The following is a 142,339-nucleotide window of genomic DNA, read 5'->3' as shown; positions in this document are numbered from 1 at the left end:
AGCTTTAGACAGTGGATTTTGTAGTGTGTTCTGGCTGGACACTGATAGCATGTAAGTCTGTCTAGTGGTCACTAGGTTTACAGTATAAAGTGGTGCTTATGTGCCCATTATGTAGTTGCACAGTAGCGTCCAGAAAGTGATCCTGTTGCACGGACAGAAGTTGTAGAAATCTGGAATAATGCCAAGTTGGAAGGTCACTTTCACACCTGATACTTAAATTGCACACTATTGATGTTCCATTGTTTTGGAAGAGAAAACAGTTATTTGTAATGTGATTGAATGCTCTGGCCATTGTGTGTTTTACATTCACATTACAAACCTAATTGAAAGAACTGCTTTAAGCTTCATGCATGAAAACATCTTTTGGTGCCCAAGCAGTTTAGTAACAGAAATGAAATTAAAATCAGTATTGCAAATTTAGTATTAGCTGCCCTGAAAGTAATTGCTGAAAGGATGGAATATACATTTTTAAAAATAATTTTTTAAAAGTTTAAGATTCAGGGAGTCAAACCAACTCCCCTCTCTCCCACTCCCTCCAGAGGGGTAGCTGTGTCAGTTTGTTGTAGCAAAACAACAAAGAGTTTTGTGGCACCTTAAAGATTAATACATTTACAATTTATGTACTGTTGAATATGTTTATGAATTTTTCCTCTGCCTAATTGGCACTTGAGATGATATACAAATAAAATAAAATAATAATAAAACTCAAACCTTCATAAAATCACAGGACCAAGCAAAACCAAACCAAACCTTCAGCACCATACAACTATTACTATGACTTAAACTTCCATGGCCTATGCATCTGATGAAGTCAACATATTTTAGTTTTAGCTTTCAGGATCAACTTAGTAGACTGCAGGAGGGTGTCAAATGGAAGTCAACTCATTTGGCTAACTATGCGAGTATAAGTACAGCTAGTCATTTTACTCGCCACTTTTGCTATAGCAGCTTTGTCCAATGCATGATTCCTGTTTTATCTCAGGTTTATTTTACATCTCACTGTAACCGATATAAGCAAAGAGGTGCTCTCAAATTATGCTCATATATAACCATTCAATGCAAAGCTGAATACATTATATGAGTTGAAGAACTACACCACTTATAACTCATGACACTGCTATGCAAACTCTTAAATTCTGTATTCCTTTTAAAATAAAACAATTAATGAGTTTCAATTAAATTCTGAGTCTGTGATGATGCTTTATTCCTGTTTGGATTTGGCCTGGTTACCCACAGGGGTGAGGTGAATAGGGTCAAATTCACCCTGTCCCTCTTACAGCACATCATCTTATCACTGCAATCCATTTGGAAACTAGACTGATGAGGACCAAGGAAACTTGCATCATCAGCTGTGTATTTGATCACGTCAACCAAAACAGATAAATGAGTCATTGTTCTAGAATGGGCAAGTGTTGATGTTTTCAGTAATGGCTTAGCCACAGCCTCTTCCAAAGAGGCAGGAAAAATCCTATTATTGAACTTGTGATTACATTGATCAGTGCTCCTTGGTTAGTCTTCGTTAACTCACATGTGAGCTGGACTGTGTCAGAGATCAAATTAGGTACATAATGTTGTGGTATGATGGCCATGTATGAAAGCCAGGAACACCCAAGGGCACTCTGGAAGCCTATTGGGCTGACGAGCCTCCAGTGCTGGACCATCCAAACTGGTCCACAACCCCTGCAAAGGCTGTGAGTAGGGATGTATGAGAATTTTGCTTCAGTTTGCAAATCACTCAAAAATGCCCTGTTCACAATCCTGAATGTGAATGGGAGCGCATTTTCTCCTGAAATGTTTGCAAATTCCTAAACTTGCCTTCATGTTTGCAAAATCTATACTTGAAAAATGTGCAGCTTTCTCAAAATGCATGACTTTCTCAAAATGCATGACTTCCTTAAAATGCACAGCTTTCTCAAAATGTGCACATTTTAAATCATCCATGCTTAGCTTTATGGGGGAAATTCACATAACCATCACTATCAGCTTATAATAATTATGTCTGTAAGCTGTTCAATTTCCTGTTTGTGCACCGATGACACAGGTAATTTGCTCCTAAGGATGAGGTCAGAAAACCAAAGATCTAATCAAACCTGTCATAATGAGGTCACTACAGGTGTGCTGCACTGGACTCCATGTACAATATTTTTCTCAGTTCCAGTGCTTCTAAAAATTAAACTGTGGAATTAAACAATAGTGGCAAGAAGCAGCAAACAACTTTTTTAATGTATCAGAAAGAGGAAACCAGTTAGGGAAGCAGTTGGACCACCTGATGACAAGGGAGAAGAAGAAGTACTAAAGGAAGATAAGGACACTGCAGAGAAGCTAAATGAATTCTTTTCATATGTCGTCACTGCAGAAGATGTAGGACAGATGGCTTTGATTTTTCAGGAAGGGAGTCTGAGAAACTGAGGCAAACAGAGGTGAGAAGAGATGACGTTCTAGATCATGGGTGGGCAATTTTCAGGGGGATGGGTGCTATATTGCCCTTGCCCAGAACCCACTGGGAGCCACATCCGACACCCTGCTGAAATTGCTGTAGCAACAGCAAAAAAGTAGTGATTTTGCAAGGAAACAAGTGGGGCCTTGTTTGCAAGCAGAACTGTGCTTCTGGGAGTCTTCCAAGACCACAATTCTGTTTGCAAACAAAGCATATGCTTCCTGCCATCATAAGTTCACTTTTTGCCATCATAAGTTCACAAATGTGGTTTGGTATAAGCAAATGTAAAGTGATGCACATCGGGGCAAAAAAAATCCTAATTCCACATATACGCTGATAGTGTCTGAGCTGGCCATGACTGACTAAGAAAGTGATCTTAGGATAGTGGTAGATAACTCAATGAAAATGCAGTCCCAGTGTGTGGCTGCTGTGAAAAAAGCAAATTCCATGTTGGAGATTATTAGAAAAGGAATAAAAAATAAATAAAACGGCCAATACCAGAATGTCTGTATACAAAATGTATAGTGCAACCACACTTGGAATAATGTGTACCATTCTAGTCACCACACCTCAAAAAGGATATTGTAGAGGAGAAATGGAAAAGGGGCAAAAAAGGGCAAAATGATGAAGGGGCCACTCGCCGAAGAAGAAAGGTTACAATGTTTTTGCGGGGGGTTAGCTTTGAAAAAAAGGCAAATAAGGGGGGACATGATAGAGGTGTATACAGTTATGCATAGTGTAGACAAAGTGGATAGGGAGACATTTTTCTCCCTCTCTCATCATACTAGAACTAAGGGTCATCCCATGAAGCTGCTTGGTGGGGGATTCAGGACAGATGAAAGGAAGTTCTTTTTCACACAATGCCTTGTTAAACTATGGAACTGGTTACTACAACACGTAGTGGTGGTCATGAGCCTGGATAGCTTTAGAAGGAAATTAGACAGATTTATGAAGGATAAGGCTATATAGAGCTACTAGTCCTGATGGCTATATGCTGTCTCCAGGATCAGAGGAAGGATGACTCTGTTGCTTGGGAACCTGAGTGAGAGGGTGCTATTGCCCTCATGTCTTGCTTGTGGTCTTCCCATAGGCTTCTGGTTGGCCACTTTGGGAAACACGATATTGGAGTAGATAGGCCTTTGGTCTGATCCAACATAGCTTTTCTTATGGTCTTAAGCTGCATTTGATACCTAATCCCAGAAAGGACATTGGAGGCACAAACTGGTACAGATAACAAAAATGATGACATATTTAAATGTTGATGTAAATGCATATTTAAACGCAAGGCTAAATTAAGCTGAACTAAAACTGGAAAAAAACAACAACTGGATGTGACTAATTTACTACTGTTCATAAAAATGGCAACAACTGGTACATTAACAGATATTTACTGTTTACTGTAGTTGTCAGAAACTGGGGTCCAAGACACCTTGGTATTCCTCCCTGTACTGACAAAACATACATACACACAACCCCAGGCCAGGTTTGCTTATTCCCTAGCTGAGAACTTCAAAGGTAGATTTGCATTCACTCCAGCCTCCAACACACGGACTGAAATTCCTTGCCTTTATAAGACTGACACTGAGGAGGGTGAAAGATCATGTTTAGATGGGAATTCCCAGAAGGTGTGGTCTTCTCTTACAGAGAACAGAGATATAAGTTGAACTCAGTTCAAAAAGCAAGAGAGTTCCTTCAAACTTATGTAAAAGATTGGACAGACCTACAACCTGATGTACAAGAAGAGGACAGCATTCAGGGTGCAGCAGGTGGAAATTAAGAATGTACCTTAATCTTATATTTCTTAAAAAATGGATTACAAATTTTTAACTTGGAACATTAATGGGGCGAATGCTCCTCAAAAGAGAAAGAAAATATTTTATTATTTACAAAAATTGAAACAAAATATAATATGCTTACAAGAAACTCATATTAAGAAAGAAGATACCACATATTTAATTAATAAAAATTAGGTGAAGAGTTTATAACTGCAAGCTGAAAAAAGAAAAATGGAGTAGTTCTATATATTAAGCCAGATTTGGGACTGCAATTGGTATTGTCAGATGAACAAGGTCATTTTGTGGGAGTTAAAATCACATTGAATGGTGTATCAACATTGATTTCAGGGGTTTATGCACCTAATGACCATGGTATTTAACATCTATGTGAAGCCACTGGGGGCTATCATCAGGAGGTTTGGGGTGCAGTGTCATCAATATGCGGATGACACGCAGCTCTACCTCTCATTCAAATCTTCACCAAGGTTGGCCGTAGAATCCCTGTCCAAATGTCTGGAGATGGTGAGTGGCTGGATGGGGAGGAATAAGCTGAAGCTGAACCCTGACAGGACCGAGGTACTTTTGGTGGGAGACAAGAGGAGGCTGGGGGATGTTGACCTGGTGTTGAATGGGGTACGGCTACCCTTGAAAGACCAGGTCCGCAGCCTGGGGGTCATTTTGGACTCCCAGCTGTCCATGGAGGCTCAGGTGTCAGCTGTGAGCCGGACAGCGCTGTATCAACTCCATCTGATACGGCGGCTGCGCCCCTTCCTTCCCGACCATCTGCTCCCATCGGTAGTACATGCCCTGGTCTCCTCTCGTTTAGACTACTGTAATGCGCTCTACGTGGGGTTACCCTTGAAGACGGTTCGGAAGCTGCAGCTGGTACAGAACGCGGCGGCTCGCCTGATTAAAGGCAGACGCCAGTGAGATCACATCACTCCAGTGCTGAAGGAGTTGCACTGGTTACCAGTTGTTTTCCGGGCCAAATTCAAGGTGTTGGTTTTGACCTTTAAAACCCTATATGGTTCCGGCCCAGCCTATCTTAAGGAGCGCCTCCAGCAACACCAGACAGGCCCTTAACAAGATCAGCCTCAGATGGCCTTCTCTCTGTCCCATCAGCCAGGACAGCTAGACTGGTGGGGATGAGGGAGAGGGCCTTCTCTGTGGTGGCCCCCACTCTGTGGAACTCCCTCCCTAGGGAACTCTGTCATGCCCCCTCTTTAATGAGCTTCCGTCATGCATTAAAAACGTGGTTGTTCAGGCAGGCATTTGGGGTGGGTTAGGGTATTTTAAAAAAAAAATTATGGTAAAATTTTATTGTTTTAAATTGTTTTATGGTGGGTTGTACATCGCCTGGAGTGGCTGGGTGACCAGTCAGATGGGCGATTAATAAATTAAATAAATAAATAAATAAATAAAGTGGAATTTTATGAGGATCTCTTATCCAAACTCGTGGATCTAACTTTTGACAGTTGGTGTTTAATGGGAGATTGGAATGGGGTGATTGCACCTCAAATTGATAGAATATCGGAGGAAAAAATAAAGAGTAATCAAGGGAAATTACCTAAACTTTTTTTTTTAATTGATGGACAATTTGGCTTTAGTAGATGTATGGAGAGATAAAAATGGAAACTCAGAAGAATATACATATTTTTCAGAAAGACATAAATCTTTTTAAAAGATTGGTATGATTTTGATAACCAAAGAGCTTTCTACAAATATTGGCAAAATACAAGTTCTACCAAGATCATTTTCGGACCATAACCCTATATCTATGTCATATGTGAAAAGAAGCACTACTTTTAGATGGAAATGGAATGAAATTATATTTCAAAATAAAAGTATTGTGGACGACACTAAAAAGAAATTGAGAGAATTTTTTTAATTGAATCTGGACAAGGGAACAAATATCCGAATAGTATGGGATGCAAGTAAGCCAGTGTGGTGTAGTGGCTAGAGTGCTGGACTGGGAGTCGGGAGATCCGGGTTCTAGTCCCCACTCGGCCATGGAAGCTCATTGGGTGACTTTGGGCCAGTCACAGACTCTCAGCCCAACCCACCTCACAGGGTTGTTGTTGTGAGGATAAAATGGAGAGGAGGAGGAGTATGTACACCGCCTTGAGTTCCTTGGAGGAAAAAAGGCGGGATATAAATGTAATAAATAAATAATAAATAATAATAATTAAGGCCTATATGAGAGGTTATTTTATACAACAAAACATGCAACTGAAAAAGAAAAGAGAAGAGAAGGTACAAAATATTCTAAAACAGATAAAGGAGAAAGAAACTGACTGCAGCCAGGAAATGAGAAGACGTTTACTTCTTGGGAGGACAGCAATGACAAATCTTGATAAAATAGTAAAGAGCAGAGACATCACAGTGACAACAAAGGTCCACATAGTTAAAGCAATGGTATTCCCCGTAGTAACCTATGGCTGCGAGAGCTGGACCATAAGGAAGGCTGAGCGGAGGAAGATAGATAATTGGGAAAGGAGTACGACAAGGCTGCATATTGTCACCCTGCTTATTTAACTTATATGCAGAGTACATCATGAGAAACGCCGGGTTGGATGAATCAGAGGTCGGAATTAAGATTGCTGGGAGAATTATCAACAACCTCCGATATGCAGACGATACCACCCTAATGGCAGAAAGCAAAGAGGATCTCAAGAGCCTCTTGTTGAGGGTGAAAGAGGAGAGTGCAAAAGCTGGTTTGAAACTCAACTTTAAAAAAACGAAGATCATGGCATCTGGCCCCATCACTTCCTGGCATATAGAAGGGGAAGAAATGGAAGCAGTGACAGATTTTACTTTCTTGGGCTCCAAGATCACCGCAGACGGTGACTGTAGCCATGAAATTAAAAGACGCTTGCTCCTTGGGAGGAAAGCTATGGCCAACCTAGACAGCATAGTAAGAAGCAGAGACATCACCTTGCCGACAAAGGTCCGTCTAATCAAAGCTATGGTTTTCCCAGTAGTAATGTATGGCTGTGAGAGCTGGACTATAAGGAAGGCTGAGCGCCGAAGAATTGATGCTTTCGAACTGTGGTGCTGGAGAAGACTCTTACGAGTCCCCTGGACTGCAGGAGGTCAAATCAGTCCATTCTTAAGGAAATCAACCCTGAGTGCTCATTGGAAGGACAGATACTGAAGCTGAAGCTCAAATATTTTGGCCACCTAATGCGAAGAGAAAACTCCCTGGAAAAGACCCTGATGCTGGGAAAGACTGAAGGCAAAAGGAGAAGGGGATGGCAGAGGATGAGATGGCTAGATAGCATCACCGATGCAATGAATATGAACTTGAGCACGCTCCGGGAGAGAGCGCAGGACAGGAAGGCCTGGCGTGCTATGGTCCATGGGGTCACGAAGAGTCGGACATGACTGAACGACTGAACAACAACAACAAGGGGTGGTGGATACCCCCTCTCGGAGATTACTTAGGAGACCTCACAAGCGAAATCCCTGCAGATGAATTTATCACAGAGTTTGTGTTGGTTGGTCCTAAGTCTTACGGTTTTAAACTTTCAGGAGAAGGGAAAGTTTTTTTGAAGGTCAAAGGCATTACATTGAACACCACTAACTGTGAAAAAAATAATTTCAACAGTCTCAAAGACTTAGTTTTTGCCTATGTTTCAGACAGGGAGTGCAGACTGCCTTGTGAGATTGTCGTACAGCAGACAGGTATTGTAAGGAACAAAAGCCATTGGACTCTGGAAACTAAGACTCTCAGGAAATCTCAAAAGGTGGTATATGATAAAAGAGTAATTACTGAAGGGTTTAACACACTGCCTTACGGATTTTGACTATGAATACATGCTGGCAACACCCCTTTTCAGCCATTCTAGCGGGGCCTAGCAACTGTGGGAAAAGCTTTGTCATCAAAAATATGCTGGACAATGCTCACAGTTTGTTCTCGGTTGTACCTGAAAAAATTGTGTGGTGTTATGGTTGTTGGCAGCCTCTGTACAAAGATCTGCTATGTAAATACCCATTTATTCAGTTTGTGGAGGGTTTGCCTGCAAAATCTGATGATAATGATTTGTTAAAAGGTGTCCCCAACCAGTCATGTCCGACTCTAGGGTGCGGTGCTCATCCCCGTTTCTAAGCCGAAGAGCCAGCGCTGTCCGAAGACGCTTCTGTGGTCATGTGGCCAGCATGTTGTCAGCGTCTGACAGCTGTGAAGTCGAAAAGGCCTTTACTCAGTATGTACACCACAGGAACTTATTTCATATTTTTTTCATCATGCAGAATATTTTCTGCAAGGGAAAAAGCAACCGCACCATCAGCCTAAATGCAAAATATATGTTGCTGTTCAAAAGCCCCAGGGATAAATTACAAATTGTGATTTTAGCTTGTCAAATGTACCCTCAAAACAGTCAATTTGCAGATTCTACAAACAAACTTTATGGTTATCTGGTGGTAGATTTAAATGCATCTACCCCAGAAACTTACAGTTTAAAAACAGGTCTTTTCCCACCAGACTGGCCTGTAGTGTACACCATGAAAAAAGCTCCATCTGGTTACAAAAGCCTTCGCCTTTAGTGCTAGCCCATCTATTGATGCCCAGCTCCTCTGCAAGGCAACATGTCTAACCATGTAAAGAGAAATTTGGCACTCTGAAAAATTCTTATTAAGGCGCCACCACGCCAGATGAAAGCCATTTTATGTGCAGCATCTGATGATCTGATTGCGGCCATCTCAGAAATAGCACTCAATACTTTAAAAGGCAACATTCCTCTATCTCCCCAACAGGTACGTACATTAAGAAAGAAACGTAACCTTATTAAAAGCCTGAGTAACAAGGAAGTCTCTCTGAGAAGAAAGAAGCATCTGGTGAGACAATCTGGTGGGTTTCTTGGACCGTTTCTAAGCTTTGCAGTTCCCCTGCTCACCGGGTTTTTAGCCAATCAGTGATGGAGTATGCTGAAAAGATGTATTTGGTCCCTAGCCAACAGCTGGAAAAATTAAAGGGGCCACCTCCTAAGGAGGAAAACATCAGAACTGCAGCAATCAGCTCACTAGATACTGAGATGCAAGGAATTCTCCACAGGAGCGACTTAACTGATCTGGTGGTAGATAAGGTAAACGTTATGCTTCTTTGCTTCAAAAATATCTAACCCATGTAAGACAGAGGGAGGCGGAGAAAGAAAACCTAAACCTGTTTTGACCTCAGCCTCAACAAGCCTCTGTGGAAGCGTCAGTAATCTCTGACAATGTCTTCCAAGAAGTACTGGACAGTCTTCCTGCTAGATATAAGAACAACGCAAGGCTCCTATTGATCAAAATGCAGCAAAACAGAGATGTTTCTTCGTGGGATGAGAAAGGAGCTGTTGTGTACAAGGGGGTGGCTGTACCTGGTTCCAGTATTCTGGATTTGGTGAAGGGGATCACACAGACCCTGAAAACCAAGCATGCCCCAAAAGGATGGGATGCTTTTATCAGTGCTCTGGCTGAACTAAATGTCCCAGCATCTGTAGTGGGTAATCCTACCTGTAGAGAAACCTTGGACTACCTAAAGACCCCCAAAGGCGCGACACCAATGTTGTTGCACACCTCTACGTGGGGGCGGCGGAAGGTGCGATGGTGGGGGCAGGGGCGGCGGCGGCAGGGGCGGCAGGTGTGGTGGCAGCGGGTGCGGCAGAAGGTGCGGTGGTGGGCGCGGCAGTTGCGGTGGCGGGGGTGGCAGTTGCAACGGTGGCAGTGGTGGGGGCGGTGGCGGCGGCTGGTCTCCTGACCGGCCGCGGCTGGGCGCAGCGTACGTAAATGGCGGCGGCTACAGCATACGTAAATGGCAGCGGCCATTTGCGTTCAATATTTTTAGCCATTCTAGCCTACGTAAATATTTACGTAGGCTAGAATGGCAAAAAATAGCGAATGCAAATGGCGGCCGCCATAGCCGCCACCATTTGCATACGCATTTTTTTTACTTTGCCATGATAGGCTACGTAAATATTTACGTAGCCTATCATGGTTAAGTACAGGGTTGCAAACGGCGGCGGCTATGGCCGCCGCCATTTGCGGCCCTGTTGCCCAGTGGCCGGATGTCTGGCTGTGGGTGGAGCCAGCTGGCGGCTCCGCAGAATCCCCACGGAGTGGAGCTGGCCGGGCAGGACTCCAGGGGGAGGGACGGAGCGCCTCCCCCCGTCGAGGATTCAGGGGGGAGGGATGGAGCGCCTCCCCCCCATCGCGAAGCAGATCCGCAAAATTGTAAGTGACTTTCGTAGATCCCTAACTGTGAGCGAGTGGATCAAGAAAATGATGGAGCTGGCAGAGATTACTGGTACAATTAAAGAAGGGTCAACAACTAAATTTATGTTAGATTGGAAAGCTTTTATAGACTTTGTACAAGAAACAGAGAAAAATGTTATCTATGTATGTGGATTTTGAACTTTGAGATGGTTGGTTCTCTTTTTATTATTATTATTTGTTGTTGTTGTTGTTGTTAAAAATTAGGAGAGAAATGAGATAATGTCTGTGAACTCAGTGAATGATATACAACTAAATAAGAAGTAGAGAAAAATAATAAGCATTTGTTGTGTAAGGGGAGCCAAATGTAGATATCTTATAAACTTAAGAGATATTTTAGTGTATGTGTATTGTGTGTTTATGTTGTTGTTGTGTGTTTTTCTTTTTTTAAAAGTAAAAATTATTATATCAAAAAACAAGAGCTATATCAAAAAAGAATTATTACATGTAATTAATAAATATTGATACAACAATGACTTTCATATATTTTAATTTAAATTTCAAAGAGGTTTCATTTAAAGTGTTTAATTCTTTTCACATTTGCAGGTGGTCAGAGAATAAATATTTTAGAGCGCAATAGCGTTGGGTTGCACTCTCATTAGACAGAGGACTGCAAGTTTGGAGCCCCGCACCTATCCTATTATTGTTGTTGTGTTGTTATTTACATTTCTACACCACCCCATAGCTGAAGCTCGCTGGACGGTTTACAGAAGTTAAAACATTAAAGTGCAATATCCCAAAATGCAACATCCAGGCACGATCCAGGCAGGGTGGGAGGATGATGGAGGCAAACCATTTAAATCACAAAAAGCAGCTAGATGGGGAGCTAGCTTACTTTCCTTTCAGTGGGTAGGGAGAGGACTGGAGAGGCAGGGAGTTGTTAAGGGGGTGCACAGGGGGCAATTGCTCCAGGCCTCTCAGAGGAGGGGGCCCTCACACAAGGACGGTTCCACATTAACTCTGGCATTGGGCATTCTTTTCTTTCACAATCCCACTAACTTGAGCTCCATAAATCTAAAGGAAAAAATCACAAAACAAACTCTAGCGGTGGTCATGTCCTTTTGTCATGACGGCATGAGCAAGATGGTTGCTGACTCAGGCAGTGCTAATAGCAGCAACCCAGCCTGACCCGCATCAGGCATACACTGCGGGGTCCTCAGCGCAGAGCCTACAGGCACCAGCGTGCTCAGAGATACCTGCCACTGTGCCCTCCATTTGAAGGCTGCATTCTGCCCTGGGCCTCTCCATGTCTTCAAAAGGCCCTGTGGGGAGGCCAGAGGATTCTGCATGTGCTGGCCTCTTCTCTCCCTGCTCTGCCCACCAGCACACACCCTTTTCTTCTTCTCTGACTTCTCTTACAAGGTCGCAGTTGTGACCTCTTAAAAGAAGCTTTCCTCAGCAGCTGGGAGGGGGTGGGTAGGGGGTGGGGGCGGGATCTCCTCCTCCTCCTCCTCCTCTGTGCTCGTAGCTCTGTCTGTAGACAGTGTCTAGTGGCCATAAGATTGCTCCCTTAGTTTAGTAAAAAATGAGATATCATCATCATCAACAACAACAATTTAGTATTATTCCTTCTTCCGTCCTTCAAAGAGGTGTTTTCCATAACGTTTCTGCTCCCTTTGGGAAGGTGATGTATGATATCTGAGAGCCAAGTACTGCTCTTTGGGGGAAACCAATAATCGCCCAATGCATGCACTTGCATTCCCATCCACGACTAGCATGATCAGCTAGATCAAGTGTGACGGCAAAGCCTAATGTGAAACATAGAACACAACCCCATCCATGTCCACTCAGATCCCACTATATTCAATGGGGCTTATTCCTAGGGAAGTGGGTATAGGATTCCAGACATAGAGACGTGGAGTAAAAGATTGAGCATGTAACTTGCGATTTCCCAGGTAGTCTAGGCGCATACGTGCGTGGATAATCTCCTCTACTCAACCTGCTGATGTATGTGTGCATCATGTGAAGGCAGCAATATGGAATGGAGATTATGAGGTAACAAGCATTTGCACATTGAAAGTGTCAAACTTCCTTCCTTCCTTCCTTCCTTCCTTCCTTCCTTCCTTCCTTATTTATTTATTACATTTCTATACTGCCCCATAGCTGAAGCTCTCTGGGTGGTTTACAGAAGTTAAACATGTGTGTGCTGTCCCATCGCTACAATGTACGTCAGTTTGTGCAGGTACTTTTGGTGGTGGCGGGGTGGGGTGGGATGGGATAAAGAACGCCACAGGTACAAAAGTTGTTTGAGAAAGCAAGGATATCCAAGACACTCCGATAACTTCTGACAGATACTAGAGACTGTGGGGTGGCAAAGTGGGAAACTCTAGAAATAAAGGGATGTGCCGCAGGTATTTCATAAACATTTGGTGAGTTGATTTTTTGGACGATATGTGGCACATAACTGCTCCTGTGCCAGCCCAAGGTTGGGCTATAGTGATGTTTGATGTTAAACTTTTCTCCAATTATTTGACTGACACATAACAGGATTAACCATGTTGATAACTATCCTTGCTACTATTATAATATGCATGGAGGACCACATTCCAGTGTACAGTGTCAGAAGGTGTCTTAAATAAGATGCCTTCATGGGTGGAGTATATAAAAGGATGCTAACAGAAAAACTGAGCGGTGGCTGGTGGCACCATCTCTGAGGAAAGCAAAACACCATTAGAGAAGAGCGTTCAACCCACCCAGCTGTACAAAAAACATTCAAAGAGAAAGAGAAGGCAGGAGAATGTTAAAGATGCTGGGTTGTTTGATTACCTGGATTCCATGCCTGATTCTGCGCTTTCTGAAACAACTCTGGTCATCCAGACGCTACCCCCCTGGGCCTTTTCGGCTTCCTCTCATTGGAGGCATGTGGCGTTTTGGGGTTATGCTCTCAGAGGATACTTTCATGAAGGTATGTCTTTCTAAATAAATAATCAGCTGAGAAAGAGCTCAGTGAAGAGGATTTTAATTATTTTTTTAACCATGGTAGAAACAGATTGGCTATGTGAAAGTGAAATTCTTTGAGTGGTCTTCAGTCCAGTCGCGGACATATGGGTTCTGCACATGCATGGAGCTTATGTTGGGAACATTCTAGAGTAGAGGCTCAGGTTCTTCCTCCCAAAAGGATGTCTGTGCGTAAACCCCAAAGGGAAGGGGAAATGCTTCATGGCACTACGTGAATGCCTAAATCAAAGGAGGGATGCTAATGTTGGGGAAGGAGGGTGGGAGAGGGCCTTCTTGGTGGTAGCCCCCCTAATTGTGGAATGATCTTCCCACTGAGGCGCCAACATTGTCATCTTTTCGGTTCCATGTTACTCTACTCCCAGGCATTTGATGGCATATTGTGGGATTTTAATGTTTTCTCAGGCCCTGGCACCTTATTGTAACTGTCTTTAAGCTGTTTTGAATTGTTTTTAAATTTGGTATGTTCAAGTTTCTATATTCTGTTTTTATTTTGTAATTTTTGTGAACCACCCAGAGAGCTTTGGCTACTGGGTGGTATAGAAATGAAATAAAAGGAAATAAATGTCTCTGTGTAAGCCCCAAATGGAGGGGGGAAGTTCTATGACACCCCAAAGTCCATATCAATGTCTACCATTAATGCCCAAATCAAGGGGAGGACACTCGTGTTGGGGAAGGAGGGTGGGTTGTGTGCAGGATGGGTGTCAGGGGTTGGCATCACTGAACACTTGATGAGGCCACAACCTGGCAGGGGACCCACTGCTTAAACCCTGCAGGCTCTTGACCCTGCTGCTTGCTTGCTTGCTTGCTTTCTTTCTTTCTTTCTTTCTTTCTTTCTTTCTTTCTTTCTTTCTTTCTTTCATCTGCTTTTTCCAAGGGGGTTTCTCCATGACAATGGAAGGAGAAGCAAATGGAGGATTACCTGAATTTTTTTCAAGGAATCAGCTTTGGTGCACTTTGGTCGGTGCAGGGCTCCACAAGCGAGTGTATCAGTATAAGTCACTTCACAGAATATATTTCAACATCATCAGACTGGCAGGGGCCGCTCAACCAATAAGAGAGGCTCCCCGCCCCCAGGCCCTCCTTTCTCATTCCACTGATACTCCTGTAATGCGATGGATCAAAGCTTAGCACTAATTACTTCCTTACACCAGCAAAGCAAACAGTAAGGAAACACAGCTGCAGATTCTTTGTTACTTGATAAAATCCTGGGAGGTCTCCTCCCATGAAATGGTCTTGCCAAAAATCAATCTCTTTCTCTCTCTTCTCTCCCCCCACCTGCCATTAATTACTTCCTTTCAACAAAGCAAACACTAAAGACAGGCAGCATGGATATTTACGGAACAAGCCTCATTGACCACAATGGGAGTTACTTCTGAGGAGATACCTGCTTCCCCAAACTATGCCCGATTCTGCCAATTTTGTTTTTTCTTACCCTCTAAAAGCGCTATCTCACTTTGTCGCATTTGTCCAGCAACACCTACACCCTCTATCTTGCTATGCCATTATCATGCAATTGCTCGATCATGTAATTGCGCAATTGCATGATAGAGCAATTGCATGATCGATATATAGCGAGATGGAAGAAATAATCCATCCTGAAAGGAAGTAGTTAAATAAATCACACCTACAAAGGGCTTTTGAATGCCACTGTGCCGCTATTACGCATTTGTCCAGCAATACCTATACCCTCTATCTCACTATCTCACATTTGCCGGCTATTCCTATACCCCCTATCTCACTATCACACCCTTTCTCTCTCTTTTTTTTAACATTTTATAGTGAAGGAACAGCTGGCCAGGCATATCCATGATTTCTCTTGCTCATTTTATTGGTTTTACTTTTAAGATACATTATCCTTTTCTTCAACAAAATGGTGCTTATTGCCAAGTAAACATGGCAGCAGAAACTAACTCCATTTATTCCTGTAGTCAGGTGCAGCAAGTGAGTTAAAAATGAGAAGCTGCACATGCTCAGAGAATTTCTTCTTTCATCAGCATTATTGGTTTTGTTTTTCTTTTGCTCTGACGTATCAGGAATGTAAAAGCAGTTGTCAATCATGGAATGGCAGTGGAGGGGTGGGGGAGAAGAGAGTTGTGGAGTTCACAACTCAAGTAACACAACAGGTCCATCTAAAGTGGCCTCTCCATAAGACAGTTCAGCCCAGGGACTTTGATTACTTAGCTTTGTCGGCCACCTGGAGCTGGCACAGGGCGTGTGACTGCACAGATGACCGTTCAAAGAATAGGGAAAGAGCCTGTTTTTCCCTATCGTTACCTTTGTACAGCCTAACATATGAGTGGCTAGTTATATCTGTATCTGATGGAAGGTGTGGGATAGTTCAGGTTAACAGGTTCCGAAGAGCTGCTTATCCAAAAGTAGCTTTGGCACTAGCACATCGACCAAGAGCAGTGTGAAAGACGAGGGAAGGAAGTGTTAACCAGGTGGCAGGATTACGTAAAGGCTCAACGCTGCACATGTCGAGACAGAAAAAAGGCCTACAACTCCCATTGATATGGGATCTGTAGCATGCTGGGAGTTGTAGGACTTTTTTTTCCTGTCTAAACATGCATAAGATTGTGCCCTAAGTCTGTAATAGAAATGCCCCCAGAGAAACCAAATGAAACAGCCATCATGATTAAAGGCAGCTGCCGGCGAGATCAAATCACTCCAGTTCTGAAGGAGTTGTACTGGTTACCAGTTGTTTTCCGGGCCAAATTCAAGGTGTTGGTTTTGACCTTTAAAACCCTACATGGTTCTGGCCCAGCCTATCTTAAGGAGCGCCTCCAGCAACACCAGACAGGCCGCTTAACAAGATCAGCCTCGGATGGCCTTCTCTCTGTCCCATCAGCCAGGACAGCTAGACTGGTGAGGATGAGGGAGAGGGCCTTTTCTGTGGTGGCCCCCACTCTGTGGAACTCCCTCCCTAAGGAACTCCGCCATGCCCCCTCTTTAATGAGCTTCCGTCGTGCATTAAAAATCTGGTTGTTCAGGCAGGCATTTTTTGGTGGGTTAGGGTATTTTAGAAAATGTTTTTACTGTAGAATTTTATTGTTTTAACTGTTTTATTGTACGCTGTACATCGCCCAGAGTGGCTGGGTGACCAGCCAGATGGGCGATTAATAAATTTAATAATAAATAAATTTAATAATAAATAATAAATCATTTTAGTCGAATGCTCCTTTACCCTAGAGGAAGCACCAGGAGTGGGGCCAAAACCCTGGCGAAAGAGCTCCTCCGCTATTGCTGGATCCCTGTGGCTACTTGAAGGAAAGGCACTTTTCACATATAGATTATAACTGGATCATAAATGAGACATTAAAATAAGGCTGCAGCCATAGGTGTCATTTCTTGACAATTTACTCCACCAAAATCATTAGGACTTAGGTTAGAAAGCATTAGGGATGTACGAAAATTCCACCATGGATCTCGGGGAGGCCAAATGCCAGCGCATTTGGCCCCCCGAAATCGGTGGTGGAATGGCCTGCCCCCCGCCCCCCGGGACGAGACTTACCTTGGGCGGATCTTCCTGGTGGCGGCTGTGGCTGCGGCTGCGGTGGCGGTGTGGCGGCGGTGGCTGCGGCGGCCGGTCTTCTGACCGGCTGCCCCCGCCGCCATTTCCAGTTAAAAAAAAACATGATAGGCTACGTAAAGATTTATGTAGCCTATCACGGCTAGGTTTAAAAAAAAAACCGTGATAGGCTACGTAAATGTTTACGTAGCCTATCATGTCTGACTTTTTTAAAAAACAAAACAAAACGCACGTACTCAAATGGCGGCAGCCATGGCCGCCGCCATTTGCGTTCCTTATTTTGGCACGTCTTAGTCTACGTAAACATTTACGTAGACTAAGACGGTGAAAATAAGGGGAACGCAAATAGCGTAGCGCATGCTATTTGCATTCCCCTTATTTTCGCTGTCTTAGTCTACGTAAATGTTTATGTAGACTAAGACGTGCCAAAATAAGGAACGCAAATGGCGGCGGCCATGGCCGCCACCATTTGCATATGCGCATTTTTTTTTTTAAAGTCAGCCGTGATAGGCTACGTAAACATTTACGTAGCCTATCATGGCTGACTGCAGGGATGCAAACTTGCGTCCTTACTAGCCAGTGGCCGGATGTCCGGCTGCTGGCGGAGCTGGCCGGCGGCTCCGCAGAATCCCTGCGGAGCACAGCCGGCCGGCCAGGATTCCAGGGGGGGAGGAATGGAGCACCTCCCCCCTGGTGAGGATTTTGGGGGGAGGGACAGAACGCCTCCCCCCCAACCATAAACATAATCCGCGAAAGTGCCTTTCGTACATCCCTAGAAAGCATACAGTCAGGAGTGGAGTGCTTATGTGAAACATACCATTATTTCTCTTTCAGAAATTTGAATGTGTGGGAGAAAGGCTGCCTTCTCACCCCCCCTCACTGAAATGCACTTTGCATTTCTGTGCCCCCTTCCCCCCAGTATTTTTTCTGGTGCCACAACTACCACCAAGAGAGAGTGGCTGTTCAGCATGTTTATGGCAGACAGTAATAATACTTCTAGCCTTTGAAAGGCCACACAAGAACCCTGTTTAGAAACGCCTACAGAGAAACCAGACAAAACAGCTGCTATTTTAGTAGAGTGCTGGAGTCCCCTTGGCTGGTTGTGCTGGGGCCCTCAGCATACCTGCTGAGGCCACCCTGTTGGGAGCGGCTCAGGGCCTCATGGCCTCATGGCCTCCATGGCAACCATGGATGGGTCTGCCCCAGTTGGTATCTGGCCCCACTCATTCAGCAGGGCACACTTTGAATCTGGTTTATTATATTGCAATTTCTATTAGCGTATTAGAAGAGGACTGATTGCGCCTTTATTGTCTACGTTTCCTGGCAGAGACTATTTGTTTCTTACTGTTTAGATTGTTACTAAACAATCTTACTGTTTAGCTGACACCATTCCTGTAGTTACTGGAAAATATGCTAATTTTTTTCCTGTTGCAATTAAGTTGAGAGCTCAGTTAACCTGTTTTTGAGTTGCTCAGCATGGATGATACACTGTTCTATATATCTTTGTACAGATACTTTGTTCCTCCATAAGTTTTTGTAAATATATCTTACATACCTTGCTTTTTCATTGTGGTCATGGACTGCAGTAAACAGATCTGGATTTGGTTTTCTGTGCTGGGTGGGATAATGGTGACCTGGTGTGGTGGAACTTTCTATGGTTCTGTTGTCATGGATGGATCATTACCTGGTGGGGTTTAGACTTGCTGAGAATTGGAGCTTCTGAAAGTGTGGGGGACCAATTAAGATGGTCTGCCCCAGAGAGCTAATGGATCCAAATGGTTCTCTGATGGCTCTTGGGGATTTTTCTGTCGCTTTAGCAAATTATTCTGTCAATACGCTAACTGACTTCTGGAATGGGGAAATGGCATGGGCAACTGACACGATCGCTCCTAAATAGCGCCAGTCAAACTTCCTGGGTTTTAAGGGAGCTGGGGGCAATAGAATGAGTGGGACACGGACTAGAGCAACACTGGTAGAAAACTCAGAGTGAATCCAGCTGAACATGGACTAGAGCCCATGAAAAAAAATGGGGACCACTCAATGGCCCGTTGTGACTAACTTACATAACACTTTGCTGATAAAATCACTCATATCTGTGCTGACTTGGATGGCATGGTTTATACAGGTCTAGTTGATATAACTGGACAAGCAGAGGCCAAAGTTACAATGGATACTTTTCAATTTGTACAGTTCAAAGATGGGGACAGGATCCCTAGAGAGTTCCATGTGTATGCTTGACTCCTGCCCTTCCTGGCTTATTAAAGGTGTGATTCCATCATGCCTAAAAGAGGCAGTGGTGAGACCTTTGTTAAAAAAAGAACACCCGTTCCTGAACCGCATCATACTGGATAATTTCTGGCCAGTTTCCAATATTCCATTCTTGGGCAAGGTGCTGGAGCATGTGGTAGCCTCTCAGGTCCATGGATTATCTAGCTCCATTTCAATCTGGCTTCAGGCCTGTCTATGGGGCAGAGACTGCTTTGGTCACTTTGATGGATGCTCTATGCTGAGAACTGGACAGGAGTGTATCCCCATTGGTTCTGCTTGATCACTGAGTGACTTTTGATACCATCAAAGATGGTATCCTTCTGAGGTATCTCTCTGGGATGCAACCTGTTTATGGTACCTCTGATCCTTTTTGGAGGAGTGATTTCAGAAGCGGGGGGGGGGACTCCTGTTCAATGCTATGACCATTGGCCTGTGATGTCCCTCATGGTTCCATCTTATTTCCCATGCTATTTAACATATATGTGAAACTGCTGGGAGAGGTTGTCTAGAGTTTGGGGTTTCAGTATGCTGACAGCTCTAGCCAGCTCTATGACCCTGTTCAGACATTATGCTAAGCATTTTTGAGCTAACCATGGTGGCTTAGCGTGATGTCTGAGCTGGAGTCAGACCGAACCATAGTGGTTTATTAACCATGCACAAACCATGCTCACTAACCACCTGCTGCAACATGGTTACTGGGCTTCACCATGGCTTAGCATGACATCTGAACAAGCCCCCATAGTTAATGGAGTGCTACCATAGAGTTCCACGGCAAGAGCGGCCAAAAACGGCCATTACAGGAGTAGCACTGCTGATGGCCATTGGCAGCCATTTCCTTCTTTCTTTCTGCTTCCGTTACAAAAATAAGCAAAATAAAAATGAAAATGGTGTAAAATTGTGCAAAACTGCTATAGTGCTAAAACACGCAGTTGCACATATGCGCATTTTAGTGATATAGTGATTTTGCGCATTTTAGTGACATAGTGATTTTGCGCATTTTGTGACATGGTGATTTTGCACAATTTTCCACCATTTAAATTTGTTGCTTATTTTTGTAACAGAAGCAGAAAGAAAGAAGAAAATGGCCACCAATGTCCCTTTTCAGCAGCACTGCTCCATAATGGCTGTGTGAGTTGCGGAGGCTGCTGGGATGCATGACAGAGCAGTTGGAAGACTTCACAATGGTAGCTAGTTAGAGAGTGGTTAGGCTAACCACGCTGCAGGCCATGGTGAGCTGCATATGTGGCAGGGGCTCTTGCAGTGGTTAGCACTAACCACCCTGCAGCATGGTTAGCCTAAGCACCCTTCCCCAACAAGCATCTGAACAGAGTCATTCTCTCCTTACCATCTAAATCTGAGGAAACTGTTCTAGTTTTAAATCATTGTCTGCTATCAGTAGTTGACTGGATGAGTGTGAACAAATTGAAACTTAATCCAGCCAAGACAGAGGTGCTCCTGGTCAGTAAAAAGGCAGATCAGGAACATGGGAAGCTGTCTTATACTGACTCAGACCCTGGGTCCATCTAGCCCAGTATTGCCAACACTGACTGGCTGCAGCTCTCCAGGGGTTCAGGCAGGAGTTTTTCCAGTGCTACCTGGAAATGCCAGGCATTGAACCTGGGATCTTCTGCACTGAACTACAGCTCAGCCTGTGTTGGATGGGTATGTTGTGGGGCTGTTTTCCCATGCCTGCTTTCTTCTATCTGGTCTCTTCTGAGACAGTCAGCTTGTTGGGCCAAATATATTTTCTTTAATTAACAGCTGGCCCTTTTCACTTTCCAGTCTAACCCTCAAGTCATTTCTACTTGATGGGAGAGTAATGAGGGCTGTGTGTGTGTGACTCCTTTCCCCCCGCTGTTTATTACTGGTTATTGCTGTGTTTTAAATGATTTTTTTTCATTTATTTGCTTTTTATGTTTTAATGGAGAGTCTGTTTTCAGCTGTATTTTACTGTTGCCAGCCACCTTGAGCACCATTTTTGGCAGAAAGGTGGGATGTAAATAAAATACATACATTTATATAAATCTCTTTGATTTGGAGTTAGTTGTCTGCTTGTCATATTAATATGTGATTGTAAGCTACCTTCAGCGTCAGCAAGGCAGAGTAGAGATCCCATTAATGGAAGTCAGTTAGCATCGGAGGTGGGGCAGACTTTGCTCCCCCTCAACAGTGTTCCCAATAACAGCCCCTTTACTTCTTCCATATCTATATCTATATCTATGGCTACGCCTTCCCATTGGCTTCAGGGGACATGCTAATGAGGCTACGACTGCTTCCCATATGCTGTTGATGACCTGTATACACTGCTTAATAATCCTGTCCTGTGTGAAGAAACACATCTTTTTGCTTTTCCTCAGCCTGTTGCTGATCAGTCTCACTGGATGAACCCAAGCGATAGTATTTTGAGAAGGAAAAACACATACTCTTTCCACTCCCTCCACAGTCTTTAGAATTGTATAAGTTTCTGTCATAATTGTTTAGCCAACTTTTTATTTCTAAAATAAAAAGGTCCGGAGTCTTGTAATCCTTTAGCTTTTCCTTGGAGTAGAGGTGATTCATCACATACGACCCGCTGGCCCCACTACACCAGCTGTGCCACGGCTGATGCCAGCGCAAAACAGTAGCAATCACTGAGTGCCTTTACACACGCTGCCTTCCCCCCCTTCCCCCCCATTCTCCCGGTAGCTTAACTGGTGCTGTAATGTTTTCTCACTTGCTGGGTACTCACTTACTTGAGAGTAAGCCACATTTACTCAATGGAACTTTCGGACCCGTGGCCACTTACTTGTGGGGTGCCACAGGGTTCCATCCTCTCCCCAATGCTATTTAACATCTATGTGAAGCCGCTGGGGGCTTTCATCAGGAGGTTTGGGGTGCAGTGTCATCAATATGCGGATGACACGCAGCTCTACCTCTCATTCAAATCTTCACCAAGGTTGGCCGTAGAATCCCTGTCCAAATGTCTGGAGACGGTGAGTGGCTGGATGGGGAGGAATAAGCTGAAGCTGAACCCTGACAAGACCGAGGTACTTTTGGTGGGAGACAAGAGGAGGCTGGGGGATGTTGACCTGGTGTTGAATGGGGTACGGCTACCCTTGAAAGACCAGGTCTGCAGCCTGGGGGTCATTTTGGACTCCCAGCTGTCCATGGAGGCTCAGGTGTCAGCTGTGAGCCGGACGGCACTGTATCAACTCCATCTGATACGGCGGCTGCGCCCCTTCCTTCCCGGCCATCTGCTCCCATCGGTAATACATGCCCTGGTCTCCTCTCATTTAGACTACTGTAATGCGCTCTACGTGGGGTTACCCTTGAAGGCGGTTCAGAAGCTGCAGCTGGTACAGAACGCGGCGGCTCGCCTGATTAAAGACAGCTGCCGGCAAGATCACATCACTCTAGTGCTGAAGGAATTGCACTGGTTACCAGTTGTTTTCCGGGCCAAATTCAAGGTGTTGGTTTTGACCTTTAAAACCCTACGTGGTTCTGGCCCAGCCTATCTTAAGGAGCCCCTCCAGCAGCACCAGACAGGCTGCTTAACAAGATCAGCCTCAGATGGCCTTCTCTCTGTCCCATCAGCCAGGACAGCTAGACTGGTGGGGACGAGGGAGAGGGCCTTTTCTGTGGTAGCCCCCACTCTGTGGAACTCCCTCCCTAGGGAACTCCGCCATGCCCCCTCTTTAATGAGCTTCCGTTGTGCATTAAAAACATGGTTGTTCAGGCAGGCATTTGGGGAGGCTTAGGGTATTTTAGAAAATGTTTTTATGGTAGAATTTTAATGTTTTAAACTGTTTTATTGTATGTTGTACATCGCCCAGAGTGGCTGGGTGACCAGCCAGATGGGCGATTAATAAATTTAAAAATAAATAAATAAATAAATAAATAAATACTACTGAGTAGATATAAGTTCACCCTGTAAGTCTGCAAGCCTCAAGTAAGCCCCATTGAGCCCATAGGCTGCTCTGGAACAAAAGAGGACATTGCTTCTGAGCTTGGTGGGGTGGGGAATCAGAGGTGTCTCCCTTCATTGCGAGGAGGCATTTTACCCTCTGTTCCCTCCAACTGAGAAATGCAGAGGCAGGAGATGCTCAGGTCGGGTGGGGGGGCTGCTTGTTTCTTCAAAGACTGCCCAGTGAAGAAATTTATGCTTGTGTGTGGGGACATCAGGCTGGAGAAGCCCTATTCTTCGAAGATTTGAAGATCTGAAGATTTGAAAATTTGAAGATAATGCCTTAATTTTTAAATTTTTTTTAAAGATCACTCACAGGATGATCTTATGTCTACTCCATAGTAAATTCCATTGAGTTCAATGTGGCTTACTCCCAGGTAAGTGAGTGCCCAGGATTGGGGCCATGAGAAAACATTACAGCCCCAGTTAAGCTACCGGGAGAATGGGGGGGAAGGCAGCATGTGTAAAGGCACTCAGTTGTGATGCTTAAAAAAAAAAAAAAAGCCAAAGCAGGGGATGGAAGGAGATAAAAGTAGGGATGGATGAAAGTCCCTTACCTGATCCTGATGCTTGCTTCGCGGTGGGGGGAAGCGCCCTGTCCCTCCCTGCCAAAATTCTGGCTGGGGGGGAGGCGCCCCGTCCCTCCAGCCGCGAAACCTCGTCGTCTGCTGGGACGCAAATGGTGGCGGCAGTAGCCACCACCGTTTGCATCCCTGCAGTCAGCCGTGATAGGCTACGTAAATGTTTACGTAGCCTATCACGGCTGACTTAAAAAAAAAAAAAGCGCGTATGCAAATGGCGGCGCCCATGGGCACCGCCATTTACGTTCCTTATTTTGGCACACGTAGTCTACGTAAACATTTACGTAGACTATGGCGAAAATAAGGGCAACGCTATTTGCGTTGCCCTTATTTTTGCCGTAGTCTACGTAAATGTTTACGTAGACTACATGTTCCAAAATAAGGAACGCAAATGGCAGCGCCCATGGGCGCCGCCATTTGCGTATGCGCTTTTTTTTTTTTTCCCCAAAGTCAGCCGTGATAGGCTACGTAAACATTTACGTAGTCTATCACGGTGTTTTTTTAAAATCTAGCCGTGATAGGCTACATAAATCTTTACGTAGCCTATCACGTTTGTTTGTTTTTTTAACTTGGAAATGGCGGTGGTGGCAGCCGGTCGGAAGACCGGCTGCTGCCGCCGCTGCCGCACCACCACTGCACCGCTGCCGGAGCTGCCGCCGCCGCCAGGGACATTCGAGCAAGGTAAGTCCCGTCCCGGGGGGGTGGGGGGGCAGACCGTTTCTCCACCAATTTTGGGGGGCCGAATGTGCTGGCATTCAGCCTCCCCGAGATTCGTGGATAAATTCTCTGACATCCCTAGATAAAAGTCAGTGTCATTTGAAGGGAGAGAACAACCCCCTGCTCAGTGCAGGAGGCCTGATTCCCAGGCGGTCACCCATCCAAAATTCTGACCAGGGCCGACCCTGCTGAGCTTCCAAGATCAGACAAGAGCATGTATCTCCAGCCATTTCCTTGCTGGTGATAAAGTTTGAGTGTGAGGAACCTATGCAATGTCATCTCATGGTCTTCGAAGCTGCACAGCTTTGAAGCTTCGAAGATGCTAGCAGCCCCCCCAAAGCTGAGCACTGGGTGCCATCACTGCTGCCCTTCTTCCTCACACTGTCTGCAAAGGGCTGGCATGGGGAAAAGAGCATCAGCAGACACCCCCCATGCAGCATGGGGCAGCATGTCTAAAGGCACTCAGTTGTGATCCTTAATTTTTTTTTTTTTAATCCAAAGCAGGGGATAGAAGGGGGTAAAAGTTAGTGTCATTTGAAGGGCGAGAACAACCCCCTGAAGCCTGATTCCCAGGTGGTCATCCTTCCAAAATTCTGACCAGGGCTGACCCAGCTGAGCTTCCCGGATCAGGCAAGAGCTGGCAGCTCTAGCCCTCTGCTGGTTGGTGATAAACCTTCCAGTGCTAAGGAAGCTATGCTATCAGTAGCTGGAAGACCAGATGGGGGCATCTAGAGTGGTGATTGGACAGGCGAGAAATACAAACACCGCTGTATATGGACAGGTGTGGGAGGGGGCTACAACCTTATAAGGTAATGAACACAGAAGAGCAGAGCACATGAATGGGAAATACCAGGATATCAGGGGATTGAAAGCAGAAGCACAGAAGTGGGAAATTCTGGTCCCAATTCAAGGCAGGTCCTGCATATTGTGAGAGACGAGCGGTGAAACCTTATTGGAAGCGAAAAAAAAGTAAGTGTAGATTGGCCCCAAGTCAAAGCATCCCTGACAAGTGGCTGTCCAGCCTCGTCTTGAAGGCCTCCAGTGTGGGAGAGCCCACCACCTCCCTAGGTCATTGGTTCTATCGTCGTATTGCTCTCACAGTCAGGAAGGTTTGGGCATCTATCACTAAGGCCAGATCTAAAAGCACCCCTAACTTGCATACACAATCCTTTACTGGGACGGTAAACCCATCTAGAACTGGTTGAACAACATCTTCCAGGTCAGATGATTTACCAACCAACTCTGTCTTATCTGGATTGAGTTTCAGTGTATTGAATATATATATATATATATATATATATATATATATATATATATAGTCAATTATATAATTATATAATGATTAAGCACTACTGGCCTAGATTCTCAATGCTAGCATATTTTTGGCCATTGCTGGTGCAAGGGGATGTAGGGGCAATCATGTCCTACCCAGAGGACAATAAGTCAGGGATAGGATCTTCTCTTGGCCACTGGTGGATTAGTTCATTAACCATGCAATTATTTAATTTTTATTTATTTCAATGTATTTCTACCCCACTTTTCTTCGAATATATTCGAAGCTAACAAATTCCACCTAACTGATTAACATCACTAAGGGCACAATCCTATGCATGTTTAGACAGAGAAAAGGCCTACAACTCCCAGCATGCTGGGAGTTGTAGGCCTTTTCTCTGTCTAAACTTGCGTAGGATTGTGCCCTAAATAATTAAAGAATTGTGAACCACCTAGAGAGCTATGGCTATTGGGTGGTATAGAAATGTAGTAAATAACTGAATAAATAAATTAAAGCAACAATTTTTTAAAAAATGAGAGGTGTAACATCGCAGCAAAAAAGCAGACCAGAGCTTATATATAACAATAAATCAGAAACAGAAACCAGAAACTTGCTGGAATAAATCTCTTGACTGTTCTTCAAAAGGTAAGCAAAGATGAAACCAAACAGATCTCCCCTGGGAGGGCGTTCAATAATCTAGGAACCACCACAGAAAGGGCCCTGGCTGCCATGCCTGTTTGCTATATATCCAGTGGCGAAGGGGCACAGGGCAGGGTCTCCAGTACTGACCTTAAATTTCATATGAGTGAAAGAGCTTCTTAATAAGCTGAGCTGAATATAGGCAATATTTCAGAATTAATTGGGCTGGGAGCATCCCTCAAACATACCTTAGCGCTCCTCCTCTGTGGCTGTTCAGGAGAAGCAAGGCAGCAGAAGAAGGAGAAGAAAGAGAGCTGGCCATTCCCCATGACTCCCAGTGCAACACGCAAAGATAGGGAGCACGGCCCAATTGCTGAGGCAGATGGGTAACTGTTGGTACTTTTGCATGGGAGCCACATAGCACCAGGAAATGGGTAGTACCTCTTGTGTTTTGAAGCTTTCTCCCATGTTTGTGCCCCCTCTGAAAACATGGCAAGAGGAAGGGGGACAACTTCCCAGCCCACAAACAGGACTGCAAACTTAGGGGTGATGTTTCAGTAGAGTGTTGGTGGGGAACTGGATTGATCCCCAGGGGCTGGATTGCCACTGGGACCAAACTGGTGGGGTGGATGACATCTGGGGACAGTGGTGCTGTTAGGTACTTCTTTTACTATGGACTGCATGGCCTTATAATGGGGGAGGGGGCCATGACTATTATTTGAAACACACAGCTAACATTTCTCCTCCAGCCACCATTCCACCCATGCTTTACAACTGCTTTCACATTCCTCATTTGTTAGAGCAATAACAATAACAAAACTGTCGGACAACCCTGATTTTTTTAAAAAATAAATACTCTGAACATGTGCAGTTTTGCATTTTAATCTCACTTAAATCATAGCACCATCATGACTACAAGAATTAAATGGAGTTTACTTCTAATGTGCTCATCACCCTCTGCTCTCTTGGTATTAATCCCCCCCCCCAGCCCTGAACATAAGAACATAAGAACATAAGAACATAAGAACATAAGAACATAAGAACATAAGAACATAAGAAGAGCCATGCTGGATCAGACCAAGGGTCCATCTAATCCAGCATTCTGTTCACACAGTGGCCAACCAGCTGTCGAACAGGAACCCACAAGCAGGACACGAGCACAACAGCACCCTCCTGCCCAGGTTCCCCAGCAACTGATGTACATAGGCAGACTGCCTCTGCTACTGGAGGTGGCACATAGCCACCAGGACTAGTAGCCATTGATAGTCTTGTCTTTCAGGAATTTGTCTAACCCCCTTCTAAAGCCATCCAAACTGGTGGCCATCACCACATCTTGTGGAAGTGAATTCCATAGTTTAACTCTGCACTGTGTGAAGTACTTTATTTTATCTGTCCTGAATCTCCCACCAATCAGCTTCATGGGATGACCCCCTTGGGTGTTAGTATTATGAGAGAGGGAGAAAAATGTCTGCTAAGTTAGCTCAGGAGGCTTTGGTGAGGGATGTTGTCAAAACACCCTTTGGAAATCCAAGTAAACAATGTCTACTGGATCTACATGTCTATTGACACTCTAAAAGAACTCTAAAAGCTTAGTGAGACAGGATTCACCTTTGCAAAAGCCATGTTGATTCTTTTTCAGCAGGGCCTGTCCTTCCATATGCTTACTACTTTTATCTTTAATAATGTTTTCAACCAATTTACCTGGAACAGACATTAGGCTAAGCAGCCTGTATTTTCCCAGACCCCCCTGGATCCGATTTTAAAAATTGGTGTTATGATTTGCCATCTTCCAGTCCTCTGATACAGAGGCTGATCTTAGGGACATGTTGCATATTTTGGTTAGCAATTTCATATTTGAGTTCTTTAAGAACTCTAGGATGAATACCATCTGGGCCCAATGATTTATTTACTTTCAATTTGTTAATAAGGTTGAGGACGTCATCTTTTGTCACCACTATTTGCCTCAGTTCCTCAGACTCTCTTCCTGGAAACATCAGTTCAGGCACAGGTATATGTCCTATATCTTCTGCAGTGAAGACCGATGTGAAGAAAGCTTTCAGCTTCTCTGCAATCTCCTTATATCTCCGTTAGTACTCCTTTAACTCCATTGTCCTCCAGTGGTCCAACTGCCTCCCTAGCTGGTGTCCTGCTTCTGATATATTTAAAGAATTCTTTATTGTTGGCATTGATATTGTTAGCAATATGCTCTTCAAACTGCTTTTCTGCATCTCTGATTGTCTGCTTGCATCGTCTTTGTGCAGGCTTGTGCTCCCTTTTGTTTTCCTCACTTGGGCAAGACTACTGTTTTCTGAAGGAAGTGTTCTTTTCTCTAATAGCTTCCTTGATGCTGCTTGTTAAGCATGCCAGTGACCTCTTGGACTTGGTGCTACCTTTTCTAACCTGTGGTAGACATTTAAGCTGAGCTTCTATCATTGTGACTTTGAGTAACCTCCAAGCACTTTGAAGGGATTTCATCCCCTTGACTCCCCCTTTCAACTTCCTTTTCACCAGTTCCCTCATTTTAGACAAGTTCCCTCTTTGAAGTTCCTCCAGATTGTGTTGGACTTCCTGGGCAATTTTCCACTTAAATATATATTAAATCTGATAGCGCTGTGGTCACTGTTCCCAACAGGTTCAGCAAGATTTACATCTTGTACTAGGTACTGGGCAACACCACTTAGGATTAAATCCAGGGTTGCCTCTCCTCTGATCGGTACCATAACCAACTGTTCTAGGCCATAGTAATTTAGGGCACCTCAGAGAATTTAATCTCTTTATTGTGACTGGAACATGCATTTATCCAGTCAATGTGGGGGTAATTGAAGGCCTCCCTGATTTCATTTTCCATCTCAAGGTCAGCCTAAGCATTCTGTTCTGTGGGACGATAGCATGCTCCTAGTACTAAATTAGCTTTGGAGCCTGGTACTGTCACCCACAGAACTTCTGTGGAAGGGTCTACCCCTTTTAGCTGGTCTATTCTGCTCAACATCATGCCCTCTTTGACATACAGAGCAACACTCCCACCCCAGTATGCCCTTCCCCGTCCTTCCTGTAGAGTTTATATCCAGAGATGACCATATCCCACTGGTTCTCTCCTTTCCACCATTTATGTAATGCCCACTATATCCAGGTTCTCCTTTAAAACTAAGCACTCCAACTCTCCCATTTTGATTCGGATGCTTCTAGCATTTGCATAGAAAGACCTATACAGGGTGTCCCTCTCCAGATGTCTCTGCCGTATGCATCTTTTTCTATGGCATTTATTTATTTATGTATTGCATTTATATCCCGCCTTTTTTCCTCCTTAAGGAACCCAAGGCGGCATACATAGTCCTCCTTCTCCTCCATTTTATCCTCACAACAACAACCCTGTGAGGTAGGTTGGGCTGATAGTCTGTGACTGGCCTAAAGTCACCCACTGAGCTTCCATGGCCAAGTGGGGACTCGAACCCAGATCTCCTGACTCCCAGTGTACTGTAGCCACTACACCACACTGGCTCTCTTTGATTGACTATCATGTTCCACTATATACTCATGGCTTATTTCCTCCCCTTCTACATTTGGACAATCAAAAACATTAACATTTTCATTTTCATCCCTTAGGGATGATTTGTCCCAATCTGGATGCTTCCCAGCTCCTGTCAGCTTTCCCCCAGGGTTTAGTTTAAAACCTGCTCTGTCACCCTTTTTATGTTTAGTGCCAGAAGTCTGGTTCCATTTTGGTTCAAGTAGAGCCTGTCCCTCTTGTACAGGCCTGGCTTGTCCCAAAATATTCCCCAGTGCCTAACAAATCTGAACTGCTCCTCCCTGCACCACCCTCTCATCCAGGCATTGAGACTCCTCAGCTTTGTCTGTCTAGCTGGCCCTGCATGTGGAACGGGTAGCATTTCCGAGAAAGCCACCTTGGTGGTCCTGGATTTCAACCTCCTACCTAGCAACCTAAATTTGGCTTCCAGGACCTCATGACTACATTTCCCCACATGGTTGGCACCAACATGGACGGTACCAACAGGGACCATGACAACTGACTCCTCCCTGGCACTATCTTCTAAGCTATCTAGACGGCGTGTGATATCTGCAGCCTTCGCACCAGGCAGGCAATTCATTATGCGGTCTACACACCCATCACAAACCCAGCTGTCTATGTGTCTAATGATCGTATCTCCCACTACCATAAGCCTCTCTCCCCCAGGGGGCATATCCTCAGTGCTAGAGGATATTTGTTTGTCTACCAAGGAATGGGTCCCTTCTAAGGGATCATTCCCCTGTTCCCCAGAATAACACTCTCCTTCCCTAAGCCCTGCATTCTCTGTGACCACAGAGGAGCTGTCACTCATGGAGTGGGACACCGCTATTGGACCCCTGAAGGTCTCTTCCACCAACCTCTCTGCCTTTCTTAGCTTCTCCAGGTCAGCAACCTTGGCTTCAAGGGAACGGACTTGTTCCCTGAGAGCCAGGAACTCATTTCATCAAGCACACACCCACAACATCTGTCCAGGAGGGAGATAGTCATACTGTGGCCCTCGGTGCAACACACTGGATAGCCCCCACACTCCTGCTGGCTTTCTACCTTCTTGTTTTTTATTATTATTTGGGTGCTACCTGGAAAACTTAGTTGTTTCTATGAGAAAGTGGGGAATTTAGTTATAGTGATTTATTTAGAATTAGTTACTGTGAGTAGGGAGGAAAAAGGTTACTGTTCTGGCTTCCTTACCCCGCTGCTAAATTTGCACAGGTGCTTCTCTCGCTCACTGGTTGATGCTTTGTCACTAGGGTTCCTCGTGCTTGAAGAGCTGGCTCCTCACAAGCCTCCTTATATAGATAGGCCCAGCTGGTACTGCAGTGAATCTGACTGGACGGCCTCGTTTGAAAAGCAAGGGAGGCTGTGTGCGAACTCCGGATCAGCACTAACTTCCAGTGGTTGGGGATGTAGGTCAATTGGCCTCCCAGGGACTGGAGATTCTTATTTAAGAAGGACTATAGAGAGTGGTGCATGGGAGACCTATTTAGGGGAGATCCTCTGTTCAGGGGGTCATTGGAGGGGACAGTGGACAAATGGTGGGTGATTTGGGAAGGATGTGATCTGCAAGGACTGAGTCCTTTTTCTCTCTGTGTGTTTTTTAAAACTAAATGATAAGCAGAACTCTTAAACTTGCTTCATTTAACTAACTGCTCTTTACGGCCTAAAACATGAGCCTTAACTGAGCCCAAACTGAAACTAGCCTGCCCTTTTTCTGTGTATAAGCACATTCTTCCACTAGTTAGTCCTGTGCAGTGGCTCTTGTCAAAATAGAGCTATGAATTGTTTTATTCCCCCTTTCTAAGCTTGGGATTAGTTGAAATATGTGGCTGAGGTTCTTTTCAGCCATGCAGGAATCTTTGTTAGTGCAAAGCTGCAAGACCTGTAAGTTCTTGCTGGATCCCCCCACCCCCACCAGCCTTTGATATTTAGTTCTCTACTGTAAGTCTGTAAGGAGTTATCCGTCTAAGATTTAGTTCCCTTTGCTGTGCCCTTGTTTTGGCTTCAGCTGCTATTTATGAATTATAATGATTACCTGAGGTAATTTAATAGATAATTAAGTAATTTCACCTAATTTCCCATTGAACAGGTGCTTAACTCGCTTGTTTGCTGACGCTTCATCACTGAGGCTCCTTGCACTTGGAGAGGACCCTGCACTAGAGATGTTGTGGGAGTCTGAGGGGGTGGTGGTAGAGTCCAGCAGATTCCCCCTGCTTGGCCTCCTGGAGTCCCGTCTGCAGACCACCGCCACTTACCCACCCATTTGACTGCCTGAATGAGTTGCCAGGCAGTCTGCAGGGGTCTGACCTTTCAGGGAGCCACCATTTTGCATAAAATGGTGGCTCATTGTTTTACGCAAAAGGCCTTTTACGCAAATAGGGGCTGTAAAGTGGCCATTTATGCAAGATTACAGGCGTGAATGGTCCATTCATGCCTGTAATCTTGCGTAAACTGCCACTTTATGGCTGCCATTTGCATACAAGGCCTTTTACATAAAATGATGAGCAGCCATTTTATGCAAAATGGTGGCTCACTGAGAGGTCAGGTGGCCCCTCACCCAGTGGCTCATCCAGGAAGCCAAACAGGGGTGGGTAAGTGGCGGTGGCGTGGCAAGCGTTGCATGGGGTTGGTGCAGGGTGGTTCGTCCACCCCTACCCTGGACTTTTGCCCCAAGGTATAGCCCTAGCTGCACCAGTGTCTGGGGATGAGGGGCCTTCTCCAGTCCCCATCTCCTCTCCTGTTGTCATCAAGCCCCTCACCCTCCCCAGCACCCATTGTCCTTTCCTCAGTGCAGAGAGTGGCATGGAGCCTCTCTCTGCACTGAGAAAGGGGCTCAGATGGGGCTCGGAGGAGCAACTCCTCCAAGCAAAGGCTGAGTTGCATGCCACCTTTCCTTGCCACTTGTAGTCCCCTTCTGGACTGCAAGGGGTGGTCGAAGAAACTCAGGCAGCACCTGGTGCTCCTCCAGGTGCACTGCTGACCGAGTCCCAAGCTGGTTTTTGCTCCTCTCTCACCTTCCCTGATCAGGAGAGAAGAATGAAGCAGATGCAGTCATGGCTTTAAGAAGCACTGCTTGAGGCCACAGCTGAATTCCAAGCCATGATCAGGGAAGGGGAGGGAGAAATGAAGCTGACTGAACTGTGGCTTCAGGACCACATCTCACTTGCTCTCCCGCCTCTTCTCCCTTCTGAGGGGGTGAGGCGTCAGGGAGGGGCTGGTGCTTCAGAGAGGATCCTCACCTGAGGTCCTGCAGGCCAGATGGGAAGGCCTGGCAGGCCACATTTGGGCCATGGGCCGGAGTTTTCCCACCCCAAGTTTAGGGCTTTATAGATCAAAGCTAGCAATTCAAACTGAGTGTGGAAACAAATTAGCAAGCAATGGAGATACGGTAATATTATTGGTCTGAAGGCAGATGAGGCAGCTGCCTTGCTGAAGCTAAGCAGGTCTGGGTCTGGACAGTGCTTGGAAGGGAAACCATCAGGGAACCTTGACTTCCAAGATGGAAGAAAGATGGGATAAAAATGTAATGAATGCATAAATCATAAATCATATACAAATTTATGTAAGCGGATCTACAGGTTCCTGTTAAAGCCCTAGTGGCTAGTTGAAGTTTCTTAACTTTCTCAAAGGCAGACCCATATAAAATGAATTATAGTAATCTAATTTGGATCAAAGTAAGACATGTGTTACTGAGACATGGTCCAATATTTCTTAGGAAATGCCACAGGTGGTGCACCAGCCAGCACTGGTAAAAATTATCCTAATCAGGCATATCCTATAATCGCATATTCATAAATATCCAGTCCTTAGTTATGATAGATTATCATCAGTTCTGTAGTAAAATAAAATACTACAATTTCTACACATGAAATGATGAATAATGTCATTCATACAAGCTACCAAAAGACTGAATACAGACAACAGTTCACAATATATGTGACTTCCAGCAAGGTGACCTAATATTGTATATCGTTTATCCATCAACCAACACCTATAGGAGCTCCTGCTTTAATTTTCCCCATGATCCCATTGCTCCAGCATTTCGCAAACAGTGTCAAAGGGATGACTCAAAGGGCACATGGCCTCTAATAGCCAGAGCTTTTCCTGTCACGCCCAACGTACACCTACCTTACACATAACTAAAGCACTACTACATAGGTAGGTAGGCGAAAGAAAGAACAGCACCAATGTCTCTGTTTTCTCTCTTTGGAACATCATTAGTGTATGGTCCAATATGGCCTAGATGCTGTTGCACCATAAATCCAGTGTACACTCTCCTTCAAACAGATCCTGCAGTTGGCAGTGCACTTAGCAATCACATTCAGCTTGCAAGCTCTTCCAAACACAGAAGAGGGAAATTTGCGTAGCTAAAGCAACTGCTATGTAAAGGAAGGGATGTACGAAACGACTTACCTGTTTCATTTCGTGACATCCGTGGTGGGGGAGAGGCGCTCCTTCCCTCCCCCCAAAATCCGGGGCCGCCCGCAGCGACATCCAGCTGCTGCTGGGCTGCGCAGGGACGCAAATGGCGGCCGCCATAGCCACCGCCATTTGCGTTCCCTTCTTTTTGTCGTGATAGGCTACGTAAATATTTACGTAGCCTATCACAGCAAAAAAAAAGGGAATGCAAATGGCAGCGGCTACAGCAGCCGCCATTTGCGTTCCCTGTTTTTCCCCGAGATAGGCTACGTAAATATTTACGTAGCCTATCACAGCCTCCATAGTGAATCCTCACCTCCTTTATTCGTGGCGAATATCATGGCGTGTGATGTCCGCATTGTGAAGCGTTTGGCGGCTGCAGACACGGCTGCCATTTGCAAAGCAGCGCGAATGGCACCAGGTAGGTGCTCCATTTTGCACGCCTTTCGAGGGGTGGTGGGGCGGGGGGGCTTCGTTCTGCCACGAATTTGGGGGGGCCGAATACACTGGCATTCGGCCTCACTGAGATCCATGGCGGAATTCTCCGCCATCCCTATATAAAGGTAGGAAACTTAAGCAGAGAAGAGATAAGGAGCATTTCGTCATTCTCTCCCTGTCCAATAAGTGGCCAACAGCAAGCGTGAGGTCTGTGTTTTTCCTATGCCGAATGGTAAGCCCAGCGTCTTCCCGTTCACACTGCAAACAATGGATGCACCGGCCTCCAAATCCAATACTGACTTAGGCTGAAGGCCTGAATGCACTTACAGGGGTGTAAGCACCATTGAACTTAGTGCGACTTACTTCTAGGGATGTCAGAGAAGTCCATTTGTGGGGTGGAGTTTGATGAGTCTTCCTAGGCTCAGCACCCCGGACTTCATTTCAGTTCCCACTATGGTGTCCAACTTCATCTGCAGAGAGGTGGGCCAGTTTGTGGATTTCCCAGGAATTCTATGCATTTTGGGGTGAAGGTTCTGCAGTTTGCACATATTTCTGAACAATTTGCATAAATTGTGGCCAAATTTGCACAAGTTACGCAAATTTGCACAAATTCTGCCGCAATTTGCACACATTTGGCCATGGTTTGCACAGATTGCTCAAAAATTGCACGAATGCAGAACTTTCCACCCCAAAATGCACAAAAAAGTTCCTGGAGTTCAGGGAACAGCCTGCAGCTCAGCTTGCAGACGCAAATTGAGTCGTACATGCCACGGAACTCTGTTGAGTTTCCGAGGGATGGACATCCCTACTTACTCCTGAGTAAACATGCATTAGATTGTGGTGCTAGTGCTCAGTTTTGTACCTTCCCCCCATAATTCAGGCAAAGGGGGTGTCCCTCCTTGTTTCAAGGGCCCCTTTACATTCACCTATCTAAAAATTCATTTCATGTCTTATTTTTATATAATCGAGCTTTATAAACTACTCCAGGGAGTGCTGGGAATGTAAATTTATGATGCACATAGTTAACTATGGAATATGCTAACACAAGATATAGTAATGGCCACCCCTAGCATGAATGGCTCCAAAAAGGGAGTAACACATTTGTGGAGAGCTTTGGCTATTGGGCGGTATAGAAATGTAATAAATCAATAAGCAAGCTACCGCCAGTATCTCGCGCTATGCCTCTGTATGCCAGTTACTGGGACACATGACCTGAAGGGTGCTGTTGTGCTCACGTCCCGCTTATGGGTTTCCCACAGGCAACTGGTTGGCTGACGTGGAACTACCTGCCAAGGGAGGCTAAGTTTGTTCCTTCTCTGCTGTCCTCCTGCCACCAGGCAAAGATATTTTAATCAAGCAGTTCTTTGATGTGTAAGTGGGTCTGTTGGGTTGGATGCTGTTTTTCTTCTGTTATTGTTCTGTTTTAAATGGTGTTTTAATAAATTTATTTTATTACTGTTTTAATCAAATTGTATTTACAATTGTAACCCACCTCGAGTGCCATTTTTCTTGGTAGAAAAATGGGGTACAAATCAAATCAATCAATAAACAAACAGAATGCTGGATGAGATGGACCCTTGGCCTGATCCAGCATGGCTCTTCTTATGATGTTCCAGAGATGAGCTCTGACTGTTCTTTTGTGCTGCTTGTAAACACACTGCTTTCTGATGTCTGTTTATTTATTTATTAAATGTATTAATCGCCCATCTGGCTGGTCACCCAGCCACTCTGGGCAATGTACAAAGTATATAATAAAACAGTTTAAAACAATACAATTCTACAGTAAAAACATTTTCTAAAATACCCTAACCCACCCCAAATGCCTGCCTGAACAACCACGTTTTTAATGCACGGCGGAAGCTCATTAAAGAGGGGGCATGGCGGAGTTCCCTAGGGAGGGAGTTCCACAGTTTTCTTAAAACTGTAGATGTTGTGTGGCCTTCGGTTCTGTTGGCCAATCTACAGCATTTCTTTCAAGCAAAAGATAGACATATATATAGTGGAATAGCAGATATTCAGTGGAGGAGGTTCCTTAAACTTATCACTCTTGCTAAATCTGGGTAGATACAAATTAATGTGTGTTCCTGTGGTATCTCTTTGCACCAGATTATTAGAACAGTGGAGCCATGATCCAACCAGCATAACCGCAGTAAAGGGCACCTGGTTGAGTTTGCCCAGTGCTGTGCAACACTGCCTGGGGGCCAACAGGGTGGCTACGAGGCTTAGATAAACAGCATGTTTTCTGTGGGAGATGCTCATGACTAGGCAGGCTCCGCCAGGCCACACCTCTTGCCATGCCATATGCAAATGTTTCATTTATTAAAACAAAAATAAATGCGCACTATTGCTTTGAGAGGTTATCTAAGGACACAGGCTAACTCCCCGGTTCCCTTCAAAGCGGAACTATTTGTTATATCAGTTCTCTCACGTGTGTCAAGTCATAGCCTTAATTTGGCTAACATGCCTCCCCAAAATAGGGGTGCTACAAGCGCCACCCATCTTGCAAAGCAGTCCCACCAGTAGAACCTTGCAGGTTGAAAGGCCTGGTGGGACAAGGGGTGTGGCAGGGTGGAACTTGTCTGGTCAGGAGGCAGAGCCCATAGAAAACATTCTGTTTATCTAAGGCAGGAGCAGGCAACCTTTTGCCCCCAAGGGCCACAGGTGGTGATTGGTAGTGAGTTGGGGAACATATATATGCAGTGCTTTCTCCTTCAGCTCACCTCCCATGCTTATAGAACTGGGTCGCTGTTGGCCATGCCCCCAGCTAGCTCAGTGACTCACCTCAAGCAGCAGAAGCCATTCTTACAAAGTCTGAGCAAAGATGGCGATAAAATACTCTTCCTGCATATGACATCCCTAGATGGTCAACAGGTCCCTTTCCCTGTGTTACACAAATTGTGTTCTTTCCCTGGTAGACTTTCCAGTTTGTTTACCAAGAACGAGAGGAGGCAGAGATCTGGTCCAACCCGATTTTATTCTGCAGAATAAGGCAACCTTTGGGGCTAACGCTCCAACAAAGAGCACAATCGAGTAATGTGATCCAGAGGCTTATATACACAAGTCTCTGCGGGCTGTCTTACGCCTGCTCACTACCACTTTCTTTGTCTAGCTGAAAGGGAGACAGGAAACAGACAACACCTTTTACATACTCAGGCATGCGTAGAGAGAGGCAGCAGAGAGATAGCTGTGTATTACGTAAACTCATTCTTGGCATTCCTGAGTCTCTGATGAGGCACTGTGTCTTTGTTTAGCATGGCAATCTCACACAGAGGTAGAATAGACATAGCCTAGCTTATAAAATCATGGGATAACAGACATTTTACAATTGAATTTTCTATAACACCTGTATGGCAGGTATTCTTCTTCGGATCATGTCTTGTGTGGAGGGAGGTCTGATCAGCCACCAGCATGTCTGAGTTCAGGTCTCTGTGTCTGCCTGACACTGTGTGAGTCCCGTCCCAGGCCCTCTGCAAAGGACGTCTCCTTGCTATTTCACTCTTATCTTGACTTCACATATTTTACTCAACACCATTCCGGCAAATGCCTGCCCAGAGGATGCCAGTTTGGAATCTGCCATCGTACACATTTGGGAATGACAAAGGCCAACACATTTCACAAAGGATCTTTTTACCCGTGTTCCTGGCTGAAACAATGTCACCTAAATCTAAACTTGGAAGCTGATGTTATATGAACTAGCGCCAGAGGATAAACAGAGTGCAAACCCAAAAGTTGCAAAGAACAATAAGAAAAAAAGTCCTGACCAATTGTGGGATGCAATATATTTGCCATAGTGTGCAGTTACATACATGTGCACTGCAAGCAAAATAGCTCCAACACCCTGAGAGATCTTACTTCTTAAAGACCCCATAAAATATTTCACCAGTGACAGGGGCTACAGAACAGGGCTCATCCCTGGTAAATAGGGACAAACGAAACATAGGAATGATAGAAATGCACAAAGTGGGATTTGGGGAAGTAAAGAAGCCTCTTCCACTGATTGGCTTCCCTGTATAGCTATCACATACCAGACGGTCAACAGACAGGCTTCTCTTAATGGCTGGCTGCACTGCTCTGACTCCAGGCAGGGGCAGAGTGGGCTAAAAAGGATTAAGAAGTGAAGGGAGAGGCTACTAAAGGAAGCTTGGACAAGGGAATGACCCAGAAGAAGGAAGGGAAGTAGGGATGTTAGAGAATTCTGCCACGGATCCCAGGGGGGGCCGAATTCCAGTGAATTCGGCCCCCTGGAATCCATGGCAGAACAGAGCAACCCACACCACCACCCTGCGAAAGCCCCCCGGAACGGAGCCTACCTGGCGGTGGCTCCGGCTCTGGCTCCGGCGGTGGCTCCAGCCGCGGTGGCTCCAGCTGCTGTCGGCCTGCTGAGGATGCAAATGAGTAAGGGACGCCATTTGCGTCCCTATGGTAGCCCGTGATAGGCTACGTAAATATTTACGTAGCCTATCACAGCTAAAGCGGGGACGCAAATGGCGTCCCCTACGCCATTTGAGTTCCTGTTTTCTCCGTGATAGGCTAAGTAAATATTTACATAGCCTATGACAGCTTTTGGAGCTGGCCGGGCAGGATTCCGGGGGGGAAGAATGGATCGCCTCCCCCCCCCGTTGAGGATTTCGGGGGGAGGGACAGAGCGCCTCCCCCCCACTGCGGATGTCCCTGGACGAAACCAGGTAAGTGTTTCGTACATCCCTAAAGGGAAGTGAGAAGGCAAGAGGTAGTAATAAGAGAGGGAAAGGAGAATTAGGAGAGAATGGGCACAGAGCAGAGATGAATAAGGCCAGAAGCTGCAGAAGTGTAGAAGGCCAAAGTGTGCAAAGTAAATTAAAATAATCTGATTTGTTTGAATACAACATTTCTCTTCTCTCCTTTGACCCCAATGGCAGCTGGCAAAACAATATGGAAACATTTACACGATATGGATTGGACATCAACCTGCAGTGGTACTGTCAGGATTCCAAGCCGTGAAAGAAGGGCTGATCGACCATTCCGAATACTTCTCCGAACGACCGCTGACCCCTTTCATTACTGCTGCAGTTAAAAAAAGGGGTAGGCTATGGTGGAGAGTAAGGGGTTTTAGTGGTCTTTTCTCCAGTGAAATTATAGAGGAACCACAAGCAAAAGAGAGTAAAGGAACTCTCAGTCATCTGGAGTTTTCTCCAGCAGGTCAGCTCTGGAAGTAGCCATTGCACCACATTTGCCAGCTATGTCATAAGGCATCAAGAAACAAGGGATAAGTATCAGGCCTCATGTGACAATGATGCCAGAAGAGTCATTTGCTCGCAGAGTGGCAGATGAATACTTCTGAAAAATCCATTCCGGGGGGAAGTGTCAGTGAAGGGCTTTTGTTTGGCCTACAGTGGTTATCCAGTATGTACAAGAAAACGATACATGTGTGTTGTACGCATGCACTACTACAACAATTGTGGTGATGCGCACTGCACATGAGCAAAAGAAAGAAACTGGCCCCACCAACTTCAAACCTCACCAGCCACCACTGCCCTCCAGGTATGTTGAACTGCAACTCCCATCATCCTCAGGCAGCATAACCATTGGACATGCTGGCTAGGAATAATGGGAGTCATGGTCTAACACAGCTGGAGAGCACCAAATTGGGGAAACCTGGTGTAGAGAGAAAACCGGAGGTGTCACATTTTAGTGACACTGTAATCCCAGGAATTTCTGTGATCATCCACAATCAGGATTGCTTGAGTGGAGAGAAATGTGGAGCAGCCCTGAATCACTGAGTTCTCGAAGGTAGGACAGAACAAGTGGAACCTGCAACAAAATTTTATAGTGATCCTCGCATCTCCTAACAGGACTCCTGTTCAGGATTTCAGCCTGTCATACATGCATATTGTGAGGAGTTTAAGCAGGGTGCTCCATTCCCCTACCCTGCACCCCAGTTTTCCATATTTATTTTATAATTAACCCACAACAGCCCCCTCACTGGGCTGTTTTTTAACTTAGGTGTTGTATCTTTTGTTGTACATCTGCAACCTTGGGATTATTTATTTATTTATTATATTTCTATGCCACCCAGGAGCCAAAGCTCTCTAGGCGGTTCTGAGCATGCCGATATCTCCCTGTTTCTCCGTGGCCTTGTTTTGGTTTGGGCTCCATTGGCACTCAACACCTGAGTTTGCTAGTAGAAGAAATAATGAGGCCCTGGTTCCTCATATGTGTTTTCTGAAGTATACACTAGGGTCCAATATTAGGGATGAAGCACGATACGATGCAACACGAATTCTGCACCATCCTGGGGATTCTTAGGTGCTTAAATACATAGGTCTGAATCACATCGACATTTTCTAGGCTGGCAACCTTCTTTTTAATATGAATTTTTGTGAGCAATGATTTCTCTTTGATTCTTGATGGCCTCAGGTATTGTATTTTCAAATGGACACACCTGGAAGCAGCAGAGACGGTTTGCTGTAGTTACGATGCGGAAGCTGGGACTGGGGAAGAAAGGCATGGAGAGCCAAATAGAAGAGGAGGCCCGTCAACTTATAGAGGTGTTTGCACGTGCAAAGGGTATGTGATACTAGGGGGTGGTGCTGTCATGCTGCAGATACCTTTGTGTGGCCTGTCTGCTTTTTATTATTCACTGGATGCACAAGTTCATCATTCTAGTACTATGTTTTCAGCACGCTTCAAACAGTGCTTAGGCTGCCTCAAGACCTTGCAAAGGTGTAGTCAGTCCTGTGAAGGGAAATAGAAGCAGTCTACTGAGGGCTGGTTGCAACTGTTGAGGCACTGCACAGAGAACAATGGAGGCTGGTGGCTCCAATGTCAGTGGGGTGGTGAATCCGCTCCGGGTTTCAGTCAGATCCAGTCAGAACTCTAAAGAAGTTATCCAAGGTGCTTGGATAGCTCCTTTAGAGTTCTGACCGAAACCCGGAGCGGATGTACCGCCCCACTGACATTGGAGCCACCAGCTTCCACTGGAACTAAATTACATCAGGGTCTCAGGGCCCAGAGTAAAAGGGAAGCAGTGAAGCCCCTCTCCCTAGTGAGCAGGCCCCCTGTTACTCCTGCCTCTAATTCCAGTTTAGTGTTAGATCACAAAATGAGTAAGAAAATGCCACCTGGAAGCCACCTCAGACTCTACAAAAAAGGAATTTAAGGCCTAAGACTGAATTTCAAAGGCTTTCCCTAAAGAGTTCAGTAGTGGATAAAAGGCTCAGAAATGCAAAACAAATTGTCTGTACTGCCCAAGTGTTGCTTTCCAAAAGATTACGTGCAAGATTGCTTGCGGCCGAGGTTCAGAACCTGGAGCACAGGCCTTTGATTCTTCCTCAGAGGCTCACATAGATCAAACAAATAAGTGTAAATAAACCTTAAATCAGAGAAACACCATAAGTCTTCAGTGATGCAGGGATGGGCAACTTCAGAGGGTCTGGGGGCCACTTTTCAACTGCTGGAACCCGTTGGGGACTGCACACCACCTCTGAAACCAATCACAGCCAAATTGCAGTGGTGGCCAGTTGCAGCAGCCTATATGCAGGCTGAGCAGAAGATGAGGACTGACACATTTGTAAACAACAACATACTCCACATCAGATTTCTACGGGAATCCACGGTACCATAGGATTTCCTGCAGGCAGCAAAGTTGGCTCTCTGGCACCTTTTCAGTCTTAGTTCCCAGTACAAACTGATTTCTTGCTACACACACAGAACTTCGTCCATCCCTTTTTTCTCTTGTCTAGAAGGGGGAAGAAAGATGAGCCATCTCCATCCATCACCTATTCCTCCTTGGGCCATCCTAGCTCCGACTGAAACACAAAACCAGAATGTTAGTGGCTATCAACCGCCCTTTTCAGGTCTTAAGAGGTACTGAGCCTTTCTACATGAGGCATTTATTATGCGCTCATGATTCCTCACTCACGGTAGTTTGCAGATGCTTTACATGACATCCTCCTCCTCCAGGGCCTCTCCTGTTCTTTGCAACCATTATAGCATTTTTTTTCCAACGAGGAAAAACTGGTATTTCTGTGAATGGTGGAATGAAACCCTGCTGTATTTGCACAATTCCGCTATACCACAGCACCACCTCGTGTTGTTTAATGGAACATATAGAAAGGCAGAGAAAGAAAACCCATGGAAAAAACATGTGTAAAGGAGCCAATCTTAATCCTGCAATGAATCTGAAAGCAGAAGCTTTGATAAAGTGGCGTGTTAAAAGCCTTATGTGGAAAAGCCCACTGCCTCAAGGCATTCACACTGATAGCTTTATTTATAGAAATTAATTACATAATTGGAAAGGATCCTGAATTTCTTTGCAATCAGAGGCACTGGGCTATAAGGGACCCTGGAAAAGTCATTCAGACCAACCCCAACCCCATAACAATAACAATAACAATGCAAAAATCTTCCCTTTCAGGGCAGCCACTTAACCCTGAGATACCCATTATAAATTCAGTCTGCAATGTGATATGTGCTATGGCTTTTGGACACCGGTTTTCTGCTGAAGACAAAGAATTCCTGGAGCTGATGGAAGCCATTCAGACTAGCTTAAAATTTGGAGGCAGCTTCTTTCATGGTGTGAGTGGTCTTCTTTTCCTTCCGAGGCAGACAGATCTACCAAGTGCCCTTGATTGATTTAGTATTCACCTGAACAATGCGTCCTTAGACTGTAACTGGAGTTTTCATTTAAACTGAATCTGGTTTCTTATCCAATTTGAAATTTCGAACCCCCTTCTCAAATTAGCTGACCCTTAAGCTTAGAGCTGGACATTTTGGGGAGAAGGAGAACATCATGAGAGGGAAGGAGTGTGTGCTCACGGCAGCTGTTGGCAGCAGACACCAATATAATCTCTAGGGGATTGAGCACACATGCTCATGCTACAAAACGCTCCTAGTGATAGTGACACAGTTTGCTTTTGTCTTTTCTGTAGCTCTACGAAATTTTCCCATCTGTCATGAAGCACCTTCCAGGGCCTCACAAGAAGGCCCTGACTGCTATGGAGACCATGGTTTCATTTTCAAAGAAGGAAATAGAAAGGCATAAGGCGCATCAGAATCTTCATGAGCCACAAGATGTAATTGACTTCTATCTATTTCAGATGGAGAAAGTAAGTATCCACTTTGCCTGCGAACACTGCTTGTCTGAGGAATCACTGCAACACCCCTTCATGTGACTGAACAGTCTGCAGAACCACTGGAAGGATTTTCTGGATCTCTGGTAATATTCAGTGATTTAAAAAAAAAACCGAAACCCTGCCAGCTACTGATGCAAATAACAAGGTGCTGGTTTTAGCCAATAAAGCCTTACACGGCTTGGGACCACAATACCTGATGAAGCGCCTCTCCCGACACAAACCTACCTGTACATTATACTCAACATCTAAGGCCCTCCTCCGGCTGCCTACACCTAGGATTCTGGGAGGCCGAGCAGTGGGGAGTCCGTCAGACTCCACCCCTGTATTGGGTGCTCACAACATCCCTACCCTCTGCACACCCACACTCTTCCTTGGTCTTTCAGGCCAAAATCTAGATGGGGAGAACGGAGTGGCTGGGACTAGCAAAAATGCCATACCTTGTCCTGGTCCTGTATTGCTTTGTGAAGCACCTGAACCTAACTGTATTGCTAGAAGAATCCTCCTGTAACTCATGCCTCCTTGTTGTTGTTGTTATTTACATTTCCATACTGCCCAATAGCCAAAGCTCTCTGGGCTGTTTACAAAGATTAAAAACATTAAAAGTACAGTATACAAAGGCTGGATCTACACTTACCGCCTTTTTTCGCTTCCAATGAGGTTTCATCACCCGCCTTTCACACTATGCAGTAGCCACCTCGAATTGGAACCAGAATTTCCCGCTTCTGTGCTCCCGCTTTCAATACCCTAATATCCCAGTATTTCCCCTTAATGTGCTCTGATTTTCCGCCTTCACTACCATATCCAGTCGTGGTCCCCTCCCCCACCTGTCCATATGCGGCGGTGTTTGTATTTCCCTCCTGTCCAGTCACAGCTCTCGACGCCCCCATGTCTTCTTCCGGCTACTGATCGCATAGCTTCCTCAGCAGCCCCTGTTTCTTCAGCAACGAGCAAAGGGCTGGATGTGCACACGCTTGTCTGATCTCAGAAGCTAAGCGGGGTCGGTCCCGGTGAGTGCTTGGATGGGCGACTGGCTGGGAATCAGGCTTCCTGCACTGAGCAGGGTGTTGTTGTATCCCTTCAAATGAGATTAGGTTTTACCCACTCCTATCCCCCGCTCCGGGTGTTGTGAAGCCTCACAACTTCGAAGCTTCGAAGATCATGCCTCAATTAGAAAAAAAAAATTGCGGAGAAGCCCCAATTCTGTGAGGATAATGCCTTAATTTAAAAAAAAAAAATCCCGAGCGGGGGATAGGAGGGGTTAAAAGTCTCATTTGAAGGGATACAACAACCCCCTGCTCAGTGCAGGAAGCCTGATTCCCAGGCGGTCGCCCATCCAACTACTGACTGGAGCCGACCCCACTTAGCATCCGAGATCAGACAAGTGCACGCAGGAAAACAGCACAGCGCTCAAGTGTGAACCGAGTTTGCGCATTCGATTTACGTTTTTTTATTCGAACATCCATTCTGAAATTTATAATGATTTGTGTGGATTGCAAATGGAAGCTGCCTGCAATTCTATTCTGATTTACTTACTAGACACTGAGTCCTATTAAACAAAATATAACTTACATTTGAGTAAGATAATGTGGGGTGGAAGGTGGCTCCAGGAACTTGTCCAGCTCCATCAGTATGGTTTACTTCTGAGTAACCTGCATAGGATTATACCAGCTGCACTTCCAGCTTCCCATCCTTTTCTCAAAGGCATAGGGCTTACTTCTGAGTAAGGCTTGTATCAAGACTTCAGTTCCCTTGCCTTTCCCTTTCCCTCTCCTCCTTGCAGTGTTCTGTCTGTCAGGCACAAACTCTGTATGTCCCATTTGCCACCTTTCTTTCTATGTAAACATTTTCTAATTTCTATCCCACAAAATATTTTTTGATTTAACCATTGTAATTTAAACTTTGTTGTAATATAAACTTTGTGGCATGTACCAGTGCACAATGAGGCAGAAACTCAGCCAGAAGAGTTCCAACACATCCATTCCTTCTCTGGGCTGAAAAAATCAAGATGCCCCTCTATATTTATTTATTTACAGCATATTTATTTATTTATTTATTTCATTTCTATACCGCCCAATAGCCGAAGCTCTCTGGGTGGTTCACAAAAATTAAAACCAAACAACACACAATAAAACAATTTAAAATATATAGAACATTAAAACCACAATATAACAATACAACCACAATAAAAACCTAGCAGCAGTACAGGAGTTTAAAATACAGATTTAAAACAGCAAAGATAAAAATTTAGAAAGCTAAAATGCTAAAATGCCTGGGAAAAATTTATATATAAATTATTATATATAAATTTATATATATATAAATATTTATATATATAATATTTTATTATATATAATATATATATATATATATATATATATAGAGAGAGAGAGAGAGAGAGAGCCAGTGTGGTGTAGTGGCAAGAGTGTTGGACTAGGAGCTGGGAGATCCGGGTTCTAGTCCCCACTCAGCCATGGAAGCTCACTGGGTGACTTTGGGCCAGTCACAGACTCTCAGCCCAACCCACCTCACAGGGTTGTTGTTGTGAGGATAAAATGGAGAGGAGGAGGATAATGTAAGCCGCCTTGGGTTCCTTGCAAGAGGAAAAAAGGTGGGGTATAAATGCAATAAATAAATAAATAAATATATAAATATATAGCATATATATATATAAAAATATTTATATATTTACCTCTCCACATCTAAACAGATTCTGGAGTGGCGAACAATAAAAGATAAAAGGAATAAAACTGCAATATTAACAGTTATTTTAAAAATAGTGTACCAATAAAAACTGTGGCTGGTAAATTGGGGAAGGCTTGTTGAAATAAAAATGTCTTCAGCACGAAACAAAGCACTGTCCAGAGGCAGGGACTTCCTGAGAGCGAGGGAGCCACCACACTGAAGGGTCTACTCTGGGTCGATTCCAACCTGGCTACAGGGCCATGCAGAACCACCAAAAGCACCTCATCTGATGACCTCAGTGACCAGGCAGGTTGATAAGGGAGAAGATGCTCTCTCAAGTATCCTGTTCCCAAGTGTTTTAGGGTAATAAACCTTAAACTTGGTCTGGTTGTGAGTAGGTAGCCAGGGCAGTTTCCCCAAAGCAAAGGAGTTACACTCTGAAAAGGGGTAGTTTCTGACAATAGCCAACTGCTGCATTCTGCACTAGCTCCAGCTTTTGGACCAGCCTTAAGGGCAGCCCCACATAGAGCACATTGCTGTAATCCAGTCTTGAGGTTACTAATGCCTGTACCACCATAGTCAAGCTATCCTTGTCCAGGAGAGGCCGTAGCTGATATACCAGTCAAAGATGCAAAAGGCACTTTGAGCCGCCATGGCCACTTGGGCCTCCAGCAACAGTGATGGATCTAGGAGAACCTGAAATGGGTCTTTCGAAGGGAGTGCAACTCCATCCAGAACAGGCAATGAGTCTATCTCCTGGACTCAGGAACCACTCACCCACAGAGCTTTCTTCTTGCCAGAATTCAGCTTCAGTTTATTGGCCCTCATCCAGCCTATCACTGAGTCTAGGCATTGAGTCTAGGATCTGGACAGACTCCCTTGATCCAGATGTCACAGGGAGACAGAGCTGTGTGTCATCAGCACACTGATGGCTCTTTGCTCCAAATTCCCGAATGACCACTCCCAGTGGATTCATATAGATCTTGAACAACATTGGGGAAAAGATGGTTCCCTGAGCTCAATTGCAAAGGGGCCAAAGAATAGTCTCCCAATTTCTGAAATTGACCCCACAGGTAAGACCAGACCCACTGTAAAACAGTGAGCAGGTTTGAATGGTCATGGTGGAGGAAATACTTTGCCCACTGCGTGTGCTGGGAGATTTGCATAATTACCCTTGCTGGCGTGGCTTCCTGTGTTGTGTGAACCCAGTGAAGGTGGCTTGCTGCCATGGTTAACAAGCCACCCCAGAACCCTACAACAGCCCATGGTTCTGGGTGGCTTGTTAACTACGGTAACAAGCCACCCTCACTGGTTTTGCACAACACGGCAAGCTGTGCTGGTGCCACGGAAAGGTTATGTGGTGGAAAAGCAGGAAAAGAAACGCTCCTTGTGAAGTGCTTGGATCTCAATTCTGCGATGAAACTGAAAGTAGATACAGCAGATTAACAGCCTCATGTAGAAAAGCCTTCTGTTCTCTGATGTGGGTGGGTTTTAATTACTCATTTCCAGTCATTATTATTTTTCATTTTAAATGGTGAAGTAGCCTAGGTATTCCAATATTCATACACTGAAAAAAATAGAAACAAATGCCCCTTTTTTTCCTGACTTGATCAACAGTTCTGATTGTGATGACAACAGGGTGGTTAAAGATACTGTACTTGTTAAGTACACGGAGTATCTGCTGCTGACTATGGAATAAAGGTTTGCATGTGGGCACAATAATGCGGATTTCCTGATATTACAGCAAATCTCCTGTTACCAGCTAAGCCTTCCAGATATGTCTCAATGTTTATATCCTTCACAACAGTTCTCAAAGTACAACTTACATGCCATGTTTTGTCCAGCTGCTTATATCAGCCTCGCCCAACCTGGGGCCCTCCAGATGTGTTGGACTAAAATTCCCATCTTCCTCAGCCACCTTGCTATTGTTAATAGGAGCATGGTTATAAATGACTTTTCATCTTTCTTATTGTTGATAACAGAGAAAGGATGACCCCAACACTACCTATGATGAAGATAACCTGGCTCAGTGTATTTCTGACCTCTTTATCGCAGGGACGGACACGACATCCACCTCTCTGCAGTGGGCACTGCTTCTCATGGTGTCTCATCCAGACATCCAAGGTAAGACAAATCGCTGCAGTGGGAACAAGGGCCACTCTTAAACCCCATAGGGAAGAATGTAAAGTTGTTTTATTAGTTGTGGATTGTAATTCATCTATAATTTCATACTGGGTATCTTATTAATATATGTATGTATCTAACAAGATACTAACAAGGAGAAGGTTTAAAAAATCATATAGAGCCTTTCTATATGAGGCATTTGTTGTGTGTTTGTGATTCCTCACTCACTGTAGTTTGCGGATGCTTTATTTATTTATTGCATTTATATCCCATTTCCTCTAAGGAACCCAAGGTGGCATATTTAATCCTCCTCCTCTCCATTTCATCATCTCAACAACAACCCTGTGAGGTAGGTTGGGCTGAGAGTCTGTGACTAGCCCAAAGTCACCCAGTAAGCTTCATGGCTGAGTGGGGACTAGAACCCAGATCTCCCAGCTCCCAGTCCAACACTCTAACCACTACACCAAACTGGCTGTCTCTGTATGACATCATCAACTTTCAGGGCCTCTCCTATGCTTTGCAATCACTGTAGGATCTATCTATCTATCTATCTATCTATCTATCTATCTATCTATCTATCTAATAAATGAGGTCTGGCATATCTGTGAATGGCAGCGTGAAACCCTCTTGTCATTCCCCAATTCCGCTATACCACAGCGCTACCTAGTGGTTGTGTAATGGAACATATAGAAAGGCAGAGAAAGAAGCCCCCCAGAAAAAAACTGTGTGTAAAGGAGCCACTCTTAATTTTGCAAAGAATCCAGAAACAGAAGTCTCAGTAAAGTGGCAGATTAGGTCTATTGTGCAGAGATGCCCTAGGTCTATGGAGAATCCAGCAGCAGAAGCCTTGGTAAAGTGGCGGGTTAAAAGCCTCACGCAGAAAAGCCCATTCACCCCGAGCTCTAATCCTTCTTATGAACAACTTTCATTGAATAAATGGGAATTATGTCACAGTAGACAAGCTTAAGATTGTTTGTTTGTTTGTTTACTTTTAATAGATTTATGTACTACTGGGGACAGGGAGAGTGTGACCCTGTTGATTCTCCTGGACCTCTCAGCGGCTTTCGATACCATTGACCATGGTATCCTTCTGGATAGGTTGTCTGGGTTGGGAGTTGGAGGCACTGCACTGCAGTGGTTCCACTCCTACTTGGAGGGCCGATTCCAGAAGGTGGTGCTGGGGGATTATTGCTCTGTGCCACGGCAATTGTGCCATGGGGTTCCACAGGGCTCTATTTTATCCCCCCTGCTGTTCAACATCTACATGAAACCACCGGGGGAGGTTATCCAGAGGTGTGGGCTGAGGCGCCATCAATATGTGGATGACACTGTCAAGGGCTCCTTGGAGGTCTCTCTCTGTCTAAATCAGTAGCCAAGTCCAGACACAGACAAAGGAATTCCTTTCAAAGCTTTATTCTTCTTTTACAACTTAACAACTATACCGATTGCAGCTAGATCTGAGCAGCACAGTACCTATGCCCTAAGTTGGAACAGTTGGTCCCCGTTTGAAAGGGAATTACTGGCAGACCCCTGCACTTAAGGACTAGGGAGAGTCCCTCCCCTTTTCCCTTGGGTCCTCTGGGCGCAGCTGTTGTTTGCGCGCCAACCTGGCACTTCGCCTCCTTTCTGCGCCCTCCATCTGGCGCCGCTCTCTGGGTCTGCGTCGCGCATCCACTAAGTCTGCTATCTGTGCTTGGTCACTCCCTGGACTGCTAACTAAACTAGCAAGGAATGCCGGTGGGAGGAATCTCCGTCAGCTGTTGGTCCTGGGAAAGTGGAGCGCGCTCCTCTCTCAGGAGCGACTCCTCTTCCTCAGAATCAGAACTACTCTAGGATTCTATGGGCTCAGTGTCCACCCTGACATCATCCCCGCTCCCATGAGGCCCCCCCTCATGCTCCTCCCCTGGGGCCCCAGGTTTGTGGGGGTACAGCTGGTGGAAGTGCCTCAGCAGCAACGGAGCATGCACATTTTCCGCGGGTTCCCAGGATCGCTCATCAGGCCCGTACCCCTTCCAGTCCACCAGATATTGCAAGCGGCCATGAGAAAGGCGGGAGTCCAGAATCTCCGCAACCTCAAAGAGTGATGAGGGTCGCCAGAAACCAGGGGGGACAGCAAGGACCGATGAAAAACGGGATGGATCTTCATGGAGGGTGGGAGAGCCAGGCGAAAAGCAACAGGGTTAATCTGGGCCGTAATCTGGAAAGGCCCCGTGCGGTGAGGCGCAAGCTTCCTTGCGGGCGAGTGAGAGGGGAGGTATTGGGTGGACAACCAAACCCAGTCCCCCGGTTGCAGAGACGGACCCGGCTGGCGCCGCCTGTCTGCAGAGGCCTTGTAGGCTGTCTTGGTTTGCTTGAGGGAGTCCCGTAAGAGGTGGTGTACCGCTCGCAACTCCTCTAAAAAGTCCTGGGCTGCTGGCACCGAAGAGGGAGCTAGGGTGGACGGGAAGGCCTTGGGGTGGTAACCAAAATTGGCAAAAAATTGAGTTTGGCAGGTGGAAGCATGGCAGGCATTGTTATAAGCAAATTCTGTGAGAGGCAGCAAGGAAAACCAGTTATCCTGCTGGTAATTTACATAACAGCGCAGATATTGCTCCAGAGTCGCATTGGTGCGCTCGGTCTGACCGTCCGTCTGTGGATGGTGGGCGGAGGAAAGACGGAGCGTCACATGGAGCAACACCAGTAGCTCCCTCCAGAAATGGGCAGTGAATTGGGCCCCCCTATCGGAAACGAGACCCTCGGGCCATCCGTGGAGGCGGAAAACATGCACCATGAACAGCTCTGCCGTCTCCCTGGCTGTGGGCAACCCAGAGCAGGGGATGAAATGGGTCATCTTAGAAAACAAATCCACCACCGCCAGAATAGTGGTCTTACCATGTGAGGGAGGCAAGTCAGTGATGAAGTCAAGGGAGAGCAGTTTCCAAGGTCCTGAGGGGGTAGGCAGGGGGTGAAGCAAGCCTGTGGGCTTGCCTGAGGGGGCCTTCGCCCGCTGGCAGGTTGGGCAGGAGGCGACATAGGACTTGACGTCCTGACACACACGAGGCCACCAAAAATCCCTCGTCACTCCATGCAAGGTTTTGGCGACGCCAAAATGCCCAGCTGTGGGGGAGTTGTGGCACTGATGGAGGACCTTCTCGCAGAGGGGTCTAGAAGGCACATAGACCCGGCCAGAATGGCAAAGCAGGCCACCTCGCAAAGAGAAGGGGGTAGAGTGGGGGGGGGGCAGAGGCTAGCCCCAATTCCTCCACCTTTGTGCAAACAAAAGCATCCTGAGCCTGTGCAGAGAGAAGGAGCTCCTCCCAAGAATGAGGCACTGCAGCTGCCGCCAGGCCTTGAGGGGGAAGAATCAGAGGGGGGGGGAAGTTTCCTCACTCCCTGGCTGGAGGTCAGGCTTACGAGAAAGAGCATCCGCTTGTAGGTTGTCTGAGGCCTTCACATGGCAAATCCTAAGGTGGAACCGAGAAAAAAAAAGCAACCACCTAATCTGCTGCTGGTTTAAGGCACGGGCTGTCTGAAGATGTTCGAGGTTGCGATGGTCGGTTCTAACTTTGACTGGTTGCTGTGCCCCCTCCAGGAGATGACGCCAGGTCTCCAAAGCAGACTTGATGGCCAACAGTTCCTTCTCCCAGATGGTATAATTCCTCTCAGACATGGTCAGTTTCCTGGAGTGGTAGGCGCAGGGTTGCAGCCCGCCGCCCTCCCGATCTGGCTGAAAGAGCACTGCCCCCACCGCGAAGTCAGAGGCATCAGGTTGCTCTACAAAAGGCTTCCTCGGGTCGGGATGTAACAGGATCGGCTCAGAACTGAAAAGCCTCGTAAGTTCCTCGAAAGCCTGTTGGGCAGATGCTGTCCAATGAAAAGGAGATTTCTTGCCCTTAAGGAGGTCCGTGAGAGGAGAAGTGAGCCGAGCAAAACTGGGCAGGAACTTTCTGTAAAAATTAGCAAAACCCAGAAAACGTTGCAAGTCCTTCTTGGTGGATGGAGCCTGCCAGGAGAGGACAGCCTGGACCTTTGCAGGATCCATCCTGATACCGTCAGGTGAAATAATGTAGCCAAGAAAGTCCAAAGAGGTTAGGTCAAACGCACATTTCTCCAGGTTGGCATAAAGATGGTTCTCATGGAGGCGCTGGAGTACGGCAGAGACATGAAGCTGATGGGCATCGGAGTCCTCAGAAAATATAAGTAAATCATCAAGATATACAATGAGGAAAGTGTCCAAATAGTCCCGGAAAATGGCATTCATAAAACGCGAAAAAGTGGGAGGGGCGCAGGAGAGCCCAAAGGGCATTACTAGGTATTCATACGCTCTGTACCGGGTCCCGAAACAGGTCTTCCACTCATCACCTTCCCAGATGCGAATGAGATTATATGTGTTACGCAGGTCCAACTTTGTGAAAATCTTGGCTTGCCCCAGGAGCTCCAGCATCTCTGGTATGAGGGGGAGGGGGTACTTGTCAGGGATGGAAACGGAATTTAGATTTCTGAAATCGTGCACCGGCCTGAGCTCGCCAGATCTCTTGGCCACAAAGAAGGTAGGAGCGCAGGTGGGGGAGGAAGAGGGGCGAATGAAACCGCGTTTGAGATTTGTGTCCAAAAACTCCTGCAGAGCTCAAAGTTCCGGCTCCGGCATCGGATACAGCCGGCCAGCGGGGATGAGGTTAATGGCACAGTCAAAAGGGCGGTGGGGGGGGAAGCCGGTCAGCCTCCTTCTTGTCAAACACATTCCGAAAAGCTGCATACTTCTCTGGGAGGATGACGGTCGCTGAAGGACTGCCAGAAACAGATAAGGAGGGGGAGGAAAGGGTTAAGGCCTGGGCTGGGACTGGCGCCTCCTCCGGGAGGCAATGCTGCCGGCAGTAGGGAGACACAAACTCCACTTGCTGAAGCCCCCAAGAAATCTGAGGGTTGTGCTTAGAGAGCCAGGAAACACCCAGCACGAGTGGGTATAAGGGAACCTTGGCTAAGTGAAACTGAATCTGCTCAACATGGGACTGGATGCGCAGAGTGAGCGGAACTGTAATCCGGGTCACTGCGCCCAAAGAGAGAGGACGCCTATCAATGGTCTACACTGCCAAGGGGGCAGGAAGGGGCAGGGTAGGAATCTTGTGGAAAAGGGCGAAGGTCTCATCCATGAAACTGGTCGTCGCCCCCGAGTCCACTAAAGCTAGGGCCTCCACCCCCCCCCCACTGAGAGGATCGGAGGTGAACATGCAACAGCAGATGGGAGGGTGGGGGGGGTTGGGGAAGGCACCCACCGGGTGGGGAACTGACCCCCACACTGGAGGCCCCCAACAAGCTTGGGGGGCAGTCTAGTCAGGCCTGGGGATGAGGAGGAGGAGGAGGGAGAAGGAGAGGAGGAGGAGGGGGAGGCAGCGGAGCTGTGGATTTCACTCGGCAGGTCTTGGCGAAATGCCCCAGCTTTCCACATTGAAAACAGTGGTGCTCAGCACGGCGGCGCTCAAACTCCTTTGGCGGCAGCGAGGCTCGAGTAGCTCCCAGCTGCATCAGGGTCTCCTCTACCCCCAGCACCGGAGCGGGGGGTGGGGGAGGAGGCAGGAAACGTGGGGGAATGGGAGGAGGGAAATCCCGGCCCCCGGCGCCCCGCCAGGTCTGCCGGCGCCCCTTCAGCCGACTATCTATCTGAAGGCAGGTCTGGATGAGGTTCTCCAAAGTAGGCGGGCTGGGCGTGCGCGCCAACTCATCCAAAATCTCGTCGTTCAAACCATCCAAAAACTGAGCCACTAGCGCGGCATCATTCCACTGTAAATCCTGCATCAGCAAGCGAAAGGTTGTCGCGTAGCTGGAAACTGAGTCCTTGCCCTGCCGGAGGCGGCGAGTCTCCCGAGAAGCCGTCTGCGTGTGCAGGGGATCACCGAAAAAACGTGCCATGGCTGTCATGAAACCTTGATAGTCCCCGAGCAGGGGGTCATTAGCGAGCAGGAGCCCCGAAGCCCATTTAGCTGCTATGCCTGACAGTAGGTTAATGATGAAACCCACACGAACCTGTTCCGTCTGGAAATCCTCAGGCCTAAGACGCATGTACAGCTCTGATTGGGCCCTGAAAATCTGAAAAAGTCCTTTCTCACCAGAAAACTTCTCTGGCAACGCCACTGGGCACTTGCGGCGGGGGGGAATCGGAGGTGTGGGGGGGTTGAACCACAGCCTGTAGATTTTGTACAGCCGCCGTCAGTTGAGCCATCTGATCACGGAGCAACTGGTTCTCTTGCGCCAGAGCTTGCACTGCTGGGTCCCCGGCACCCTCCATAAGGCAATCGGAGAGAGAGAGGAGAGAAAGAAAAAAAAAGAGGAACGGGGACCAAGCTGTCAAGGGCTCCTTGGAGGTCTCTCTCTCTCTCTAAACCAGTAGCCAAGTCCAGACACAGACAAAGGAATTCCTTTCAAAGCTTTATTTTTCTTTTACAACTTAACAACTATACCGATTGCAACTAGATCTGAGCAGCACAGTACCTATGCCCTAAGTTGGAACAGTTGGTCCCCGTTTGAAAGGGAATTACTGGCAGACCCCTGAACTTAAGGACTAGGGAGAGTCCCTTCCCTTTTCCCTTGGGTCCTCTGGGCGCAGCCGTTGTTTGCGCGCCAACCTGGCACTTCGCCTCCTTTCCACGCCCTCCATATGGCGCCGCTCTCTGCGTCTGCGTCGCGCATCCACCAAGTCTGCTATCTGTGCTTGGTCACTCCCTGGACTGCTAACTAAACTAGGAATGCTGGCGGGAGGAATCTCCGTCAGCTGTTGGTCCTGGGAAAGAGGAGCACACTCCTCTCCCAGGAGCGACTGCTCTTCCTCAAAATCAGAACTACTCTGGGATTCTATGGGCTCAGTGTCCACCCTGACAGACACCCAGCTCTACCGCTCTTTCTCATCAAACCCAGGTGAGGCAGTGGCTGTTCTGGATCAGTGCCTGGGCACGGTAATGGACTGGATAAGGGCCAATAAACTGAAACTCAATCCAGACAAGACGGAGGTACTGTTAGTGGGTGGTTCGTCTGCCCGGCTAGGTGATATTCAACCTGTTCTGGAGGGGGTTGCACTCCCCCTAAAGGATCAGGTTCGTAGTTTGGGGGTGCTCTTGGACCCAGAACTGTCACTTGAGGCACAGGTGAACTCAGTGGCATGGAGCACTTTTTATCAGCTTAGGCTGGTATACCAACGACGCCCTTATCTGGACAGAGATAGCCTAGCTACAGTTATCCATGCTCTGATAACTTCTCGTCTGGATTACTGCAATGCGTTATACATGGGGCTGCCTTTGAAAATGGTCCAGAAACTTCAGCTGGTCCAAAATAGGGCAGCAAGACTGTTAACAGGGACTGGCCAGTGAGCTCATATTACGCCAGTACTTTTTCAGCTGCACTGGCTGCCAGTCCATTTCCGGGCCCGATTCAAAGTGCTGGTATTAACATTTAAAGCCCTTAATGGCTTCGGGCCAGGTTATTAGAAGGATCGCCTCCTCCCATATGCGCCTGCTCGGACCTTAAGATCATCCTCAGAGGCCCTTCTCCGTGAGCCCCTGCCAAAGGAAGTGAGGCGGGTGGCTACTAGGAGGAGGGCCTTTTCTGCTGTGGCACCCCGGCTCTGGAATGAGCTCCCTAGTGAGGTTCGCCTGGCACCTACATTGTATTCCTTTCAGTGCCAGGTGAAGACCTTTTTATTTTCCCAGGCATTTTAGCATTTTAGCTTTCTAGACTTTTAGCTTTGCTGTTTTAAATCTGTATTTTAAATTCCTGCACTTCTGCTAGGTTTTATAGTGGTTGTATTGTTATATTGTGGCTTTAATGTTCTATATATTTTAAATTGTTTTATTGTGTGCCGTTTGGTTTTAATTTTTGTGAACCGCCCAGAGATCTTCGGCTATTGGGTGGTATAGAAATGAAATAAATAAATAAACACTGTCTATATTTAATAATATCTCTAAGAGGTTTACAAGAACATCTTAAAAACATACGGAATCATATAAAATCATTTCATGTGGAATTAATCTCCCTCAATGTTTGTCCAATTTTTCTAAAGATAGAATGCAGTGTCTGGAATAAAACTTCCTTTTCCACCATTTTCCTCAGATAAAGTCCACAAGGAGATAGAAGATGTTTTGGGTTCCTCTCATTCATTCTGCTATCAAGATAGGAAGAAACTGCCCTACACCCATGCTGTGATTCATGAGATCCTGCGTACCAAATATGTCTTATTATCTGGGATTCCAAGACAATGTGTGAAGGATCTGAACATGCAAGGTTTTCTCATTCCCAAGGTATAGAAGACTTATAGGGCTGCACTTCTATATTCCAAGAGCAAGGAGCATCATAGGGTGACAATTTGAGACTGCCTTCCACAACCTGGTGCCCTCGAAATGTGATGGACTGCAACTCCTGTAATTGCTGGGAACTGTGGGAGTTGTAGTCTAGATCATCTGGAGGACACGCTGTTGTGGAAAGCTGGTTTAAGACTTGTATTCACACAGGAGCTTTCTGTGAAGGGCACATGTACATGAGGTGTTTAATGTGCACCCATGATTCCTTCCTCACAGTTTTTTTTGGGGGGCATGGAAAATGGGGCATTATTTCTGAAAGTGAAAGAAAATGTATTTTCCTACTTGTGCATTTGCGCTACTCCACTGTACCACAGTGCCACCTAGAGATTATGCAGCGGAAAAAACAGGAAAGGAAAAGCTCTTTTTGTAGAGCTCAGATCTCAATTCTGCAACAAAACTGAAAATAGATACAGCGATTAACAGCCTTGTGTAGAAAAGCTCATTGACTTTCCTCCCCTTCCAAAAGAGTATATACACAGTTCTTCTCTTCTGGTTTCACAAATGGCCCTGGGCTATGTAGTGTACTCAAGCATAAGCTTTTGAAAGGGAACAGTGTGTAACATGGTTTTAGGTTCTTCTGTCCAGGAAGATGTCCACCCCTCCTCCCCACTCCCGAATCAATTTTCCAAGGCTGCACAGATCAGTTTTTCCCTCCTGCCAGATATACACACACTTTTACAAATTGTTATCAGACTTCTTCTCAGGGTGCACAGGGATTAAAATTTGAGTCAGAAATTGTGCCTGGTTAACAATTATTTCTACTAGCCAGTGGGGAAATACTAAAGTGCCTCTGAGCTCATGCAGAATGCCTTTCCCTTTCCACTGCACAAAATTAAGGAGAACGGCCTTTAGGACAGATGGCATTGCTCCCCCCACAAGCTTGAGTCCACGGAGCACACATCTCTTTCTTTTCTTTTCTTTTCTTTTCTTTTCTTTTCTTTTCTTTTCTTTTCTTCTTTTAGACAAGGTTTGACACAAAATGAAAGTGCCACAGAGGACACATCTCTTTCTAGCCCGTGCAGCAGACATGCCCCCCTCCAATTCTTTCATTCTCAGTAAATAAATAAAGGCACAATTCTATGCATATTTAGACACAACCCCTGCCCCCCCCCAACTCCCAGCATTCCCCAGCTAGCAGAGCTGGCTGGGATATGCTGGGAGTTGTAGGACTTTTTTCTGTTTAAACATACATAGGATTGTGCCCTAAATGAATGGCAGAGTAGGTAGGGTTACCTCTGTTTAGTTAAAAGTTTTGCTCTGTTTTTCTCACTAACATAACAGTAGTTGGGATTTCAAAGGAATGAGTGGGATTTGCGGCAAAATGTTGCTGTGTCATGTGCTCCTGTTCAAAATCCCACAAGCCCACCAGCCCTATGCTTTTCCAGGATACTCCATTCCATCCCCCTGACCCACTGTCCCAATAGTCAGCATTCCATGGCCTCTGGGCTTGCACAGTCCTCTTTTTTTGTTTCTCCCTCACTTAGTTTTTTTTTCTCTAACTATTGTTTGCACTTCTGCAAACCTTGGGGTTCCCACAAGCCTGCAGATACGTCCCTCTCGGGCTTGGATGGGATGGGGCCATTTTGGCTCCATGAGCATGGGAAGAACTGAACTGGTTGTAGTATATGATTATGCTAATATTATAAGGGGGCAGTCTTAAGTAGATAGGCGGCCACCTCTGACCTCGGAGGCAACCACCTATCCAAAGCAAGGCAGGAGAGGCATGGGGGGATTGTTCCCTCCGTGCCTCTCTGGTCTTGCTGTTTTTCAGGGTGTGTGTGTGGGGCTGGCCAGGAAAGGCGGCAGGGTGTGTGTGGGGGGCTGGCCAGGAAAGGAAGCTGCCGTACGACGCATAGGATGTGTCGTACATGCAGCTCCGCTCTTCCTGCCCCGGAATGCCTCCCAGCCTTGCTTCTTTTCAGTCACTCCACACTCGTCTGCCATGCGCGGAGGACGGGGCTTCTCCACACTGCCGCTGAGGCAGCAAGGATGAGGGGTGTCAGGAGTGCCCTAGCTGCCTCTTAAAGTCCCCTCCAGTAGCCCAAACAAGACACAGACAAAAGGGATTCTCTCCAAGGCTTTATTGCTTTACAACTTAATGACTCTTTCAGATGCTAATTGCCAGCGACTAAGCAAGGAACTGCAAAGGGTATCCTAACAGGGTAACCTAAGCTCCATCTACGCAGTTGGTCCCTGTTTTGAGGAGAAGGGCGGGAAAGCTCTGAAACTTATGGGCTAGGAGGGGAGGCTCCCCCCTTATCCGTGGGGCATCGGGGCACAGCCATTGCCATAGTGCCAAGCGGGCTGAATGCCTCCTCTTGGCGCCCTCCACCTCGCGCCTCTCTCTGCTCCGGTGCCTTGCATCTAGCAACAACCGATCCCCTGCTGTTTCGCTATCAGGGTCACTATCTCTCTCAGGAATGCGAGCAGGGGGGCCTCTCCCTGCAGCTGCACCTCTGAGAGACGAGCGGGCTCCTCTCCCACAGGTTGTAGCTCTTCCTCAGAATCAGAATCAGAGCTGCTTTGGGGCTCTATGGGCTCAGTTCCAACCCTGACAAGGAGGGAGGTCGTTTCTCCAGGAACTGACCTCGGAGCACGGGCTCCGAGGTCGGTTCCCGGAATAGACCACATCCTATGGCCTGCTAGACACTGTCTAGCGGGCCATAGGATTGCTCTCTAAGATGCTGAGAGTTAAGGTGACAGTTTTAAGTACACTCAGAATGGAAGAATTCTAAGGAGTGTGGCATGTGCTTGAGAGGTCTGTGTTTTTAAGAGAAATCAAAAACTAGATAGAAATTAACTATTATCTTCCATATTAAGTCCATGGGATAACAAGAGAATTATGCTGGTATAAATATATTCTCACTCAGCTTTTTCTTCCTTGCAGGGGGCCATTATTGCTCCAGATCTACGCTCTGTTCTTTTTGATCCTGAACAGTGGGAGACTCCTGAAGTATTCAACCCAAATCACTTTTTGGACAAGGAGGGAAATTTCATGACCAGGGATGCGTTTCTGCCATTTGGAGCAGGTAATAGGCAGAAGTCTGAAAAAAATTAAAAACTTCTGTAACTGATGGTCATCTTCATGGGACTGATTCAAAGGCAAAGAACAGAGAAATATTTGCTCCACTTGGTTTTGGGCTTTGATGAATGATAATGAAGCAGTAGTCCCTGAAATTACCCTAATGTCATGTAAAACATGAAACCACTCAGTATTCTGTGAATTTGGTGAAACCATAGAAGGATAAATACAAGGGACTGCCCGTTCTGAATGTGGGGATTATGAGAAACTCTTATCTTGTTCTCTCCACAAGATCTGCACAGAGACAAGCCACAGCACTGAAAGTGGCTTACAGAGCTGGTGGGTAGTTTGGAGGCAGGAAACAAGCAGAAAGAAAAGGGCTAAGATGCCTTCCCCATTGCTGATGTGCCATTGGAGAGTGCAGTCTGACTTACCATTTTAGATGAAAAAGCAAGTGTATATGAGTGCTAAGAAGAAGGTGACAAGGCTGTGGGATTGTGGTGGTGGTGGAAGCTACAGAAGGTCAATATGACGCAAAGTTTGAACTTCAGGCTGTCAGACTGCTTGCCCATTGCTGTCTACTCTGGCGGCACAGGCTTTCTGAGATGCTTTAACTAGAGATGCCAAGGATTGAGACTGGGACGGCTTGTGCATACACATCATGCACTTCACCATGGAGCTATGTCTCCTTCTGTGCAGCCCCTTCTCATAGCAGCAGTGCATTATAAACATATCAGCAGTGCCAGTACTCCACAGCTTGGGGATGGTGGGAAGAGTGAATGAGGCTGTCTTCACACCTGGCATTTTATTCCACTACAAACCATTCCTTTTGATTCCTGATCCTTTCCAGGATTTAGACTGGCCCTGTATACAAGCATCTCTCCTAGCGCGTCCCTCCGCATTATATCTTTTTATGGCTGGGCCGAGCTGCACGGAGCAATCAGGACAGAAGGGGGCTGCTGACTGCATACCCCCTCCCCTCCCCTGATCATTGGTTCCTGTAACATGATTGATGGCTCCACCCCATCCCTCCACTCCTCCACAGCATGAGGGAAGTCGGAAGCAGTTCTAGTGGGCTGGATAGGGGTTTATGGGAGCTGGTCCCCTCCTTCCTCTGAGGGAGAGAGCCTTCTCAGTGGCTTGCCCTGAGGTTGCTGGCACTGCAAGTCCTTCTCTGCTAAATATGTCAGTGTGTGATGGAATTAAATGCAGTACACTGCCTGCACTACTGAGTTTGAAGGGCATACCCATTTCCAGGTTCCGAACTACAGAAGTAAGAAATCCACAAACAGACTTGTATACAGTCAATGCACCAAGCCATCCCTAGCAGCCCCCCACCTCTCAGGTAACTGCTTCATGGGGGACACCATCTTCAATAGACCTTGCAAGATGGGCTAGGAGAAGAGATTGTGGCTGGCTAGGTGGGAGGCAGTACTATGGAAAACCACCTCAGCACTACTGCCTTATCTAAAACAACTCCACATCCCAAAAGGAAACTATTAAAAATGACCATTCCAAGCTCTGCATGATGAATTTATTCAGGGGAGGAGCAAAGGCACCTTTAATACCCATTGAAATCCTAATTGTCAAGCCTTTCTCCTGCATGGCTGAAAAGGGAGACTCCGCTATCCACCCTGGTAGGAAAAAAGCCCATAAATCTGGTGAGCAAAAGGGAGAAGAAGCAGTCACTTAAGCCAATGGGAGGGGGACGTTCAAAGTAAATGCATTGAAGGGGATGGGAGACCTTAAGACCACTACTCTAAGTAGACTTACAATGCACTCCTATGCATGCCTGCTCAGAAGCAAGCCACACAGATTTCAATGGCACTTACTCGCAGGAAAGGAAAGCCTTAAAGCCAATGAGTTTACTCAGAAGTAAGCATTGTTGTGTTCAAGGGGATCTCGGAGCCCAAAGTGGAATGGGAGAAAGGAAGAAATGGTCACTGGAAGCCCGGTCAGTGACCTGCCCCCCCTTCCACCAATTTGTTGTCATGACAATGTTATTCAACACTGCCCAGCAACACCCCCTAGCACACACAGGACAAAGTGCTAAAGGGGAAATACACAGGGTGGGGGGAATGATGATTTCAATTGCAAGCACAGAAAAAAGCTGGGTTTTCCCCATTCTTAGATAACATGGGAAGAGGGAAGGAAAGTTGTGAGACAGCAGTGTCATCTAAAGCTCCCGCTACAACCAGTGATTAAAGAAGAATGATCCTTTTAAAAAACTCAGGTGTGAAGAGAGCCTTAAGCGCTTCTTATACATGCAGGCTGTGTTGTTTGATGAGCAGCCTCATCCCATTCCACCTTCAGTCCAGTTCTGGGCACCACACTTTAAGAAGGATGCAGACAAACTAGAAAAGGTTCAGAGGAGGGCAATGAAGATGATCAGAGGACTGGAAACAAAGCCGTATGAGGAGAGACTGAAAGAACTGGGCATGTTTAGCTTTGAGAAGAGAAGACTAAGGGGTGATAAGATAGCGCCCTTCAAGTACTTGAAAGGTTGTCACAGAGAGGCAGGCCAAGATCGCTTCTCGATCATCCCAGAGTGCAGGACATGGAATAATGGGCTCGAAGCCAGATTCTGGTTGAACATCAGGAAAAACTTCCTGATGGTTAGAGCAATATGGCAATGGAACCAATTACCTAGGGAGGTAGTGGGCAATCCCACACTAGAGGCATTCAGGACGAGGCTGGACAGCCGTCTGTTAGGGATGCTTTGATCTGGATTCTTGCACTGAGTAGGGGGTTGGACTTGATGGTCTTATAGGCCCCTTCCAACCCTACTATTCTATGATTCTATGAACCCAGGAGCATACTATTGCACTCATGTCCTACTTGTGGGCTTCCCATAGGATGTAGTTGGGCAGTGTGGAAACAGGATGTTGGACTAGATAGGGCTTTTGTCTGCTCCAGTAGGCCTCTTCCTATGTTCTTAATGGGAGTTGCTGCTGGGTCACCAGTCCAAATTCCTTTCTCAGGATCAAAAGTAGCTCCTGACTGGGGTAGATGCACTAACGAATTGGTGGAATAAGTTATTAAATATTTGCTACCTTTCCCTTATTTCCTCCACAGGGGCTCGGGTGTGTTTCGGAGAGCAGCTGGCAAGGACTGAGATCTTCATCATATTCACCAGCCTACTGAAGGAATTCACCTTCAAATTGCCAGAAGGAGTGAAAAAACTCAACAAAGACCCTATAGTAGGGTTGACAATGCACCCCCGGCCTCATAAGATCTGTGCTGTTCCTCGCAGCAGTGCACCATAACCCATACAATGGCTTGTTTGTTACTGTATATTTCTATCACATTTCTTTTCAGTTGATCCAACATTTGACTTGATTTGCTCAAGTCCCTCTGTCTTAGACTTTCTATCAGAAACTTGAAACAGACCCTATTAGAACTTGAAACAGATCTGTGACATGGGAGTTACCTAGGAGTAAGCCCTATTGAGCATGGTAAGCCCTTCATGGATCACTGCAATGAATATGAAGTTGAGCACACTCCGGGAGAGAGCGGAGGACAGGAAGGCCTGGCATGCTATGGTCCATGGGGTCATGAAGAGTTGGACACGACTGAACGACTGAACAACAACAAGGGTTTACTTCTGGCTGAACATGTATAATAGGATTGCAGTGTACATCTGTCAATATCACCCCATAAATATAGTCTTTCCTTGTCTTCTGTTTCTGCACAAGTACAGAATTCTTGCGATGTAAAATTTTTTTGGCGGGGGTGTTGTTACCAAAGAGTTTATTCAACAAACAACAACAACTTTTCCCCCCAGTTTAGAGGGCATTGTGTATTCTCTGAGTGGTGAATTGGATGATAATATAAAAGGAACACTGCAACGCCTTCCTTGAGGCTAATTTCTAGCACACCTGTTGTTTTGCGTGTTTCTACGAATGGGCCAATTGTAGGTTATTGAGTAAAAGTGGAAGCAGCAGCACACCAGAGGCAGCTGTCTCTCTTTCTCTCTTCCACTCACCCCGACAGCCCATGGACCACTTAACCCACAGGCTGTCATTATGTGCAAACAATGTCACTTAGTTCCTTTAATTGAACACTTCCATTTCACGTTATGAGACTGGGTCTAGATAGACACTAGAGCTGTTTATCGGTATTGACGTGCACTTTTAACTGTTGGGGCATATTAGACATTCTGCTTTTCTAGCGTTATTTCCCACTTTTTATTCCAAAATAACGCAACAGATGTCACTGTGTGTGCTTCGAGGTGTAAATGTGCAAGAGGGATATAGTGTCACCTTGATGGGATTGTATTGATATGACACGAGGTGTAGATCTGACTTGGGGTGTGTTTCCACCAGCAATTTACTCCAACCTGGTTGTGCGGTAAGGTCTCTGTGTTTCCATGATGTTGTGATCGAGTCACCTCCCTTGTGGACTGTGAGAATGCTGTAGACATAATATACCTCGACTTCAGCAAAGCTTTCGACAAAGTGCCCCATGATATCCTGATGAGCAAACTAGCTCAAAGTGGGCTAGATGAAAGAATGATCCGGTGGATCCACAGTTGGCTACAGAATTGCACTCAAAGAGTGCTTATCAATGGGACCTTCTCAAACTGGGGAGAGGTAATGAGCAGGGTCCCGCAGGGTTCAGTCCTGGGCCCAGTGCTTTTCAACATTTTTATGAATGACTTGGAGAAGGAGGTGCAGGGAATGCTGGTCAAATTTGCAGGTGACACAAAATTGGGCGGGATAGCTAATACTTTGGAAGACAGAAACAAAATTCAAAGTGATCTGGATAGACTGGAGCGCTGGGCAGAAAACAACAGAATGACATTTAATAGGGATAAATGCCAAGTTCTGCACCTAGGAAAAAGAAGCCAAACGCCTAGTTACAAGGTAGGGGATATGTGGCTCAACAACACGACAAGCGAGAAGGATCTTGGAATTGTTGTCGATCACAAGCTGAATATGAGCCAACAATGTGATGTGGCTGCAAAAAAGGCAAATGCTATTTTGGGCTGCATTAATAGAAGCGTAGCTTCCATATTGCTGCATTCAATATGCCAACACATCTGGAACACTCAACAGTGGCCACAAGACTGGAAAAGGTCAGTTTACATTCCAATTCCAAAGAAGGGCAACGCCAAAGAGTGTACAAACTACCGCACCATTGCGCTCATTTCACATGCCAGCAAGATGATGCTCAAAATCCTACAAGCTAGGCTTCAGCAGTATGCGAACCGAGAACTACCGGAAGTACAAGCTGGGTTTAGAAGAGGCAGAGGAACTAGAGATCAAATCGCCAACATTCGCTGCATCATGGAGAAAGCAAGAGAATTCCAGAAAAACGTCTATTTCTGCTTCATTGACTACGCTAAAGCCTTTGATTGTGTGGATCACAACAAACTGTGGCAAATTCTTAAAGTGATGGGAGTACCAGACCACCTTACCTGTCTCCTGAGAAACATGTACCAGGGTCAAGAAGCAACAGTAAGAACCAGACATGGAACAACCAAGTGGTTCAAAATTGGGAAAGGAGTACGACAAGGCTGCATATTGTCACCCTGCTTATTTAACTTATATGCAGAGTACATCATGAGAAATGCCGGGTTGGATGAATCAGAGGTCGGAATTAAGATTGCTGGGAGAATTATCAACAACCTCCGATATGCAGACGATACCACCCTAATGGCAGAAAGCGAAGAGGATCTCAAGAGCCTCTTGTTGAGGGTGAAAGAGGAGAGTGCAAAAGCTGGTTTGAAACTCAACATTAAAAAAACGAAGATCATGGCATCTGGCCCCATCACTTCCTGGCATATAGAAGGGGAAGAAATGGAAGCAGTGACAGATTTTACTTTCTTGGGCTCCAAGATCACCGCAGACGGTGACTGTAGCCATGAAATTAAAAGACGCTTGCTCCTTGGGAGGAAAGCTATGGCAAACCTAGACAGCATAGTAAGAAGCAGAGACATCACCTTGCCGACAAAGGTCCGTCTAATCAAAGCTATGGTTTTCCCAGTAGTAATGTATGGCTGTGAGAGCTGGACTATAAGGAAGGCTGAGCACCGAAGAATTGATGCTTTCGAACTGTGGTGCTGGAGAAGACTCTTACGAGTCCCCTGGACTGCAAGGAGGTCAAATCAGTCCATCCTAAAGGAAATCAACCCTGAGTGCTCATTGGAAGGACAGATACTGAAGCTGAAGCTCAAATATTTTGGCCACCTAATGCGAAGAGAAAACTCCCTGGAAAAGACCCTGATGCTGGGAAAGACTGAAGGCAAAAGGAGAAGGGGACGGCAGAGGATGAGATGGCTAGATAGCATCACGGATGCAATGAATATGAACTTGAGCAAGCTGCGGGAGAGAGCGCAGGACAGGAAGGCCTGGCGTGCTATGGTCCATGGGGTCACGAAGAGTCGGACACGACTGAACGACTGAACGACAACAAAGCTTCCAAATCCCAGGAAGTACTAGTTCCCCTCTACTCAGCACTGGTTAGGCCTCATCTGGAGTCCTGTGTTCAGTTCTGGGCACCACACTTTAAGAAGGATGCAGACAAGCTGGAGAGGGTTCAGAGGAGGGCAACAAAGCTGATCAGGGGACTGGAAACAAAGCCCTATGAGGAGTAGGGATGTCAGAGAATTCTGCTATGGACTGAAATGGGATCGAATTCCCTTCAGTCCGTGCCATGGAATCCTCTGCGGAATGGCACCATGAGGTCCTGCGGAGCCAGCAGTCATGCAGCTTTTTTTTTGTCATCTGCACAGAGGCGCGAAATTTTCATAAATAAAAATGCAAGGTAGTATATTCCGATAATAAATACGTAATTCCCCCCCCCCTTCATGGATCACTGCCTTGTTGTGGCAAAGGGGCTTGCATAACTCAGTGAAGCCAAAAGCTATGCCGTGCAGGGCCACCCAAGACGGACAGGTCATGGTGAAGAGTTCTGACAAAATGTGGTCCACTGGAGAAGGAAATGGCAACCCACTCCAGTATTCTTGCCAAGAAAACCCCATGGAACGTATCACAATGCTAAAAGAGATGACGCCAGAAGATGAGACCCTCAGGTCGGAAGGTGTCCAATATACTGCTGAGGAAAAGCAGAGGGAATTTCCAAGTAGCGCCAGAAAGAGTGAAGCGGCTGGGCCAAAGCCGAAAGGACACTCAGCTGTGGATGTGTCTGGTGGTGAAAAGAAAGTCCGATGCTGTAAAGAACAATATTGTTTAGGAACCTGGAATGTAACATCAATGAATCAAGGTAAGCTGGAGGTGGTCAAACAGGAGATGGCAAGATTAAACATTGACATCTTGGGAATCAGCGAACTAAAATGGACAAGCATGGGCGAATTTAATTCAGGTGACCATTATATCTACTACTGTGGGCAAGAATCCCTTAGAAGAAATGGAGTAACACTCATAGTCAACAAAAGGGTGGGAAAAGCAGTACTAGGGTACAATCTCAAAAACGATAGAATGATCTCAATACGAATTCAAGGCAAACCATTCAACATCACAGTAATTCAAATCTATGTCCCAACCACTGAGGCTGAAGAAGCTGAGGTTGATCGGTTCTATGAAGACCTACAACACCTTCTAGAACTAACACCAACAAAAGTTGTCCTCTTCATCATAGGGGATTGGAATGCTAAAGTAGGAGGTCAAGAAATCACCGGGATAACAGGCAACAATGGCCTTGGTATACAAAATGAAGAAGGACAAAGGCTAATAGAGTTTTTTCCAAGAGAACACTCTGATCATAGCAAACACTCTTTTCCAACAGCACAAGAGGTGACGCTACACATGGACATCACCAGATGGTCAATATCGAAATCATATTGATTATGTCCTTTGCAGCCAAAGATGGAGAAGCTCCATACAGTCAGTAAACACAAGACCTGGAGCTGACTGTGGCTCAGATCATGAGCTGCTTCTTGCAAAATTTCGGCTTAAATTGAAGAACGTAGGGAAAACCACTAAACCATTGAGGTATGACCTAAATCATATCCCTTATGAATATACAGTGCAGGTGAGGAATAGATTTTAGGGATTAGACCTGATAGACAGAGTGCCTGAGGAACTATGGACCGAGGTCTGTAACATTGTTCAGGAGGCAGCAACTCAGTCCATCCCAAAGAAAAAGAAATGCAAGAAAGCAAAGTGGCTGTCTGAAGAGGCTTTACAAGTAGCTGCGGAAAGAAGGGAAGCAAAAAGCAAGGAAGAAAGGGGAAGATATATCCAACTGAATGCAGATTTCCAGAGAATAGCAAGGAGAGACAAGAAGGCCTTCTTAAATGAACAATGCAAAGAAATCGAAGAAAACAATAGAATGGGAAAGACTAGAGATCTTTTCAAGAAAATTGGAGATCTCAAGGGAACGTTTTGTGCAAAGACGGGCATGATAAAGGACAAAGAAGGCAGGAACCTAACAGAAGCAGATGAGATTAAGAAGAGGTGGAAAGAATACACAGAAGAACTATACAGGAAAGATCTGAATGTCCCTGATAGCTATGATAGTGCGGTCACTAAACTTGAGCCAGACATCCTCGAGAGTGAAGTCAAGTGGGCCTTAGGAAGCATTACTAACAACAAAGCTAGCGGAGATGACAATATTCCAGCTGAGCTATTTAAAATCCTAAAAGATGATGCTGTTAAAGTGCTGCACCCAATATGCCAACAAATTTGGAACACTTAACAGTGGCCTCAAGACTGGAAAAGGTCAGTTTACATTCCAATTCCAAAGAAGGGCAATGCCAAAGAGTGTTCAAACTACCGTACAATTGCGCTTATTTCACAAGCCAGCAAGGTTATGCACTTCCAATCCTCACACTTCACCTGGAAGTATGTTTCGCAGTGAAGGGGGAGAGGGAGGGGGGACGCAGCAAGAGGAAGAGGTGATAACATGGATGAGGTAGCAGACCCAACCCAGATGCCAACCAGCCACCAAAAAAATAATTCAATTAGAACTCAGTGGAAACAACACAGAGCCCCAGGCTACAGCGATGATAAGCTGGGACTCTAAGCGCTGTGGAAACTGGAAAAGGAGCAGATGCGATTGGGGAAACATCGGAACAAAGTCTCAAGCCAGGTGAAGCTGATAGCATGGAAACACACCCCAGGAAGACGAACGAAGCAGAATCATCAGGGTAAAAAGGTAAATGAAGAAGAAGACCAAGACATACAGAAAAGCATCTCTAGTCCTGAATTCCCCGTCACTGGTGGAGCCAAGAAGTCTCAGTTCTTGATTACAGAATTTTTGTTGTTTATTCGGTCAGTCACTTCCGACTTTTCGTGACTTCATGGACCAGCCCATGCCAGAGCTTCCTGTTGGCCGTCGCCACCCCCAGCTCCCCCAAGGTCGAGTCTGTCACCTCCAGAATATCATCCATCCATCTTGCCCTTGGTTGGCCCCTCTTTCTTTTGCCTTCCACTTTCCCTAGCATCAGCATCTTCTCCAGGGTATCCTGTCTTCTCATTATGTGGCCAAGGTACTTCAGTTTTGCCTTTAATATCCTTCCCTCAAGTGAGCAGTCTGGCTTGATTTCCTGGAGTATGGACTGGTTGGATCTTCTTGCAGTCCAAGGCACTCAGAATTTTCCTCCAGCACCACAGTTCAAAAGCATCTATCTTCCTTCGCTCAGCCTTCCTTATGGTCCAGCTCTCGCAGCCATAGGTTACTATGGGGAATACCATTGCTTTCACTATGCGGACCTTTGTTGTCAGTGTGATGTCTCCGCTGTTCACTATTTTATCAAGATTTGTCATTGGTCTCCTCCCAAGAAGTAAATGTCTTCTGATTTCCTGGCTGCAGTCAGCATCTGCTGTAATCTTTGCATCTAGAAAGACAAAGTCTGTCACTGCCTCCATGTTTTCTCCCTCTATTTGCCAGTTATCAATCAAGCTGGTTGCCATAATCTTGGTTTTTTTGAGGTTTAACTGCAACCCAGCTTTTGCACTTTCTTCTTTCACCTTCGTCATCAGGTTCCTCAACTCCTCCTCGCTTTCAGCCATCAAAGTGGTATCATCTGCATATCGGAGATTGTTAATGTTTCTTCCAGCGATTTTAACTCCAGCCTTGGCTTCATCAAGCCCAGCATGTCGCATGAAGTGTTCTGCGTACAGGTTGAATAGGTAGGGTGAGAGTATACTACCCTGCCGTACTCCTTTCCCAATCTTAAACCAGTCCATTGTTCCGTGGTCTGTTCTTACCGTTGCTATTTGGTTGTTATACAGATTCCTCAGGAGGCAGACAAGATGACTTGGTATCCCCATACCACCAAGAACTTGCCAGAATTTGTTATGATCCACACAGTCAAAGGCTTTAGAATAGTCAATAAAACAGAAATAGATGTTTTTCTGAAACTCCCTGGCTTTCTCCATTATCCAGCGGATATTGGCGATTTGGTCTTTAGTTCCTCTGCCTTTTCTAAACCCAGCTTGTACATCTGGCAATTCTCGTTCCATGAATTGCTGCAGTCTACCTTGCAAGATCTTGAGCATTACCTTACTGGCATGTGAAATAAGTGCCACTGTTCGATAGTTTGAACATTCTTGGGTGCTTCCCTTTTTTGGTATGGGGATATAAGTTGATTTTTTCCAATCTGGTGGCCATTCTTGTGTTTTCCAAATTTGCTGGCATATGGCATGCATCACCTTGACAGCATCATCTTGCAAGATTTTAAACAGTTCAGCTGGGATACCGTCATCTCCTGCTGCCTTGTTATTAGCAATGCTTCTTAAGGCCCATTCAACCTCACTCTTCAGGATGTCTGGCTCTAGCTCACTGACCACACCGTCAAATCTATCCCCGATATTACAGAATATAATATGATTACAGAATGAATTGTGTCAAATATCACAATGAATTGTGTCACTACTACTACTACTTTAAGAGTAATAGTAGTGGGAGACTCCTTGCTGCGTGGAATCGAGACCCAAGTATGTTGTGAAGACCTGTGGACTCACCAGGTATGTTGTCTCCTGGGAGGATGATTAGGATGTGACTGAAGGGTTGCCTGCACTGATAAAGCCCACTGACAAGTATCCCTTTCTTCTCATCCATGTGGGAACAAATGATACCGCCAAGCAGAGCTATGAAGAAATCACGTCAGACTTTGAAGCTTTGGGAAGGACACTCAAGAACTTTGGGGCCCAGATAGTTTTCTCATCCACCCTTCCAGTAGTTAGAAGAGGGCTAGAAAGGGAATGAAAAATACTCCGGGTGAATGACTGGCTGCGAAGGTGGTGCCGACGCGAGAGATTTGGATTCTGGGACCACGGGCTATACTTCCTGGAAGATGGGCTGTTGGCAAGGGACGGGTTGCACCTCACAAAGGCTGGGAAGAATGTGTTTGGCCACAGCATGAAGAACTTCATCAGGAGGGCTTTAAACTGAATCCTACGGGGAAGGGAGATGTAAAGTTGGGGGTAACAATGGACGAAGGCTCATGCACCACAACGGAGAGAACAGCTCTAATAGCGCCCAATAATAGTCTTCAGACACATGTAGGAAGAAAGCCAGACTATGAAGCACATGGTCTTTGATGTCTATATACTAATGCCCAGAGTATGGGAAACAAACAAAATGAACTTGAACTCTTAATACATGAGGGAAATTATGACTGGATAGGTATAACTGAGACATGGTGGGATGACTCTCATGACTGGAATACCACAGTTGAAGGATATAACTTGTTCAAAAAGAACAGGAGGAACAGAAAGGGAGGTGGGGTTCACTGTATGTGAAAGATGCATATATCTGCACAGAAATACAGGAGGATGAGCTTGGTAGCCCCATCGAGAGCATCTGGATCAAAATAAATGGAGCAAAGAATAAAAGGAACCTGGTGGTCGGAGTCTACTACTGGCCACCCAATCAAGGAGAGGACGAGGACGAAACTTTTGAAAAGCAAATAGCCAATGTTTCAAGCATGATGTAGTAGTAATGGGGGACTTCAATTTCCCCGATATTTGTTGGGAGACAAATTCTGCAAAACATGGCCCCTCCAGGAAATTCCTGACTTGTGTGGTGGATAACTTCCTCCTACAGAAGGTAGAGGAAGGAACTAGAGGATCAGCTATCCTTGACTTGATCCTAACCAACAGAGATGACTTAGTCGATAAAGTAGCAGTTACAGGAACTCTGGGGGAAAGTGACCATGTTGTACTTGAGTTCTTGGTTCTAAGGGAAGCAAAAGCCGAGTGTAGTCAAACGCGCCCCTGGATTTTAGGAAAGCTGATTTTAATAAACTCAGAACAATGATCAGTAAGGTCCCATGGCAAGCGACTCTAACGAGAAAAGGAGTCCAAGATGGGTGGGAGCTTTTAAAAAAGGAAATTCTCAAGGCACAATCACAAACAATTCCAACAAGAAGAAAAGGTGGAAGACAACAGAAGAAGCCAATTTGGCTTCACAAAAAGCTTAGAGATGACCTGAAAACAAAAAAGGACACATATAGGAAGTGGAAAGAAGGCCAAATCACAAAGGAAGAGTACAGGCAGGTAGCAGAGAATTGCAGGGATGGCGTCAGGAAGGCTAAAGTTGAGATTAGTGAGGGATGCTAAAAGCAACAAAAAGGCTTTCTTCAGCTACATGCATAGTAAAAGACAGAGAAAATAGCTATGAAACAAGGATGGCAAAACGATAACAGATGACAAAGAAAAGGCAGAGGTGCTCAATTCCTACTTTGGCTCAGTCTTCTCCAAAAAGGGGGTCTATGACCCCCCTGGCAAAGGCGAAGTACAGGCTGAAGGGGCAGGATTGCAGCTTGAGATTGATAGGCATATGGTCAAGGAACACCTAATTACTTTGAATGAGTTCAAATCTTTTTAGGGATGGTAACTCATGTAGGTAGATTTTTGAAAACCTGGCAGAGCATACCAGTAGTCTGAGGGGTTTTGTAGGAAGTCCTACAACTCCCAGCACCCTCCAGTCAGTAGTGCTGGCTGAGGAATGCTGGGAGTTGTAGGACATTTTTTTGTCTAAACATGCATAGGATTGCACCCTACAAAAGTTAATTGGATCAGCTCCAGTGCTCAGGTGTTTTGACAGGACTAGGAAGATCAAATTGTCCACAGAGGTTTCCAAAGACGGTATTGGGGCAATGCTCTTACAGAAATATGGCGATCGTCAGAGACCAGCAGTGTGTGCATCCAGAGCTCTCACAGACAAAGAAATATACACAAATAGAAAAAAGACACTTTAGCTTTAGTTCATGGATGCAAAACAATCCATATGTTTGTATATGGGAGGTCAGGTGAGGCTGAAATGGACCACAAGCCTTTGGTAACTATTGTAAGAAAGGGGCTAGCTGACATGCCTCCTAGGCTTCAGAGACTTTTCTTTCAGCTACAATTGTATGATTTGTGATTGGAATACAAACCTGGTAAGGACCTGGTAACTGTGGACAATTTCTCCGGGGCAGTTGATGTAACTGTTGATGAACTAGAAATGGATATTGTGCATGTCAATGAGATACATCAAAATTACCCAGTCCCAGAAGAAATGTGGCAAGAAGTCATTGCAGCTACTGCACAGGATGAGGTGTTGCTGAAAGTTATCAGAGCCATCATCTGTGGGTGGCTAGTTCATTGTCTCCCTGTTCCATATTCTCAATTTGTGGCAGAGCTGTCAATAACAGAAGTTACTTTGTTCAAGGTCAGGGGGTAGCGGTCCCTGCAACACTGAGAACAGATACGATGGAAAGAATACATGAAGGTCATCTGGGCACTTAAAAATGCAAACGGGGGGCTCGGCAGGCTTTACATTGGTCAGGTTCTAGTAGTGCAATAGAAAACGTAGTTCATAAACGTAATACATGCCAGACATATCAGCCTAAGAACAAGAAAGAGCCAGTGTGGATAGATGATGAAATACAAAGGCCAGGGTTTAAAGTGGGAGTTGGTTTTTTTAACCTGGCAAGCAAAGACAATCTGTTACTTCTAGATGACTTTTTGCAGTACCCTGAAATCACCTCATTGGATGACAGAGCTGCATCGCAGGTTATTCAGTGCCTTAAGTCAATTTCCTAATTTAAGTCAACTGAGACCTTGCTCAGTTATGTCAGACAATGACCCTCAGTTTTCAGGGCATGAATTTAAAACTTCTGTCAGGCTGTATGGATTTTGGCACATAACATCTAGCCCAGGTAATCCACAGTCTAATGGGCTTGTGGAAAATGGGGTCAAAATCATAAAATGATTATTGAGGAAAGCTAATGCCTCATGTGGGGACCCCTGTTTAGCCATTTTGAATTACAGATCAGCCATCTGTCAGGGATGCTTTGACTTAGATTCCTGCATTGAGCAGGGGGTTGGACTCGATGGTCTTATAGACCCCTTCCAACCCTATGATTCTATGATTCTATGAAGAGTGAAACACACAAGGTGCTAAAGAAATACGTCGCCATGGTCAGCAACAAATTTGGCAAAAGACCTCAGGCTGCAATCAGACAACGGTGGTGTGAGTACATTTCATACCATACCCAAGCATTCCTGGATGAACAGCGCGTACTGCACAGGAGGAGCGTGGCATACACTCCTCAGCAGAAAGTAGGGATGGATGAAAGGGACTTACCTCGTCCCACAGCTTGCTTTGCGGTGGGGGGGAGGTGCTTCGGTTTCCCCCCCGAAGTTCAGGCGAGGGGGGGGAGGCACCCCGCCTCGCCCGGCCGAAATTCAGGCCGGGGGGGGGAGGCGCCCCATCCCTTGCTGGCGAAATTCAGGCCGGGGAGGAGCGCCCCATCTCCCTGGCCGCGAAAAAAAAAAGTAAAAACAAAAACAAAAACACACACCCGTGATAGGCTACATAACGATTTGCGTAGCCTATCACGGCTAGATTTCCAAAGTCAGCCGCGATAGGCTACGTAAATCATCACGTAGCCTATCATGGGTGACTTTGAAAAAAAAAAAAGTGCGTACGCAAATGGCAGCGCCCTATGGGCGCCGCCATTTGCGTTCCTTATTTGGACAGGGGTAGTCTACATAAAGATTTATGTAGACTACGGCAAAAATAAGGGCAACGCAAATAGCGTTCCCTTATTTTCGCCGTAGTCCACGTAAATCTTTACGTAGACTACCCCTGTCCAAATAAGGAACGCAAATGGCAGCGCCCATGGGGCGCTGCCATTTGCGTATGCGCTTTTTTTTTCTTCCAAAGTCACCCGTGATAGGCTACATGACGATTTACGTAGCCTATCACGGCTGACTTTGGAAATCTAGCCATGATAGGCTACGTAAATCGTTACGTAGCCTATCACGGGTGTGTGTGTGTGTTTTTTTTTTACTGTACTTTTTTTTTTTGTAATGGCAGTGGCGGCAGCCGGTCGGGAGACCAGCCGCCGCCCCCGCCCCCGCCGAAACGCCGCCGAAACGCCGCCGGGACCTGCTGCCGAGAGGGACATTCGCCGAAGGTAAGTCCCATCCCGGGGGGGGGGGCAGCAGAGAATTTCCCCAACACTTTTGGGGGGCCGAATGCATCGGCACTTGGCCCCCCGAAGATTCGTGGAGAAATTCTCCGCCATCCCTAGCAGAAAGGCACTGCCGAAAGGCAGCTGAGATCTCTCCTGGAGATGTCAAGGTGTATGCTGACAGATGCTGACCTACCTGATCGATTCTAAGGAGATGCTATCATGACAGCAACCTATCTCCAGAAATGATTGCCAGCCAAGGGCACCACACAGACCTCATTTCAGCTATGGCACAATTGAGCTGGAAACATGGAACACATTAGAGTGTTTGGCAACAAATCCTATGCTTATATACCAAAGTAAAAGAGGCAGACATTAGATGCCAAAGCAGAAGAGACTCTGTTAATTGGCTATGCGCCAGGAACCAAAGGGTGTAGAGTGATGAATTTAAAAATAGGTGACGTCAGCACAGGGTATGTGCACAAAAAAGAGCTGACAACAGAGGAACTGTATTAGACAGCTGAGAGAAGCCTGATGACAGACACAAGTCCCTCACGAGTGCGCTAGAAAACAGAAATGAGACAACAGAACCCTCACTACCAGAAACACATGCCGAACCAAATATGGAGCGGAAAGATGAGGTAGATGATGCAGGAGGGAGACCAGAGGCTGAGGGCAGCACAGCTGAAGAAGGCACCTAGACGTAAAGGCTGCTTTTCTACATGGAGAGATAACAGAGGAACTTTATATGGAGCAACCTCCAGGTTTCACAAACCCCAAGCTAGCAAAATGTCTGCAAGGTCAAGAAAGGACTTTATGGACTTAAGCAGGTGGCAAGAGCCTGGAATGAGAAGTTGAATAAAATGCTCACCAAGCAAGGCTTGAAACAAGGTAGGCAGATCCATGTCTGTATACCAAAGAAATGGACATGTAACTTTGACTTTTGCATATAGAATCATAGAATCATAGAATAGTAGGGTTGGAAGGGGCCTACAAGGCCATCGAGTCCAACCCCCTGCTCAATGCAGGAATCCAAGTCAGAGCATCCATGACAAGTGGCTGTCCAGCCTCGTCTTGAAGGCCTCCAGTGTGGGAGAGCCCACCACCTCCCTAGGTAATGGGTTCCATTGTCATATTGCTGTTACAGTCAGGAGGTTTTTCCTGATGTTCAGCCAGAATCTGGCTTCCTGTAACTTGAGCCCATTATTCCATGTCCTGCACTCTGGGATGATCAAGAAGAGATCCTGGCTTTCTTCTCTGTGACAACCTTTCAAGTACTTGAAGAGTGCTATCCTATCTCCCCTCAGTCTTCTCTTCTCAAGGCTAAACATGCCCAGTTCTTTCAGTCTCTCCTCATAGGGCTTTGTTTCCAGTCCCCTGATCATCTTTGTTGCCCTCCTCTGAACCCTCTCCAGTTTGTCTGCATCCTTCTGAAAGTGTGGTGCCCAGAACTAGGGATGTACGAAAGTCACTTACCTTTTCGACGAGGCAATTTGTGGGGGGGTGGAGATGCTCCGCACCTCCCCTTGAAATCCTTCTCTGGCTGGCTCCACTCTGCCGGCCGGGGCTGCCTGCAGCCGGAAATCTGGCTGCTGGGCAACTTCCTTCTGGAAGAAAAAACAAACAAACGGCGTATGCAAATGGTGGCGGCTACGGCAGCTGCCATTTGTGTTCCTTATTTTTCGCTGATTTATCTTACGTAAATATTTATGTAAGATAAAACGGCGAAAAAAAGGGGAACGAAAATAGCATAGTGGGCGCTATTTGCGTTCCTTTATTTTTCGCTGTTCTAGCCTACGTAAATATTTACGTAGCTGCCGCCATTTGCGTACGCCGTTTGTTTGTTTTTTTGATTGGCTTGTCGTGATAGGCTACGTAAATACTTACGTGGCCTATCACAGCAAAGACCAGGACGACAATGGCGGCTGCGGCAGCCAGTCGAAAGACCAGCCGCCGCCGGAGCTGCCGCCGTCCAGAACATCCGCCCCAGGTAAGCCTAGTCCCGGGGGGAATCTGTGGCAGTGGGGCAGGCGGTGGCAGGCCGTTCTGCCACGGAATTTGGGGGGATGAATGCCAGTGCATTCGGCCTCACTGAAATCCATGGCAGAATTCTCCACCATCCCTACCCAGAACTGGACACAGTACTCCAGATGAGGCCTAACCAGTGCTGAGTAGAGGGGAACTGGAACTCGCTTGTAGTGTTGTTGAGTCACGTATCCCCCATCTTGTAACTGTGCATTTGGTTTCTTTTTCCTAGGTGCAGAACTTGGCATTTATCCCTATCCTTACGTACCCTTATAGTTGCTGTGCTAGCTGCTAGGAGACAACAGCAGGGGAGGACAGTTCCCCCCATTTCCAGCTTCTGTGCTTCCCATAGGCATCAGGCTGACCACTCTGGGAAACAGGATGCTTGATTATATAGGCCTTTGGATTAAACTTCCTTCCAATTCTTTTCGACACATATCAGAACTAACCCTGTTGCAAGCCAAATGATTCATGTCTGGCCGAGTTCCAAGACTTAGAAATGATGTCATAAGATTATTGCCTTAATTGTTTTTAATAACTGGAGCACAGAGGTAGTTGTTAGTACAAAAAACCACAAAAGAATGTGGGGAGAAGTGGCAATGTCTCTGTGGAAAACAAACGCTCTTAGAGGAAGAGGACTCACCTACCCAGATTTACTGGAAAGAATCAAGGAGAAAGCGGAGAATGACGGGGACGTGGGCAGCTTTGATCGCCGTGCTGGTGGCTCTTCTGATTCTGTGCTTCCTGAAACTATGCTGGTCATGCAGACGCTGCCCTCCAGGGCCCTCTATGCTTACTGTCATTGGAGCCATATGGCAAAATGGGTTAAGGCTTTCTGAAGATACTCTCATTAAGGTATGTCTTCGTATATAATTAACCAATCACTCATCAACAGTTCAGTCCTATACACATCTACTCAGCAGTAAGCCCCATTGAGTTCAATGGGGCTTGCTCTTAGGCTAGTGTATATAGGATGGGTGGTTTAACTCACTGAGGGAGGGTGCAATGGCTGGCTGGGGAATGTTGGGAGTCGTAGGACTTTTTTCCCTGTCTAAACATGCATCGGATTGCGCCCAAACAGAATTAGTGAAGAGAACTGTGAATGACTTTCTTTCTATGGTGACTGTGGCCAGAAGTGTTGTGTTAGTAAAATATTCTGACACAAATTTGATATGGAAAATTATTGATTATTATTATTATTATTATTATTATTATTATATTATCATAATATTATAATTATCATAATATTATAAAACAGTATTCATAATAATTAAGGTATATTTGTATCCTGCATTTCCCCCCAATGTTTCTTGGAGTGGTAAACTGCATATTAAAGTACACAGCAAATTAAAATAAGAACACACGTGAAATATAGGAGACTTCAGGATTAATGTTTAGCAGCAATGTTTTACATACTTTTTGCCATCTAAACCACTGATAATTTAAAGGCATTATGCAATGTGTCTTTTAGTATATTTAAATGTCACACAATTATCAGTCCAATAAGGATTTTCAGTTCTTCTGATTTCACTGAATATGCATGGAACCCTCTTCTGGGTTGGGATTGATTTCCCCAGTGCTAATTTCTTATATACTATTAGTGATCACAATTCTTTCAAAACTGGTTCTTATGTAGCCAAACCAGCACCACCCATGCCCAAGAGGGAGATATGAACAGGCTTGGAGTAGGGATGTACGAATCCCTTACCTTGTTCCGGTGGCGGCATCCGCTGGATGGGTGGAGGCGCTCCGTCCCTCCCCCTGGAATCCTCGATGTGGGGGAGGCAATCCGGTCCTCCCCCCTGGAATCCTCGATGGCCGGCACTGCTCCACGCCATCAGGATTTCCGGCTGTGGACTGGCTGGTGCTGGGTAACCCCCCCCAAAACAAACGGCATACTCAAATGGCGGCAGCTACGGCGGCCGCCATTTGCATTCCTTATTTTTCGCCGTTTTAGTCTACATAAAGATTTACGTAGACAATTACGGTGAAAAAAAAAAGGGGAACGCAAATAGCATAGTGGGCGCTATTTGCGTTCCTTTTTGATTCGCCGTTTTAGCCTACGTAAATATTTACGTAGACTAAAACTGCGAAAAATAAGGAACGCAAATGGCGGCCACCGTAGCCGCCGTCATTTGAATACGCCGTTTGTTTGTTTGTTTTTTTAACCCAGACGTGATAGGCTACATATGTCTTTACGTAGCCTATCACGTCTGGGTTAAAAAAAGAAGAAGACCCGTCTGCAAATGGCGGCCGCGGCAGCTGGTTGAAAGACCAGCTGCCGCCGCCGAAGCCGCCTCTGGAGCTGCCGCTGTCCGGAACATCGGCCCCAGGTAAGTCTCATCCCGGGGGGGGATCTGCGGGGGTGGCAGGGGGGTGGCAGGCCATTGCGCCATGGATTTTGGGGGGCTGAATGCCAGTGCATTCGGCCTCATTGAAATCCGTGGCAGAATTCTCCGCCATCCCTAGCTTGGAGGAAGCCCAAGTGTTGCAGGAGTACACACAGTCTTTAGAAGAAATTTCAAGTGATGGGTGTACCCCCAAGGCAGTCCAATGAAGAATGTGTGAGCTCATTGGCTCCAGAATGCTGACTGACTAGAAAACCAAATGGGAGGGTGATGGAATGGATTACCTGGAATAGAAGCTCTCCACACTGAAACATGTTCTTGCAGGTTCCACTTGTATTATAAAATAGAAAAATGCCTGCTCGTATAACTAGCTGTAATTACTGTCTCCCATAATAGAGTGCTATCCACTGACTTAACAAAAGAAGGGCTTCAGTTGATAACACTGCCAAGGTAGAACTTGAAGAGCCCTTTCTACGTGCAGTGAGTTCCTTGTGACTGAATGTGTGCTTATGACACTGCTGGAGCAGGTGCAGGGAACTTCTCCAGATCTCATGCTCACCTGCAACAGTGGCCAGGAGTGCCTTTTTTCAGTTGCAGCCAATACGCCAGCTGTGCCCCCTGGAAGAGAGCCAGGTTTTTGCCACACATATCTTTGCCTTCTCACTTCAAGGATACACACCTGCAATATTTATTTTTATTTATTTATTAAATTTATTAATCGCCCATCTGACTGGTCACCCAGCCACTCTGGGCGATGTACAACCCACCATAAAACAATTTAAAACAATAAAATTTTACCATAATTTTTTTTTTTAAATACCCTAACCTACCCCAAATGCCTGCCTGAACAACCACGTTTTTAATGCACGACGGAAGCTCATTAAAGAGGGGGCATGACGGAGTTCCCTAGGGAGGGAGTTCCACAGAGTGGGGGCCACCACAGAGAAGGCCCTCTCCCTCGTCCCCACCAGTCTAGCTGTCCTGGCTGATGGGACAGAGAGAAGGCCATCCGAGGCTGATCTTGTTAAGCGGCCTGTCTGGTGTTGCTGGAGGCGCTCCTTAAGATAGGCTGGGCCGGAACCATATAGGGTTTTAAAGGTCAAAACCAACACCTTGAATTTGGCCCGGAAAACAACTGGTAACCAGTGCAACTCCTTCAGCACTGGAGTGATGTGATCTCACCGGCGGCTGCCTTTAATCAGGCGAGCCGCCGCGTTCTGTACCAGCTGCAGTTTCCGAACCATCTTCAAGGGTAACCCCACGTAGAGCGTATTACAGTAGTCTAAACGAGAGGAGACCAGGGCATGTACTACCGATGGGAGCAGATGGTCGGGAAGGAAGGGGCGCAGCCGCCGTATCAGATGGAGTTGATACAGCGCTGTCCGGCTCACAGCTGACACCTGAGCCTCCATGGACAGCTGGGAGTCCAAAATGACCCCCAGGCTGCGGACCTGGTCTTTCAAGGGTAGCTGTACCCCATTCAACACCAGGTCAACATCCCCCAGCCTCCTGTTGTCTCCCACCAAAAGTACCTCGGTCTTGTCAGGGTTGAGCTTCAGCTTATTCCTCCCCATCCAGCCACTCACCGTCTCCAGACATTTGGACAGGGATTCTACGGCCAACCTTGGTGAAGATTTGAATGAGAGGTAGAGCTGCGTGTCATCCGCATATTGATGACACTGCACCCCAAACCTCCTGATGATAGCCCCCAGTGGCTTCACATAGATGTTAAATAGCATCGGGGAGAGGATGGAACCCTGTGGCACCCCACAAGTAAGTGGCCACGGGTCCGAAACCTCCTCTCCCAGTGCTACCCTCTGGTACCTGCCGGAGAGGAAGGACCGGAACCACCGCAATACAGTGTTTCCAATGCCCAACCCCTCCAGGCGGTCCAGGAGGATACCGTGGTCAACGGTATCAAAAGCCGCTGAGAGGTCGAGGAGAACAAGGAAGGAGCATTCACCCCTATCCAGAGCCCTCCTCATATCATCCACCAAGGCGACCAAGGCCGTTTCTGTCCCATGCCCAGGCCTGAAGCCCGACTGAAATGGGTCTAGATAATCAGTTTCTTCCAAGTGTGCCTTCAACTGCACCGCCACCACCTGCTCAATCACCTTGCCCAAAAATGGCAGATTTGAGACTGGGCGAATGTTGTTCAGAACTTGAGGATCCAAGGAGGGCTTCTTTAAGAGCGGTCTTATCACTGCCTCCTTGAGGGCTGATGGCATCACTCCCTCCTCAAGGGAGGCGTTCACCACCGCCTTGATCCCCTCACCCAGTCTCTCTCTGCAGCTCATAATGAGCCAAGATGGGCAAGGATCAAGTAAGCAGGTGGTCGGCCTTACAGATGAAAGCACCTTGTCCACTTCATCAGGAGGAAGAAGCTGGAACCGATCCCACAAAACCCATTTGCCACAGGCTGCCTCTTGCTCACTAACTGTATCCACAGTGTGCAGAGTAACACACCTAATCTGATCAATTTTATCTGCAAAGTGCCTTGCCAAAGCCTCACAGGAGGCCTTAGAATGCTCCAGTGGTTCCGGAGCCACAGGACCGACCAGGCTCCGGACCACTTGGAACAGCCTCCTGGGGCAGCACTCTGCAGACGCGATGGAGGCAGCATAATATTCCTTTTTTGCTGCCTTCACCGCCACGTGATAGGCTGAAGATATAGCTCTAGCCCGTGTCTGATGGTCTTTGGAGCGAGACTTCCGCCACCGGCGCTCTAGCCGTCTCACCTCCTGTTTCAGAGCTCGTAACCGCGGATTGAACCATGGTGCAGTCCGAGCCCTGTTCAGGGGGAGAGGGCGTTTCGGAGCCACCTGATCTAATGCCCCAGTGATTGCGGCATTCCAGCCACCCACCAGGGTCTCGACCGAGTGGCCGTTGGCATGCCCCAGAGAATCCCCAAGCGCGTTCAGGAATCCATTTGGATCCATAAGACGCCTGGGGCGGACCATTTTAATGGGTCCTCCACCCCTGCGGAGGGGTTGTGGAACCGAGAAGTCCAACATCACCAGATAGTGATCTGACCATGACAAGGGGGTGGTGGATATACCCCCGACTTCCAGATCACTCCCCGCTTCTCCAGAAACAAACACAAGGTCTTTGCATGGAGTAGCTCCTGGGAAAGCCATGGGGTCGGCACATTTTTTCATGGGTGTGATGCAGTGCGATAACCCAACTCAACCAGATTCACAGTTGGCTTCTGGGCCTGTTCCATGGTGCTGCTTTTGAGGCTATAAATCACTTCACTGTCTGGAACCTATATAGATATCTTAGAGAGTGCTTCTCCTCAACTGAATATTGAGGAGAAGGGGCAATCGAATACAACATTCAAGCAGTTGTTCTGGTTGTTTCATTCCTGTACCCTCTGCAAACTCTTTTAAATAGGGCTGTGGATGGACCCCCCACTTTGCTTCAGATGCCACTTCACACTCTCTGAATCAGCCCCACTTCGACTTGGACCGATTCAGATCCCCTCCGCTTTGACTCGGTTTCAGATCTGAAGTGAGATCCGGATCACTTGGTTTGGGCATTTTCCCATTGACCTGCATGGGAAAACGCAAATGGCCATACTTTTTCAGTTTTCATGATAAATACATGAAACATGGAGGCCTCTCTGCCTCCATGGAGGGGATCCCACCTGCCAAATTTCAGACAGTTTAGCTCAGTACTTTCTGTGCTAGGCATAGCTGACATTTGATTTTTCCACAAAAACTCTCAAAGCAAAGAGCTATGCCTCTCTGCCCCACGCCTCCTCCTTGTCCTGCCTGCTTGGCTGTCAAGGACCACTAGCAATTTCCTGCTCATGAGGAGGAGATGGATAGCTAGCAGCTGGGGTGTGTGCCACACTGTGCGTTGGCTAACCTTGACAGCCAGTCAGGTAGGAGGAGGAGGCAGCGCGGCACGTGCCCGTGATGCTGGCCATCTCCTGCTCATGAGGAGGAGATGGCTAGCAGCTGGGCGTGCACTGCACCTCCTCTTCCTCCTTCTGCCTGGGCAATTCTTCTTGCCTATGTCTATGTGCACACATAGACTTATACACAAAAAGTGCTGTGAATCGTCCATGTACTCAAGATGCATGACGCTTTTTGCATATATATGTTTATGTGCACATAGACTTCTAATTGCCATATTTTTTTTAAAAAAACATGGCGATTGCCTTTTTTCTTTTCAAAATTTTATTCTTTTTAGAGCTGGGCTGAAGGGAGGAGACCTTTGGAATAGGGCACAGAAACCTCCTGAGCAGCAGGATAGCCTAGAAGACAGTTCAGGAGAGGATCAGCCTGTGGCCGTAGCCTACCAGTAATTTGTAGGGTGGGGGAGCCTTGTAAAAGAGGGGTCCAGTACAGAAAGCCATTCCCCTTCTCTGATCCATGGCAGCTGGTGTGTGTGTGGGGCTCCCACAAGCCAGGATCCAGCACTCTTGTCTCCTGTACCACCACCCGGGCTGCCTTTTTGACCCAGCTCTCACAGACTGATTGCTAGTGGTTAGAGTGTTGGATGGGGACTCAGGACATCCAGGTTCTAGGCACCGCTTGGCCATGGAAGCTCACTGGGTGACTTTGGGCCAGTCACAGACTCTCAGGCCAACCTACCTCTTCTTGTTGTGAGGATAAAACAGAAAGGAGGAGTATTATGTATGCCACCTTGGTTCCTTAGAGGAAAAAGTCAGGATATAGATGCTATAAAGGTAAAGGTGTCCCCATCCAGTCGTGTCCGACTCTAGGGTGCGGTGCTCATCCCCGTTTCTAAGCCGAAGAGCCAGCGCTGTTCGAAGACGCTTCCGTGGTCATGTGGCCGGCATGCTTGAACACCGAGGTGCACGGAACGCTGTTACCTTTCCCGCCGAGGCGGCACCTATTTATCTACTTGCAATTTCTTGCTTTCGAACTGCTGGGTTGGCAGGAGCTGGGACTGAAGACGGGAGCTCACTCCGTCACACAGCACTCGGGTCTCGAACTGCTGACCTGCCGACCTTCCATTCTGCAGTTCAGCGTCTTAACCACTAAGCCACCGCGGTCCCATATATATACACACACACACACACACACACACACACACACATCTATATATATAGATGATATAGATGATATAGATAAATCTATATCAGTCTTCCGCCAACCTGGTGTCCTGCAGGTGTCCTGGACCTCAATTCCCACCAGCCCCAAATGATCAGGACCAAAAGATCTCCCCTCCTCCTCCTCCGTTGCCTAGGGATTTTCTGCCCAGCAAGGCAAAAGCAGCTCTCTCTGTCTTTGATCCACCGCTCCCCCAGCCTCACTTCCTGCTACCCCCTCAGGCCTAGTAGAACAATAAAAAATTATGGATTTGGGGGCAATCCTCAATCTCTTTGTGATCAGAGGACTGAGTTGTAAGGGATGCCTGGAGATAATTTAAACAGATCCCAACCTCATAACAGTGTTCCCTCTTCTGAAGAGGTCTGGACCCTAGACCACTAAAAACAAACAAACAAACAAACAAACAAACAAACAGGCAGACCATAATAACAAGTTTTCATGTGCCCATTTGCTCTATGAGGCGGGTGCTCCTACAGGCTACCAAATGGAGGGCTGAACAGGCCATAGAGTTGCCTGGCTGGGTCTGCCAGAAACCCAGCCTCACCACTCCTTGCGGGTCCACACTCTACAGCAACTGCTCCCAGCTGAGCTTGATCGAGTCCCACCTTCCACCCACGGGTTTAATTTATTGACCTCCCCTGGCTGGGTCTTGTGGGGAACTATAGGGATAGACGGGGCAGGCATACACAGCACAGAGAGTTGTTGTGAGGATAAAACGGGGAGGATCATGTGAGCCGCCTTGGGTTCCTTGGAGGAAAGGAGATAAGATAATAGATGTAATAATAACAAATACATCCAGGGGGAGGAAGTTACACCCCCTTGCCCCATGAGCGGATGCCCACGCATTTCAGAACATAAGAAAATCTGGATCAGAGCAAGGGTCCATCAAGTCCAGCAGTCTGTTCACACAGTGGCCAACCAGCTGTTGACTGGGAACCCACTAGCAGGACACAAGTGCAACAGCACCCTCCCGCCCATGTTCCCCAGCAACTGGTGTACACATAGGCATCCTGCCTCTGATAGCAGAGGTAGCACATAGCCATCAGGACAAGTAGCCATTGATAGATTTCTCTTCCAGGAGTTTGGGATTCCTGGAATCGTCTTCCAAGAATTTGGGATTCCTGGAATCGTCTTCCAGGAATTTGTCCCTTTTGCAAGAGCAAAAAATGGGCAGGAGAAAACCTCAAAGGGCACAGAAGTATGTTCATTGCCTGTAAGACAGCCAGTGTGGCAAAATGGTTAGAGTGTTGCACTGAGACACAGGATAACTGAGTTCTAGTCCCCACTCAGCCATGAAGCTCACTGGGTGGCTTTGGGCCAGTCGCTGACTCTCAGCCTAGCCTACCTCACAGGGTTGTTCTGAGGAAGAACTGAGAGGAGGAGGACCTTGTAAGCCACCTTAGGTTCCTTGCAAGATGAAAAAAGGCAGGATATAAATGTAATAATAAAAAATAATAATGTATTGGACTAAGACTGAGGACACCCAGGTTCATATCTGTGCAATGCCTGTGCACTGCTAGTGCAAAAATGAAAAACTAAACCCAGCTGCATTATACAGCCTTCAATGGCTCTGCTGGATGTCGTCGAAAAGTGGGCATTCCTCATTTTGTTAGGACACAAATGCCAGGAAAAGTGCCTATAGATTGTATGGATGAGTATAGTAATGCAGGTTTTAGCTGCACTGCGCACACCCCACATAGTCCGTAGAGTCATTTCTTTTGAGGACCCTTTCAGCTCAGTCCTGTGAATAAGTTTATAATTCCTGTCAGAGGGTGTTACTTGCTGCATGCATTGGTGACTGGCTTGAACTTTGTACGTACTCAGACATTGCACCTCCAGGATGGTTTAGCCTCAACTCCCTGAAAATTGGTCGTGCTGCTTCTTAGCGGCCATCATGATGTCAATGTGCGTGGTGTAAAGAAGCTGGCATCACAATGTAATAGGATTTCTCATCTAGGGCGAAAACAAATCCAGGTCTATCTGTGCTATTCTCTAATGCTAACAGGGGGTCTTCTAGTAATTCATAAAAATTATTATTATTCCCCTTCCCTAGCCTTTGTTTTCCCTAATGTTCTGCTCTTGTTGCTGGGGCCTCCAACAGCATGGTCTTTTGTTATGCAATGATTACGGGAAATCAGTAGTTCGTTTTGGAAACATGATGACCCACTTGATTGGGTCATCATGTTTACAAAGGCAGTCATTTTTGGGTAGAAAGCCCTTAGTAACATGGTAATCGTAATCGTCTAACCCCGAAAGTCTGAGAATGAGCCCAACTCATAGAATCATAGAACAGTAGGGTTGGAAGGGGCCTATAAGACCATCCAGTCCAACCCCCTGCTCAGTGCAGGAATCCAAGTCAGAGCATCCCCGACAGGTGGCTGTCCAGCCTCATCTTGAATGCCTCCGGTGTGGGAGAGCCCACCACCTCCCCAGGTAATTGGTTCCGTTGTTGTATTGCTCCCAACAGTCAGGAAGTGTTTCCTGATGTTCAGCCGGAATCTGGCTTCCTGTCACTTGAGCCTATTATTCTGTGTCCTGCATTCTGGGATGATCGAGAAGAGATGCTGGCCTTCCTCTCTGTGACAACCTTTCAAGTGCCTGAAGAGCGCTATCCTATCTCCCCCCAGTCTTCTCTTCTCAAGGCTAAACATGCTCACTTCTTTCAGTCTCTCTTCACAGGGCTTTGTTTCCAGTCCCCTGATCAGCTTTTTTGCCCTCCTCTGAACCCTCTCCTCTTTGTCTGCATCCTTCTTAAAGTGTGGTGCCCAGAACTGGACACAGGACTCCAGATGAGGCCTAACCAGTGCTGAGTAGGGGGGAACTGGTACTTCCCGGGATTTGGAAGCTATGCTTCTATTAATGCAGCCCAAAATAGCATTTGCCTTTTTTGCAGCCACATCACATTGTTGGCTCATACTCAGCTTGAGATCGACAACAATTCCAAGATCCTTCTGACTTGTAGTGTTGTTGAGCCACGTATCCCCCATCTTGTAACTGTGCATTTGGTTTCTTTTTCCTAGGGGCAGAACTTGGCATTTATCCCTATTAAATGTCATTCTGTTGTTTTCTGCCCAGCGCTCCAGTCTATCCAGATCACTTTGAATTTTGTTTCTGTCTTCCAAAGTATTATCTATAGAAGTTTTTTCCCAATGTTCAGCCGGAATCTGGCTTCCTGTAACTTGAACCCATTATTCTGTGTCCTGCACTCTGGGATGATCGAGAAGAGATCCTGGCCTTCCTCTCTGGGACAGCCTTTCAAGTGCTTGAAGAGCGCTATCATATCTCCCCTCTTCTCAATGCTAAACATGCCCAGTTCTTTCAGTCTCTCTTCATAGGGCTTTGTTTCCAGTCCCCTGATCATCTTTGTTGCCCTCCTCTGAACCCTCTCCAGTTTGTCTGCATCCTTCTTAAAGTGTGGTGCCCAGAACTGGACACAGTACTCCAGATGAGGCCTAACCAGTGCTGAGTAGGGGGGAACTGGTACTTTCCGGGATTTGGAAGCTGTGCTTCTATTAATGCAGCCCAAATAGCATTTGCCTTTTTTGCAGAGCCACATCACTCCAAACAGATGGATCAGGCTAGATAGCAAGAAAGGTGAACTGAAACTCGGGGAGCTCCACCCCCCAAACGAGTTTGTCTGATATCCCTGTCCTGGATGAAACAGAGCAGATATGGGTTCTGGTCATTGTTGGGATGGAAGATCAACTGGGAACCATTTGTATGCTACCTTGAGTTTAATGATGGAAGACAGACAAGATATAAACGTAGTAAAATACATATAAAAATTGTGTTTAAGCTGCAAAATGGAGTTCTTGAAAGCTAGAGATCTGATGGAGTCACAATTCACAATCTTTGGGCAGATGTTCTGTTCTGTCTGTTCTCCACAGTATGAAGGATGTCGTTCTCTCTGTTCCCCATAATTTCCAGCAAGGTAACACAATCGGGCTTTTCTACATGAGGCATTTATTGTGTGCTCATCATCACCTACTCATGGGTCTTTACGGGTTCTTTAAATGATATTGTGACCCTCCAGTTTCTCTTCTGTGTCTTAATGAGGATTTTCAGGGAGTTTTTTAAGAGCTGGGAAAATGCAACTTTTCACCCTGAAAATGAAATAAGCTGCTTTTTTACTTGTGTATTTGCATTATTCCATTATACCACAGTGCCACCCAGTGGTTATGTAGCAGAAAAACAGGAAAGAAAATGCTCTTCATGTTGCTCTTTGATCTCAATTCTGCAATGAAACCAAGTCTAGATATAGTGGATTAGCAGCGTCATGTAGAAAAGCTCAATAAGTCGACACCTACATCAGGCTTCCTCAACCAGATGCCCTCCAGATCTTTTGGACTAAAACTGCCAGGATTCCTGACCACTGGCCATGCTGGCTGGTGCTGATGGTAACCAAAGTCCAAAACAGCTGGAGGGCACCAAGTTAGGGAAGGGTGACTTACAGATGATGTCCTTCTTGCAGCAGAATGGACATTGCTAGCAGATAGATATCCTCTCACTGGAACATCTAATCAACCATGCTCTTGACCTGTTATCACAATACTTTGAATTTCCCCAGTCTCATTCCACATCGTTGGTTGCCACTTGCAGCAGGATGGATGTGAAATGTTGCAATGTCAGCACACAGGTACATTGGATGAGATGATGAAGAAGGGGAGGAGATACATGGATGCTACTTTTGGAAACAGCCACATGTTCGGTGCACAACCAAGTCTGGCCCCAAAGAAGGAGACCTACATATCTGCTTTCTGTCTTTAAGAGTATCTCCTCTCTGTTTTTAAAAGAAGTTCTGTACATCATCCTGTCATCAGATACATGGTGTCTTTGTGTATACTGTCTGTGGGGTTTTTTTTAAAATTAATTTTTGCGTATTGTATTTGTAATGTTTTAACCTTTGTAAACTGCCCAGAGAGCTCTGGCTATGGGGTGGTATAGAAATACAAACAACAACAGCAACAACAGCAACATCTCCCAGAATGTTACTGCTCCAGAATTTCCTAAGCAGTGTTTATGAGATGACTCAAAAAGCAGAAGGCTTCAAATATCATGTCAAACTCCTGGGTCCTTTCCGCTATACAGAATGGTTACAGATTTGACTTCAGTGCCCTTCCTCCTCTTGATTCCATCAAAATCATAGCCCCTTCCTGGTTGTTGCAGACAGAAGTAGAGACCTTTGTGGCAAAGAGGGCCATAAGGCGAGTCCCGGTGCATCAACTCCACAATGGTTTCTACTCCCAATATTCCACTGTTCCAAGAAAACATGAAGAACTTCAGCTGATCCTGAATCTCAGAACTGTGAATGTTTTTATCACCCCCAAGTGGTTCTGGATGGTCATCTTGGTGTCAATCCTGCTGGTCCTTCAGAAGGGAGACTGGTTGGTGTCTGTAGATCTAGACCTCTCCTCCAGCTCTCTCATGGGACTTGTTGTCAGCTTCCTGCAATACTGGACCTGATCACATGGGATGGAGGCAAGATACAGCATCTGGACATTGACATGTTCTGACTAATGCCATGGAGGATCCGTTGATCCCCTCCAACCCATTGATCCTTGAAGCAGTGCAACACATTCTGGACGCTGCTCCCAAACCATCTGCAAGTAAAGCTATGCACAGATAGCCTCTCAAAATTCTTCACCTCATTTTTGGGCAGAGAAATTTGGGACATAATTTCACCAAATTTCTCCATGGGAAGGAGAAATTCTCAACAGTTTCTCACGGGTAGGGCTCCCCATTGGCAGGGCTTGTAGCACAGCTTCTTTCATTTTTGGTAAGGGGTTGGGTTTTTTTCATGCTGCAACAGCATCAAATGTGTTGGCAGGCTGGCTCCCATTTTGCATCCACCACAACGCAGGTGTGTGGGAGAGCAGTGTTGGGTCAAGCCCCAGGGATGAGGTGGAGTTAGTGCTTTGCCAAAATCTGCCCTCCAGTTTCCAGAAAGTTTGCATCCCTCATGAAAAGGGCTTTCATTGTTCTGCCTCATTCTCAAGACAGTCTATAATTTATGTTGAGTTTCTTTTGGTGGTGTTTTTGAGCTAACCTCATCACAGCTAACCTCTCAGGCTGCCTGCACTTCCTGATCTGAAAAAGCCCCCTGGGATGACTTACCTTATGGTGCCCTAAAATGGGCTTTAATTGAAGTGTAGGAAGCTGAGGAACCTACAGGCTGCCAAAGAGATGATTGTACAATGAAAGACAGGATACTTGTGCTCATTTATCGGCCACCTCCTAAGTAAGGTAAGCCCAAGAAACCCAAACCCAACCCTTGAGAATTTCTCCAAAATTTCTTCAGTGTTGAATTTCTTTTTGAAAGAAATGTATCTTCTATCAAATTGAATGACAATGGTTGAAAAAAAATGTGAGAGAAATTTTCGACACTGTACCATCTACAAGACGTTCATATGCCCGCAAATGGGCATCCTTTTGCTCCTTTGCTGCCACTCATGATTTTGATCCAGTTGGTGCCACTTCCACCATGTTTTGGAATTTCTGATATCTCTGCATGACAAGCGTTTAAAACTTTCTTCATTGAAGGTACATCTGTCCACTGTCATATCCTCTCATGCTCTGGAGGAAGGTTTTTCTGTTTTTTTGCACCCACTGGCAAAATGGTTCCTTCGAGTTGTGTGGAACCTTGCTCCTCGGATTTGGATCCTGGTACTGTCTTGGAGCTTGTCAGCTATTTTGCAAGCCTTGACTGCAAGGCCATTCGAACCACTTGTGATGACAGACTTCTGTCTCCCATCTTGGAAGACAGCCTTTCTGGTGGCCTGCAAATTAGGGAAACTGTGTGCATTGCACATGTTGTTGTTGTCATTTAGTCGTTCAGTCGTGTCCGACTCTTCGTGACCCCATGGACCATAGCACGCCAGGCCTTCCTGTCCTGCGCTCTCTCCCGGAGCATGCTCAAGTTCATATTCATTGCATCGGTGATGCTATCTAGCCATCTCATCCTCTGCCGTCCCCTTCTCCTTTTGCCATCAGTCTTTCCCAGCATCAGGGTCTTTTCCAGGGAGCTTTCTCTTCACATTAGATGGCCAAAATATTTGAGCTTCAGCTTCAGGACCTTTCATCGAGATAATTTTTATTTTTTTATTTATTAAATTTATTAATCGCCCATCTGGCTGGTCACCCAGCCACCAAGGTGGTGCTCCATCCCACTGTGGCATTCCTACCCAAGGTGGTGTCTGAGTCCCACCTAAACCAGGACATTATATGCCTAGCTTTCTTCCCATCTCCTTCTACTCTATTTTTCTTATATATTTCTATTGAATCTATTTTTCATACCCTGAATTTTCAAAGAGCATTAGCATTCTAGAAGTTGAGGACTGAGCTATTTCATCACACCCCTCATTTATTTCTGTGCTATGGTGGCAAGTGGAAAGGACACCCTGTGTTGGTGCGAAGACTGTTGTCTTGGGTGGTTCAGACTAATAAGCTGGAGTATGAGCTGCTGGATTCAAAATTTCTTGTCCAAACCAAACCCACTCAACTCATGCCATAGCTACATCAGTCGCATTTGGGAAGGGTGCCTCCCTTCCTGAACTCTGCAGGATCATCAATCTTCATCAGCCACTACTGGTTTGATAAGCATGTCAGGAAGACTGTTCCTTTGGCTGTGCAGTTCTGCCCACTGTTTTACAGCAGGACACCAGCCTACCACCCATAAGTCAGCTTGCTATTTGCCTATATGTGTGATGCAGAGAGATCTCAAAGAAGAAAGGCAGGTTGCTTACCTGTATTTCTGGTTCCTTGAGTGGTCATCTGTGCATTCACACAACCCACCCAGTGTCCCCACTTGGATGTTAATATTGATATTAGTGTTTGTACTGAGGTTCCCCTTGGTTTCAAGGCTGCAACTAGGAGTCTCAAGGAACTGAGAGCATAGGTGGGAACCTGCCAGGGACATGAACACTGGGCTGGTGGAGGAGGGTTCCCGCCCGAAATCCCTCAACTAGAGAAGATTCCTGAAAGAGGCTCCATTCAGGTGCAGAGCCTATATGTGTGAATGCACAGATGACCACCCAATGAACCACAGTTACAGGTAAGTAACCTGTCTTTCTGATTTCTCCCACATCAGAATTTTTTAGATTTCAAGTTGTTTCTGTCCCCAATATGGAAAAATATGTGAATTTTGGTAAAATCAAATCACATCAAGGATGAACAGAAACAAAATTCTCACCTATTCCTAGATGCTGGTTATAGAATCTAATCTACCTACATCTCCCCTTCCAGCAGATCCTCTGACATCAAGTGCTCATAGAAATCAAACACAGCTCACAAATGCTTCCAAACAAAGAAGGGAGCTTTCATTTAGCTGGATCAGACAAGAGACAAACAGGACAGGTCCCCTTTCAGTCTCTCCATCCTGAGTAACAAGCTCCTTAGCTGTCACCAGTAGTGCGTTCTGTCCCACCACATCTCCCAGCAGCCCCACCTCCGCCATGTCTCTCAGCCACATACCTTCCTATTGTCACCACTGCTGCTCTCTGAGGAGCCCACGGTACAAGCGATCTCCAAGGACACTCCTCCCAGAATGCCTGGCTCTGAGGAAGGACAAATTTCCTCTTTAATCTCTATCTTTCCTTCTTTGATCCAATTGACAGCTGGCAAAGCAAAACGGAAACATTTATACTATATGGCTGGGGCATCATCTTGTGGTAGTCCTGTCTGGATTCCAAGCTGTGAAGGAAGGGCTGATCAACCATTCAGAAGAATTCTCTGAGCGACCGTTGACTCCTCTCCTTAAAGCTATAGGAAGAGAAAGAGGTAAGTTGTGAAGAGTAAGAACTTGTGCTGGTCGTTTGATTCTTCCTGAGAATTAACAGTTAACGCCCCCACCCACCTCACATGGAAATTGGTATGCATTTTTGTGCACATTTCTCCTAACGCATGCCTTTTTGTAGGCAATTTTGCCATATACACATTTCTTGCAAGCCATTCTTCTAATATAACGCGTTTGTAACATTATTTTCACTAATGTATGCATTTCTGTGTGCAGTTTTCCCTAATGTACACATTTTTGTATGATTTTTGGTTGAAGAATTCAATTGCAAAATGCAGAGAGAGGCAAATTTAGAAGGATACTGGAGCTTAAGTTCGCATACTGGTTTGAGAATGCAAAATTAGGTAAGTTCATATTAAAATGTGAATGAATTTCTCCCCCATCCCTAGTACTAAGAGCATAAAGCCATGACAAAAAGCCCCAGAAGCCAGTACAGCATGTTAAACAGAAAGACACTGATAGCTCCTCTTCCACTGCAGGGCAAGTGGTGGTGCAGGAGGGCAGATATTCCGAGGAGGTGAATGCCATGTGCAGTAGGAGAGTGGACTCTCCAGAGCAGCCGTTCACCTCCTGAGTCGCTCTGAGGATTCTCTCCGAGTGAGCTGGTGGGCAGGTGGGCGTTCTGAAGAGCTGTGCTGCCTGGAAAACGTGGTAGGGACAGCTCTCCAGAGAGCCGGCAGCCAGGCCCAGATGCCTGTACCAGGCAATCTCCAGGGACACCACTCCCACAATGCCTGGCTCTGAGGAAGGATCCCCTCAGAGCCAGGTATTTGGACCTGGCTGGCTCTCTGGAGAGCTGTGCAGCCTGCTTTCGCCAGCCAATGGCAGGCTAGTGGTGGCAATGGGGTGGGGAGATGTGGCAGCAATGGGGGGAGGAGATGCTTAGGCCATGGGCACAGTTGCAGCTGCAACAATGGGGGGGGGATGCTCTGGTGGTGGCGCACGCATGTGCTCTCCTACCAGGAAGTGGGAGAGCTTGCACCAGCCCTGTTCCTTTGGGATGTCTGCTTCATCCAGAAAAGCCAGTTCTCAGGCCACCAAATGACAGACAACTCTGGGCTTATGCCAAACTTGGTCAGAATAAGGCATTTTTGGTTTCATTTATTCCAACTGTTGCCATCCTTTTAGCTCTGTATTATTATCCTGCTTTCAGAGACTTAGGTCAGCCCTCTCAAGGTGGCTTTCAACTAAGATAACGGAAATATTTTAAAACAGAAAACAAATAGTCATCCAGTGCAATATCCTAGATAAAAGAGCAGCAGTTCAAATTATAGACCAATAGCTGTATTCAGTGAAAAGGAACTTGGAAGGCCTGTGGAAAGCAACCAGACAGGGAGCCCATCACATCCTGTGGGAAGGAGCTTCCACAGGGATTAGGGATGTCCAGTGCAGGGAAATCCGTCTCTCTTGGAGCTCATCAGATTTCTTCCGAGTCCCCAGCTCAGCTCACATTAGCGAGCCAAGCCGTGGGCTCCCCGCTGGAACTTGCAGACTCCTGCTGCAGTGGGTCACTGTGCACAAGTCTTTCCTTCTCCCTCCAGGGCCCTGGGAGGGAGAAGGAAAGACTTGGTCACAGCAGTGGGGATGCTGTGTACAAGTGTCTCTTTCTCCCTTCCGGGGCTCCCCTCTCACGGCTCCCCTCTCATCCTCCCACGCCTGCTGCCACTGTGCCGCCACCGCAGTGGGGGTGGGAGGGTGAGAGGGGATTGCCACTCCCCGCTCATCCTCCTGCCGCTGCTGCACCACCGCCACAGGGACGGGAGGACGAGGGGGGCGCCACTCCCCTCTCATCTTCCTGCTGCGGTACTGCCGCAGCAGGGGCAGGAGGGTGAGAGGGGAGTGCCACGGCACTCCTCCCTCATCCTCCTGCACTGCCATGCAAGGGCATGACTTGGTGCAGGGCAGTTTTGGAGCCAACAAGTCAGATAGATTACTCATTATGAGAAATGAATGGAACTTTTCTGAAACAATGCTGGTGAGCCATAGTAACTTCTGAAGGGTTAAATTGGAGTGGAGTCCGGGGGTCCGAGATGGCAAAAGCTCACCGAGCTCCACCCCCCAAACAGATTCCTCTGACATCTCTAATGGATTGGGCCATCACTGAAAAGGCCCTTTACACACCAGTATACATAGGTCTATCTTGGAAAAGGGCTGCTTATAGCTACGGGAACCTGCTTGGGCTTGGGATCAGCCAGGGTTCCTGCTCACAGGCTTGATCTCAAGGGCCAAGTAGGTTCACATAGGTATGAGCGGCCCTTTCCAAGGCAGACATACATTGGTATGTAACGATGGCCTTGTAGGCCCCTTCCAACCCTACTATTCTATGATTCTATGATACGGTAATACTCATGTGTAATGTCTACAGGTTAAACTTTCTTTTAAAATTTTTAATATTTTTGTGTTGTGTTTTATTCCACTGTTGTATTTTACACGTTTAAGTCTTGTTTTGTGAACTGCCTAGAGAGCTATTGGGCAGAATAGAAGTGTAATAAATAAATGAATAAAAATTAAATTAAATCTTTGTCACCGAAATTTGCCAGTCTACCATGATACCAGTTTCCCCCACATAAAACTTAGAGCTGCCCTGAGATGGCACTTTTTGGAAACAATGTAAATTTCAGGAATTTCTGAGATCTAGTTCTGAGATCTTCTTCCATTAGGATGCAAGTTAGGATGGTCAAGATTGCTTACTGAGGATAAAACACTGTGGGAACAAACCATGAATGTTTCAGTGCTCACAGATGGAAAAGAAGGAGGTCTTCTGAGGCAGTTTCTGAAACTGTGAAGAAAGAAACACTGCATTTTTATTTGTTTATATCTGGTAGTGTTTGTATGCTGTGAGTGACCTCTGAGTTAGGTTATAATGTAGCTGAGTAGGCCTGGTTTAGGGGAATGATCTGGTCTGAAGGGGAAGCTGCTGAAACCTTCTGTAGCTGGGGAAGATCCTTTTATGTAATAGGAACTGCAACCAGGCATATTTGAGCAATCTTAACCTATTATTTAAAACTGATACATTCTTCCCTTATGTAAACAATTCCCTTAATAAACCTCTTGATTTTCTTCATCTTTTGAGCTTGTCTCTAGTGGTAGTGTCAATCCTATGCCATAGAAACTGGGCTACTGAGTTCCTGTAAGCTACAGAGGGTTTATTACGGTGGCAGCAGTTAGAAGTCTTCTAGGCAGCATACCTAATGGGGAGGTCTACTTGGGGACTTTATTAACACTGTGGCAGGTAGTACCATAGAAACAAGCCTCAAAGTTTTAAGATAGGAACAGAGGTGGGATACTCATGTTGTTCTGCCGCAGAAGTATGCAGCAGTGGCTACTGTGAATAACGTAACAGCGCACTAGATGGAGGCTGCTTCTGCCTCAGCAATGGAGTTCTTAGGCTCCGGAAGAATGGGCAGCTCTTGGATGCATGGGCTTGATCTGCAGTAAACGCTGCCTCTTCTAGGCGGGTATCTTAACAGATTCAGGTTTTTTACATGAAATTTTTGAGCAGTCCTTTCCCATTGTTTCTTGATGGCCCCAGGTATTATATTTTCAAATGGTCACACCTGGAAGCAGCAGAGATGGTTTGGTCTAGTTACTATGCGGAAGCTGGGATTGGGGAAGAAAGGCATGGAGCGCCAAATAGAAGAGGAGGCCCAGCAGCTGGTGGGGACTTTTGCACGTGCAAAGGGTATGTAGTATTAGGAGATGATGCCAGTAAATGTCCCAGTCTGGAGAAATCTTTGTGTACTCTGTACACGGTGGAGTGCAATTTCATGTACTCCATTTGATTTCTAACACAAAAATAAATTGCCAGAGATCTCAATAGTCTTCCATGTAACACCATGAAACTCCACCCTTGGTATTCACAGGAGAGGTTAGATTAATATTCATCTACCTTCATTTGTAGGGCAGCCACTTGACCCTTCCTTGCCCATCACCAGTTCAGTCTCCAATGTGATCTGTGCTATGACTTTTGGACACCGGTTCTCTCCTGAAGATGAAAACTTCCAGAAACTGATTGGATCCATTAATGATGCCTTAAAGTTTGGACTTGGCATCTTTCATTTTGTGAGTAGTCTTTTTCTTTTTATGAGTAGTCTTTTTCTTACTTATGATGTGGTTGAGTGTGTGCAAGTGTCCTGTCTTTCATTGTACAATCATCTCTCTGGCAACCTGTAGCCTCATTGGCATCCCACACTTCCTGCCCAGGGGAAGACATCATGAGGTAAATCCTCCCATAGGGCTTTTTCAGATCAGGAAGTGTAGCCTGGGAGACTGCAGAGCAATGGAGAGCTGTGTGATAGAAATAAAACTTACACACGTATCCTTGGCCACTTCACCAAGGGTCAAAAACACCATCCAAATAAATTCCAAATAAATTATAAAATGCCCTGAGAATGAGGCAGAAAAATGGAAGCCTCTTTCATGGGGGAAGGAAAGGCCAGCTGCCCTCCGAAGTTGGAAAAGCGACCTTGGAGGAGGAGTCAAAGGGGCGTTCCAGTGGATGGGGAGGGGAGGATGGAGAGGCCAGGATATGAGATATCCGAAGCGCCCTCGCTAGACAAGTCCGTCTAGTGAAAAGAGAAGTGTGAGAAGTGAGAAGTGACTTCTTCTAGTGAGAAGTCCGTCTAGTGAAAGTCCCCAAATGGAGGATGGGGAGGTGAAGATCGCCTCTGCTGCTCGCTCCTCCCACCCTGCTGGCTTCAGCCTGGCAGGGCACTGGAGTCAAGCCTCCAAGCTCAGAGTCTTTGACCAATGAGGGTGCAGTCGATAGATTGCTCCCCAAGATGCTTAAAGCACAAAAGACATCTCTGTTTGGAGACAATCAAATCCATGTTAAAATATTAAGTATATTTATTACATCAACAGAAATGGGAAACTAAAAACTGATTTTATTTCTACTAGAGAGAAAAATACGTTAAACCAAAAAGCTTATGCAACCCCAAAGTATAAATAAAATAAAATCCTTTGACACAAGTTTAAAACAAAACAAAACTGTGTACTCACTAATTTTAAGAGCAGAGACCTGATAGTGGCTTCATGACTCTCCATCATAATGAAAATGCAGTTCAAAGAGCAAGTTTCATAGGTACTACAAGGACACCAGTGTTTGAATGGAAGAAACCAAAACAGAGGGGTAAGTGTTAACAGGCATAGCCTCATTTACTCCTGAGAAGTCATATTGTCCCCCAGATCAGAATGTTCAGGCTGTAGTATATTCGCTATATAAAAAAGAAAGAGCACAGCTGGAACTGACCAAAGGTCCATCAAGTCCAGCATCCTGTTTCCCACACTGGCCAGCCAGATGCCTCTGGGAAGCCTTCAAGCAGGACATGAAGACATTGGTTATCTGCTGTAGTTTCTCCCCAGCCACTGGTATTCAGTGGCACATAGCCTCAGAATGTCAAAGTTAGAGTGATAGAATCGTAGAGCTGGAGTGGGCTTCAAGGCTCATCTAGTACAAGCCCCAGGAACAGCAGGAAATCCATAGCTTCAGCATCCCTGGTAGGGCCCTTACTTAAAAACCTCTAGCAAGGAAGTCCACCACCTCTCAGGGCCATCTGTTCCGCTGGCATCAAACAGCTTTCAGCAAGATCTCTCCTGATATTCCTGTTGACAACTGGGAAAATGTGGACTAGATGATGCTATTGTTAGTTGGGTGACACACTGTATTCAAACAGTGCTCATCAGTGGTGCCTCATTAGCTTGGGGGGTGTCTCCATGAGTGATTTACTCTGAGCTGGCTGCGTTGGGAGGTCATTAGGGAAATATGATGTTGTGGCCATCTAGCAGCCACCCCAGAGCTTATCACGGAAAAACCAGATTTCCTGAGATTGCTTAAAGTCTGATTCTTTTCCTTAAGTTGGGTTCTCTGTGGTATAGTTGCTGTCTCCTCCCCCCCCCCCATTTACTTGGGTATGGTAGCCCTGCCCAGGCGGGTGCCTTTCACCATTACTCCAGTGAAGGGGTGTTTTCTGTGTGTTTCCTGTCCCTGCACAAACCAATTAGAGTCTACTCAGAAGTAATTCCCATTGTGGTCAATGAGGCTTGTCCCCTGAATATGCACACCAGCATTTACAGAGATCCTCTCTCTCTCTTTTTTTAAAATACTTTTTATTCTCTTTTTATCTTTTTAAATTAAATAAGCAGTTGTTGTTGTTCAGTCGTTCAGTCGTGTCCGACTCTTCATGACCCCATGGACCATAGCACACCAGGCCTTCCTGTCCTGCGCTCTCTCCCGGAGTGTGCTCAAGTCCATATTCATTGCATCGGTGATGCTATCTAGCCATCTCATCCTCTGCCGTCCCCTTCTCCTTTTGCCTTCAATCTTTCCCAGCATCAGGGTCTTTTCCAGGAAGTTTTCTCTTCGCATTAGGTGGCCAAAATATTTGAGCTTCAGCTTCAGTATGTGTCCTTCCAATGAGCACTCAGGGTTGATCTCCTTTAGGATGGACTGATTTGACCTCCATGCAGTCCAGGGGACTCGTAAGAGTCTTCTCCAGCACCACAGTTCGAAAGCATCAATTCTTCGGCGCTCAGCCTTCCTTATAGTCCTGCTTTCACAGCCATACGTTGCTACTGGGAAAACCATAGCTTTGATTATGTGGACCTTTGTCGGCAAGGTGATGTCTCTGCTTCTTACTATGCTGTCTAGGTTTGCCATAGCTTTCCTCCCAAGGAGCAAGCGTCTTTTAATATCATGGCTACAGTCACCGTCTGCAGTGATCTTGGAGCCCAAGAAAATAAAATCTGTCACTGCTTCCATTTCTTCCCCTTCTATATGCCAGGAAGTGATGGGACCAGATGCCATAATTTTAGTTTTTTTAATGTTGAGTTTCAAACCAGCTTTTGAACTCTCCACTTTCACCCTCAACAAGAGGCTCTTTAGATCCTCTTCGCTTTCTGCCATTAGGGTGGTATCGTCTGCGTATCTGAGGTTGTTGATAATTCTCCTGGCAATCTTAATTCCGACATGTGATTCATCCAACGCGGCATTTCTCTTGATGTACTCTGCATATAAATTAAATAAGCAGGGCGACAATATACAGCCTTGTCGTACTCCTTTCCCAATTTTGAACCACTCGGTTGTTCCATGTCTGGTTCTTACTGTTGCTTCTTGATCCTCGTACAGGTTTCTCAGGAGACAGGTAAGGTGGTCTGGTACTCCCATCTCTTTAAGAATTTGCCACAGTTTGTTGTGATGCACACAATCAAAGGCTTTAGCGTAGTCAATGAAGCAGTAATAGACATTTTTCTGGAATTCTCTTGCTTTCTCCATGATGCAGCGAGTGTTGGCGATTTGATCTCTAGTTCCTCTGCCTCTTCGAAACCCAGATTGTACTTCCGGTAGTTCTCGGATCGCATACGGCTGAAGCCTAGCTTGTAGGATTTTGAGCATAACCTTGCTGGCATGTGAAATGAGCGCAATTGTGCGGTAGTTTGAACACTCTTTGGCGTTGCCCTTCTTTGGAATTGGAATGTAAACTGACCTTTTCCAGTCTTGTGGCCATTGTTGAGTGTTCCAAATTTGTTGGCATATTGAATGCAGCACTTTAACAGCATCATCTTTTAGGATTTGAAATAGCTCAGCTGGAATACTGTCATCTCCGCTAGCTTTGTTGTTAGTAATGCTTCCTAAGGCCCACTTGACTTCACTCTCGAGGATGTCCGGCTCAAGTTCAGTGACCGCACTATCATGGCTATCAAGGACATTAAGATCTTTCCTGTATAGTTCTTCTGTGTATTCTTTCCACCTCTTCTTAATCTCATCTGCTTCTGTGAGGTCCCTGCCTTCTTTGTCCTTTATCATGCCCATCTTTGCACAAAATGTTCCCTTGAAATCTCCAATTTTCTTGAAGAGTTCTCTAGTCCTTCCCATTCTGTTGTTTTCCTCGATTTCCTTGCATTGTTCATTTAAGAAGGCCTTCTTGTCTCTCCTTGCTATTCTCTGGAACTCTATATTCAGTTGGATATATCTTCCCCTTTCTCCCTTGCTTTTTGCTTCCCTTCTTTCCTCAACTACTTGTAAAGCCTCATCTGACAGCCACTTGGCTTTCTTGCATTTCTTTTTCTTTGGGATGGATTTCGTTGCTGCCTCCTGAACAATGTTACGGACCTCCGTCCATAGTTCCTCAGGCACTCTGTCTATCAGGTCTAATCCCTGAAATTGATTCCTCACTTGCACTGTTTATTCATAAGGGATATGATTTAGGTCATACCTGAATGGTTTAGTGGTTTTCCCTACGTTCTTCAATTTAAGCCAAAATTTTGCAAGAAGCAGCTCATGATTTGAGCCACAGTCAGCTCCTTTTTACTGACTGTATGGAGCTTCTCCATCTTTGGCTGCAAAGGACATAATCAGTCTGATTTTGATATTGACCATCTGGTGATGTCCATGTGTACAGTCACCTGTTGTGCTGTTGGAAAAGAGTGTTTGCTATGATCAGCGTGTTCTCTTGGCAAAACTCTATTAGCTTTTGTCCTGCTTCATTTTGTACACCAAGGCCATGCCTGCCTGTTATCCCGGTGATTTCTTGACTTCCTACTTTAGCATTCCAATCCCCTATGATGAAGAGGACATCTTTTTTTGGTGTTAGTTCTAGAAGGTGTTCGATATTTTTCTATATTTTTTCTATATATTATTATAATAGTGATAATAATGGTAATAAAAAAGAAAGGAAATTAAAAAGGACAAATAATAACAATAACAAATCACTAATAAATTACAGAGATCCCTCTCAATCAAAATAACAGATTTCTAATTCTAAGCACTAATTCCCTAAAGGCTGTAAAGCGCTTTCCTGAAGCTGCAATTCTCTGTTGTTTGGTTTATTGCCTTAGGAAGTAACTACTTCCACCTTCGATCACCGGATCCTGAGCAGCATCAGGTTAGAAACAGGGCTGGTTCCCCATCCCTTCATTTCCCCTCTGTCTTTCCCAGCACAAGAATATGTGTGTCTACTCAGAAGTAACTCCCATTGTGGTCAATGAGGCTTGTCCGCAAAATGCATGCTCCCAGAGTGACTAGATTCCCATGAATTGAAATAATGCATTTAGAAGCCTTAATGTTGAAGCTTTGAAGCTTCGATTGATCGCATCATTGGCTGATCAGGGCAGAAAGAACATTGTGTTCCTTTAGTGAATGTTCTTTAAGGGAGTAAATAATGCTGGGGGGTGGGGTGGGGGGAGAGAAGGAGATTGTTCCCAGCATCATCAGTTTCGGGGGAAGGAGCACACTGTGTTTCTTTAGTGATTGTTCTCTAATGGAATAAATAATGCTGTGGGGGGGCAGGGGATGAGAGAGAGAGAGAAGGAGAGTGATTTATGTAGCAACACAGAAGGATTTTATCAAAGTTGAAAGAGGGGGAGAGAATGGAGGGGGGGAACATCTCTTATTGGTTGAGCAGCCCCTGCCCATTAGATGATGTTCACTCCCCCACCCCCGGAAGTATGTTCTGTGAAGCAACTTTTACTGGTGCAATACACTTGCTCATGGAGCTCTGCACAGAGCAAAGCTGGCTCCTTGAAAAATTCAGGTAAGGAATGATTGGCTTCTCCTTCCATCTTCTTTCATGGTTGTGGAGAAACTAGGGATGTCAGAGAATTTCACCACGAATCTCGGGGAGGCCAAATGCCAGCGCATTTGGCCCCCCGCAATCGGTGGCGGAATGGTCTGCCCCCCCGCCCCCCCCCCAGGACGGGACTTACCTTGGGCGAATCTTTCTGGCGGCGGCGGCTCCGGCAGCGGGGCGGCGGCAGTTTGGCGGCAGCAGCTGCGGCAGCTGGTCTTCCAACCGGCTGCCACCGCCGCCATTTCCAGGAAAAAAAAACAAAAACGTGATAGGCTACGTAAAGATTTACATAGCCTATCATGGCTAGATTTTTAAAAAACACCGTGATAGGCTACGTAAATGTTTACATAGCCTATCACGGCTGATTTAAAAGAACCCCCCCCCCCGCATGTACGCAAATGGCGGTGCCCATGGGCGCCACCATTTGCGTTCGTTATTTTGACATGTCTTAGTCTACGTAAACATTTATGTAGACTAAGACGGCGAAAATAAGGGGAACGCAAATAGCGTAGACACTATGCTATTTGCATTCCCCTTATTTTCCCCGTCTTAGTCTACGTAAATGTTTACGTAGACTAAGACGTGTCAAAATAAGGAATGCAAATGGTGGCGCCCATGGGCGCCGCCATTTGCATACGCGCATTTTTTTTCTTTTAAATCAGCCGTGATAGGCTACGTAAACATTTATGTAGCCTATCACAGCTGACTGCAGGGACGCAAATGGCGGCAGCTATGGCCGCCGCCATTTGCGGAGCCGGCCGGCCAGGATTCGGGGGGAGGAGGGATGGAGCGCCTCCCCCCCGGCCAGAATTTTGGGGGGAGGGACGGAGCGCCTCCCCCCTACCGCGAATGTCACCCTTCGAAAAGGTAAGTGACTTTCATACATCCCTAGGAGAAACCCCCCTGGAGAGAAAATGACATTTGGAGTGCCTCAGGCTTCTGTCTTGTGCCCAGATAGACATTTGACTAATCCTTTAAAAATAGATAAATAAACCTAAAACCCACCTATTGGCCCTTTCTGTGGCAGTAGATTACAAAACGTTTATTATACATTGTGTGAAGAAATACTTCCTTATATCTGTTCAGAATCTATTTTAAAATAATCTGGATTATAAATTGTGCTGTCCAAAAGCACTGAAAAATCCTGTATAAATTATTATTGTATGTATTGTCGTTGTGTATAATGAATAAATATTCATTATTGATGGTATATTTTACTGATGATGAGAACTCACCTGGTCAGGTTCAGAACTGGGCTTGGTGTGGGGGACCTCTTTCCCAACAACTTAGAAAAAAATAAAGGGGGAGTCATTTGATTTCAACCCAGTCTCAGACCCTTTCATGCCCCAACGGATGTAATTGGGAATGTGACCAGCGCCATTCTGCCACCATCCCAGGAGCCCACATATCAGCCCTCCTGCTTGCCTTCTCCCTTTGTTTGCTGCTCTGGCAGTAGTAGGAGAATGATGGCGCAAGGGAGGGAGGGCTTGCTCTCTGCCCTGCCTTCTTTGAAGCCTAGAATGTAGCTGCATGCCAGATTAGAAATTTACTTTTTCAGGAGTGACATGCATTGTTTACACTGGGAAAACCAGATTTCCCAGTTTTCCTTGCAGCTAGCACAGGGCAATAGAAGTATGCCAGGTATTAGAGAGGGGAGGGGAAGATAAATGTTAGCCCCTCCCTCCATTACCCATCTGCTAAAGGAGTGTGAAGAGTCCCCTAAAAGTACAAACCTTCAGAATGCTCTCACCCCCATCTTACACCAGAGGACAGGGCTTGGAACTGCTCCAGATCTCAGTTCTTAAAGCTAGGAGCCCTGCCATCATAAGGCAGGTACGAAGCTTTCTAGAACACAGTTAATTATTACCGGGAGCCCAATATTTTCTTTGAGGCTTCCCTGCTATCTTCCTTTGTTCTGTTGGTCCTCTTCCTTCTCTCTCCTTTTCTCCAAGTTCTCTGGGATTTATAAAACTGCTTTCTTTCCTGCTCTTTAGGGTTCTCTGCCTTCCTACCCTACCTGTATCCATTTCAGCGGCACTTAATTTCAGCCATGGGCAAGAGGCCAACTCAACTCATGCCCTTTTCTGGAGCTTATGTGTGGGAAGGGTGGGAAGGAGATTAGAGGGTGGGTGGGATGAAGGCAAGGCAAGACCATGTCTCCACAACAAAGGAAGGAGAAGTGAATGGAGGAGTACCAGATTTTTTAAAAAAGGAATCAGCTTTGCTGCAATTTGGTCCATGCAGGGCTCCATGAGCGAGTGCTCCACACCAGTAAAAATTGCTTCACAGAACATACTTTCGGGTGGGGTTGGGGGTTGGAGTGAACATCACCTGACTGACAATGGCTGCTCAACCAGTAAGAGAGGCTTCCTCCCTGCTCTCCCCCCCTTCTCCTTTCCCCTGAAAGTCCGGATGCACCTGCATTCCAGGAGCAAGCCTCATTGACCACAATGGGAGTTACTTCCGAGTAGACACACATATGCTTGTGCTGGGAAAGATTGGGGGGTTGGGGACAATGACACAGGGATGGGAAACCATTCCCCTTTCTAACTGCAGGATCTCTATAAGGAAGGTGTGAAGTAGTTACTTCCTAAGGCAATAAACCAAGACATGGAGAATCGCAGGTTTGGTGAAGTGCTTTACAGGCTTTAAACTTCAATTCACGGGGATCTCTGTAAATTCTGATGTGGGCATTCAGAAAGCAAGCCTCACTGAGTACAATGGGAGTTACTTCCAAGTAGACACATATGCTTGTGCTGGAAAGGGGGGTGGGGAGAGAGAACACAGGCATAGGAAACCAGCCCCCTTTCTAACCAAACTGATACTGTGCAGGATCTCTGTAAAGAAGTTGTGAAGTAGTTACTTCCTAAGGCAATAAACCAAACAATGGAGAATTGGAGCCTCGAGATTGTGCTTTAGAGCATTGAGGGAATGTGCTTTAAACTGTGCCATTTCAATTGAGGGGGATCTCTGTAAATTCTGATGTGGGCATTCAGAGGGCAAGCCTCATTGACCACAATGGGAGTTACTTCTGAGTAGAGATCAATTAGTTTGTGCAGGGATGGGAAACACACAGGAAACAGCCCTTGACCAGGGTCAGGGGAAAGGCATACCCCTGAGCAGGGCTAGCATACCCGAGGTCAATGTGGGGGTTGGGGTATTCAACAACTATATCAGGGAGAACCCGACTTAAGGAAAGGAATCGGACTTTAAGCACTCTCAGGAAATCTGTTTTTTCCCTGATAAGCTCTGGGGTGGCTGCTGGATGGCCACGATGTCATGTATCCCTGATGACCTCAGCATGTAGCCAGCTTTGAGTAAATCGCTGGTGGAGACACCTGCCAAGACATCTTCTCTTGGTTGGTTTACAAACTGAGCCTGATAACTTTTGTGCCGATAAAGCTTGACAAGCATTTGGGCATCACTATCAGCCCAAATCTATATGTCCAAACCAAAAATCTGAATTTGAGAGGAATCACATGAGCCATAGATGCCTATATTCCCACAAACACCGCAGTTAGGGATTTATTAACTGTTTTATCTGGTCTGTGTCAGTTTCACACGTATTCAATTTCTGCGTCAATCTGCAAATTCTAATTTAAAAAACCACTTGAAAATGCTTGTTTATTTTTGTATACAACTTTCCCTAACATATGCATTTTGTCTGTATCTTTCCCTAATATAGACATTTTTGTATGCAGTTTTGTTTTTTAGCAGAAAACAGCATTGCAAAATTCAGAGAAATGCAGAATCAGAAGGATAACTGTGGTCCAATCTGCACATTTGTCTGGGAAATGAAGAATTAAGTCAGATCACTTAAAAATGCAGACCCAATGAAATTCTCCAACTTCCCTAAATACCACAGCTGTACTATTGGGAAGAGTGATCAGTTCAAGTGTATTTTATTTTTTATTTATTTATTTTATTTATTTAATTGCATTTATATCCCGCCTTTTTCCTCTTGCAAGCAACCCAAGGCGGCTTACATTATCCTCCTCCTCTCTGTTTTATCCTCACAACAACAACCCTGTGAGGTAGGTTGGGCCGAGAGTCTGTGACTGGCCCAAAGTCACCCAGTGAGCTTCCCTGGCCCAGTGGGGACTAGAAACCGGCTCCCCTGGCTCCCAGTCCATCATTCTCACCACTACACTACACTGGCTCTCCAGTGTAAATTGAATCAATCTTTATTAGGGGATGGGGTACATTAAACCACTCATTCCCAGTTCAGCAGAGGCACCCCATGTTGGGAGGGGACAAAATTTTCACCAGTTGAGGTGAGCTGTGATTGGCATGCCTGCAGTGAGGCTATCTTGTCTTGCAACTAAAGGAGAAAAAAGAGTCTTTATTCAGGCACTGTCACTACTGTTACGGTAAGCAGCTCCCTGCAACAAACGTAAGTGAACCCTTTTGCTCTTTCTTCTGCCCCCAAAGGCCATCCTCTTGTTTGGGGAGGGGCAGGCCCGGAACTGTGCCCTGATTTGGGGTGAAACCTTGCAAGTTGGTCATTTTATTTATTTTTTGCTGTTCTTATCTTCCTTCATATATTCTGCTAGGACAAATTCCCAGATTCCACTGATTGTGAGCTTCAGAAAAAGCTGCAAAGTCCAGCTTTTCACCCAATGAGCATCAAACTAATATGCTGGCGCTCAAGAATAATTCAGAGGATGATACTGAAGGGCCAGTCCAAAAGTACTTGTGTTACCCAGTCTCCTCCCTGATAATGTCAGGATTGTGCTTTTGTCTTTCCTATAGCTGTACGAAATTATCCCACGGATCATGAACCATCTTCCAGGGCCCCACAAAAAGGCATTTTCTACCGTGGAGATGGTGCTTTCACTGGCAAGGAAGGAGACAGAGAAGCATAAGGAGCAACCGTCCTTCCATGAGCCACAGGATTTCATTGATTTCTATCTACTTCAGATGGAGAAAGTAAGTCTCCGCTTTTTGTTTGAATTCAACACATCCAAGGAATCATTACAGTCCCTGCTACGAGCAGTAGTAGCTGCCAGGTTACCAGCATTTTTTTCTAGGCTTCAGATACTTTTTGCATTCAGTCCTCATTCACCTGTACTAAGCTTCACTGCTGAAGTGGTTTATAATCCACACACAAGTGCGTCTACCCACATGTTTGGGAAAAAGGCAGACATTTTCATAATTCCAAATGTGCAAATCTTTCAGTTTCATGTTCTCCCATGTTATTTTTTTTTAAAATTCAAGTAGGGGAGGCTGAGAATTTTGTTTCCATTTGGCTCTGATAAGAATTTAACAAAATCTGAAAAAAAAAAAACCCTCCATATTTGGAACAAAAATAACTAGCGATTTAAAAAAAAAAAAATTCCAGGGTGGAGAAACCAAAAGTGACAGATTTGTTCATCCAGATAGGTAGGGCTACAATTTATGGTTTAGCCAGCAAGGGCAGCAACAAATTGTAGATCCCTGGACTTAACTATTAACTAAAACCTCAAATAAGCCTAAAGAGAGACACAAAAGCCAGGAAGAATAAAGAAAAGATTTGAAGGTATTGGATTTCTGGAAAGAATTGGTACGCTTTCAGAGAAGGCTTTTATGGCACCATCACCCTGCCTGAGTCCCAGAACTTTACGGGGGTGGGGGGAGATGGTGTCATTTATTCACTTACTTACTTGCTTACTTACTTAATTCAGTTCATTTCTATAGCCGAAGCACTCTGGGTGGTTCACAAAAATTGTCATCTTCCATTTCTTGTCTTCCTGTATTTCCTACCACTTCTTCCATCCTCTTACTGCAGAAACTCAGTTAACAAAGAAAAGACAGAAAGGCTGCACAATGGTAGCATTAGGACCCCTCTGTCTGGGAGCCCCCTTGGTCTGGAATAAGGAAGGAAGAAAAGGAAAGGCCACACAAACTTCAGAAAGCAAAGAACACAGCCAACCACTAACTCCAAAAGAGAAAGTCAGCTAGCAAACAGGGGAGAAATCACTGAGGCTTCAGTCCTAAACACACTTCCTTGGGAGTAAGCCCCCCTGAATACAGTGGGATGTACTTCCAAGTAGATATGCATAGGATTGCCCCGTGAAGGAGCTTCTGATATGGTCTTCCTATGTCCGTCATAGAAGCACTGTATCCGGAAGTAGAAGTAGAGCCCTGGTAAAGCTAGAACTGTCAGACACAGAAACATCCCCCCCCCCTTCTCTCTGCCTGGCATTTTCCATTTATGGAGAGCTAGGGGACGTTATGAAAATGTATCAAAAGGTTTACAAAACACACTGGGAGCCCTGCCAAGGCTCCAAAGGCCTCTAGGAAGCTTGCTTTGCTTCACATTCCGAGATGGGCTGATATCTCCAAGGCACTGCGGCAATTATTATCTCAGTCCACAGTAGGGATGACAGAGAATTCTGCCACAGATCTCGGTGAGGACGAATGCCAGTGCATTCGGCCCCCCGAACTCCGTGGCAGAACAGCCTGCCACCCCCCTGCCCCCCTGCGGATCCCCCCCGGGACGAGACTTACCTGGGGCGGATCTTCTGGGCGGCGGCGGCTCCGGCGGCGGCGGCAGCAGCCGGTCTTCTGACGGGCTGCCGCTGCTGCCATTTCCAGTGTTTAAAAAAAAAAAAAGACGTGATAAATCTTTACGTAGCCTATCATGGCTAGGTTAAAAAACAACAACAACAATGACGTGATAGGCTACGTAAATCTTTACGTAGCCTATCACGTTTGACTTTAAAAAACAAACAAACGCACGTACGCAAATGGTGGCGGCTACGACCGCCGCCATTTGCGTTCCTTATTTTGGGCCGTCTTAGTCTATGTAAATGTTTACGTAGACTAAGACGGCCCAAAATAAGGAATGCAAATGGCGGCGGCCATAGCCACTGCCATTTGCGTATGCGCGTTTTGTTTTTAAAGTCAGACGTGATAGGCTACGTAAAGATTTACATAGCCTATCATTGCTGACTACAGGGACACAAACGGGGTGGCTATGGCCGCCGCCATTTGCGTCCCTGCTAGCCAGCGGCCGGATGTCCGGCTGCTGGTGGAGCCGGCTGGCAGCTCTGCGGAATCCCCACGGAGCGGAACCGGACGGTGAGGATTCTGGGGGGAGGGACGGATCTCCTCCCCCCCAGCGGAACCCGGCGGAGCCAGGTAAGGCCAATTTCGTACACCCCAGTCCACAGATTCCCATGTCCAGCAGCAGCATGTGAACATGAATGTGTGTAAGGATCTCTTCACACTCAGCTGTGACAAATGATTTACTGCTAGGATCAAAAGAGAGGCACCGAAGGTAAAGGAAGCATTTAAGGTCAGCTTGTAATTCATTGTAAATGAAATATCGCTTTCTCCATTTTCAACAACAGAGCAGGAATGACCCCAGCTGTACCTATGACGAAGAGAACCTGGCTCAGTGTATTACTGACTTCTTTGTTGCTGGGACAGAGACAACCACCACTACTCTGAAATGGGCGTTGCTCCTCCTGACAAGTCACCCAGACATCCAAGGTGTGTGAGAGAGCTGTCCAACGGGAGCAAGGGACACTCTCGATCCCTATCTTGGAGAGTAATTCTTTAAAGATTTCATACCTATCCAATGATATGTTAAGATGAGGACGTTTTAAAAAATCAGATCCAGCAACTTTAGTAGGGCCTCCTAAAAGCTTTCTTCATGAAATTGAACTTCCTTACAAGTCAGTGAATATATTACCAGAGTTTTAGAAGACATAGGGATAGTGAACGACATCCTTGAAGTGTCGGACTTATCTCTGATTCAGGAAAATAATTTTTCACAAACATTTTCTATGTAGTTTCTGGAACCTATAACCAAGATCAGCCATTTGGTAGAATTAAACAATGCAGAGAATATAAAGTCCTCTGAACACCCTGTCCACACATAAGCCCTATTCGGGTGTCCCTTCATAAGCCCTATTCAGGTGTTTGGAAATTCTAAGTGTAGAAGGGAGATGGGAATGTGTGCTGCCTGTTGCCCTGTCCTCTAAAACCCCCAACTCCACATGTGGATGGGTAATGTCTGAGAAGAAACTAACCATGTTCATGCTTAACATGCTCTGTGAAATCGCATGGGGACCCAAATTGTGTAGGGTAGCTGACTAGGGATGTCAGAGAATTCCGCCACGGATCTCAGTGAGGCCGAATGCCAGTGCCTCCGAACTCCGTGGCGGAATGGCCGGCCACCCCCCTGCCCCCCTGCGGATCACCCCCGGGACGAGACTTACCTGTGGCGGATCTTCCGGGTGGTGGCGGCGGCGGCTGCGGCGGCTGGTCTTCCAACCGGCTGCCACCGCCACCATTTCCAGGCTTGTAAAAAAAAAAAAAAAGACGTGATAGGCTACATAAAGATTTACGTAGCCTATCATGGCTAGGTTAAAAAAAAACACACACGATGTGATAGGCTACATAAATCTTTACGTAGCCTATCATGGTTGGGTGGGTTTAAAAACAAAACAAAACCGCGTACACAAATGGCAGCGGCTATGGCCGCCACCATTTGCGTTCCTTATTTTTGCCGTCTTAATCTACGTAAATATTTACATAGGCTAAAACAGTGAATCAAAAAGTGACGCAAATAGCACCCGCTATGCTATTTGCGTTCCCCTTTATTTTCGCCGTCATAGTCTACGTAAATATTTACGTAGATTAAGACGGCAAAAATAAGGAACGCAAATGGCAACAGCCGTAGCTGCCGCAATTTGTGTACGCGTTTTTTTTTTTACCCAGAGCCCTCCACGGCCGAAAATCCGGCTGCGGATGGCTCTGGCCTGGCTGGGCCTGGCCAGCTGCTCCGCTGAGCTGCCGCAGAGCAAAGCCGGCTGCAGAGGATTCTGGGGGGAGGGACAGAACGCCTCCCCCCCCACCATCAACATAATTCGTGAAAGATAAGTGACTTTCGTACATCCCTATAAGCTGACTGCACAGAGCACTGTAACTCCATTCAGCCAAACAAGGTTAGTTTCTTTTCAGAACTTTGCTATCGCCAGGGACGGGAAGGCTTATGCAGTTGTTCTTACTGTGTTTTTAGTTTCTCATTTTTAGTCTGTCAGCATGTACCAGTGAGCCTTGCTTAAACCAGTATGATGTAGTGGTACCTTTTTTTACAGTCTACCAACCATTAGCTCAAAACACAGAATCACAGCCTCAATAAAATACAAAATCACAGCCTCAATAAAACCAACAGAAGAAGCCAATGTGGCTTCACAAAAAGCTTAGAGATGACCTGAAAACAAAAAAGAACACATATAGGAAGTGGAAAGAAGGCCAAGCAACAAAGGAAGAGTACAGGCAGGTAGCACAGAATCACAGGGATGGTGTCAGGAAGGCTAAAGCTGAGAACGAGCTGAGGTTAGCGAGGGATGCTAAAAACAACAAAAAGGCCTTCTTCAGCTACGTGCATAGTAAAAGATAGAGGAAAGAAATGGTGGTTCAGCTATTAAATAAGGATGGCAAAATGATAACGGAGGACAAAGAAAAGGCAGAGGTGCTCAATTCCTACTTTGGCTCAGTCTTCTCCCCAAAGAGGGTCTATGACCCCCCTGGCAAAGGTGAAGTACAGGCTGAAGGGGCAGGATTGCAGCTTGAGATCAATAGGCATATGGTCAAGGAACACCTCATTACTTTGAATGAGTTCAAATCTCCAGGGCCAGATGAATTGCATCCTAGAGTAATAAAGGAACTGGCAGAAGAACTCTCAGAACCGCTGTCTATTCTCTTTGAGAAATCATGGAGGACGGGGGAAGTGCCAGATGACTGGAGGAGGGCTAATATTGTCCCTATATTCAAAAAGGGTAAAAAGGAGGAACCTGGGAACTACAGACCAGTCAGTCTGACATCAATCCCTGCGAAAATTCTGAAGCAGTTTATAAAGCAATCCATCTGTAAGCACCTTGAAAACAATGCAGTGATGACTCGAAGTCAACACGGATTGGTCAAGAACAAATCCTGCCAGACGAATCTGATCTCATTTTTTGATCAAGTAACCTCCCTTGTGGACCGTGGGAATGCTGTAGACATCATATACCTCGACTTCAGCAAAGCTTTCGACAAAGTGCCCCATGATATCCTGATGAGCAAACTAGCTCAAAGTGGGCCAGATGAAACAACCATCTGGTGGATCCACAGTTGGCTACAGAATCGGACTCAAAGAGTGCTTATCAATGGGATCTTCTCAAACTGGGGAGAGGTAATGAGCGGGGTATGCAGGGCTTAGTCCTGGGCCCAGTGCTCTTCAACATTATGAATGACTTGGAGGAGGAGGAGGTGCAGGGAATGCTGATCAAATTTGCAGATGACACAAAATTGGGTGGGATAGCTAATACTTTGGAAGACAGAAACAAAATTCAAAGTGACCTTGATAGACTGGAGCGCTGGGCAGAAAACAACAGAATGACATTTAATAGGGATGAATGCCAAGTTCTGCACCTAGGAAAAAGAAACCCAATGCACAGTTACAAGATGGGGGATACGTGGCTCAACAAGACTACAAGCGAGAAGGATCTTGGAATTGTTGTCGATCACAAGCTGAATATGAGCCAAGAATGTGATGTGGCTGCCAAAAAGGCAAATGCTATTTTGGACTGCATTCATAGAAGCATTGCTTCCAAACCCCAGGAAGTGCTAGTTCCCCTCTACTCAGCACTGGTTAGGCCTCATCTGGAGTACTGTGTCCAGTTCTGGGCACCACACTTTAAGAAGGATGCAGACAAACTGGAGAGGGTTCAGAGGAGGGCAACAAAGCTGATCGGGAACTGGAAACAAAGCCCTATGAAGAGAGACTGAAAGAACTGGGCATGTTTAGCCTTGAGAAGAGAAGACTGAGGGGAGATATGATAGCGCTCTTCAAGTCCTTGAAAGGCTGTCACAGAGAGGAAGGCCAGGATCTCTTCTGGATCATCCCAGAGTGCAGAACATGGAATAATGGGCTCGAGTTACAGGAAGCCAGATTCCGGCTGAACATCAGGAAAAACGTCCCGAGTGTTAGAGCAATACGACAATGGAACCCATGACCTAGGATGGTAGTGGGCTCTCCCACACTGGAGGCATTCAAGTCGAGGCTGGACAGCCATCTGTCAGGGATACTCTGACCTGGATTCCTGCACTGAGCAGGGGGTTGGACTTGATGGCCTTGTAGGCCCCTTCCAACCCCCTTCCAATCATATAGAATTCTATGATTCTATATGATTCTAAGTATAGATAAACTGGCAATCATAACAGCTGTGACTGATAGAACAACATTTGAACATATTGCAGCAGTCTTCAACTTTTTCAGTCATGGGACTCAACCTTAGCCCAGACTTCTTAATTTTTTACCATATGTTTGTATGGTGATAGTGCTGCTGTAACCCAGTTAGAATGTTGGACTGGGACTGGGGAAACTGAAGTTCTAATCCTTACACAAACATGAAAGTCACTGGGGTGGCTTTGGGCCAGTCTGTATTTCAGCCTAACATACCCCGTAGGTTACTTGGGAGGATTAGAAGTAGGTGAGAATCCCATATGGTGCCTTGAGATCCTTGGAGAAACATTGGGATTTAAAGGGAATAAACTAATTATTATTTGGGATTCATTAATAGACATGTGAAATCATTTCATGTAGAACAGATATCCACCAGTGATTGCTCAGGTTGTCTGAATTAATATCATTTTCCTCAGAGAAAGTCCACAAGGAGATCGAAGATGTTTTCAGTTCTTCTCACTCAATCTGCTATCAAGATAAAAAGAAACTGCCCTACACTAATGCCGTGATTCACGAGATCCAGCGCTCAAAGTATACCTTATTATATGGGCTCCCAAGACAATGTGCAAAGGATGTGAACATGCGTGGTTTTCTCATTCCCAAGGTACGGAATAGAGTTAGCGCTGCAGTCCTGTGTCTCAAGAGCAAGTAGCATCACTGGCCAGCACTTGAAGAGATGGCCTCACAGGATCTTCCTGAGCAACATAGCAATCATTTTGTTTAATGAGTTTAAGGTAGATACCTGAAAGGTTTCAAAGGTGCAACTGTAAATGTTCTGCACTTATTACGAGTCTGTGAGAGCAATGGCTGACCTGAAATGCCCATTCTCAATTCACGCCCACCTTTGTGCAGATAGTGAATTGGGAAGAAGCACTCCGATTGTTTCCAAGGTGAGGATAAAGGGATTCGAAGTGTTGCAGGGTTGCTTACCATTGGTGGCTTAATCCCCCCTTTCCTCTTTAAAATCCACTTGTATAAGTGAATGGCAGAAAAGCAGACCGGCTTCTTTCCTCACTCTACCACATTGAAGTAAAGTCCTGCAGCAAGCGTTTGGACCATGGCCATGTTTTACCACCTGCTAGCATAATTACTGGGGCATGTTAGGATGTGGAAATATGGGTGCAGCCGGAGTCCTGGCCCTGAGGCTTTTCTTTTAACTGGGATGTGTGGGAGAGAAACCAAGCCAGCCTACTTGTCATTACCTGCACGATCATGGTAACGTAAGAAGAGCTGTGCTGGATCGGACCGAAGGCCTGTCTAGTCTAGCATTCTGTTCACACAGTGGACAACCAGATGCCTATGGGAAGACTACAAGTAGGACATGAGCACATTCCTAGCACCCTCCGTCTTCTCTTCCCCAGCAACTGGCATTTAGAGGTATCTGCTTTGATACTGGGGGTAATATATAGATTTCATGACTAGTAGCCACGGATAGCCTTGCCCTCTATGAGTTTGTCTAATCATCTTTTAAACCTGTCCAAGTTGGGGGCCATCACTACATCCTGTGGTAGCGAATTCCATAGTTTAATTACGCACTATGTGAAGAAGTTCTTCCTTTTCTCTGTCCTGAATTTCCCACCACTGAGCTTGATGGGATGACCCCTTTCTGTCCTAGTATTATGAGAGAAGGAGACAAATGTCTCCCTAACTACTTTCTCCACGCCATGCATAATTTTAGAAACCTCTGTCACGTTTCTCCTTATTTGTCTTTTTTCTAAGTGAAAGAATCCCAAATGCTGAAAACTTTCCTCACTGCGGAGTTGCTCCAGCTCCTTGAGAATTTGGGTTGCTCTTTTCTGAACCTTTCCCAGCTCTACAATTGTTCAGCAGAGTGTGACAGAACTGTCACAGAGTATTCCAAAGCTATGGTCTCTTCTGACAGAAGATGTACTAATCCTAGATTAATTCAGGTTGCTGATAAGTTCAGGATGTTCAGGTTGCTGACAAATCTCTTTTCAGACATGGTCCCCATTTATGACACTATGTACACACACATACATATGAGAAACCCACAAGGATTGGTAGTGGAACAACCCTGAAATGTGCGGTCCTAGGTGCATTCTCAGTTAATTGTTTCTTTCTCGCAGGGGGCCCTTATTGTTCCAGACCTGCGCTCTGTTCTTATGGATCCTGAGCACTGGGAAACTCCTGAAGAGTTCAACCCAAATCATTTTTTGGACAAGGATGGACATTTTGTGGCCAGAGAAGAATTTCTGGTATTTGGTGCAGGTACATGCAGAAATCCAAACTAGTTCCTGATTTATAGACATATCTACTGGGGGAGGGTCTGTTTTCACTGGGGATTTCCTGCAGATTGGGAGTGTTCTGAGGTTGTTCACAGCACATGACGTCATGGCCAGTGTGCTGCCAAGCAGCAGCTTCTGTCTAGAAAAGCTGCGTTATTAGAAAGTCATACTACTCTTGGGGGGTTTTCAGTTAAAGTGGCTGTGAGGCGGTTCTGTTGCAAGTGGGCAGAATGGTGGCTGTACATTTTGCCTCATATCTCAGGTTCTACAAGGGCGACAGACTTGCTTTTTTGTAAAATGAAAGCTAGAAATATGGAGATTATGGCTCATCTGGTGGGGGCGGGGGGTACTGCATCCCTGTGCCCCTTCCTGAGGACACCCATGAGGCTCGCTCCACCACCCTCCGGAATCAGCCCCTTCCTGTGGATGCCATGAGGCAATCTCCGCCACCCTTGGGAATCGGCCCCTTCCTGCGGACGCCATGAGGCTCGCTCCGTCACCCTCAGGAATTGGCCCCTTCCTGCGGACGCCATGAGGCAATCTCCGCCACCCTTGGGAATCGGCCCCTTCCTGCGGACGCCATGAGGCTCGCTCCGTCACCCTCAGGAATTGGCCCCTTCCTGCGGACGCCATGAGGCAATCTCCGCCACCCTTGGGAATATGCCCCTTCCTGCAGACGCCATGAGGCTTGCTCCGCCACCCTCGGGAATCGGCCCCTTCCTGTGGATGCCATGGGGCTCGCTCCACCACCCTCCGGAATCGGCCCCTTCCTGTGGACGCCATGAGGCTCGCTCCGCCATCCTCAGGAATCGGCCCCTTCCTGCGGACGCCATGAGGCAATCTCCGCCACCCTCGGGAATTGGCCCCTTCCTGCAGATGCCATGAGGCTCGCTCCGCAACCCTTGGGAATTGGCCCCTTCCTGCAGATGCCATGAGGCTCGCTCCGCAACCCTCGGGAATCTGCCCCTTACTGCGGACGCCATGAGGCTTGCTCCGCCACCCTTGGGAATCGGCTCCTTCCTGTGGAAGCCATGAGGCTCGCTCTGCCACCCTCAAGAATTGGCCCCTTCCTGCGGACGCCATGAGGCTCCCTACGCCACCCTCCAGAATCGGCCCCTTCCTACGGACGCCATGAGGCTCGCTCCGCCAACCTCCGGAATCGGCCCCTTCCTGTGGACGCCATGAGGCTCGCTCCGCCACCCTCCAGAATCGGCCCCTTCCTGTGGACGCCATGAGGCTTGCTCCGCCACCCTCCGGAATCGGCCCCTTCCTGCGGATGCCATGAGGCTCGCTCCGCCACCCTCAGGAATTGGCCCCTTCCTGCGGACGCCATGAGGCTCGCTCCGCAACCCTTGGGAATTGGTCCCTTCCTGCAGATGCCATGAGGCTCACTCCTCCACCCTCGGGAATCAGCCCCTTACTGCGGACACCATGAGGCTCGCTCCGCCGCCCTCCAGAATCGGCCCCTTCCTGCAGACGCCGTGAGGCTCGCTCCGCCACCCTCGTGAATCGGCCCCTTCCTGTGGACGCCATGAGGCTCGCTCTGCCACCCTCCGGAATCAGCCCCTTCCTGTGGACGCCATGGGGCTCGCTCCACCACCCTCTGGAATCGGCCCCTTCCTGTGTACGCCATGAGGCTCGCTCCGCCATCCTCGGGAATTGGCCCCTTCCTGCAGATGCCATGAGGCTCGCTCCGCCACCCTCGGGAATCAGCCCCTTACTGCGGACGCCATGAGGCAATCTCCGCCACCCTCCGGAATCGGCCCCTTCCTGTGTACGCCATGAGGCTCGCTCCGCCATCCTCGGGAATCGGCCCCTTCCTGCGGACGCCATGAGGCAATCTCCGCCACCCTCGGGAATTGGCCCCTTCCTGCAGATGCCATGAGGCTCGCTCCGCCACCCTCCGGAATCGGCCCCTTCCTGCGGACGCCATGAGGCTCGCTCCGTCACCTTCAGGAATTGGCCCCTTCCTGCGGATGCCATGAGGCTCGCTCCACCACCCCCCGGAATCAGCCCCTTCCTGCGGACGCCATGAGGCTCACTCCGCCACCCTCGTGAATCAGCCCCTTCCTGTGGACGCCATGAGGCTCGCTCCGCCACCCTCCGGAATTGTGCATAGCCCTACAGAACAGCCAAGGATTTAAAAAACACTGCAGCCTTTCAGTCCAGCAGCAGAAGTGAATGAAAGGCAGCAACTGCGGGCGGGCAGGCAGGTGGAGGGAATAATTAGCAGCTCCCGGCTCTTTCCCCTCCCTTTCCATCTCTCAGGTGCCGGTAGAGGCACCAGCAGCCTTATGGCAGGAGTGCTGCAAGGCGCTCTACGTGTGGCTGCCCTTACGTCTGCTCCGAAGCTGGAGCTAGCGCAGGTGGACGCTCCCCCATGCCTGGTTTCGCCCAGAGCTCACTGTGCTGCACGAGCCCCTGGACAGCTCAGTGAGCCCCGCGGGGCCACCTGTCCTCTTAGCGAGCCACCATTTTGCACAAGAGGGAGGCTCGGGGTTTTACAGCAAAGCCATGTTGCGTAAATGGTCCGCAAAGGTCCCATTTATGCAACACTACAGGCGAGGAGTGACTCCTGCCTCCGCCGCCTGTCAAGCCCTGGCAGTTCCCTTCCTTGCACGGAGTCGCCCGCCTTGCGAGGAGGGGAGAACAAGGGGTGTTGTTATAGAAAATTCAATTGTAAAATGTCTATTATCCCATGATTTTATAAGCTAGGCTATGTCTATTCTACCTCTGTGTGAGATTGCCATGCTAAACAAAGACACAGTGCCTCATCAGAGACTCAGGAAAGCCAAGAATGAGTTTACGTAGTACACAGCTGTCTCTCTGCTGCCTCTCTCTACGCATGCCTGAGTATGTAAAAGGTGTTGTCTGTTTCCTGTCTCCCTTTCAGCTAGACAAAGAAAGTGGTAGTGAGCAGGCGTAAGACAGCCCGCAGAGACTTGTGTATATAAGCCTCTGGATCACATTACTCGATTGTGCTCTTTGTTGGAGCGTTAGCCCCAAAGGTTGCCTTATTCTGCAGAATAAAATCGGGTTGGACCAGATCTCTGCCTCCTCTCGTTCTTGGTAAACAAACTGGGAAGTCTACCAGGGAAAGAACACAGTTTTTGTAACAGTGTGGCAGGCAGCACAGGACTCATGCCCCCGCCGCCTGTCAAGCCCTCATGGGCCCCTTCCTTGCAGGGTTGCATATATCAGCCCTTTGGAGCCACCATTCATGCACCATTAGATTTCTACAGATCCCTGGGCCTCCATTTTTTTGCAAAGTGGCAGCTCACTTAGGGGCCTGGCAGCTGCTGGACCCGCTTGCCAGATGCTGGGCTGCTTGGCAAGTGGGTCCGGGAGGCATGGGTGGGGTGGAGTCCACCGGTCTCCAATCCCGTCCTGGATTCTCGCACCATCCCTAAGTGCCGAACGCAGCAGCTCGGCTGCTGTCAGGAGCGGCCCTTTCCAGCATGCATTTCCTTTGCAGGGGGAACCACATTCGCTGCCTATCTGCTGCTGGGCCAGGTTCAAGGTTTTGGTACTAGTGTACAAAACCCTAAAGAACTTGGGACCAGGATACCTGAGAGAGTGCCTTCTCCCTTACCAACCTGCCCAGTCACCAAGGTCATCAGAGGGCCTGCTTCTGCTGGTTCCACATGGACCTATGGCCCGACTGGAGTTCAGCCAGAGAAGGGCCTTCAGTGTGGTGGCCCGCCTTCTTTAGAACTCCCTGCCTACATTGTGCTGTTGTTGGTGCCTCCTGAAATCATCCCTGTTTCAGGAAACCTTCCTCGACTTACCGGCTACGGTTTTATTGGAATCCTCCTCCTCCTTTTAAAAAATAGTGATGATTTTTAACATGGTGTTTCATTCTTTTATCCTACTTTGTACCTCTTATTGTTTGGCACTCCAGAATTTATCTAGATGTGGAGTGGTATAGAAATGTTGTAAACAAACAAACACATGTTCCTCTCTCAGATTCCCACCTAGTTCCTGACTGTGACATGTGCTCTGGAGAACAGGTTCTGACTCACTCGCTGCTTTCCCACAGGGGCTCGGGTGTGTCCGGGGGAGCAGCTGGCGAGGATCGAGCTCTTCGTCTTCTTGACCAGCCTGCTGAGGGCCTTCAGGTTCCAGCTGCCAGAAGGAGTGAAGGAGCTCAATCAAGAACCCATCACAGGGTTGACAGCACAGCCGCATCCTTATAAACTCTGTGCTGTTCCCCGCCGTAGCTCATCATAAAGCATGTTTAAAATTTTACAGAAATATTTTTTTTAAATATTATTATTATTTATTGCTGTGAATTTCTCTCTCATTTCTTTTCAGTTTTTCTGATCTTGTGCCCTGAACTGCGCAGCTCGTTCTTTCAAGAGCTTCTCCAGTCTATCAGACCTTGAAACAGATCTGTATTGCAGTGAGTTGCAGAATAAATTTCTGTCACCTGAAAAACAGATTTTCCCCAACTAGTTCACTGCTTATGCCCCAGTGTGCAGTCCTGATTTTTTCCTGTGTATAAATGGTAGCAGGCTGGAAGGGCTGGCCGATGCTTCTCTCCTGGAGCTGCAATGATTGTCCTACTGGACAATCACAAACTGCAGGGCTTGCCGATGGAGTCATACGCCGGTGCTGCTGCCTGCACAGGGCAATTTTAATAGGGAAATGTGCTATTCGCAGATGCAGACCTCTGTAGGGCCTATTGGCAAATACCGTTCCAGAGTAAATACATGCCTGATGAAGCTCTCCATCAATAGACTGATGGCTTTAAAAGGGGGTTGGACTTTTATCAAGGCTTGTTTTGTTTGCGTCATGGCATTCATGCAGTATAAATTCTGCAACATGTCCTGGTGGGGCTGGCTTCCGCCTATGCTAGTGGTTGAGTGGTCTTTCTTCCTGCCTCTGTCTTTCACTTCAGTGGGGCAGGGGAGTAGGTCTGTGGGGACAAGGTACGTAAAGTTCGATCACATCACGCCTATACTGCGCCAGCTGACTGGTTACTGGTGCGTTTCCGAGCCCAATTCGAAGTGCAGGGTCCCTCCGTGACAGTCACAGCCTCGCCCCCGCACAGCCATGCTCCTTCTGAGATTGTACAAGCTTGTAAGATATACAGCCTTCATCTGGGATCCAAAAACAGCGCAGCTGAGCGTGAGGCAGGGGTACTTCAACTGGACGTCTGAGAAAAAAATGCAGGGGCGTTAATCTTTTTCACCCACTCACTCACTCCAACACAAACATTTTAGGTTTTCAAAATACGATACTCCATGGACGCTTCACCCTCTCAACTCAGCCCACATGGACAGATCCCTTCTCATTTAAACAGCCCCCCCGCATGCTCTTAGCACCCCAACATTACCCATTAGCCTTTCCGAAGCTCCTTCATTATATCTCTCCCATCCCGCCACAGAAACATCCACACGCCCAGCTGGATTGAACCGCGTGCGTACACACACGCACACCGACCTTCTTTCTACCCCCCCAACTGGTTTTTTCCTGTTTCCCTCCCCTCCATCAGGGTTTCTTTGCTCAGATACATGCCAACCTTGTGCCAAAAAGTGTAGCTGACAGAGCAGGTTGCACCTGGCAATTCTGCTTACTGTAGAAATTAATGTTCAGGAATGAACAGTGCGATCCAATGGGTCTTCATGTGGAATTAGATTTACAGAGATCCTGGGAAGGCAGCTAAGGCTGCAGTCCTATGCACACTTACCTGGGAGAAAGTCCAATTGGCCACTGAACATAGTGGGACTGACTTCTGAGTAAACATGCAGAGGATTGTGTGATAAATCCTAAAAACTGGCACAAACCAGCCACCTGCCCTGCCCCATAGGTAAATAATGGTGGCAGCGCCCTCCCTGCTGCTGCTGTGGCCAGCAGCAGCCCTGAATGGGTGGCTGGTGTTGCAGAAGACGAGGGCAGCTCCAGGCACGCAGGCACGGAGCAGGGACGGGTGGAGAAGCCAAGAGCTGAGGAGGAGAAGCGGGGGTGGGGGGCAGAGGAGGCTGCAGATCTCCTTCAGGCTCCCGCTCTCACTTGCTCCCTTTGTCTGGCTGGTTCTGTGTAGCAGACAAGAGGCAGCCGCCCACTCTCCCTCTGCTCACTCCTCCTCCCCTAGCAGACTGTGACCCGGTTGGTGGCTGGCTCCAAAAATGTGCCCTAGCAATGCCCCAGTGCGACCCGCCACCACTACACTGCTGGGTGGACAGCTCGATGAAAACGTCCAGCCAGTGTGCAGCTGCTGTAAAAAAGGCAAACTCCATGTTAGGCATAGGGGTGTACGGAACTCACCTCTGAGTCCGCCGGGGGGTCCGCGGGGGGGGAGGCAAACCGTTCCTCCCCCCGGAATCCTCCCCAGCTGGCTCCGCTCTGCAGCAAGTCTGCAGAGCAGCAGGCCGGGTCCGTCCACTGCCGCCCTGCCTGTCTTCGGATGCAAATGGCATCTGGCGTAGCGGACGCCATTTGCATCCCTGCCATTTGCCATGATAGGCTATGTAAATCTTTACGTAGCCTATCATGGCAAAGAGCAGGGATGCAAATGGTGTAGCGGACACCATTTGCATCCGAACACAGGGAGCAGACGGGACAGGCGGCAGCAGACGGACGGCAGCAGGTAGGATCTGGCCCCACACGGATTCCCCTGAGTGGAGGAGGTTAATTTTTCGTTCCTCCACAGTCTCCGGGGAGTCTGTGCCGGAATTCTCCACCATCCCTAGTTAGGCATAATTAGAAAAGGAATTGAGATTAGGGATGGCGGAGAATTTCTCCCCGAAACTTCGGGGGGCCGAGCGCCAACGTGTTCGGCCCCCCGAACAAGTTTCGGTGAGAAATCCTCCGCCCCCCCGCCCCCCCCGGGACGGGACTTACCTTCCCTGAATGTCCCTCCCGGCGGCGGGTCCGGCTGGCGATTCGTCCGGTGTTCGAGCGGGGCGGGAGCGGCAGCCGGTCTTTCGACCGGCTGCCGCCCCCGCCATTGCAATGAAAGAAAAAAAAAAAAGTCCCCTGATAGGCTACGTGACGATTCACGTAGCCTATCACAGCTAGATTTGCAAAGTCAGCCGTGATAGGCTACGTGAATCGTCACGTAGCCTATCCCGGGTGAATTAAAAAAAAAAAAAAAAGTGTGTACGGATAATGGCGGCCCCCATAGGGAGCTGCCATTCCCGTTCCTTATTTGGTGGCTGTAGTCTACGTAAATGTTTACGTAGACTACAGCAACTAAATAAGGAACGCGAATGGCGGCTCCCTATGGGGGCCGCCATTCGCGTAAGCGCTTTTTTTTTTTTTTTAAGTCACCCGGGATAGGCTACGTGACGATTCACGTAGCCTATCGCGGCTGACTTTCCAGATCTAGCCATGATAGGCTACGTGAATCGTCACGTAGCCTATCAGGGGACTTTTTTTTTTTTTAACTTTCGTGTTCGTGGCCGGGCAAGGCGGGAAGCCTCCTCCCCGGCCTGAATTTTGGCCGGGCGAGAAGGGAAGCCTCCCCCCCGGCCTGAATTTCAGCCGGGCGAGAAGGGAAGCCTCCCCCCCCCGGCCTGAACTTCGCGGGGGGAGCAGCGAAGCGCTCCCCCCCACCGCGAACAAGCTGTGAGAAAAGGTAAGTGACTTTTGTCCACCCCTAATTGAGATTAAAACTGCCAACATCATACTGCCCCTAGGGATGGACGAAAGGCCCTTACCTGTTCTCGAAGCTTGCTTCGTGGTGAGGGGGAGGCACTTCGGTTCTCCCCCCGAAGTTCAGGCGAGGGGGGGAGGCGCCCCGCCTTGCCCGGCCGAAATTCAGGCCGGGGGGGAGGCGCCCCATCCCTCGCCGGTGAAATTCAGGCCGGGTAGAAGCGCCCCGTCTACCCGGCCGCGAAAAAAAAGTAAAAAACAAAAAACGCCCCCGTGATAGGCTACGTGACGATTTACATAGCCTATCATGGCTAGATTTCCAAAGTCAGCCATGATAGGCTACATAAATCGTCACGTAGCCTATCATGGGTGACTTTGGGGAAAAAAAAAAAAGCGCGTAAGCAAATAGCGTTGCCCTTATTTTCGCCGTAGTCTACGTAAATCTTTATGTAGACTACAGGGACCAAATAAGGAATGCAAATGGTGGCGCCCCATGGGGGCCGCCATTTGCGTACACACTTTTTTTTTTTTTCAAAATCACCTGTGATAGGCTACGTGACGATTTACGTAGCCTATCACGGCTGACTTTGGAGATCTAGCCGTGATAGGCTACGTTAATCATTACGTAGCCTATCACGTTTTTTTTTTACTTCACTTGTAATGGAGGCGGCAGCAGCTGGTCAAAAGACCGGCTGCCGCCCCCGCCCCTGACAAAAACCTGCCGAACCGCCGCCGGGACCCGCCGCCGGAAGGGACATTCATGAAAGGTAAGTCCCATCCTGGGGGGGGGGGTGGCGGGGGGGGTGGCAGAGAATTTCACCACAGATTTCGGGGGGCCAAATGCGTTGGCACTCAGCCCCCCGAAGTTTCGGGGAGAAATTCTCCCCCATCCCTAACTGCCCCTATACAAATCTATGGTGTGACCACACTTGGAACACTGTGTCCAGTTCTGGTCACCACACCTAAAAAAGATATTGTAGAGCTGGGAAAGTGCAGAAAAGGGCAACTGAAATGATCAAGGGGCTGGAGCATCTCTCCTATGAGGGAAGGTTACAACAGCTGGGATTACAACAGCATGGGATTACAACAGCGTGGAAAAAAGAAGGGTATGGGGAGAAATGATAGAGGTATACAATATTATGGATGGTGTGGGGAATGTGGATACGGAGACTTTTTTCTCCCTCAAAGAGTCAAAATACTACAAGAATGGAAGGAAGACATTAAAAAAATTGGAAAGCAGGGGGCCATGGTGGAGTGGGTTTGGGGGATACCCAAAGAGGTCCCTGCCACTGGGGCATCCTCTCCCCCCCACCACACCACCTTCTCCGCCAAAAAGGAATTTCCCCCTGCCTGGCTGAAAGATCCCTCCTGTGGCTTGTGTTTTAAAATGCAAGCTGCTTTTTTGGGGAGAAGGTGGGGTGTGGCAGGGGAAAGCATGCCCCAGTGTTGGGGAACCGTTCTGGGTGTCCCCCAACCATGACACGATGTGGCACCCCACTGGGAACCTGGTCTTTCAAAGCGGGGTGGTGGAAAGCAGAGGGAATCTTAACTCCATCCTGCTTTGAAAGACGTAGTTCCAACCAGGTTGCACATGGTATGGGCTGGGGGGAGGCCCAAAGGGGTTCACCAAAACTGGGGCACCCCCCGACTTTGCTCCAGAAAAGGCATTTCCCCCCAGCCGGGGCAGAGGATTCTTCTAGCTGCTTGCCTTTTAAAACGCAAACAGCAAGAGGGATCTTTCAGCCAGGCAGGGGGAAAATGCCCCCTTTGGGGTAAAATCCACCCCCTGCCAAGGACTGGCTTGCCCCCACAATCCTTGGTGGGGGGTTGGATTTCACCATCACCCCTCAATTTCTGAGAGGAGCACTTTGAAAATCTAATGTAAGTGAATGGATCAAGGTGCTCCATTCATTTAACTAGATTTTCAAAGTGCTCCTTGTGAAAGGGGGGGGGAATCATCCCCCCCCCCAAGGAGAAGGGAACAGTAGCCAGGATGGAAGGAGGAGAAGGGAAGCACCTCTCATCCTCCTGCCCCACCACTGCCTGTAATTTTGTGGAAATGGCCTCTTACATGCTAGTTCTGCAACTTTACATTTACGAAAAAACATGCGGACGGCTTTTGGGTGCTTGCAGAGAGGTCCGGTAAGTCATGGGGGCTCACTCAACTTGGCGGGCAGGGGCTCGGCATGGTCAGTCTAGGGGCTGAGTGGGGGGTGTCTGTTGGTATCCACCCCCCTCTTGGGCACTCATGACATCCCTAGGTAATAAGCTACACAGTAGCTTATTAGTAGGGCTGTGCACGGACCCCCTGATTTGTTTTGGATGCTGATTTGGGCCTTCTAAATCAGCCTCACTTCACTTTGGACTGATTCAGACCCAATCCACTTTGCTTCGGATTCAGATCTGAAGAGAGATTTGGATATCTGAATTATTCAGATTTTATTTTTTCCCACTGACTTACCTATTCTTTATCATCTGTTATCATTTTGCCATCCTAATTTAATAGCTGAACCACCATTTCTTTCCTCTGCCTTTTACTATGCACGTAGCTGAAGAAAGCCTTTTTGTTGCTTTTAGCATCCCTCGCTAACCTCAGCTTGCTCTCAGCTTTAGCCTTCCTGACGCCATCCCTGCAATTCTCTGCTACCTGCCTGTACTTTTCCTTTGCTTGGCCTTCCTTCCACTTCCTTTTTTGTTTTCAGGTCATCTCTAAGCTTTTTCTGAAGCCACATTGGCTTCTGCTAGGAGGAGGCTTGCTGAAATTAAAAGCTGATCTCTGGTAGAAATGATGTTGATGCAGAGAGAGAGATGAGTCTGCTAAGGGGAGGAGGTCTCCTAGCATGTAATAACTCCATGGGCTCATTTTGTCCCTTTTCAAACTCAGGGTGCAGTTGGCCTCAGTCATCTCTCAGGTTGCCTGGGGCAGCAGCAGCACCAAGACCTGATTCATCTGGGTTCGCCTGGCACAGCCTCCTCCACCATGTCCATGCTCCTCTCAATCAATTGGACTTCTGATGTGGTGTAGTGGCTAGAGTGTTGGACTAGGAGTCAGGAGACACAGATTCTAGAACTTCTAGTCCCCACTCGGCCATGGAAGCTCACTGGGTAATTTTGAGCCAGTCACAGACTCTCAGCCCAACCGACCTCACAGGGTTGAACGTGGGAAGACCCACTCGCTCAGAAATCCGCAATACTGTTCATCTGGTAACTGAAGGCTATAAGCAAAATCACCTCTTCCTTGTTTTAAGAATGCATTTCCATGATAAAGGGCGGGCCGGGGCAGGTGACTGAGTACCTCATTCATTCTCTGTAGGTGACTGCCTGGGGATATAACTGAATGTTCTATCGACTATGGTCAGTCAGATATTCATTCACATGCCTGGCTGTGGAAAGGGCAGGAGGGAGGGGGATTGATTGAAGTGCATGCTGCTGTGTCTGAATGGAAGAGGTGCCTTTCCTTTTCTATACCTAGCAAGCAATACCTCTGCTTGAGAACGTTAAACTGTACCCCTTCTGACACTGGTTTCATGGGACTGGTGTACTGTGTAAGTCACTGCAGTCATCCCAGTGCAATAACAGCCAGGTTGGAAATGGTATTAGTATAACTGTGCTCCTTGGTTTGCCCTGGGCTCTCTTCCCACGCCTGCAATCTTTCCTGTCCACACTGGGATGTCATCCCAGTTGGAAGCGCTGCCTCTCAGAGCATGTTGAGAGGGAAAATGCCATAGGTCCCCTGTACTCTTCCTTCTTTCAGGAATGCATTGTATGTTTGTGAGATGCCATGGTACCCAAATACCCATTCCAGCAGCAACCGGACTACTTATTATAGGTGAGGAGAATACTTTTCAGAACATATAGGTAGGAGGGTTGGAGTAATTCTTGCTGTTCAGAAAAGGCACATTTCTGTCTTCTCTTATCAGTATTGGGATGTATTGTTGGTTAAATTCCTCACACAATGGTACTCCGATATGTACAGCTCCAGTTAAATCATAACGAGAAAGGAGAGCTTTTAAAAAATGCACTGCACAAGTGGGTCACAAGAAACTCCAGCCATGCCCGGCAATTCTTCCCACTCATGAAAGTCTTCCAGCTGTTTCCTATGAGACATTGGGACCATTGTTTTTTTCTGGGGGCGGGGTTCTGATGGCTTCCACACTACGACAGATACACAGAAATTAGGGATGGCGGAGAATTTCTCCCCAAAACTTCGGGGGGCCGAGCGCCAACGTGGCTGGCCCCCCGAACAAGTTTTGGGGAGAAATCCTCCGCCCCCCCGCCCCCCGCCCCCCCCCCGGGACGGGACTTACCTTCCCTGAATATCCCTCCCGGCGGCGGGTCCGGCTGGCGGTTCGTCCGGTGTTGGAGCGGGGCGGGAGCGGCAGCCGGTCTTTCGACCGGCTGCCGCCCCCGCCATTGCAATGAAAGAAAAAAAAAAAAGTCCCCTGATAGGCTACGTGATGATTCACGTAGCCTATCACGGCTAGATTTGCAAAGTCAGCCGTGATAGGCTACGTGAATCGTCACGTAGCCTATCACGGGTGACTTTAAAAAAAAAAGTGTGTACGGATAATGGCGGCCCCCATAGGGAGCCGCCATTCGCGTTCCTTATTTGGTCGCTGTAGTCTACGTAAATGTTTACGTAGACTACGGCGAAAATAAGGGCAACGCTATTTGCGTTGCCCTTATTTTCGCCGTAGTCTACGTAAGCATTTACGTAGACTACAGCAACTAAATAAGGAACGCGAATGGCGGCTCCCTATGGGGGCCGCCATTCGCCTACGCGTTTTTTTTTTTTTTATGTCACCCGTGATAGGCTACGTGATGATTCACGTAGCCTATCACGGCTGACTTTCCAGATCTAGCCATGATAGGCTACGTGAATCGTCACGTAGCCTATCAGGGGACGTTTTTTTTTTTTTACTTTCGTGTTCGCGGCCGGGCGAGGCGGGAAGCCTCCTCCCCGGCCTGAATTTCGGCCGGGCGAGACGGGAAGCCTCCCCCCCGGCCTGAATTTCGGCCGGGCGAGGCGGGAAGCCTCCCCCCCCGGCCTGAACTTCGCGGGGGGAGCAGCGAAGCGCTCCCCCCCACCGCGAACAAGCTGCGAGAAAAGGTAAGTGACTTTCGTCCACCCCTAACAGAAATGCAAGAAGCAGAAATACGGAAAATGAGGTTTGTGCGTATTTCTAGTCTGCATGACTGGGAAGGAGGCACTGAAGGAAAGAATTACATAGGTATGTAGATAAATATAGTATATAATTCCCGCTAGTGTGACAGTGGTATCACCATTATGGGCATATTTCTTGCCCTTTTTATTATGTATGTATGTATTTATTTAGGTATTTCACTTCTATTCCGCACAATAGCCGAAGCTCCCTGGGCCGCCATTCACAAACATTTCAACCAAAAAGCACACAGTAAAACAATAATTTATTTCCCTATTGAAAAGCACTGCCCAAACATATGCGCGCATATATTGATTTATAAATGAAGGAACTATCTTTTTCTTTCTGTATTTTCTGCTTGTGAACATATTCTCTCAAATGATGGAGTAAAATTCTAAGTTTTAGGAGAGATTTGCCCCATAATAGCACATATCTTCTTGCTTGGTGGCTATCAACTTACAAGTGTTAAGGAATAGTACTTCGTAATTGTTATGAAGAAATTGAGGATAATGGCCCATTTCAATCTGAATGAAGCGACCGTCATTCAGGTGGGAAGGGGCTTGCTTGCTCTCCTCTTTTTCTATTCCCTCCTCAATGTCTCCCCACCCCCCACAACACCTGGATCTCTCTGTGGCTGTGGCATTTCTCAATTCATTGAATGCCCAAAAACAGACGGGACCTATTAGCTGCACTATGAATTTTTTTCGCCCAGAAAATGCGCATATATGGAATCAAGTAAATACGCAAAATCAGAAGGACCCTGGGAACTGTGCAATTTTTTTCGCCCAGAAAATGTGCATATATCCAGATGCACACATCAGGGACAAATGCACAGAAAAAGAAGGGATAGCCACCGGAGTCGTTCACGGAGCAGCTTGTTCGGTGAGAGCCAGGGAAAGCATGCGAACAGGATCACCATAGCGCCTGAGTTTTTGCGTGATTGCTTGACTGCAACTAAGCAGGGCTGGGTGAGAGGGAGGGTTCACGGACTCCAGTTCGGGAGGCCGAACTGTAAGGCAATCGTCGAACATGAAGCTGGAAATGAATGTCCGCCACATCCTTAGCATGCTGACACATCCTGCACCAGCCTGTGCTGCAGGAGTCCCAACTCTGCCTGCTTCTCCCATAGCAGCCTACTGCTGTGTACACTGTGGTGAAGTGTCCACTGCCCAGCCACCATCCTGCAGCTCTCCAACCGATTACAGATGCCAGACAGGGGGCTGGGATACACCTTGGTGCTGCCCATTCCAGGGGCATCTCTCATGGTCAGGGTGAAGATATACATGATGCAGCGCCCTCGCACACGGCCTTCACCATGCTGGCTCCTCCATCTGTGACCATTGTCAGGGTGGAGACTGAGCCCATAGAGCCCCAGAGCAGTTCTGATTCTGAGGAAGAGCAACAACCCATGGGAGAGGAGCCCGCTCATCGCTCACAGGCACAGCGGCAGGGAGAGATTCCTCCTGCCTGCATTCCTGAGAGAGAGAGTGACCCTGGCCGCGAGAGAGCGGGCGATGGGGTCTTGCTGGACACTCGGCGCAGATGCAGGGAGCAGCGCCAGATGGAGGGCGCTGAGAGGAGGCGCTCTGCTCGCTTGGTGCTAAAACAATGGTCGCGTCCCGAGGACCTATGGGAAAGAGGGAGGACCTCTCCATAGCCCATAAGTTCAGAGGTTTCCCGCTCTTCTCCTTTGAATGGGGACCAACTGCCTTACCTGGAGCTTAGGCTACTCTGCTAACTACCCCAGTGCAGTTCTTTGCTTAGTCACTGGTGATTAGCATCTGAAAGGGTCATTAATTTGTAAAAGGAATAAAGCCTTGGACAGAATCCTTTTCGTCTGTGTCTTGAGTTGGCTGTTGGAGGGGACTGCAAGAGGCAGCTAGGGTGCGCCTGACAACCATGTACTGCGGGTGGGCTGGTGCCCAGCCAGCCACCCCTCCACCATGTGGTTCATGGCCTCCATAATCTTTGCTGCCGTGTGGGACTGGGCCATGACTTGCACGTGAAGAAGGGCCCAGCAATACCCATCCTTCCCAGCCCTAGAAGTGCTGGCTGCTACTGTCCCTGGGGCTGCCCACCGGTGAGCCATCAGGGTCAAGGAAGCCTGTGCTCTGACCTGGTGGGACCAGATGTCCGAGGTGAGGTGCGCCATCTGCACCTCTGCCTGACAGAGATGGTCCAGCACTTTCTCCCTGCATGCCCGGTACAGGAGGGCACCACCTGCCTGCTAAGGGTGGTGCAACATGGCAGTTTGTACTAGGGCCATCAACCTCTTGAACTCCATGTTTTTAACGAGGCTGAATGGCTGGTCGTCCAATGCCACCATCTTGCCGATGCAGTTGGTGATCTGGTCAGGCTCTGGAAACCTCCACCCTGTGGACTCATACTTCCCACACCCCGTCTCATCCATGGTGGCCTTCCTAAGCCTCTTGGGGGTGAGAGACAGAGAGCTTGCCAGAGTTCCAGCACCACCAGCCTCCTGCTTGCCCCTGCTGCCCGGCTGCTGGGACGTGGGGGGCTCTTCCCTGAGCAAGACCGATTGGTGCTGCCTCCTTATGTGCAGGAGTGGGCTGCTGCTGGCTTTTGTGCCCTGGCTTCCCTCCCTGCTCGGAAATGCCTTGCAGGGGCAGCAAACAGCAGTGCTGGGATCCGCTCCCACCTCAAAGTGGCCCCACACGATGCTACCCTGACATTTCTGTGGAGACAGAAACTGCCTGTCTTGAGTCTCGAGGGTCACCACAGGAGCAGGGGGAACAATGGAAGAGGGGTCGGGTGGTGGAGGTTGAGCCTCTGCCTGCTGCTCGTCTTCCCCCACACCCTGGCAGATCTCCTCCTCCTGACCCTCCACCATGCTCAGGACATCCAACACCTCGGCCATGACGTCCCTCAGCGGGCTCCATCTTCCACAACACAAGAAGGAGATGGATGGTGCTCCTTTTGCAAGCATGCTAGTGCTGCTGCTTGCACCAGCCTCCTCAAAGTGTGACCTCCGGGCACCATGACTGGCCTCTGCACTCTGCTGCCCCACACCAGGACGCACTGTCCTGACTGGGGGCAAGCCAGCTTGGCTACCGGTGCTGTTGGTCCCAGCAGCACCTCGCCCACCTCTGCCCCTGCCAAGACCCCGAAGATGCCTCATATTGGGCTTGCTTTGCCACAGAGCGCAGTATTAATTTTAAATAATATATGTTGATGTGGATAGTGCTTTGCCACACGCTGTTTGCGTGACCACAGCGTGAGCACACACAGGACACACACAGACACGCAAGAGCAAAAGCAAAGTAAATACTGAACTACCTACAAGCAAGGGGCGGGGGAAGGAGTACGGTACACTGTCTATAATCCTAACCCAAGAGAAAAGGGGTTTTAATTTTTTGTATTCTTCTTTTTAGGGAAAAGATATAGAGTTCAAAAATGGGAAGGGAAAGAATACAGGAATTGAGAAGGGTGAGGTGGGGGGACCCAAAGCACAAGGAAAGGGAAGTACTCTGTGTGTGTGTGTGTGTGTGTGCGTGCACGTGTGCGTGTATGTGTGCGTGTGTGTGTGTGTGTATATATGTATGTATGTATGTATATATATATAAAGGGAAATCTAATAAGAATGGTTGAATTGAATGGTTGAATTGGGTGGTGTGGTATAATCTCTCTTTAAGATTAACTGTTTCCCAGCACAGCTGCAGAGTTTTTTTTAACTAGCTAAGTGTTTTTGGTTAGCCTATTCCTAGCAGAGAGGTTATGCTGGTGCTTGGCTATCTGCTATATGGGAGCCTTCATTTATATGTGAGCTTATTCCACAGAACCCTTGAAGGAGAAGTCATTACACGGGTGAAGTGTACGGGTGAAGTGCCAGATGACGGGAGGAGGGCTAATGTTGTCCCTATCTTCAAAAAGGGTAAAAAACCTGGGAACTACAAACCAGTCAGTCTGACATCAATCCCTGGGAAAATTCTGGAGCAGATGATGAAGCAATCCATCTGGAAGCACCTTGAAAAGAATGCAGTGATCTAGGGATGTATGAAATTGCCCTTACCTGTCTCTGCCGGGTAGGGATGTCTGAGAATTTCGCCACGAATCTTGGGGAGGCCAAATGCCAGCACATTCGGCCCTCCGAAATTGGTGGCGAAATGGTCTGCCCCTCCCTCCCCGGGACGGGACTTACCTTGGGCATTTCCTCCTGGTGGCGGTGGCTCCGGCGGCGGTTCAGCGGCGGTTCGGTGGCGGTTGCAGCGGCCGGTCTTCCAACCGGCTGCCGCCACCACCATCATTTCCAGTAAAACAAAAAGAAAAACATGTGATAGGCTACGTAAATATTTACGTAGCCTATCACAGCTAGATTTTTAAAAAATACTGTGATAGGCTATGTAAATGTTTACGTAGCCTATCACGGCTGAGTGAAAACAAAAACAAAAACCCGCACTTAGGCAAATAGATGCTATGCTATTTGCGTTCCCCTTATTTTCTCCGTAGTCTACATAAATGTTTACGTAGACTAGACGTGCCAAAATAAGGAACGCAAATGGCGGCGCCCATGGGCGCCGCCATTTGCATACGCGTGGTTTTTTTTTTCCCACTCAGCCGTGATAGGCTACGTAAACATTTACGTAGCCTATCATGGCTGACTGCAGGGATGCAAATGGCGGTGGCTACGGCCACTGCCATTTGCGGCCCGGCTGGCCAGAATTCGGGGGTGGAGGGACGGAGCGCCTCCCCGCCCAGCCAGAATTTCAGGGGTGAGGGACGGAGCGCCTCCCCCCCCACCATGAATCAAATTTTGACACAGGTAAGAGACTTTTGTACATCCCTACCACCGGGTTCTGCTGGGGGGGGAGGCGCTCCGTCCCTCCCCCTGGAATCCTCTCCCCCAGAATCCTGGCCGGCCGGCTCCACTCCGCGGGGATTCCATGGAGCCGCCGGCAGGCTCCGCCAGCAGCCGGACATCTGGCCGCTGGCTAGCAGGGACGCAAATGGCGGTGGCCATAGCCACCGCCGTTTGCGTCCCTGTAATCAGCCGTGATAGGCTACGTAAATCTTTACATAGCCTATCACGTCTTACTTTAAAAAAAAAACAACACGCGCGTACGCAAATGGCAGCGGCTACGGCTGCCGCCATTTGCGTTCCTTATTTTGGCCCGTCTTAGTCTACGTAAATATTTACGTAGACTAAGACGGCAAAAATAAGGGGAACGCAAATAGCGTAGTGGACGCTATTTGCGTTCCCCCGTATTTTCGCCGTCTTAGTCCATGTAAATATTTACGTAGACTAAGACAGGCCAAAATAAGGAACGCAAATGGCGGCTGTACGTGCTTTTTTTTTTAAAAAAAAGTCAGACGTGATAGGCTACGTAAGGATTTACGTAGCCTTTCCCTCCCCCCCCGGCCTGAAGCGCCTCCCCCCCACTGCGAAGCAAGCTGCGGGACCAGGTGAGTCCCTTTCGTACATCACTAGGTCTGTAGGGTTCATGTTGTACATACAGCTGAACCTTTGACACAGGAATGGTTGTTTGATATATATTCTGATGTTTCTGAAGGTTCAGGTGACTTTGAAGGTTCTCACCACATACACATTGATCCAACAGTTGTTCCTGTTATTCATGGATGTCGGAAGGTGCCTTTTGCAGTACTTGATAGGTTGAAGGATACTTTGTGCCAGATGGAGAGTGCAGGAGTGATATCTGAAGTTACAGGCCTCACAGATTTGGTGAGCAGCCTTGTTAATACTGAAAAAAAGAATGGGATGCTGCATGTATGTCTTGACCCTCATGATCTCAGTAAGGCAGTTTGAAGGCAGCATTATCCTATCCCTACAGTTGAAGAAGTTTTGAGTTATCTAGCTGGAATGAAAAACTTTACTATTATAGATGAGAAAGATGGTTATTGGCCTGTGAAGCTGGATAAATCTTCATCATCTTTATGTATATTTAATACATCCTGGGGAAGGTATTGCTTTCATCATCTGCCGTTTGGGCTTAAATCTTCTAGTGAAGTGTTTCAGCAAATAATTGAGGAGACTTTTGGGCACATCAAAGGGGTGTATATGACAGCTGGTGATATGATCATAGCAGCAGAGACAGTTGAGCAGCATGATCAGATTTTACATCAAATTATGGAAACAGTATGTGCTAAGAACATCAAATTCAACAGAGAAAAGATTCAGTCTAAGGACTTAGGGATGTACGAAAGTCACTTACCTTTTGACGAAACGTGATTCGAGGTGAGGGGAAGGCGCCCCGTCCCTCCCCCTGAAATTCTGGCCGGGGGGAGGCACCCTGTCCCTCCCCCCCGAAATTCTGGCCGGGAGGGGAGGCACCCTGTCCCTCCCCCCTGAAATTTTGCCCGGGGGGGAGGCGCCCCGTCCCTCCCACTGCGGATCCTGGCTGGCCGGGTCTGCAAATGGCAGCGGCCGTAGCTGCCGCCGTTTGCATCACAGCTGAGTAAAAAACAAACAAACAAACTGCGCGTACGCAAATGGCGGCACCCATGGGCGCCGCCATTTGCGTTCCTTATTTTGGCATGTCTAGTCTACGTAAACATTTACGTAGACTATGGCGAAAATAAGGGGAACGCAAATAGTGTAGATGCTACGCTATTTGCGTTCCCCTTATTATCTCCATAATATATGTAAATGTTTACGTAGACTAGACGTGCCAAAATAAGGAACGCAAATGGCGGTGCCCATCGGCGCCGCCATTTGCGTACGCGCGGGTTTTTTTTTTTTAACTCAGCCGTGATAGGCTACATAAACATTTATGTAGCCTATCACGGTATTTTTTAAAAATCTAGCCGTGAAAGCTACGTAAATCTTTACGTAGCCTATCACGTTTGTTTTTTGTTTTTTTGTTTTGTTTTACTGGAAATGGTGGTGGCGGTGGCAGCCGGTCGGAAGACTGGCTGCCACAGCTGCTGCCGCCGAACCGCCACCAGAGCCGCCGCTGCCAGGGAGATTCGCCCAAGGTAAGTCCTGTCCCAGGGGGGCGGGGGGGCAGAATGTTTCGCCACCGATTTCGGGGGGCCGAATGCACTGGCATTCGGCCTCCGCGAGATTTGTGGCAAAATTCTCTGACATCCCTATCTAAGGTTGACTTTGTGAAATATATGGGTCAGATAGTGACAGCTCAGGGAGTTCATCTTGATGATGATAAAGTTAAGGCCATTTGAGAAATGACAGCTCCGCAAGATAGACAAGGTGTGCTCAGATTTTTAGGGTGTGTACAATAACTGTCAAAGTATATTCTACGGGAGGCAGAATTGACGGCACCATTAAGAAATTTGCTAAGAAAGAATGTAGTGTTTCAGTGGATGCCAGAATGCTAGAAGGTGTGTGAAATGATTAAACAGCAGTTGGGTCAGATACCTGTACTCCAATATTTTGATGTTACCAAATCAGTTGTTGTGTAAGCTGATGCATCAGTGGAATGTTTTGGGTGCATGTTTGCTTCATGAGAATAAACCGGTGTCTTATGCGTCAAGGTCGCTTAGCATCTCAGAGCAAAACTATGCTCAAACAGAGAAAGAATTACTTGCTGTTTTATATGAAAAAAGAAAATTCCATCAATATGTGTTTGGCAAAGTTGTCTTAGTCCAGACCAATCACAAACCTTTGGAAACAATTTTTTAAAAGCCTGTAGGTGCTGCTCCTGTTCGCTTGCAGCAGATGCTCTTAGAGCTCCAGAGGCACCAACTTAATGTAGCGTATACCCCAGGCGAGTGAGGGCCGAGAGGCTGTGGGATTTCACCTGGCCTCCCGCTGGCTCCCTGAGCTGCCCTTCGGCCATACCTCCATCTGCTCCTCCTCCCCTTGGCAAGTGTTTAAGGTGGGGCTGCCAGAGGCAGCGCCCCTGCGGTGCCAAGTGCCGCAGTTGGTGCAACACTTCGAGACACATGAGGGATGTGCGAGTCCTTTCTTTTTTCTGTCTCTCTCCTGTTTAGGTTGTTGTGTTTATTTTAAGGATGGTTTTAAGCAGCGCAAATTAAGGGCGGATAATTCTGCGTCTGGAACCTCCCCTAAACTTAAACAATTGTGTACTGATGATTTTATAACCTACTCTGTCACATCAGCTGCACACAGATTTGTGCAGCAAAAGCCATCCTTTTTTTTTAAACTACCCATGCCAATATTTGATAACGTCTCAGAAGGCATCGGTGATCCTATGGCACAAGCTTTGGGTGAACCGCTTTTCGAGAGCCTGCTCTTGGCTGACTGCCCCATTAAAGCAGACTTGGATGCCTCAGTTGATGCCTCAGTCCCTCCTTTGGAGCAGGATAAGAGAGCTCTTTCCTTTAGTATGCCAAGTAGGGGTGTACGAACCCCACTCACCGGTCCAGTTCGGGCGTCCGTGGGTGCAGGAGGCAATCCGTCCCTCCCCCTGGAATCCTCCCTGGCCGGGTCCACTCTGTGGCGAGTCTGCGGAGCCGCCAGCTGGGCCTGTCTGCAGCCGGACTTCCGCCCACAGCCGGTCTGCAGTGCAGACGCAAATGGCGTCTGGCATAGCAGACGCCATTTGCAAGCTAGCTTTAGCCATGATGGGCTACATAAATCTTTACATAGCCTATCACGTGAAGGGACAGGGACGCAAATGGTGTCCGCTACGCCATTCGCATCCCTGCTGTTTGCCGTGATAGGCTACGTAAATATTTACATAGCCTATCATGGCAAAAGCAGGTACGCAAATGGCATTGGCTACGCTGGATGCCATTTGCGTCCGCAGCCCGGCAGCGGACGGCTGCAGACTCAAGAGGACAGAACCGGGCCCGGACCTGGCTGGCAGCAGGTAGGGTCCATCCCAACAGAACTTCACGGGGTGGCGGGGGGAAGTAGTCTGTTCCGCCATGGACTCCGTGGCAGATTTCTCATTGGAATCCGTGGCGGATTTCTCAGCCATCCCTAATGCCAAGTCTCCTGCGCAACAATGATTTGGAGATGCCCTCTAAACACCTTCTCCTGAACTCCAAAGTGATTACTAAACTTTTCCAGGAAATCCAGGTTGATGGTGACAAGCTTTAAATCTCACTTAGAGGTGTTTGTTGAATTGCTTGGTCAGGGTTTTCCAGTGGCGAACAAGGAACTACCAACTATAGTCACAGAGGAAGAAAGCTCAATTTCAGACCTCTCTTTGGACAAATCCTCCTTCTGTTTGCTGGAGATTGTCCCCCCGCTGCCTCATCTGAGTGTCCTTGCCGAGGAGGTGGGCTGATTGGATCCTAAAGCAGCTAAGATAGATGTTGCCGACTCAAAACACAACTCAGTCAGGGTTCTAAAGAGTAGTCAAAGTTCTGATAATAGATTCCCCAAGAGGAGGAATCTGGGGGAAACTAAATGTATGTTTAATAACAGTTTGGGAGCAGGGGCTGGCAAATTGTCAGCACATAGAACAAATGCTCGCAAGAAGGCAAAATGGTTAAATTTTAAATCATTGTTAACAGTATCAGATAACAGCCAGGATGCTGAAATGAAGGACAAACTGGTGAGGCAGGTCAAGCATCTCAAAGGGGAGAAAATACAAATGAACTCCCCCAGCCCTCAGTCCAAAATTACTCAGTACGCAGACAGACCCTATCGGCCTAGTTTTTTGAAACAGGAGCAATCAATTGCACATCAAAGACCCCCCACTGTATGATAGAGACCAGTCTTGTCTGATTTTAATGAGAAGCCATCTAGTCTTCTCAAATTTGGTTCTTCCCAAGGTTTACTCAGCTTATAGAAATAAGGTAGAAGACTTTCTGCAGGCGCTGAGACATTCTGGTCTTAAGGACCTTATTTCCCTGGATACAATAGAAGTAGAATACCTCTCAAGCTCCAGATTTTTGGCCTCATTTGAGGACATACACACTGCTAATTACATCCTAAAGAGCAGACCAGTGCTGGAGAGGAAGGGGATACTGGTCACCAGATACTTCAGGAATATTGCTAACCCTGTCCTGGTTAGGCTCCAAGGGGAAGCCCCCCAAGTAACCTCTGAGGAAGAACAAAATACATTACCTTCTGGAGATTACCACAAACAATGCGCCCAAGCTGGGGTGGGTGACTCTAGGAGCTCAAATAGGCAGCAAGTAGCGTTATATAAATTAGTGAGAAACATAATTCCTTAGTTGGCTACCAACCCTGTGGAGCAGGCTGCACTGAACTGCTCGCATTTTAGGTGCCGCCCCTCACCTACAGGTGCCGGTGAAATTCAGGTTTCCTTCTCAGAGGAAGAAGCAGACCTGGTGAAGCATTACCAGCGTTTGACTACCCCCAGACAGGAGGAGCTACTGTTTAATTTGTGCTCTCTTCAGGAATTACTGAATTACCACCAGAATAGAGAGGATAGGCCACAGGGTGATGCAAACGCTCTACCTCTGCTCGAGTCGTATTTGCATGAAGGATTAGCTGCCTTGGAGAAACTACTGCCCCACTATGAAGCCACTTTGCCGGCATGGTTTAAGCTTTTGCCACCCAAGGCACAGGAATGATCCATTAGGGGTCCACTTTTCCTGCAAGACTCTCTGTTCATTCTCATGAGTGATGAGAGGGGTGTTCTTACTTCACCACAGGTGCGCTCCCACTCAGGGGTAACTCCTCCTTTGGACATTTACTCTACCCCTCAATCCCCCCCCCCCAAGTTTCTTTAAACTGTTGACTAAGCAGCAGATGGGTTGAAAAAAACATTCCTAGATTTAAAGATTCTGTCTTGGAATATTTCCGGATGGCATGGCCAGATAGTGGACAAATGCCCTCACCCCGGGGCCAGCTTGTCTGGCTGAAAGGGGGGGGCATTGCTGGTGGGTGGGGTGGCAAGACGTAGGGACCTCTGATTGGTGCACCCCAGTGGCACCACCATGCAAGGAGGGGCAGGCTGAACTGCCTTAAACTCAGCTCCCCCTCCCAATCTCAGCTCTCTGGCTCGATGCAGCTGTACAGAACGACAGCTCTGCCTTGAAACCAATGAAGGACACCTGCCTCCTGGAGATCAGCTTCGTCGTCGTTGCAGCCTCCGGACTCTGAGTGCAATCAGCGCGCCCAAACCGCTTCACATCGATGCTTGCCTTGGCTCCAGCATTACCGGTGCTCGCGGCGGGGCGCTCGCGCTCCGGCGCGGCTGCCTCGTGCCTGGCGCCTACCCTGCTGGCAGGAGCGCCGACGTTGGTGGCAGCAGGCGCTGGGGCTCAGCGCCTGTTGCCGCCGGCGGTTTGCGGGCCCCTGTGGGCCCCAGGGCTTGCGGCGGTAGCTTGCCCGCCCCCCCTTTTCCGCGCCTACCCGGCTCCGGGTTTCCTGGCACGCGAGGCTTGGGCGCTCGTGTCCAGGCGCTGCCCCCTCCTTGGCCACCTCTTGCCGCATTGGTGGGAGGCCCGGCGGCGTGCGCCCGGGAGTGGCGCTTCTTGTCCGGCTCCCCTCCAGGGGCGCCGCCGCTTGCGGCTGGTTGCCCGCTCGCCCGCCCCACCTTGTATGCCTTCTGCGGCGGTCTCAGCGTGCCGCCGCCGCCGCACCCCAGGGTTGCCGTCGCTGTCAAGCGCGGCGCCTCTGTCCCGCTCCCCTGTGGGGGCGTCGGCGTTTATGGCGGGGGTGCGCCTACCCCCTTGTTCCGCCTCCTCCTCCGGGGGTCGCGGCATGCGAATGCCGCCGTGCCCCCGGGGTGCCACCGGACTGCACCGGCGGTGCACATCTGGGAGCGCCGCCTGTGTCGTCCTCCCCTGCAGGGGCGGTGGTGCTGGCGGCGGCGCGCCCGCCCAACCCCCCCCACTTCCTCCTCCAGCGGTCGAGGCATCCTTATGCTGCCGCGGCCCCGGGATTGCCTCGCTCGTGGCGGGGCGCGCGGGCTGGGGCGCCACCCCTCCGGGCAGCGGGTCGCAGCGCCGACGGGAGCGGCGGCCTTTATAGGGGTGGCACGCGCCCGGCTGCGGCGCCGGTTGCTGCCGGCATTTTCCGGCCTGCGAGGCTGCTGCCCTTATGACGGCAGCGTGTCCGCCCCCCCCCGATTCTCCAGCTCTCGCTGCTTCCGGGAGCACAGAGTGCTTGCGGCGGCGGTGTGCGCACCCCCGCAAAGTCAAGGAAACACCCCCCAAATAAATAAATAAATAAATAAATTAGAAATTAAATAAATAAATAATTATAAATAAATTATAAATAAATAAATAAATAACTGAATAGATTATAAATAAATGAATGAATGAATGAATAGATAAGAAAGAAAGAAAGAAAGAAAGAAAGAAAGAAAGAAAGAAAGACGGGGGAAAAGGCAGCGCCCATATTCAGGCCCGGCTCTGGTGGTTGCAGGCCCTTCCCGTGCCTTGTGGGCTCCGGTTCTTACAACAGGCGACAATCCCCCCCCCTCCGCGCCACTCACCTCTTTAGCCGTTATCGGCCGCGGAGTGTGGCCCTCCTATCTGGCATCCAAGACTCTCTGCCTTGGCTTGATCTCGGGTCCGCGGATCTCGAAGCCTGGGGGGTGTTGCCTGTTGCCCTCGGAGCCCAGCGTGTAGCCTCCTGCTGCATTTTCTAGGGGTGCTGGTTGGAGTGTTGGATTAGGTCCGGGCACCCGGGCCCTTGCCTCTTCCTCGCCAGCATGGTGCCAAGCTTAACCCACTTTCTACATCATGCCCCCCAAGAAAGGCCAAGGTAGAAAGAAAGGGAAGGGTAGGGCTCCGCCTCCCCTCCCCAAGAGACCGCTGCCAAGGCCTGAATCTGAGTCTGAGGAGGAAGCAGACCTGGTACTGGCATCAATTCTTGTTCCTTTGGAAGCTGATGAGTGTTCCTCGGGGATCTCTCCCCCGCCCCCGGCCAGACCATAGAAACCCTCGGCTGTCCAGTCCAAGCAAACACGACACCAGACTCAACGCTCACTAATACTTTCTATTTCAGCTCATCTGGAAGCTGTTAAAGCCTCCACTTCCTCTCCATTAGCTCTTCTGGATGGCTCACTGCCCACGGTTGAGCTCC

At 47.3% G+C, this 142,339-nt stretch overlaps 2 protein-coding genes across 2 annotated transcripts; both read left to right on the top strand.

The window, feature by feature from the left end:
- The first annotated feature begins 13,198 nt into the window (after positions 1-13,198).
- Positions 13,199-63,277, top strand: LOC146351712 (cytochrome P450 2J5-like). The gene is made up of 9 exons (XM_084845713.1): positions 13,199-13,366; positions 39,645-39,807; positions 41,143-41,292; positions 43,142-43,302; positions 43,656-43,832; positions 48,524-48,665; positions 56,742-56,929; positions 59,877-60,018; positions 63,087-63,277. The coding sequence occupies exons 1-9, from the start codon at positions 13,199-13,201 to the stop codon at positions 63,275-63,277; spliced, it is 1,482 nt and encodes a 493-aa protein (XP_084701839.1).
- A 30,861-nt stretch (positions 63,278-94,138) lies between these two features.
- Positions 94,139-121,096, top strand: LOC146351711 (cytochrome P450 2J6-like). Its single transcript, XM_084842094.1, has 7 exons — positions 94,139-94,245; positions 97,534-97,694; positions 107,951-108,127; positions 110,533-110,674; positions 114,836-115,023; positions 116,507-116,648; positions 120,705-121,096. Exons 2-7 carry the CDS (start codon positions 97,593-97,595, stop codon positions 120,893-120,895), a joined length of 942 nt encoding a protein of 313 aa, XP_084698220.1. The 5' UTR covers positions 94,139-94,245; positions 97,534-97,592; the 3' UTR covers positions 120,896-121,096.
- The last annotated feature ends 21,243 nt before the right edge of the window (positions 121,097-142,339 follow it).

This window comes from Heloderma suspectum, chromosome 3 (genome assembly GCF_057233095.1).
Source record: "Heloderma suspectum isolate Gila_16-S chromosome 3, 16-S_ref, whole genome shotgun sequence".
Classification (NCBI taxonomy): domain Eukaryota; kingdom Metazoa; phylum Chordata; class Lepidosauria; order Squamata; family Helodermatidae; genus Heloderma; species Heloderma suspectum.
Note: the sequence above shows the minus strand (reverse complement) of the source record. Positions and strands in the feature narration are given on the sequence as shown.

Coding starts and splice junctions, on each gene's coding strand:
- LOC146351712 (XM_084845713.1), top strand. CDS start 13,199: ATGTTAAAGATGCTGGGTTGTTTGATTACCTGGATTCCATGCCTGATT. Junction 39,808..41,142: donor TGCTGCAGTTAAAAAAAGGG/GTAGGCTATGGT, acceptor TGATGGCCTCAG/GTATTGTATTTTCAAATGGA. Junction 43,833..48,523: donor ATCTATTTCAGATGGAGAAA/GTAAGTATCCAC, acceptor TGTTGATAACAG/AGAAAGGATGACCCCAACAC.
- LOC146351711 (XM_084842094.1), top strand. CDS start 97,593: ATGACTTTTGGACACCGGTTCTCTCCTGAAGATGAAAACTTCCAGAAA. Junction 97,695..107,950: donor GACTTGGCATCTTTCATTTT/GTGAGTAGTCTT, acceptor TCTTTCCTATAG/CTGTACGAAATTATCCCACG. Junction 108,128..110,532: donor ATCTACTTCAGATGGAGAAA/GTAAGTCTCCGC, acceptor TTTCAACAACAG/AGCAGGAATGACCCCAGCTG.